Here is a 144,179-nt window from a genome sequence, read left to right as displayed (position 1 = left end):
TTATCACATCATTTATATTATTGGGGTTGTTTTATTTCTTGCAACAAAGCCCTGCAGACAAATTTGGGCTTGGCACCCATATGTAAGAAAATGTATTTCCAATATATTTAGGGAAAAAATATTTTGAAATATATTGAATATGGCCAAAATTGTAGCATTTCAAATATATTTCCAATATATTTGGGAAAAATAAAATTTTTTTTTAAATATATTTTTAATATATTTTTCTTCCATGTGGGCAGGACCCCCTTAGATTCTTAGGGGCAGCCTAGACTCTTGAATGTATACAGTTTTTCCTCTTTTTTTGCTTTTCTGGCTTGTCTATTTTCTGGGTGGTCTTGTCAAATTGTATATGTGGTGAAATCTGGGCCCAGTTACCCTTTTATTCTCAGAAGTCAGATTTATTATATGACAATATTGTATTACAGGTGTGTGTGTTTTAAGTTCCTTTTTTGCAAACTTGTATAACTTATTGTACTTATTGTAACTTAACTTGTATAACCGTTATTGACCAAATGTAATTTATAATATCAGAGTGTGCTGGAGTAGTTGAGGTATTGCACCACTTAGGCTTAGTGAAAGAAATCAAGCTTCATAGGGATTACAGAACTAATGGCTCCTGCTGGGGTGCACTATACTACACAACCAGTGATTATTATATCATATATTATTAAAAAAATAGATCTATAAAATATTATATCACCACCAATATAAACACACACAACCCTTCTGTATATCTTATATTAGACTGTAACTGTAGACTTAAAGTGATTAAACTGGACAAATAGAGGGAGTGAATCTCCCTAAGGGTGACACAGACAGCAAATAAAAATCTGACAGGTGTTCTAATCCCTCTCCACTCTATCCAAAACTAAAAAAACAATATGCCTTTAGTTACACATTAATCATGTGGATAGTGGCCACTGAAGGGTAAAAAGTCAACATACTTAATTAGACACATCAATATACCATCCTAAAATTAACCTTTAAAACATTTCCAGGATACATATCAGCAGTGTATTAAAAATCACAAATTTGCAAGCATGCGGAACTTAGTCGAAGAATGCAGACCAATCGGTCCCCATGCTCATTGCATCCCACTTAAAAAAATTAATGATTCTCTAATAATAATGGTTTAAATCAAGAGAATAGTAACAACAATAATAAAAACAAAACATGTTTCCTCCTGATCAATAGTGGCTTCCCATTTAAATCTGTTTTAATACCTACTATAAATTCCCACACTTCTTGATAAAGGATAATAATTATCAGTTATTCAAATATAGTATGATAAATTCACCAACTTAAAAGTCATGTTCACGTGATTGCCCCAGATGGAAGCAGAAAATATAAAATAGCTTCTCAGAAAGAAAGGGGTGGGTGAAACATGTCCTGGGCATGGCTTTTGATGGGAGTGAGCAGTGTGCTGTCATTGCAATAATTATTGTCTGGAGTTGAACGTATTTGGGGTGTGGCCTGTTATTTGAATGGTGGATTGCAGTGGACATAATGTTGCTGCCTATAGTAGGGTAGAACATACGATTACACTATTTACTGCACTTCATATTTTAAACAGTAATATGTTATATATAAATTTGTGACCTTCAGATACTTGTGACTGTGTCCACTTATAAAAGATAAATCAACGTTGTACTTTTTATATGGAGAAAGTAAGTAGACTTAATTTATCACAGTGCCTGAAAGAAGACCTTTTATTCCTCCTAGAAACCAAGTTGATTACAGATGTAATTTTTTTAAATTACAAAATCAAAAATGAAAGGGAGAAAAAGAATTATAACTGCTGGCAGTTAGACAGTTGTTTTAAAAGACACTTTCAAAAATGAGGCCCTTCGTGTTTACCTGTGATGTTTGATGCCATTCAGTCATTTATGGTTCATTTTATTTCTCACAACTGTTATTATGTCTAGCACAGTTCTAGTTTATTCCCTGTGTGCCTCATCAGTGACAAACAAGAGGATTTTTCTTTTATTTCAGGTTTATATGAAGACTACAAGTGACATGTATTCCCCAGATTTCTTTGTAATTCTTCTAATTAGTGCTACTCCTGTCTTCTTGGAAAGTTTTCTTTAACTTCAATCTCAAAAAAATAAATCTATTAATATATGGTGACAGTAAGATTTCTGCTTCCTTCCGGAAATCTAATTATACAGTTCTAGGTGAGTTTTTCTTAATATTAATATAGTCAACTTATTTAGTACGTCTTTGCTAAGTCAAGTCATTAGAATTTCTCATGACATTAGTAGAGATTCGCAAATGTCTTAAAATTGCTACTTAAGCAGGCCAAATATTATGCAGCTTTCTTTTCTTATACAAAGGGTGGAAGGAAAGAAAATTGCTCGCCTTCTCCATCAACACAGTCAAATCAGCAACACATGGATCAAAATTTGTCCAGATTAGCAGGGATTGGCCACATTTCGATCCATGTTTGGGCACCCTAGTTTTCCCAAATGATTAATGACACTGGCTATAAGGCGGCAACACTAATTGTGTTCTGTTGGCAGGGAAGGCTCCCAGGGGTCTTCGCCAGCAGAACACAATAGAGCTTTGGGAGGAATTCCTCAATCAACACTGGCTGTGTTGATGGGGAGTCAACCACATTTTTATTATTTTTTCTCCTCCTGTGGTGGAAGGAAAGGAAATTGCACAATGTATGTCCTCTTTCAGTGTTGATGGTGAAATCCCTCTGGCAGCACTATTGTGTTCTTTTGGCGTGGAGAGCAGGGAGGCTTCCCTGCAGGCAGAAAACAGAACACAATGATAAGTGGTACAGGCTTATAGCTGTTGGCACTAATTGTTCAGGGAAAACCCGACACGCTGGTAGTACACAAGTCAATCGATAGAATAATATTATATTATTATTATTATTATACAGGACTTATATAGTGTGATTTGGTTGATATTTAGAGACTAGGTTAGTGATGTAGCTGGGGGCAGAGTTGTGTATAGCTTTGTAAGTTAATATTAGTATTTTGAATTTCATTTGTTGGGTGAGTGGATGCCAGTGGAGGGATTGGCAGAGGGGGGTAGCAGACGCTGAGCGGGTTGTAAAGTGGATGAGTCTGGCAGCAGCATTCATGATGGACTGAAGGATAGATCGACTTGTGCACCACCAGGGTGCCCATACATGGAACCATATTCTGCCAGTCCCTGATGAACTGAACAAACTTTGACCCAAGTATGGCCAGTTTTAGGCTTTGCCTTTCAAAAAAAACAGTTAGCAGGGCCCTGGGTTGAAACAATTTTAGGCTCCCTAGCCAACATTCTGTTTGTATATTCAGTAATCTTTAAAGCCCAACACAAGTGTAATTTTTAAGCCATGCTTTTGATACTTTTTACAAAATTGTAATCTCTGGTCAGGATGCATTGCCTTTTAACACTTTATCAATACCAGCAATTCCTTTGTGTCAATTTCTTTCAAACATTTAACCAATCATACTAACTTTTACCATTGTGTTTTTTTTTTTTTAGAATAATTTATTCCCCTGTGTATTGAAAGGCAACAAAATGATAATATTCTCTACATGGAGGGAAAACTTTTGATATCAATGCTGACATGCACTAATTAGCATACCAATCTGTCTTTGTCATTATTGAGTCCTAGTGTAACGAGCTGTAGATACTTTATTTCAATGAGAGATTAAAATAGAAGCAGAATGACAGTTGATGACAATAAATAAAATGTATGGAAGAAAAGGGAATGCAACCGCTGGGAACTACTGTACTGTTTGGCTTGAACATTTTAATTTCACAGACTACTTGTCTTGTTTTAAAAAATGCATTATATATCTGTCATCTAGAAGCAAATGACAGAAAAAAAAAATTGCAAATGAATTTAGGAACTTGGCATAATAGGCAAATTAGAGGTTTTTAGTGTTTTTTGATCTTTTTTTAGGTTTTAAAGCAATGGGGCAAAGGCACAAAAATAGTATCTCAAAATTTTTAAAGAGACAGTGCCAAATACTTTTTTTTTGGGTGCATTTTATTGTTATTTTATGCTTTGCAATAGGAAGACTCACCCCTCTTACTCCCTCAGGAGAAGTAGGTGTAGAAACAGAGGGAAGTAAGAGGGGTGGGTCTTCCTATTGCAAAATTTGATACTGAGGGATAGTGTCTTGGCATACTATTATTCTTTTTTAGTGAAACAATAGAATCTCTCCCCACCATTCCCCATTACATTATTCTATGCTTTCTGCATATACTAATAAATTAAATAAACAGATAAGGAAAACAAATAGGACAGAAAGCAGAAAAGGAATAACTAAATAACACGGGGTCTCTCAATTTTAAATGTTGGATTCTGCTATTTTCTCTATATATTTTTTAGTTTTATGAATCTGTGTAAACACAGCCATTTATGTAGTACTCTGAATAATAAAGATTATATATATATATATATATATATATATATATATATATATATATATATATATATATATATATACACACATATATATTGGAAAACAGTGCAGTGACAAGGAACAAGAAAAAGTAGGCAAATTTTCTTGCCTAGTGATAGGGGGTGAGGGGGCAGGTGACAGTGACTAAGTATTTACATCATGCAGCCTGTGAGGTTGATGTACTAAATGAGTTGAGAATGGTTACCTGATAACTTGTGTGAATAATCAATTGAAGTATTCAGTTATGTGCCGATCAGATACCTAATCAGGGATTTGCTTTTCAAATGACTGGATAATTGGGATAAATATTTGCACAATTTTTTGGAAGAACATCCTCAACTCCTTTAGCAAATCAGCACTATTGTTTAAAAATGACTAATTTTGCAGTGGAATAATGTTCCCTAAAATTTCATTCCTAGGTTCCATAAACAGCTCAATGATAAGATTTGTCAACCAGAATTCCTGGTTTTGCTCAAAATGGGGGTGTATGAAGAGGAAAATATATAAACCACTGAAATCTAAGTGATGGAATTGGAAGTATAGGGTTCAGGGCAATTAAAATAATTGCAGGAGCACTTTTGGCAGCACAATGCTGGTTAATTTACAATTTTACAGATACATGACCCACAAATACTTGTTTTTAATAAAGAGTGCTCTCACATTTTATTATGATGTTGGTTCCAAATAAATAATATACTGTATATATAATATATACTGTGTGTTTGTATATCTATCTATATCTATCTATCTATATATGTTTTTTATTTTTTTTTATTTATATATATATATATATATACAGTATATATATATATATATTTTAGTGCTGACTTTTTAATTCCCCCTAGCATGTTTACTATGTGGTCCCAACTGGTTATAAATTCAAAATTGTGACCTTTTTTGTTTTAATGTTAATGTTGCATTTCAGATGCTTCCTATTTTGTGATTCATACAAATCTAAAATCATAGCACATTTACACATATTTTGTATTTATTGATTTACTGGCTTTTTTATTTGTTGATAATGAGAACCCATAAAGCATACCATTATTTACAGATAAAATAAAGCACTTAGAATTCATTTTATTCTGGCCCAGCTATTGTTATTAGTTCAAACACACAGACATACAAGACAAAATTGAAAAATTCCCTGAATGTGAGTGGAAGAGGGATTAACTACAGGTTTGCTGGCCCAGCATAAAAAGGACTCTTTTAAAAAAAAAAACATAATGTATTTTTGCTTCCTATTTTCAATATGCCCTTGACATGCAAACAAAAGTAAATGTGTGTATATTTATTTTTTTATATATTTCAATAATCTTTATTGGGAAAAAGTGAACAGTCTCATTATTATATAAAGCTTAACAACACACAGTAGTTTATAACATGCAAGACAAAAGTAGCACACTTCTGTAGGTAGGAGGTCCATTGGGATGTGTGGAGTAGGGTTTGGAGCAATGCAGAACCCCCCGTCAGGCACCCCATCTGGGAGCATACTGTGTCTCGGGGTGAAGGCAATGCCTCTACCCATGTGTCCTTTTGTTGGGTCTTTATTGAGTTAATAAGGTGATACAAAGACTAGTTGTGGAAACCTATCATGGTAGAAGCGATAACCAACCATTTAACCATAGGCTAACGGTATCACCTGTCGGTGGTCCTAGTAAATGAACATAAAGATAGGAAGGGGGGAGGAGGGGAACAGAAGGAGAGGGAAGGATTGGGGGGGGGGGGACGGAAAATAGTCATTACCATGAGCATAATCCTATCCTGGTGCTATAAGGATCAGTTCATACATCATTCATAAGGCAAGCAAGCTACACACCATAGTTTACAAATTTCAGATTTGAACCGTACAATTTGGGTTGGTCAACCAGCAATTCCATTTACTTTCAAATAACCTGATGCTTAAGTTCATAACTGCTAGTAGTTTTTCCATCCCACATTGGTGGTTGAGAGTGGAAATAGCATCCTTAGGGGAAGGAGGGTTCGGAGATTTCCACAGTCTAGTGATGGTGAGTTTCGCTGCCAATAGAGGGTGTATAATGACTACTCTCGTTTTAGTTGGTAGTTCATGAATAGCTAGGTGTAGGAGAGCTAATTTGGGGTTAGTCAGGGTCAACATAGTGACCAACTATTTCAGATATTATGGAGAAGACTTTATTTCAAAATGACTTTAAAGACACACAAGTCCATAGTGTGTGATATAGTGTCCCTACCTCTCCGCATTGCTGCCAGCACAAGGCTGACTGGGCAGGGTAAAGCTAGGAAAGATTATAGGGGGTGAAGTACCAGGAGTGGAGTACTTTTTGATACAGTTCCCAGTGGTTCATACATTTAGATGAGGTGTATGTTATGGAAAATGCATTTTTCCAATGACTATCTGGGAAGGTCTTACCCAGTAATTCTTCCCATTACTTGTTGTTTTGGAGAAGGAGTCATGGGCGTTGAGTATACCGTACAATAGATATATTCCTCTCAAGGGGATTGAAGGGGCTTGAAGGAGTGCATATACTGAAGTTGGTAATTCTATGTGTAGAGGTAAAGGGTGTTTGTGAAGGAAGGATCAAATTTTTAGGTAGGTGAAGTACGCTTTTGGAGGGAGGTTATGGAGAGAGGACAGTTCCTCAAAGGTGTAGGGGGAGGAATCCTTAAACAGGTCTTTCACTAGAGTAAGGCCATTATGAAACCATATATTTAGGTCTATACAAGGTATGAAGGATTGGAGGACCTGAATTGGGGTTGGTAATTTATACTTTAGTTCTGCTTTTGTGGATTTGAGTATAAAGTCTAACCACATCCTAAAGAAGGCCTGAATAGTTGGAATGACAGAGGATTGGGGTGGGGCTCCCAGCATGGCAGCAATAAGAGACAATTTAAGGTCTCTGTGGGGTACATTAGTGGTCTCTATAGTAGACCATATCTTGTTCTTGGAAGGCTTCCACCAGTGTTTGATTTGATCCAAAACACAGGCTTTATAGTAGGCTGCAATGTTGGGGGTCCCCGTCCCTCCCTGTTTTTTATGACGTATCATGATTTTTAGAGAACATCTAGGGGGCTTATGGTTCCATACATATTGGGTGAGTTGCTTTTGGATAGAGGTAAGAAAGTTGTGCAGTAGGGGGATTATCAGTGTGCGGAACAGGTAAAGGAGTTTGTGGAGGAGCAGCATTTTCAAGCCTGCTATTCTCCCAGCTGTGAATAGGTCATGGGTCTTTAGGTGAGCTAGCTGTTGGGACAACGTGTCCAAGAAAGGCTTGAAGTTGTATCTATAGAGCTGAGAGACATTTGAAGTTAGCTGGATACCCAGAAATGGCAGAGATTGGTGAAAAACAACCAAACGGGTATTTCTTGGCTATGGAGGTTTGCATGGATGATGGGATATGGATGCCCAATATTTGGGATTTTGTGGCATTCAATTTATAGTAAGACACATTACTAAATTCAATCAACACTTTCTGAGTTTCTTGTAAGGACTTCAAGGGGTTGGATGACATAAGCATAACATCATCCGCAAACAGACTTATTTTATGCTCCATGGGGAGGCCTGTAATATTTGTGTATTCTTAATGTTTTCAGCAAGGGGTTCCATAAAGAGGACAAAAATGATTGGCGATAGGGGACATCCTTGCCTAGTTCTGTTAGATATAGCTATGGTCTTAGAATTGATTCCCGAGGTGAGGACTCTAGCTGACGGGGTGGAATAAAGGGCTAAAATAGCCGACTGTAACCTTCGCTGTGGACCCTATTGAATGTCTTCTCCACATCCTGGGATAGGAGAGAGAAGGCATCCACAAGGATCTCGCCCAAGAGATCAAGTTGATGAGGCGTCTAGTGCCATAAGGGGCCTGATGGCCTGGGATAAACCCCACTTGGTCAGGGTGAATGAATTGTGAGAGCACTTTTTGTACTCTAAGTGCTAGAAGTTTGGCAAATATTTTCACATCTGAATTAAGAAGGGAGATAGGCCTATAGTTTGCAGGATTACTTGGGTCTTTATTAGGTTTGGGGTTTGTTATTATCACATCTCTTAACATTTTAGAAGGAAAAGGAGGAGGTGGAAGCGAGATTGAAGACAGAATGCAAGTAAGGATCAAGGTCCTTGCTAAGGCATTTATAGTACTCGTTGGAGAATCCATCTTCTCCTGGTGACTTGCAATTAGGCAATTTTTCAATGATCGAACACATTTCTGGGATGGAAAAGGGTTGTGATATAGAGGCTAGTTGGTCAACATTGAGTCTAGGCAGATTCACTTTACTTAAGAAGTCGTGGATTAGCTTGGGCGAGGGTTGGGGGTGGCCTTATCGCTTCGAAGATCGTACAGGGACTGGTAGTAATCTGCAAAGGCATTAGCTATATCCTTTAGGTTGGTCAAAGTGTTTTAAGTTAACGGGTGGGAAAGGGTGATAATCCTTTTTTTAATTTGTCTGGATTTTTTGCCAACCATGCTATAGGGAGATCCCTGTAAATTCATCCGGAACTACCGGGGCCTGCTTAGCAGCCGCCATGACACGTTCTTTTACGTGATAGTAGTGAATGCGTGCCAGGGTGTCCCTGGGAGCAGTATCTGGCAGAAATGTAGGTTTGGGGATGTGGTGGGCTCTGTCCACGCACAAGTCAATGTCAGATAGAGACAAAATGAGGGCCTTTATGAGGCGCTGAATAAAGCTGGTCAGTTCCATTGGGGGTATGGACTCGGAGATCCCCCTAAATTTAATGTTATTCCCCCTCGAGCGGTCTTCAAGGTCCGCTAGTTTGTTTTGGAGGTGCTGAATTTCGATTTCTTGGTCAGCATAAGCGCAACCAGGTCATTATGTGCCACATAGAAATTCGCCATTCCAGGTGCTGGATTTTGTTAGAGTGGATTTGTACAATGTCATTCAGGGGTGCAAACATAAAATCCAAGGAGATGAGCATATTTTTAAGTATATTCTCTGATATGGCCTGGTCTGTGGCTGGGAACGTCTCTATGAGTGGTTCTGACTCTGAGTGACTTCCTTGCAGGAGTGCCTGAGGAACAGTATGCTGCAGGCTGGGGGAGAGCTCATCTTCCTCCCTGCACTGCCTGGTTTTAGCTGGCCTCCTTGTGGTAGGTGTGGAGGGGTGAGGTCGCCTAGCTCCTCCATTTGATTCCCAGATTGTCCTCCCCTGTCTATGTGGCCCCGTTGTTCATGGGCCGTGCGGCCGGAGATGGGGTCGATGCCATCTTGCCTACCTTGTGGAGCGGCCGCCAGCTAAAAATCCGTGAGGCGCAGGGGCACTTTGTTGGACTTCCTCCTCTGCAACATTGGTGCTAGTGATGGCCAGCAGTGTTAGGATTCAAATCAGGTCTGCGGGTGCTTCTCCCTTTGGTCACTGATCCCAATTAATAGAGTAAAGCTAGAGGAGCTCTTCTGCTATGCGGCCGTCTTCCTCCCCAACCGGACACACCCTCCTGTGCATATTTATTTTAAACTACTAAAGTAGCAGGTATGTGTATGTATTGTAACTGAACCATGTTTGTGAGCCATTTTAAAGCGGAAGAAAAGCCCAACTAGTTCTATTCTTAAAAATGTTTCCTTCCCATTCCTCCTACCTATCTTGCCTAACCTGTATAAAAAAAAAGGTTTGCATACTTGCCTATTTTAAATCTGCTCCGGTCAAGTCATGTGATTCTGTGTAAAGGAGCACTCAACGACAGCTCTAAATTCCAAGAGCAAAGAGAGCACCCATGACAGACTCCCATAGCCCAGCTGTTGCCAGCTGTTGATGGTGCTCCCTCCTCTTCCCTGCAGCAGCTGCTCACTGAAACAGGGGAGCTGCAGGATCATGTGGCATGACTGGGGCAGAATAAAATCATTTGTTTACAGGTTAGGCAGGGGGATTTAGTTTTTATAGATATAGTATTTATAGATATAGTTTTTTTTTTCTTTACTTTGGGGAGGGACTTTAATATATATACCTTTTTCTAGAGTATAATTTTCAATGGGCACAAGTTTTGTCCTCCACTATGGCTACAGGTTTCTTTATGTTCTGGTTGGCGGGCCTCTGTGTCTTTGAAAAAAATTAGCTTATTGTCATCATGTATTTTTCCCATTTGTCGCTAGTTAAGCAAGGTTACAATCATTTCTAGTATTTTGTTAATGTTATACAAAATTAAGCTAGATTCAAGCTAGTTTTAGAGCTAGACAGTGTAAGTTGTAGTAAAGTGTAATATAACTAGGGTTCAACTTTAATAGAAGCTATCCTATGAAGAATGCTGAAAAGGTTACTAATGGTAAGAAAAATATTTTAGGGTTAATAATGTCACTGTTACATGTCACTGTTACAGTGCACTCTTGTGCATAGAGTTGAATAAAGTGTTGAAAGTTGATAAAATGGAAAAACTTAAACATTTCAATGCATTGTAACAATGCAATGTGGGGCCACTACACAAAGCACATTAATATGTGTACATTTAACCACTTAAGCCCCGGAAGATTTTACCCCCTTCCTGACCAGGGCCTATTTTGCGATTCGGCACTGCGTCACTTTAATGGACAATTGCACGGTTGTGTGACGCTGTACCTAAACGAATTTGACGTCCTTTTTTTCCCACAAACAGAGCTTTCTTTTGGTGGTATTTGATCACCTGTGCGATTTTTTGATCATGCGCTATAAACAAAAAAAGAGCAAAAATTTTGCAAAAATAACAATATTTTTCACATTTTTTTATATGAAATTCCCCCCCAAAAAATGTAAAAATCTAAATTTTTTAACATTTTAGGCCAATTTGTTTTTTGCTACATATGTTTGGTATAAAAAATTGTAAAAAGCATATATTGATTGGTTTGCGCAAAAGTTATTGCGTTTACTAACTAAGGGAAAGATTTTTGTCATTTTTGTTGTTTTTTTTTAACATGTAATGGCAGCGATCTGCGATTTTTTTTTTTGCGGGATTGCGACATTGCGGCGGACAGATCGGACCCTTGACTGACATTTTTGACACTTTTGGGGTTACCAGGGACATTACTACAGTAATCAGTGCTATGCATATGCAATGTTACTGTAAAAATGACACTGGCAGGTAAGGGGTTAACTTTATTGGAGAAGGAGGGGTTAAGTGTGTCCCTAGGGGCGTGCTTCTAACTGTGAAGGGATGTGGTTGGTTGTGTAACAACAGAGAAATATACGATCCTGCATAGCAGGACCGTATGATCTCTGTTCTTACACAGGGGAGAATGACAGGTGGCTTTGTTTACATTAGCCGCCTGCCTTTCTCCCGCTGTAACCGACGATCGCGAGTGACCGGAGGACATCGGGTCCGCCAGTCACACGCGCGGGGGGGGGTCCGTAAATGAGCGGGGGCAGGAGCGCGCCTCCGGCGGCGCGCACTCGCCCCCTAGAGCCTCACAGGCTAGCGAAGTAGTACTACGTCGCTTTGCCTGTGAGGGGCTGACTGCCGTAGTAAATATACTGTGGGTGGTCGGCAAGCGGTTAATGGACCATAATGCATACATGCTGATGTGAACCAAATGGACCGCAGGAGAAAAAAAAAACGAAAGATTCGTTCAACTATAATGTGAATGAAGATTAAATATTATAGATAAACAGGTGCGCATTTTAACCATTCTTATGACTATTTTAATTGGTAGAATTTATTTTATAAGACTTTTTCTTCATATTATGTGTACTGCTAAATGGATATTAAATTAAAAAAACATAAAATGCACATAGCAATAAAAGATGATTGCATTAAGCTTAATACATTAAGTAGTAAAAACACAATATTTGTTTCCTCAATGCAGCTTAAGTACGGCCTTTAGATCAGTCAGTAAATAAAAGCTAAACATGCACAATTTGACTTGCCTGAGTTTGATAATAAAGCATATAGTGCATATATATTGGTGACTATTGAATTATTCTCGGGATTTTGTTTCAATGCATGTAAGGAAATGAATAGGTCAAATATATCTGAAGAGAAGAATTGCTCATAAATTCTAATAAAAATGTAACATTTGAGATTATTAATACAAAAAAAAGAAAAAAAAGCTCAGCATGTTTTAATTTACAATGACAATAAGTTATAGAAAGAAAAATTGTGCTCTAAATATTATGCATTGAGTTTGGCATCATCTATGAAATGATTAATAGAATGTTTAGTGTACGGGGTACAAACATAATCTATATTATCGCAAAGCCTGCTGAGTGCAAGAGAAAAGAATTTTAGATTAACATACAGAAAAATGACAAAAGTGGAGCTGTAAATTAAAACATATTTGTGAGCAAATAAAACACAGATTGTAAAAACAGCAGAACACACACACTAAGTCTAGATTTTCCGTTTGCTAAACTTTATGTATTTACATTCTTCCTTAGCCAATTTAATGCTGGCATAATAGTCTTATCAAGCATGAAGTTTGAACACATATTGCCTTATAAAGTGTAAATTATTACATTAATAAAACAGGAAAAAAAATACAAGTGCAAATAATGGATGAATAGAATAACATAATGCTTTTTAAACTCTTCTACATGGGGAACTGGATGTTTTTTCCTTGTGTATGCTGTATGGCCAGAAACCAAAAGAAGCCTATTTGTGAATATGGATGAGGCTGAAATATAGTCAAGTTTTTAAAAGCTTTTGCATAATAATAATAATAATTATAATAGAGCAAATGTAATCAATTTCAGTCACTGATTTTACATGCAGTCACTGTGTGTTTATTACTAACACTATTATAATAAAATAACTTATTATTTCCCTACAGCCTCCAATTAGATAGAAATCTTCACATTCCAAATATCATTTTCAAGGGCAGTTATGTGCAAATAAAAACATATTTTGTACTGAAAAGTTCATACAGCACACCGCGGTACTGTGTACTGTCTGGAACCATGAATCAGACTGAGGAAGAAAATGCAGTAAAAATCACACCTTTAAGGTAATGCTATAAAATATTACAGAACATTAAACATAGTCAAAACATAAGCCAGGGGTCAGAAGCCAAAATGGGAAGTTAGACGAGCCAGCGATCAGGAAACTAGGATCGGAGGCAGAGGAACAGGATCAGGAACCAGAAGTGACATCAGCCGGGCTAAGTCTTTGACAGGAACACAGCAAAGAAATTCCAGATATGTTGATGAGGTTTTTCAGGAGGAGAATAGATCAGAGCAGTAACAATTCTGTCACCTAAAGGTGAAGTAAGACTAGTGTGAATAGTGGCAAGAATGTGATCTGGAGGTTTTACAGGAGTGGGAACCGACTCCATCTTGGATGAGGAGTAAAACTGTTGTGACAATGCATCAGCCCTTACATTCATGGTGCCAGGTAAGAATGAGACTATGTAATTGAAGCTTGAAAGAAAAAGAGCCCATTATGCCCTTCTGGGAGCTAGGCGTTTAGCCTCCGACAAGAATGTTAGATTCTTATGGTCAGTCAAAGTGAGGACCGACACAGTGCTACCCTCAAGGAGATGCCTCCACTCTTTAAGAGCTAAAATGATAGCTATCAATTCTCTGTCCCCAATCTCGTAATTGCATTCTGCAGGAGACAATTTCTTAGAAAAGTAGCCACAAGGATGCATAGCGCTCTCAGAGGTAGGATGTTGCCTACTCCAGTCTCAGACACATCAGCCTCAAGAATGAAGAGTAACGTACGATCAGGATGTGCCAGCACAGGAGCTGAAAGGAAGGCAGCCTTGAAAGACTCAAAGGCTTTAATGGAATCTGGAAACCAATCCTGTGGGTTGCCGTCCTTCCTGGTCATATTATTATTATTATACAGGATTTATATAGCGCCAACAGTTTGCGCAGCGCTTTACAATGTGAGGGAAGACAATACAGTTACAATACAATTCAATACAGGAGGAATTAGAGGGCCCTGCTCATTAGAGCTTACAATCTAGAAGGGAGGGTCAAGTGAAACAAAAGGCAATAACCGTAGGGGATGGGCTGATGGAGAAAATGGAGGTATAGTTGTTAGGTGTGGGTAAGATAGGCTTCTCTTAAGAGGAGGGTTTTCAGAGATCACCTAAAAGCTAATAGAGTAGGAGATAATAGGACGATAAGGAGTTCCATAGGATTGGAGAGGCTCTGGTAAAGTCCTGAAGGTGAGCATGGGAGGAGGTGACGAGGGAGCTAGAGAGCAGGAGGTTTTGAGAAGAACGAAGAGAGCGATTAGGTTGGTATTTTGAGATAAGGCTAGTGATGTAGCTGGGGGCTAAGCTGCGGATGGCTTTGTAAGATGTTGTTAGTCTTTTGAATTTAATTTGTTGGGTAAGCGAAAGCCAGTGGAGAGCTTGACAGAGAGGAGCAGCGGACACTGAGCGATTGGTAAGGTGGATGAGTCTGGCGGCAGCATTCATGATGGATTGAAGGGGGGATAGCATGTGTAGAGGTAAGCCAATGAGAAGGGAATTGCAATAGTCTAGGCGCAAGATGACCAGGGAGTGAACTAAAAGCTTTGTTGTGTCTTTGGTTAGAAAGGGGCATATTTTGGAGATGTTACGGAGGTTGAGGTGGCAAGATTTGGACAGCGATTGGATGTGGGGCTTGAAGGAGAGTTCAGAGTCCAGGACAACACCTAGGACCTTGGCATGCGGGGATGGGCTGATGGTAATGCCATCGATATTGACAGAGAGATCAGGGGAAGGAGCACGTGGTGGAGGAAAAATTATAAGCTCGGTTTTGGATGATTGAGTTTGAGGAAGTGGTGAGACATTCAGACTGATATATCTGATAGTAAATTAGTGATGGAGTGAGGAGACTGAGGGAGTGAGGTGTGGATAAATAGATTTGGGTATTGTCAGTGTAGAGATGGTATTGGAAGCCGTGGGAGGCTATCAGCTGACCCAGAGAGGAGGTGTAGATTGAAAATAGGAGGGGTCCAAGAACAGAGCCTTGGGGGACCCCAGCAGAGAAGGGAAGAGGAGAGGAGGAAGTAGAATTGTACGTAACGCTAAAGGTGCGGTTGGATAAGTAAGAAGATAACCAGTACAGTCACGGAGATCAAAGGCATGGAGTTTTTTGAGGAGGATGGGATGGTCAACTGTATCAAAGGCAGCAGGTCCAGGAGTAGGAGTACAGAATAGTGTCCATTGGTTTTGGCTGTTAGTAGATCGTTTGTCAGTTTTAGGAGAGCAGTTTCAGGGGAGTGTTGAGGCCAAAATCCAGACTGAAGGGGAGCAAGGAAGCTGATCTCTGCAAGGTGGTCGCATAGTCGGTTCTAGACCAGACGTTCAAGGAGTTTGGATAAAAAGGGGAGCATGGAAATAGGGCATAGGTTGTTAAGATTGGTTGGGTCCAGTGAGGGCTTTTTAAGTATGGGCAGAGTTGTATAAAGTACTCGAAACCCATACTTGAGTAAAAGTACAAGTGCTCGATCAAAAAGTGACTTGAGTAGAAGTGGAAGTGCTCAATCAAAAAGTGAATTGAGTAGAAGTACTAAAGTATTCAACATTTTTTGTACTTAAGTATTGCAAGTAGTTTTTTTTTTAAATTTTGCTACTCAAGTACTGAAAGTAAAAGTACAAGTACTGTGTTATGTAGTTATTAAAGAAAGAAAGAAGTCAAAAGTTTGAACATCATATTGTTTTTTATTATTTCAAATGCAGCTTTTATTTATACATACAGTAGCATTTATTTTCGTATGCGCTGATAATACACCTTTTGAGCTTCATGAAACCTGTCATCTACTGTTCTGGTGGTGATTTTTATAATTGTAACGAGTAACTATGCAGCACAAAAAAAATATTGGAGTAGAAGTATTGAAATCATCGAAAAAAAAGTAGGAGAAAAAAATTCTACTCTAGGAAAGTACAGATACCGCCTTTTCGGTACTTAAGTACAGTAATGAAGTAGTTCTACTTAGTTACTATACATCTCTGAGTATGGGGCTGACTAGTGCATGTTTTAGAGAGTTGGGGAAGATGCCAGAAGAGCGGGAGAGATTGAAGATGTGGGTTAGAGGGCATAGAATAGGGCCAGAGGGTGAACGTAGCATTTGCGAGGGAACAAGATCCAGAGGGCAGGTGGTTAAGTGGATGTTAGCAAGTAGTGTTGAGCGAACACGGACTGTATTATTCGTGTTCGTACCGAATAATTGGATTTTTTTTACCCGAACACGGACACGGACACTTTACTGTATGTTCGGGTAAAAATCCGTGTTCGGTCGTTTTATTTCCGGGTTTTGCATGCTTTGGCGCTCTTTTCATGGCGGGCTTTCAACAGCCAATCAACAATCGTTTAACTGGTGTGCCTTAAGCCATCCCAGCCATGCCTGCAAATGTCTTAGTAGCTGTGATTGGCCGTCTGAAGCATGTGACCAAGTCTTTATAAGTTCGAGGCAGCCGCCGCAGCAGCGTCATTCTGCTGCTTAGCTAAGGGACAGAGCACACATCAATGTGCTGGCTGCTGATTAGGGAAAGATAGGCAGGAAAAAAACATTTGTGTCCGGATAGAATTGAGGGACAGGTCGGAGTGTTTAGGCAGGGCGAGTTGTAGGCATTTTAGGGATAGAGTCTGCTGAATTATAGGGTCAGTGTCTTCTACAAACTACAATCGATATTGCTGTGTGGGGGGTGGGGTGAATCTGCACTCAATCCTGATCTACGATCTCTTCTCAATCCTGTTAGGGACAGAGTCTGCTGAATTTTAGGGAAACTGTGTTCTACAAACTACAATCGATATTGCTGTGTGGTGTGGGATTGGAGATAGGCAGGTGTCAGTGATCCACATCCATTTTTCTGTGTGTGAGCTGCAGTGAACACAATCTTTTTGGGCTGCAGTGAACACAATCTTTTTGGGCTGCAGTGAACACAATCTTTTTGGGCTGCAGTGAACACAATCTTTTTGGGCTGCAGTGAACACAATCTTTTTGGGGTGCAGTGAACAAAATCTTTTTGGGGTGCAGTGAACACAATCCTTTTTGGTGTGCAGTGAACACAATCTTTGTGGGGTGCAGTGAACAAAATCCTTTGTGGGGTGCAGTGAACACAATCTTTTTGGGGTGCAGTGAACAAAATCCTTTTTGGGGTGCAGTGAACAACATCCTTTTTGGGGTGCAGTGAACACAATCTTTTTGGGGTGCAGTGAACAAAATCCTTTGTGGGGTGCAGTGAACACAATCTTTTTGGTGTGCAGTGAACACAATCTTTTTGGGGTGGAGTGAACAACATCCTTTTTGGGGTGCAGTGAACAAAATCCTTTTTGGGGTGCAGTGAACAAAATCATTTTTGGGGTGCAGTGAACACAATCTTTTTGGGGTGCAGTGAACACAATCTTTGTGGGGTGCAGTGAACACAATCTTTTTGGGGTGGAGTGAACAACATCCTTTTTGGGGTGCAGTGAACAACATCCTTTTTGGGGTGCAGTGAACACAATCTTTTTGGGGTGCAGTGAACACAATCTTTGTGGGGTACAGTGAACAGAATCTTTGTGGGGTGCAGTGAACACAATCTTTGGGGGGTACAGTGAACACAATCTTTTTGGGGTGCAGTGAACACAATCTTTGTGGGGTGCAGTGAACACAATCTTTTTGGGGTGGAGTGAACAAAATCATTTTTGGGGTGCAGTGAACAACATCCTTTTTGGGGTGCAGTGATCAAAATCCTTTTTGGGGTGCAGTGAACACAATCTTTTTGGGGTGCAGTGAACAAAATCCTTTGTGGGGTGCAGTGAACAGAATCTTTGTGGGGTGCAGTGAACACAATCTTTGGGGGGGTACAGTGAACACAATCTTTTTGGGGTGCAGTGAACACAATCTTTGTGGGGTACAGTGAACAGAATCTTTGTGGGGTGCAGTGAACACAATCTTTGGGGGGTACAGTGAACACAATCTTTTTGGGGTGCAGTGAACACAATCTTTGGGGGGTACAGTGAACACAATCTTTTTGGGGTGCAGTGAACACAATCTTTGTGGGGTGCAGTGAACACAATCTTTGGGGGGGTACAGTGAACACAATCTTTTTGGGGTGCAGTGAACAACATCCTTTTAGGGTGCAGTGAACACAATCTTTGTGGGGTGCAGTGAACAACATCCTTTTAGGGTGCAGTGAACACAATCTTTGTGGGGTACAGTGAACAGAATCTTTGTGGGGTGCAGTGAACACAATCTTTGGGGGGTACAGTGAACACAATCTTTGTGAGGTGCAGTGAACACAATCTTTGTGGGGTGCAGTGAACACAATCATTGTGGGGTGCAGTGAACTCAATCTTTGTGGGGTACAGTGAACACAATCTCATACTTCTGAAGATTTGAGGGTGCTGCCTGTTCCATACTCCCCCTACTCCTCATCTAGCCTTTTAGGGGTACAAACAATAGTAATTGGGGCCTAGTGTGGTTGTGTACGTGTGATATACATACACTTTTTTTGGATCATATTTTCTATTCCGCTATTTAATCAAAAACCTTTGGGGATCAGTTAAATTGGGGGATAGTCTGTGTTGGTACGTGTGAGAGAGATCCACCTTTCCAAGTTGTTGGGGTTCATCTCATACTTCTGAAGGTTTGAGGGTGCTGCCTGTTCCATACTCCCCCTACTCCTAGCCTTTTAGGGGTACAAACAATAGTAATTGGGGCCTAGTGTGGTTGTGTACGTGTGATATACATACACTTTTTTTGGATCATATTTTCTATTCCGCTATTTAATCAAAAACCTTTGGGGATCAGTTAAATTGGGGGATAGTCTGTGTTGGTACGTGTGAGAGAGATCCACCTTTCCAAGTTGTTGGGGTTCATCTCATACTTCTGAAGGTTTGAGGGTGCTGCCTGTTCCATACCCCCCCTACTCCTCATCTAGCCTTTTAGGGGTACAAACAATAGTAATTGGGGCCTAGTGTGGTTGTGTACGTGTGATATACATACACTTTTTTTGGATCATATTTTCTATTCCGCTATTTAATCAAAAACCTTTGGGGATCAGTTAAATTGGGGGATAGTCTGTGTTGGTACGTGTGAGAGAGATCCACCTTTCCAAGTTTTTGGGGTTCATCTCATACTTCTGAAGATTTGAGGGTGCTGCCTGTTCCATACCCCCCCTACTCCTCATCTAGCCTTTTAGGGGTACAAACAATAGTAATTGGGGCCTAGTGTGGTTGTGTACGTGTGATATACATACACTTTTTTTGGATCATATTTTCTATTCCGCTATTTAATCAAAAACCTTTGGGGATCAGTTAAATTGGGGGATAGTCTGTGTTGGTACGTGTGAGAGAGATCCACCTTTCCAAGTTTTTGGGGTTCATCTCATACTTCTGAAGATTTGAGGGTGCTGCCTGTTCCATACCCCCCCTACTCCTCATCTAGCCTTTTAGGGGTACAAACAATAGTAATTGGGGCCTAGTGTGGTTGTGTACGTGTGATATACATACACTTTTTTTGGATCATATTTTCTATTCCGCTATTTAATCAAAAACCTTTGGGGATCAGTTAAATTGGGGGATAGTCTGTGTTGGTACGTGTGAGAGAGATCCACCTTTCCAAGTTGTTGGGGTTCATCTCATACTTCTGAAGGTTTGAGGGTGCTGCCTGTTCCATACCCCCCCTACTCCTCATCTAGCCTTTTAGGGGTACAAACAATAGTAATTGGGGCCTAGTGTGGTTGTGTACGTGTGATATACATACACTTTTTTTGGATCATATTTTCTATTCCGCTATTTAATCAAAAACCTTTGGGGATCAGTTAAATTGGGGGATAGTCTGTGTTGGTACGTGTGAGAGAGATCCACCTTTCCAAGTTGTTGGGGTTCATCTCATACTTCTGAAGGTTTGAGGGTGCTGCCTGTTCCATACCCCCCCTACTCCTCATCTAGCCTTTTAGGGGTACAAACAATAGTAATTGGGGCCTAGTGTGGTTGTGTACGTGTGATATACATACACTTTTTTTGGATCATATTTTCTATTCCGCTATTTAATCAAAAACCTTTGGGGATCAGTTAAATTGGGGGATAGTCTGTGTTGGTACGTGTGAGAGAGATCCACCTTTCCAAGTTTTTGGGGTTCATCTCATACTTCTGAAGATTTGAGGGTGCTGCCTGTTCCATACCCCCCCTACTCCTCATCTAGCCTTTTAGGGGTACAAACAATAGTAATTGGGGCCTAGTGTGGTTGTGTACGTGTGATATACATACACTTTTTTTGGATCATATTTTCTATTCCGCTATTTAATCAAAAACCTTTGGGGATCAGTTAAATTGGGGGATAGTCTGTGTTGGTACGTGTGAGAGAGATCCACCTTTCCAAGTTGTTGGGGTTCATCTCATACTTCTGAAGGTTTGAGGGTGCTGCCTGTTCCATACTCCCCCTACTCCTAGCCTTTTAGGGGTACAAACAATAGTAATTGGGGCCTAGTGTGGTTGTGTACGTGTGATATACATACACTTTTTTTGGATCATATTTTCTATTCCGCTATTTAATCAAAAACCTTTGGGGATCAGTTAAATTGGGGGATAGTCTGTGTTGGTACGTGTGAGAGAGATCCACCTTTCCAAGTTGTTGGGGTTCATCTCATACTTCTGAAGGTTTGAGGGTGCTGCCTGTTCCATACCCCCCCCTACTCCTCATCTAGCCTTTTAGGGGTACAAACAATAGTAATTGGGGCCTAGTGTGGTTGTGTACGTGTGATATACATACACTTTTTTTGGATCATATTTTCTATTCCGCTATTTAATCAAAAACCTTTGGGGATCAGTTAAATTGGGGGATAGTCTGTGTTGGTACGTGTGAGAGAGATCCACCTTTCCAAGTTGTTGGGGTTCATCTCATACTTCTGAAGGTTTGAGGGTGCTGCCTTTTCCATACTCCCCCTACTCCTCATCTAGCCTTTTAGGGGTACAAACAATAGTAATTGGGGCCCAGTGTGGTTGTATACGTGTGATATACATACACTTTTTTTGGATCATATTTTCTATTCCGCTATTTAATCAAAAACCTTTGGGGATCAGTTAAATTGGGGGATAGTCTGTGTTGGTACGTGTGAGAGAGATCCACCTTTCCAAGTTGTTGGGGTTCATCTCATACTTCTGAAGGTTTGAGGGTGCTGCCTGTTCCATACCCCCCCTACTCCTCATCTAGCCTTTTAGGGGTACAAACAATAGTAATTGGGGCCTAGTGTGGTTGTGTACGTGTGATATACATACACTTTTTTTGGATCATATTTTCTATTCCGCTATTTAATCAAAAACCTTTGGGGATCAGTTAAATTGGGGGATAGTCTGTGTTGGTACGTGTGAGAGAGATCCACCTTTCCAAGTTGTTGGGGTTCATCTCATACTTCTGAAGGTTTGAGGGTGCTGCCTGTTCCATACCCCCCCTACTCCTCATCTAGCCTTTTAGGGGTACAAACAATAGTAATTGGGGCCTAGTGTGGTTGTGTACGTGTGATATACATACACTTTTTTTGGATCATATTTTCTATTCCGCTATTTAATCAAAAACCTTTGGGGATCAGTTAAATTGGGGGATAGTCTGTGTTGGTACGTGTGAGAGAGATCCACCTTTCCAAGTTTTTGGGGTTCATCTCATACTTCTGAAGATTTGAGGGTGCTGCCTGTTCCATACCCCCCCTACTCCTCATCTAGCCTTTTAGGGGTACAAACAATAGTAATTGGGGCCTAGTGTGGTTGTGTACGTGTGATATACATACACTTTTTTTGGATCATATTTTCTATTCCGCTATTTAATCAAAAACCTTTGGGGATCAGTTAAATTGGGGGATAGTCTGTGTTGGTACGTGTGAGAGAGATCCACCTTTCCAAGTTGTTGGGGTTCATCTCATACTTCTGAAGGTTTGAGGGTGCTGCCTGTTCCATACTCCCCCTACTCCTCATCTAGCCTTTTAGGGGTGCAAACAATAGTAATTGGGGCCCAGTGTGGTTGTGTACGTGTGATATACATACACTTTTTTTGGATCATATTTTCTATTCCGCTATTTAATCAAAAACCTTTGGGGATCAGTTAAATTGGGGGATAGTCTGTGTTGGTACGTGTGAGAGAGATCCACCTTTCCAAGTTGTTGGGGTTCATCTCATACTTCTGAAGGTTTGAGGGTGCTGCCTGTTCCATACCCCCCCTACTCCTCATCTAGCCTTTTAGGGGTACAAACAATAGTAATTGGGGCCTAGTGTGGTTGTGTACGTGTGATATACATACACTTTTTTTGGATCATATTTTCTATTCCGCTATTTAATCAAAAACCTTTGGGGATCAGTTAAATTGGGGGATAGTCTGTGTTGGTACGTGTGAGAGAGATCCACCTTTCCAAGTTGTTGGGGTTCATCTCATACTTCTGAAGGTTTGAGGGTGCTGCCTGTTCCATACCCCCCCTACTCCTCATCTAGCCTTTTAGGGGTACAAACAATAGTAATTGGGGCCTAGTGTGGTTGTGTACGTGTGATATACATACACTTTTTTTGGATCATATTTTCTATTCCGCTATTTAATCAAAAACCTTTGGGGATCAGTTAAATTGGGGGATAGTCTGTGTTGGTACGTGTGAGAGAGATCCACCTTTCCAAGTTTTTGGGGTTCATCTCATACTTCTGAAGATTTGAGGGTGCTGCATGTTCCATACTCCTCTTCCTCATCCTCCCTTTAGGGTAGGAAAAAATTTAATCGGGCCTAGTCTGTGTTTGTACGTGTGAGATACACAGTTTTTTATCCTATTCCGCTATTCAATACACACCCTTTTGGTGTAAAAAACATTAAATTGCGGCATAGTTTGCATATTTGACATTTGCATATATTGTGCCTTGTTGCGCTGTTTTGGGTACTCCACCAACATGGCCAGTGGCAATGACGCCATTCTCAGCTTAACTATCCCACTTCTATGCCTCCTTGAAAAAACAATTTGGGCGATGATGGAAGAGGATGTGGCACAGGATGAGGAGGAGGAGGATGAAGAGGTAACATTTCAAAGGCTTTCAGGGCAGTCATTCGCAAGGGGCTCCGAGGGTGGGTTCCTGCACACACAAACGCCAGGGACACAATTGTCCAGCAGGGGCACAGTTCTGGAGGATGAGGAGGATGAGGAGGAGGAGGAGCTGGAGGAGGAGATGGAACCATGTTCACAGCAGGGTGGCACCCAGGCCAGCTCATGGCCATCACTGGTGCGTGGCTGGGGGGATACAGAGGACACGGACGATACACCTCCCACAGAGGACAGCCTTTCGTCGCCTCTGGGCAGCCTGGCACACATGAGCGATTACATGCTGCAGTGTCTCCACAACGACCGCCGAGTTGCCCACATTCTAACTTGTGCTGATTACTGGGTGGCCACGCTGCTGGATCCCCGTTACAAGGACAACGTACCGTCCTTAATTCACTCACTGGAGCGCGATCGCAAGATGCGCGAGTACAAGCGCACGCTGGTAGACGCCATGCTGCTGGCATTCCCATCTGACAGCGGGGCCACAGTGGAAGCACAAGGCAGAGGAGGAGGAGGAGGAGGTCGCCAACGCAACCAGGGCACCGCCAGCACCTCAGAAGGCAGGGTTAGCATGGCCGAAATGTGGAAAAGCTTTGTCAGCACGCCACAACAAACAGCAGCACCAGCAGCTCAGATGGAACGTCTTAGCAGGAGGCAGCATTTTACCAACATGGTGGAGCAGTATGTGTGCACACGCCTACATGTAGTGAATGACGGGTCTGCCCCCTTCAACTTCTGGGTCTCCAAATTGGGCACATGGCCTGAGCTTGCCCTTTACGCCTTGGAGGTGCTGGCGTGCCCTGCAGCCAGTTTATTATCTGAACGGGTATTTAGCACGGCTGGGGGCGTTATAACAGACAAGCGCAGCCGCCTGTCCAGAGACAATGTGGACAAGCTCACGTTCATTAAAATGAACCAGGCATGGATCCCACGGGACTTTTCCGTACCTTATGCAGAATAGCAATGGATACCGACCTTACCCACCCATTGTTCCATTTTTGCTCTTTCTCACTCTTTTGGGGTGTACCCTCATTTAAAATTTTTGAAAAGAAGCAGTGTTGGCTACCTCGTCCTCCTCCTCAGGGCCAGATTAATGTAGGGGCTATTGGAGCTGCAGCTCCAGGCCCCTACCTTTTATATAGGCCCCGGGTTGGCCATATTCACTGTTACCGCTCTTCTGTCACTTGTAAACACAGAAGTCTGGCTTCTATGCTCGCTTCCCCAGGCAGCACCCTCAGAACCTCCCCACACAGCGTGAAGGCCGGACAAGGAGGGACAGTTGGCGATGCATGGATGTGTTTATGGGCTTCAGAGACAGCATCCCATGTTGAATTAGGCATGCATGGCTGCACCCTTCCTCCTCTGGGTGCATGGCAAGGCACGGCCCTTAAGGCCCTTCAAAATCCTCAGCACCAAGCCCATGATGCTGTTAATCCGGCCCTGGTCCTCCTCCACCGCCGCTTCCACCTACACCGCCCATAGGTGTGCGCAGCCTATTGCATTAAGGTGTGCACCCCAAAGTTGAAATACACATGCATGTGTTTGCCAGCAGGGAGAGTAATGTATCGGGGCCATGTACCTGTAGGCAAGGAGAAATAGAGCAGAGCAGGTCCCAGGGAGATCTTTCCCATCTCCTCACTGGCAATGCTATGTGCCCTAGGTGATTAGGGTGTGCCCAGGCACACCCAGCACACCCTGTGCGCACGCCTATGTCACCGCCACATCCACCACCACCTCAACCTCCCTCCTACTCCATATGGGCCTCGTCCTTCAGAGATGAAGAAGAACATTGTTTTATTTTTCTGTTTTTTTTTGTTGTTTTAAGTTATTTCCCTATCCACATTTGTTTGCAGAGCACTTGCCATGCTCTTAATTACGTTTTGCTGCCATTTGCAGCACTCTAGCCCTTTCCTTTGGTGTTTTAGAGCCATTTTAGTGCCTTAAAGTTCGGGTCCCCATTGACTTCAATGGGGTTCGGTGTCCGGGAAAAGTTCGGTAAAAGTCCGGGACACGGACCCGGACTTTTTTTTAAAGTTCGGCCGAACCCGTCGAACACGGACATCTAGGTGTCCGCTCAACCCTATTAGCAAGTAGTTTAGCAACCTCATCTATAGTGGTGGGGTTGAATGAGGGAAGTAGTGATCGCACCTGTGGGCATGAAGCATAAAGCATGGAAGGTATCTGAACAGCAATGATCTCCTTACAAATTGCATCAATCTTCTGTTTGAAGTGGTTGGCAGATTTATAATGGTTGAAATATTTCTGAGACCTAGTCTTATGCCATAGGCGCTCAAGAGCACGGCTATGCTTTTTCAGAATTCTAGTGTTCTAGTGTGACAGGGGTGCGATTTTCTCAAAGAGGTGGTCGGTAGCAGAGTAGAGAAGAGAAGAGTCAGTCGGGGGTTTGACAAGAGAAGAGAAGTTATGAATACATAATAATTGGCAAAGCCAAGAAAACGTTGTAGTGGACGTAGACCAATGGGTCGAGGCCACTGTAGAACTGAAGATAGTTTCTCTGGGTCTATTGAAAAACCAACAGTAGAAATTACATAGCCCAGAAACTTAACCTGTTCGTGATTGTACTCATACTTATCCAGCTTACAATACAGGTTAATTATCTCTCAACCTCTGTAGCACACGGGGGGACATCTGTGTGGTGGCTCTATAGGGATTTTGAATATATAAGAATATCGTCAAGATAAACCACCACACATTGCTGCAACATATCTCGGAGGACATCGTTGATGAATTCCTAAAAAAAATGCAGGAGCATTGCAGAGACCAAATGGCCTTACAAGGTATTCATAATGTCCAAGCCTGGTATTAAATGCAGTTTTCCATTCGTCGCCCTCCTTGATCCTCACAAGATTGTATGCCCCTCTTAAACTGAGCTTAGTGGAAACCGTGGCTCCCTTGAGGTGGTCAAATAATTCCACAATCAATGGAATCAGATAAGTGTTCCTAATCGTGATGTGATTAAGACCCCTATAATCGATACAAGGTCTCAGTTCACCACTCTTCTTTTTCACAAAAAGAAGCCAGCCCCGGCAGGAGACGAGGACTTGTGGATGAACCCTCGAGAGAGTGAATTGACAACATAGTCCTTCATGGCCTTATCCTCGGAAACAGAGAAAGGGTAGACCCGGCCACAAGGGGCCACGGCACCAAGCTGAAGGTAAATTGTGCTATAATACGACAAGTGTGGAGGCAAACTACCGGCTTGACCTTTGTCAAAGGCATTGCTAAATATGCAGTACTCCTTTGGCATGGAGGAGAGTAAAGAGGTGCAAAAGATCGTAACAACTTTTTTGAAAACATGCCATATTGTATTGTGGGGATCAGGAAAGAACCTCAGCACAATGCCAATCAAAACAGGGGTTGTACCTCTGTACCAAAGATAACCAATGACCACCAGGTAATAAGGTGAGAAAATGACTTGAATTTGGATTATCTCATGGTACAGAGCCCCTACGGCCGTAGTCAACGGGGTCTCAAGACTCACATGGGCAGGCTGTAAAGGTCTTCCATCAATAGCCTCAATGGCAAGTGGAGTGGCACGAAGCTGCAGTGGAATCGAGTGCTTACACACAAAGGCACTATCTATAATCAGGCCAGCAGCCCAAGAATCAATTAGAAAAAAAAAACATGTAACAGGCGCATGAGCCACACAATTAAGCCAAAGTCCATATGGGTCCATACAGTCTTAATAAGTAGGATGGGAAAGGAAAGTACACCATATTAGGGCAGCCATCCAGAAACCAAAGCCAGGGGTTCCACAGAGCTGAAGATAAGGAGAAAACAGAGGCGCCTCTAAGTGTAGACTTGTAAACACATTTATTCAATAAAAATATACACTCATATCTATAAATGAGCAGGTATGCATAAAAAGCCCCTCCTGGAGGTTCCAAGAAGGGTAGGTGGTAAATGGTGTCATCCGGTCTGTGCAGCCATCCCGCTCAGACTGATTCCTCTTCGCCGTGGCCGTGGTCCGTGGATGGAAATGAGGCTTGGTCTGCAGTCGTATGTGGATGACGTCACTGGGGATGCAACGCATTTCCAAACGTGCGTACTGCCGGGGGGAGGCAGCCGCGCTTCTTCTTCATAGCAGTGACATGAATGAGGACTGAGTCAATTTAAATACCAAATTAAGGGGGAAGGAAGAAGATGTGTATTGGCTAAAAATGAGGCATTTAAGACAATACTCCTTCTCGGATAATCTAACATAATCATGCATATGGAATATAATGTGAAAATGGTATAGAAATGCAATAACATAAGCAAATACATACTATGGTATAATAAGCAGGCATATGAGACATGATATAAAAATAATATAAAAATTGCAATTAATTAGGCAATTGTATACTTTGGTATAGTGGTAATAGTAACCAATACTTATATACAAGAAGGCTGAGTGTGGCCATAAATTTGAAAATAAATAATTGGATTACATATATGAGTAAAAATAAGAAGGGTGATGGGGGGGGGGCATAAATCCTAACTAAAAATTTATAATACAATTATATAATAAGAAAAATAAAAAAGAAAGATAAAAATAAATAAATACAATTATAATAAAAAAATATAAATAAAAATATATAGATACAGTATATATAATAGATTATAAACAAAAAGGGTAAAGTAAATAAGTAAATAGGGATAATAATATAAGCTGTAGGAATATATAAAATGGCATAGTGGTTCTTATATCTAAATGGAGTATTTTATATACTTGTAAGATTCTGGTACCTCTGGTACCCTTAATAATTTATTTCCTTCCAAATATGCGTCCCACCTTTCTTACTAGGTGGTACGCATACACCTTTAAGACAGATGATGTCATCGCTGAGCGCCGCAGAGCGGCTATTTCAACCGCCGGCGTTCTCACTCACATCGTTCGTTCAACCTGCCTTGTGTATCCACATGCTTTCAAGCCTGTCTTGCTGTCGGAACCTCCAGCTGGTTGCTTCTACCTGGAGCAGACCGGAACCTCGCTACTGATCCCTGTATCTCGCTACCGGATCTTCCCCTCTCTACTGGACCCCTCTACTACTAACATTTACTAGTGATAAGTACCCCACAGGGGAATCCTCCATAACCTACTTACACTATCTATCATCTGCACTGTTGCATAGATTGCTAGCTCTTGAGTCTACTACCATCTACTATCTGCACTGTTACATAGATTGCTAGCTCTTGAGTCTACTACCATCTATCATCTGCACTGTTACATAGATTGCTTGCTCTTAAGTCTACTACCATCTATCATCTGCACTGCTACATAGATTGCTAGCTCTTGAGTCTACTACCATCTATCCTTGCACTGGGTTAGTCTATCCTGTAATTGTCATCTGCTGTCCTTACCACCTGTTACCATACTCGATTACTAACCTATCTGCACTCTACCTAATACCATCTAGTACTCTCCTGAACAAACCTATCAAGTACTTACCATCTCTATCACTGTTCACACCTGTCCCTTCAGCACATCACCTTCATACTGTCATATACATTCTACCACTCCAGGAACATCTTATTGAGTGTGTATATATCTGTATGTTGAAGCTGACAGGCCCACAGTGATGAGTCTGGAGAGTTGGATCTGGTTATTCAACACATCTCTACATGACTACTGAGTGGAGATTTTGCAGCTGCATATCCAGCCTACTACAAAAACGCAGGAGCGTTACAATACTCGGGAGATTAATTAAATATATATAAGAAAATATATATAAAAAAAAATATATATATATATAAAAGTACCGTCACATTTTCACACACACACGCATATATATATATATATATATATATATATATACATATACATACATATATATGTGGAAGAATATATAGCGCCACAGCTCACAATATAGTGGCAATTTCAATGTCCTCGTTGAGGCCGCCAGGCGAGAGAGAATCCAGAGAATAAATCCAATATGTTTCCCTGGCACATAGTCTCTTAAACCATTAAGCCTCAGCGAGGGCCCTGGGCATTTGTTCAATTACCCACACAGTGAGGCCTGTGGTGGATCCCTGGTGAACTTCAGCAAAATGTCGAGGGATACTGCGTTTGTCCTTTGCGCAGTCGTAGCTCGTCCGTGATGCTTGAGGGCAGGCATGTGGAGTGGTTGGTGTCTAACCCAGGCCTCCCAAGTTTTCCCTTAAGCGTCATGGATGAGCTACGACTGCGCATGCGCAAGAGGTCCCATCTACTGAGAGTTGCGTGGTGCATGTGTGAGATCAGCCGGGTCTCCTCCGTTAGCTGAGTGTGTGTCTGGGAGAAGAGAGCTACTCCAGGGCAAGCAGTTTTCTCTATTCCCATCATTTCATTTTACATGGTCACAGACACAGAGTATAATAGTTCCCAAGGGAAGGATCCTGTCGGGCCAGCTACAGACTCCTTAGTGGGATTACCGGTACCTGCTGGAAACATACACTTATGCTTTGAGGCATCTGAGTGGAGATATGCGCTTGTGTCTTTTGCCTTCAGGTGAGAGGCCAGTTCATGTGGTGACGGTTGTCGCACAGAGAGCACTTATGTCCTCATTTTAGGAGATATTATGCAGCACACTTCTGAGTCACGGGATTCTATGCATGGACTATATCTATTTATAATGTCTTATACTTACATTATGTTTTTTTATCGCTGCACTGATTGCTGTGACATTTTCTGAACTGGTTTTGTATTTTGACCTGAGTGTTCAGCTGCTTTATTCATTGACTGTCTGATAGTGCACTGATATATTTTTTTTATATAGGATGAGAAACCAGAAAGGATGTCAGCCAGGCAAAGTCTTTCACAGGAACACAGCAGAAAAACTCCAGATATGTTGACCAGGTGAAGGCAGAAAAGGAATGAACAAGGCAGCTTAAATAGCCAGAAGGGGCTGGCTGTAGGCGGAACTGATGAGCAGATAAGCAGGTGAACCACTAAGGAAACAATGAGTGCTGACAATTATTCGACAGCTGAGCAGCCTGAGCACAGAGAAGGGAGCTGCTACGAGCCCAGCCCTGGCAGGTATACAACCTTTAGAGAGGGAAGATTTACAGGCAAGCAGACAGTCAACGATAACATCTTTGAAGGATAAGTACGTTTTGATCTTCTCAAAAGTCCTGTCAAATACAATTGTAAGCTTCTCTTGCAGAGATCTCTGTAGTTAAAATACAGATTATAGTATGAAGGATCACCAGCTAGACAGCACTGAAATGTTGTGATTATCCTTTATATACAGTATAAAGCACCAACATTTTATGTAGCCCCTTATGTTAAATTATCAAGCAGTGGTAAGTACAAAATCTAGACAAAAATGTAAAAACATGAAACAGGAGGAGAGGAGGAACACGTCTAAATAAAAATATTTAGAGTCTCTGTTATTTATTAATCTTGCCAGACCTCTGCCTACTGCTGTTAATTTTCTGTGTACTGCCATATGGCTGCCTGTGTTTTGCCACTGGTCTGCCAACATAATTAAGACATGCTTCTGATTGTGCCTCTAAATTTTCAGACTCATTTTTTATAAAAGTTCCCAGGTAAGTAAATTAACTCATAGATCTGTGGGGATACTAGCAGACATGGGAGTAAGTCACACACGTGCAAGTCACAAGCAAGTCTCAAGTCTTAACTAGTGTTGAGCGAACACGGACTGTATTATTCGTGTTCGTACCGAATAATTGGATTTTTTGTACCCGAACACGGACACGGACACTTTACTGTATGTTCGGGTAAAAATCCGTGTTCGGTCGTTTTATTTCCGGGTTTTGCATGCTTTGGCGCTCTTTTCATGGCGGGCTTTCAACAGCCAATCAACAATCGTTTAACTGGTGTGCCTTAAGCCATCCCAGCCATGCCTGCAAATGTCTCAGTAGCTGTGATTGGCCGTCTGAAGCATGTGACCAAGTCTTTATAAGTTCGAGGCAGCCGCAGCGGCGTCATTATGCTGCTTAGATTCAGGGACAGAGCACACATCAACGTGCTGGCTGCTGATTAGGGAAAGATAGGCAGGAAAAAACCATTTGTGTCCGGATAGAATTGAGGGACAGGTCGGAGTGTTTAGGCAGGGCGAGTTGTAGGCATTTTAGGGATAGAGTCTGCTGAATTATATAGGGTCAGTGTCTTCTACAAACTACAATCGATATTGCTGTGTGGGGGGTGGGGTCTGCACTCAATCCTGATCTACGATCTCTTCTCAATCCTGTTAGGGACAGAGTCTGCTGAATTTTAGGGAAACTGTGTTCTACAAACTACAATCGATATTGCTGTGTGGTGTGGGATTGGAGATAGGCAGGTGTCAGTGATCCACATCCATTTTTCTGTGTGTGAGCTGCAGTGAACACAATCTTTTTGGGCTGCAGTGAACACAATCTTTTTGGGCTGCAGTGAACACAATCTTTTTGGGCTGCAGTGAACAAAATCTTTTTGGGGTGCAGTGAACACAATCCTTTTTGGTGTGCAGTGAACACAATCTTTGTGGGGTGCAGTGAACAAAATCCTTTGTGGGGTGCAGTGAACACAATCTTTTTGGGGTGCAGTGAACAAAATCCTTTTTGGGGTGCAGTGAACAACATCCTTTTTGGGGTGCAGTGAACACAATCTTTTTGGGGTGCAGTGAACAAAATCCTTTGTGGGGTGCAGTGAACACAATCTTTTTGGGGTGCAGTGAACACAATCTTTTTGGGGTGGAGTGAACAACATCCTTTTTGGGGTGCAGTGAACAAAATCCTTTTTGGGGTGCAGTGAACAAAATCATTTTTGGGGTGCAGTGAACACAATCTTTTTGGGGTGCAGTGAACACAATCTTTGTGGGGTGCAGTGAACACAATCTTTTTGGGGTGGAGTGAACAACATCCTTTTTGGGGTGCAGTGAACAACATCCTTTTTGGGGTGCAGTGAACACAATCTTTTTGGGGTGCAGTGAACACAATCTTTGTGGGGTACAGTGAACAGAATCTTTGTGGGGTGCAGTGAACACAATCTTTGGGGGGTACAGTGAACACAATCTTTGTGAGGTGCAGTGAACACAATCTTTGTGGGGTGCAGTGAACACAATCATTGTGGGGTGCAGTGAACTCAATCTTTGTGGGGTACAGTGAACACAATCTCATACTGAAGGTTTGAGGGTGCTGCCTGTTCCATACTCCCCCTACTCCTCATCTAGCCTTTTAGGGGTACAAACAATAGTAATTGGGGCCTAGTGTGGTTGTGTACGTGTGATATACATACACTTTTTTGGGATCATATTTTCTATTCCGCTATTTAATCAAAAACCTTTGGGGATCAGTTAAATTGGGGGATAGTCTGTGTTGGTACGTGTGAGAGAGATCCACCTTTCCAAGTTGTTGGGGTTCATCTCATACTTCTGAAGGTTTGAGGGTGCTGCCTGTTCCATACTCCCCCTACTCCTAGCCTTTTAGGGGTACAAACAATAGTAATTGGGGCCTAGTGTGGTTGTGTACGTGTGATATACATACACTTTTTTGGGATCATATTTTCTATTCCGCTATTTAATCAAAAACCTCTGGGGATCAGTTAAATTGGGGGATAGTCTGTGTTGGTACGTGTGAGAGAGATCCACCTTTCCAAGTTGTTGGGGTTCATCTCATACTTCTGAAGGTTTGAGGGTGCTGCCTGTTCCATACTCCCCCTACTCCTAGCCTTTTAGGGGTACAAACAATAGTAATTGGGGCCTAGTGTGGTTGTGTACGTGTGATATACATACACTTTTTTGGGATCATATTTTCTATTCCGCTATTTAATCAAAAACCTTTGGGGATCAGTTAAATTGGGGGATAGTCTGTGTTGGTACGTGTGAGAGAGATCCACCTTTCCAAGTTGTTGGGGTTCATCTCATACTTCTGAAGGTTTGAGGGTGCTGCCTGTTCCATACTCCCCCTACTCCTAGCCTTTTAGGGGTACAAACAATAGTAATTGGGGCCTAGTGTGGTTGTGTACGTGTGATATACATACACTTTTTTGGGATCATATTTTCTATTCCGCTATTTAATCAAAAACCTTTGGGGATCAGTTAAATTGGGGGATAGTCTGTGTTGGTACGTGTGAGAGAGATCCACCTTTCCAAGTTGTTGGGGTTCATCTCATACTTCTGAAGGTTTGAGGGTGCTGCCTGTTCCATACTCCCCCTACTCCTAGCCTTTTAGGGGTACAAACAATAGTAATTGGGGCCTAGTGTGGTTGTGTACGTGTGATATACATACACTTTTTTGGGATCATATTTTCTATTCCGCTATTTAATCAAAAACCTTTGGGGATCAGTTAAATTGGGGGATAGTCTGTGTTGGTACGTGTGAGAGAGATCCACCTTTCCAAGTTGTTGGGGTTCATCTCATACTTCTGAAGGTTTGAGGGTGCTGCCTGTTCCATACTCCCCCTACTCCTAGCCTTTTAGGGGTACAAACAATAGTAATTGGGGCCTAGTGTGGTTGTGTACGTGTGATATACATACACTTTTTTGGGATCATATTTTCTATTCCGCTATTTAATCAAAAACCTCTGGGGATCAGTTAAATTGGGGGATAGTCTGTGTTGGTACGTGTGAGAGAGATCCACCTTTCCAAGTTGTTGGGGTTCATCTCATACTTCTGAAGGTTTGAGGGTGCTGCCTGTTCCATACTCCCCCTACTCCTAGCCTTTTAGGGGTACAAACAATAGTAATTGGGGCCTAGTGTGGTTGTGTACGTGTGATATACATACACTTTTTTTGGATCATATTTTCTATTCCGCTATTTAATTTAACTGGGCCTCCATGCGAGACCTGTGTGCCTTGTTGCGCTGTTTTGAGTACTCCACCAACATGGCCAGTGGCAATGACGCCGTTCTCAGCTTAACTATCCCACTTCTATGCCTCCTTGAAAAAACAATTCGGGCGATGATGGAAGAGGATGTGGCACAGGATGAGGAGGAGGAGGAGGATGAAGAGGTAACATTTCCAAGGCTTTCAGGGCAGTCATTCGCAAGGGGCTCCGAGGGTGGGTTCCTGCACACGCAAACGCCAGGGACGCAATTGTCCAGCAGGGGCACAGTTCTGGAGGATGAGGAGGATGAGGAGGAGGAGGAGCTGGAGGAGGAGATGGAACCATGTTCACAGCAGGGTGGCACCCAGGCCAGCTCATGGCCATCACTGGTGCGTGGCTGGGGGGATACAGAGGACACGGACCATACACCTCCCACAGAGGACAGCCTTTCGTTGCCTCTGGGCAGCCTGGCACACATGAGCGATTACATGCTGCAGTGTCTCCACAACGACCGCCGAGTTGCCCACATTCTAACTTGTGCTGATTACTGGGTGGCCACGCTGCTGGATCCCCGTTACAAGGACAACGTACCGTCCTTAATTCACTCACTGGAGCGCGATCGCAAGATGCGCGAGTACAAGCGCACGCTGGTAGACGCCATGCTGCTGGCATTCCCATCTGACAGCGGGGCCACAGTGGAAGCACAAGGCAGAGGAGGAGGAGGAGGAGGTCGCCAACGCAACCAGGGCACCGCCAGCACCTCAGAAGGCAGGGTTAGCATGGCCGAAATGTGGAAAAGCTTTGTCAGCACGCCACAACAAACAGCAGCACCAGCAGCTCAGATGGAACGTCTTAGCAGGAGGCAGCATTTTACCAACATGGTGGAGCAGTATGTGTGCACACGCCTACATGTAGTGAATGACGGGTCTGCCCCCTTCAACTTCTGGGTCTCCAAATTGGGCACATGGCCTGAGCTTGCCCTTTACGCCTTGGAGGTGCTGGCGTGCCCTGCAGCCAGTGTATTATCTGAACGGGTATTTAGCACGGCTGGGGGCGTTATAACAGACAAGCGCAGCCGCCTGTCCAGAGACAATGTGGACAAGCTCACGTACATTAAAATGAACCAGGCATGGATCCCACGGGACTTTTCCGTACCTTATGCAGAATAGCAATGGATACCGACCTTACCCACCCATTGTTCCATTTTTGCTCTTTCTCACTCTTTTGGGGTGTACCCTCATTTAAAATTTGTGAAAAGAAGCAGTGTTGGCTACCTCGTCCTCCTCCTCAGGGCCAGATTAATGTAGGGGCTATTGGAGCTGCAGCTCCAGGCCCCTACCTTTTATATAGGCCCCGGGTTGGCCATATTCACTGTTACCGCTCTTCTGTCACTTGTAAACACAGAAGTCTGGCTTCTATGCTCGCTTCCCCAGGCAGCACCCTCAGAACCTCCCCACACAGCGTGAAGGCCGGACAAGGAGGGACAGTTGGCGATGCATGGATGTGTTTATGGGCTTCAGAGACAGCATCCCATGTTGAATTAGGCATGCATGGCTGCACCCTTCCTCCTCTGGGTGCATGGCAAGGCACGGCCCTAAGGCCCTTCAAAATCCTCAGCACCAAGCCCATGATGCTGTTAATCCGGCCCTGGTCCTCCTCCACCGCCGCTTCCACCTACACCGCCCATAGGTGTGCGCAGCCTATTGCATTAAGGTGTGCACCCCAAAGTTGAAATACACATGCATGTGTTTGCCAGCAGGGAGAGTAATGTATCGGGGCCATGTACCTGTAGGCAAGGAGAAATAGAGCAGAGCAGGTCCCAGGGAGATCTTTCCCATCTCCTCACTGGCAATGCTATGTGCCCTAGGTGATTAGGGTGTGCCCAGGCACACCCAGCACACCCTGTGCGCACGCCTATGTCACCGCCACATCCACCACCACCTTAACCTCCCTCCTACTCCATATGGGCCTCGTCCTTCAGAGATGAAGAAGAACATTGTTTTATTTTTCTGTTTTTTTTTGTTGTTTTAAGTTATTTCCCTATCCACATTTGTTTGCAGAGCACTTGCCATGCTCTTAATTACGTTTTGCTGCCATTTGCAGCACTCTAGCCCTTTCCTTTGGTGTTTTAGAGCCATTTTAGTGCCTTAAAGTTCGGGTCCCCATTGACTTCAATGGGGTTCGGTGTCCGGGAAAAGTTCGGTAAAAGTCCGGGACACGGACCCGGACTTTTTTTTAAAGTTCGGCCGAACCCGTCGAACACGGACATCTAGGTGTTCGCTCAACCCTAGTCTTAACCTTCAAGTCTCAAGCAAGTCCCAAGTTACTGTGGTGAAAAGCAAGCAAGTTGAGTCGAGTCCCTGCTAGAAGTCAAGCAAATCAAGTCATTTATTTTGGTCAAGTCACAAATCAAGTCAAAATACTGATCTACCCCAATTTTCACCTTTAAATCAGTTAAAAGTCAGTGGTCAGGAAAGGTTTTGTTTTATTTTCAACATTAACAAAACTCCTTAGTGCTTTTTTCTTGGCATATTAAAGAAACACTTTGAATGTCCAAACAGCTCAAAATCCTTCGTCCGGTCATGTTTCAACACCACGGTCATTAAAAACATGTTCAGTATTTTCCTTTGTTAAACATACAGTGTCCTAAAAATCAGAACACATTGAGGTGTTTTTAAGTGACTGTGGAGTCAGAAACATAACAGGCACATTCATTTTGCTTTAACACATCTTGAGAAAATGCAAATATTTAATAACATAAAGTAAAGTCATTTCGAGTGACATGTCTCAAGTCAAAGTCAAGTCTCAAGTCATGAATACCAAGTCAAAGTCAAGTCGAGTCTTTTATTAATTTTAGTCAAGCAAGTCAAGTCCTCAAACTGGTGACTTAAGTCAAGTCTTGTGACTCAAGTCCCCCACCTCTGGATACTAAATATGATAGGTAAGTGGGAGAGCAGTTCCTACAAGTGTTTTGATTTGTTTACTTGGCAATGTGTGATTGGAGTACAGAGTTAATCCAAGACTCACACAGGCTGTTGTCTGTGGGAAAATCCACCATTCCAGCTGATATAAGAAACATATGCATGCACAATAATATTGGGTGCATATTCATGTTAACAACTCTGGACAACCATGTGCACTGTGTATGTCGCTTATGTCATTTAGCAGAAACAATTTACCTTTGTATGTATTTTCTCTAGGTACTCCAATGTCCTCCTACTTGAGCTGTCAAAACTGTGTATGACTGCTTGTGTGACTGTTGCCAGGATATTAAAATGTACCTGTACCCTCCTCTGGTGTCCTTTCAAGTTTTGTATAGTAGGAAGGATTATAATCCTAATTAGGATTAATCCCTATGTGTGTGTCCCCAGCGCAGAGATAAAGAGTAGCTCCGTTCTGCACACACACCCCTTACCATGCAGGAACCAGGGCTTTAAAACAGCCTGATAATAGAGAGCTTTCCCTTCACTTGCTGTTAGTAACTGATACAGAAAATAGGGAAAGGTCTCTTCAATTGTGATAAATATAGCAAAAAAAAAAAAAAACACCTAAGAAAATAGTTAAAATCTCTATTTGGTTTTTGTTTATTGCTATTTATCTGTTTAGACCACGTCTTGTGTTGATTACAACACAACACAGAAAGCAAATGGAAGTATCCTTAAGTGCCGGTTCACATTTCTGCGATGCGGGAACGCTGCGAATATACAGCGTGTTCTCGCATCGCATCCGCACCCCTGGCAGTTCACACTGCCATATTCGATACGCTGGGGGTGTCAATTAAAAGTTAATGACACCCCCAGATCAGATCGCATATCGCAGTGCGATCTGAAAGTTCGCACAGAATTGGATCGCACTAGTGTGAACCACCATGCAATCCGATTCTGCTGCAGACCAAAAAAAGGGTCCTGTGCAAGTTGGGTGCGATTGCGGTGCGAATTCAGCCATACAAACTGTATGGCTGAATTTGCACCGCACAGAGATCGTATGTAATTTTAGGAGCAGTGCGCTCCGAATTACATGCGATCTCTGTGATCGCAGAAATCTGAACTGGCACTAAAGTGATTGTAAAGTCTTGTTTTGTTTTTGTTTTTTCAAATAACAAACATGTTATACTTACCTTCTCTGTGAAGTAGTTTTGCACAGGGCAGCCCAGATCCTCCTCTTCTTGGGTCCCTCGTTCCTGCTCCTGGCCTCTCCCTTATATTGAGTGTCCCCACAGCAAGCAACTTGCTATGGGGGCCAAGCTTCAGCTTTGTGTATCCATTAAGACACAGAGCTGCCATTCGGCCCTGCCCCCTCCCTCTCCTGATTGGCTCACTGACTTTGATAGAAAGCCGCGGGTGCCAATGTTGCCACGGCTGTGTCCCAGCCAATCAGGAGGGAGAGTCCAAGGATGCCTGAGGGACTTGTGGACATTGCTGAACAGAGAGGGGGCTGAGGTAAGTATTAGGGGTGCTAGGGGCTACTACACCCAGAATGATTTTTATCTTAATGCATAGAATGAAAAAAAATAAAACATATCCAATAAAAAAAAAATTAAAAATCAATTTTTTTCATCAATTTAAGCCAATATGTATTTTGCTACATATTTTTGGTAAAAAAGATCCCAATAAGTGTATATTGATTGGTTTGCGCAAAAGTTACCACGTCTACAAACTAGGGGATAGATGTATGTAATTTTTATTTGTTTTATTTTTATTTTTTTTACTAGTAATGGCGGCGATCAGCAATTTTTAGCGGGACTGCGACATTGCTGCGGACAGATCGGACACGTAACTGACACTTTTGAGGGGACTACAGTAATCAGTACTAAAAATATGCACTGTTACTGTACTAATGACACTGGCAGGGAAGGGGTTAATACCAGGGACGATCAAATGGTTAAGTGTGCTTCTAGGGAGTGCTTTCTAAATGTGTGGGGGGTGTACTCAATAGATGAACACAGAGACCTGCTTTCCTAAATAGTAGGAACACAGGATCCCTGTGTTCATCTGTGATCAGGATCCACTGATCGACAGGTTTGTTGTTTCGTGTGATAGAGCCAACCTGCCACAATAAAACTACGGCGGCTTGTCAGCAAATGGTTCAATAGGATAAGACATTCAGTATACCACACTAGGCTATCTCAGACTAGTGTAGTACATGGCTTGTGCTATTGTCAGATTGGGGTTGATTTACTAAACCTGAAGAGTGCAAAATCTGATGCAGCTCTGCATAGAAATCAGCTTCCAGTTTTTTTTTTTTTGGTCAAAGCTTTATTGAACAAGCCGAATTTAGAAGCTGATTCGCTACCATGCACAGCTGCACCAGATTTTGTACTCTCCAGTTTTTGTAAATCAACCCCATTGTGTTCTTGTGACAGAAAACGCTTTTCTTGAGCTGCAATTATACACAACACAAGGTGACAGTTTTCACTCTCTCTCTGCACTGAATAGCGGGCTGCAGCCCCAGACACTGTGTAAACTAGTAAAAAGAGATAAAAAATAGACAGCTGCTTAAGGATGGAGAGGGGGAAGGGCTCAGTGCTGGCTGTAACCCCCCCCCCCCCCCACCCCTTCAATAGCAATGCCCATATTTTAAGGCTTTCAGGAAGGAAGACTCTACAGCCTGCAATAACAGAAAAAAAGATTTGTTTAACATCCACTGCTAATATTTTAATGGGGACAAGTGTTAAATGCACAGGATCCTTTGGGACATTTACCAAGCTTTTTATTTCTGGTGACAAATCTTCAGGGCTAAAATGTGCAATTTAACATGTTTGCAAAAAAAAAAAAAAAAAAAGCAAAAGTCCCTCTGACAGCATAAAGGTTAAATCTTTGTTGCTAAACCCAGTCAGAACTGTATGTTTATACCAATAAAGAAATATAAAACCAATTACACATGTTTCTGATTAGTACATTTAACCACTTTCTGACCAAGTTATAGCCGAAAGACAGCTACAGCGCGAGCTACCTGTGCATGGAGGGCATCTATAGATGTCCCCTCGTGATCGTGCTGCTTGCATTCCCCCTGCGGTGCGCGGGTGGTGCACTTTGTGATCGCCGAGTCCTGTGGACTCATTTGATCACAGAATAGAGTAAAGGGGCAATCATAGCGGCCCTTTACTATGTGATCAGCTATCAGCCAATGACAGCTGATCAGGGAGGTAAACAGAAGCTGGCTATCGGATTTTTTTCTCCTCGCAATCAGCATTAGGAGAAAAGTAGAAAGGCCGTAACCAGCTTCAGTTACAGGGACATCTGTTCCAATCTGTGCCCAACAGTGCTGCATAACAGTGCCAACCAATGCCACATACCAGTGCCCACCAGGGCCCCCTATCAGTACACACCAGTACCGCCAATTATTGCCCACCAGTGCCACCTATCAGTGTCTATTAATGCATCATCAACAGTGTCACCTATCAGTGCTGCCTATCAGTGCCCATCAGTGCTGCCTATCAGGGCCCATCAGTACCACCTATCAGTGTCCATCAGTGCCACCTCTCAGTGCCCATCAGTGCCACCTCTCAGTGCCCATCAGTGCCACCTATCAAAGCCCATCAGTTCCACCTATCAATGCCCATCAGTGTAGCTTCATCATTGCCACCTATCATGGCCCATCAGTGCCACCTCATCAGTGTTTATCAGTGCCCATCAGTGCAGCCTCATCAGCGCACATCAGTGAAGGAGAAAAATTACCTGTTTGCAAAACTTTATAACAAACTATGAGAAATGTTTATTTTATTTTTATTTATTTTTTTGCTTTTTTTCACCCCCGATAAGGATTTGGATCAATTTGAAATCTACATAGACCTAAAAAATACATTAGGAAACATAACTTGAAACAGTATTTTGTTCTTAAAAAGAAGGAATAATCAATCCAAACCCACACAGAATTTAAACATACTAATTTAAAAAACAACTCCATTTTTTACCCACAAAATCCAAATAATGATAGTTTGGAGGTCTTCAAGAAAATGGTGGAGGAGGACATTAAAACAATTTAAGATAAAGGGGGCAAAGCAGATATACACATGGAAAACTATCAGGAAAATATAAAAGAAAGAAGTGGTCATCCACCAAGCGGACAAAGGTGGGGGATTGGTGATTTTGAACAAAAAAGATTATGCGACAGAGATGAATAACCTTCTAAGTATAGAAGACACATACAAAAAGAAATCACAACCCAAAAAAGCAATATAAAAATAAATTGAGATCATATATTAAGAAAGGAAAAGACATAGGCATCCTAAATAAGAAAGAGGCTAAATATCTGATTCCCAAAGCAGCTAAGACTCCTGTGATTTACCATGTACCAAAAGTTCACAAAGACCAGAAGAACCCTCAGGAAGACCAATCATTTGTGGTATAAATTCTCTATTTTCAAGACTGGGGGAATATTTAGATCAATATCACCAGCCCCTGGTCTCAGAAGGTAGGTCATATCTGAGGGATAGCAAATAACTTATATCAGAAAAAAGAAATATACAAGAGGTGGAAGAAGAAATATTAGTCACTATAGATGTAAATTCCCTGTTCATGAACATTGTTTAAAAAGATAGACTGGACAATGCGGAAAGGGCATTACAAAAATACACAGACCTGAAACAAAAACAAAAAAAACATTTTTGTTTTGGAAGGCCTAAAGATGGCTATGAATAGCAATTATTTTTGGTATAAGTGAGACCACTATGGCCAGACCAAAGGAGTGGCCATGGGAGCAAGATATGCTCCAAGTGTAGCTAATATATTTCTAAGCAAATGGGAAGAGGAACAGATTTACAGCATAGAAAGACCAAACCTAAAGTATTACAAACAATATATAGATGATATTGTGTTAATTTGGAAGGGAACAGAAGGATCATTACAATAATTCTTTGAACAGATCAACCAGAAAGCATATGGAATCTCTTTCACAGGAAGTTGGAACCACCAAAGTATAGATTACCTGGACCTACAGATCTAAAAGGAGAATGGAAAAGTCAGAACAAGGACCTATTTTAAACATATAGATAGGAATGGGTATATCCCCACAAAAAGTTGCCATCATCCAAAATGGATGGGGAATATACCAAAGGGACAACTACTAGGGATCTGTAGAAACTGTAGTAATGAGAAGGATTACGATATCCAATCAGGGGTCCTAAAACAAACATTTATAGAAAAATTATATAAAAAAACAGAACTAAATCACCTAAAGGAAAAACAGAGAGATACTCCTGGAAGGTAAAAGGAAAGAAACATCTAAAAGTAAAAATTTAGACATGGCCTTCCTTGCAGGGTTTAATAGACAATACAAAGTGGTAAAAGGAATAATGAAAAAACACGGGCCCCTTTTAAAATTGGATAAAACGCTAGGCAAAATACTCCCATCAAGACCAAAATTTGTATACAGAAGAGCCCCCACACTTCAGAACAGGCTTGTCCACAATGCATTGGATCCACCTAAAGCAATTAAACTTTTTCAGGACATAAATGTTTTCCCAGATGCCAAAGATGTTTATCATGTAGGGTTAGTAAAAAACAATGCAAGAAACAAGAATCATTTAAGTCCATGGTAACAGGTAGAGAATACAAGATAAAAGAACTGATCACATGTACCAGTACATATGTGACATATGTTATAGAATGCCCATGTCAGCTCCAATACGTGAGTAGAACAGCTAGACCACTGTATGTCAGGATTTAAGAACATATCAATAATTTTAAAAAAGGTTTCACAAAACACAGCTTGTCGAGACATTTTAGGGATTGGCACAAAAGAGACCCCTCACAGATTTTTCTATGGGATTGACAAAATTAAAGGGCACTAGAGGGGGGGGCATTAAGAAGATAAAAGTCTCACAGAATTAAACAAAATGGATTTATTTATTAAATACCCTCCAACCTGAAGGTCTCAACTATATCTAAATTGTTTTATTTCCAACACATAGGCAAAATTTCATAATAATAGTGTCCATTAACAATACCAGGCCTAACGGAATTCCCATAAAAGTAGCATCAACCATATATAAGCACATTTTTAAATCCCTGCATTATATTTGTATCTTTTATATATATATATATAAATTTTATATTTTCTACATTTTATTTATTTTATTTTTTTTTATATTCGATTTGTTTTATATATATTTACAAAATATTGGCATATTGGTACTTTATGTGTTTTAACATCGTCTTATGATGTAAAAACACACGATTTTTAATCCTATTTTTTTATACATTTTTGTGATGTAATTGCATACCAGCATCCCCGTGACACAAAACCTAAATAAACCTTAAAATGGGATAACATACCAAACAATTTTCGTGTGATAAACCCGTATTAACAAAGGGTTAAGATATCTGGCAATATAAGGATTGAATATAAAGATAGCCGCTGGTCATGTGTCCCTGGGTTGCTAAGATACTGTGGTACATATAAACCCGGAGGTGTAGCAAAATGGGGCCACTCCTGATGACATTGATGTGACAAAGCGCGTATGGCGGAGCATGTAGCATCAGTGCCTCACTTTCGGTTCCTGGTCTGCTGAACGCATCGGCGTCCCGGACTTCCTGGTTTTAAACGCCAACTTTTCTCCTACACCATGTAAGTGTATTGCTGTACATTTTAATACATTATTCATACAGATTCACACTATAGGGTCCATTGGCTGTTGTTGTCTCTGCATGTAAGATATCTGGAGGGATAGAAACCTGCTGGAAGGGTCGAGCAAGTTCTGTACCTGGATGTTCTGTACAGCCACATAGTGCTGTGAAAGCTGGTTTACCCCTAGAAAGGGGAGAATTTCTGGTGAGGGAGGTGGAGAAGGGGGAGCACGTCTGGAAACCACCAACACTCTGTGGATTTTTTGCATCCTAATTGTCACTGGAATAAGGATTTCTTTTGATTTAAAATCATGTGACGTTTTTTCATTGGATCTCAGCACATGTCACTTTATTCACAAATGTTATTGCAAGCACAGTGAAGTCACTTTATTGTAGTTCAATGAACATAGTGTTTTACTGTTTATGCATTAGGTAAATCATACCGTACATCTATAAAAGTATTGTTTACATATCTATCGATTCATTTCATACTAGAAACTATAAGTTTTTAAAACACATTTAATTTGAAGCACATTTAAAGGGGTGTACACCAATAAGCAGCACCACACCCATTTTTTCCATATTATTCATAGCAGACTCCACCAAGGTGGTAGGCAGCAGCATGAAACACACTCCAATACGTTGTCCATAGCGCGGAATAATTTTCCTTCTTTATCTGATTATACTGAACATAGTAAGAAAGGGAAACTAATCATTATGAAGTTAATATTGCTGGGCTGTTGTCAGCCTAGGTCTGAATTGATGCTGATGCTGATGCTGAATTGAATTTATGCTTTTTGCAGTTTTTGTTTTCCACCAAGCTTAGTTTATTGTTTGCTTCTGCTTGATGTTGGTGAGTATCCCTAGCACTATTGTAAGAAGATCAAAAAGCCTGAGTTATGAATATTTATATCTCCCTGGCCAACTACTAGGATATATTTTGCCAGTGATGTATGCTGAGGAAGGTCAAATATATCAGGAGGATTGTTATGAAGATCTTTTGCCCCCCAGGCTCGTGTAGCTGTTTTCTGACTTCCCAGGCCTGCTGCCTGGGATGAGCACATGTGCCTGAGAAGTTAGGCCTAAGTTTGGGGTCTAAATGTTAGCACTGTCTGGTCAGAGGATTTAACCAGGAGAAGTGAAGCTGAAACCTGGATAGGAGCACCAGGGGTGAGATTTATCTGATAGAAGAATTTCTGGAGAAGATGGGTACAAGCTGAGATATTACATGAAGTCTGTTGTCTCATCAAGGGAGTTTGTGTGCTGCTACTACTTTACAGTGAGAGGAATAAAGAGTGCCAGCCTGGATTGAAGATCCTTTTTCTGTGTAGTTTTCCAAGTTTGCGTACTGTTCTTTTGGGCATCCTGTGCCCTTATCCCTCCTTCCCTACTTTTGCAAGATTCAATAAACGTTGTTAACCTTTAAAAAGACAGGTGCCCAATTTTCCATGCCCCACAAAAAATAAAACATCCAACTATGAGATGAAATATCAGCTCCCCAAGCTATTTGTGTATTTGTGGTTTCTTACCATATATATATATATATATATATATATATATATATATATATATACTATGTTGGGTGCTATATTATTGGCACCCAATGTGTGTCCTGCCAAGATTGTGCTGCGGTCACCGGTAGAAACTGGGAGCAAGTACTGAAATTTTGTCTGGACAAAATGGAGACTCTGCTACAATAGAACATTTTAGTTTTAGGAGAGTTTTAGCCACCAGTGTCTGTCATTTTCACCAGGCGATTAGGAGCTTAAACTCTAAATGTAGCTAGAGTTAAAAAAAAATAAAAAAAAGAAAGAAGATGGGATCATTGTGCTGATTCCTCTTCTGTTTGTAGAAATCCTCCTTAGTCCATGTAATGCCCCCCCCCCCCACCATAATCTTCTGGTGCAGTGAGGGTTAGCACAGGTAATAACCTGTCACAGTAAGACCCAACAGTCCTGTTTAGGATTACATTTAGGCACGACTATTCATGTTGCCCTAGTGACGATGTTCAGTAGAACGAAATGTATGTCGCGTTAGTGGTAGCGGTGACATCTTATCGTCTGTAAGGACCCTAGATGCTGTGTGTAACTGATTTGTTTATAATATCCTTCTTCCTTGTAAGTACTTATCTATACCAATGAATTGTTTTTTTATGGATGTCTGTGCAATGAGTTGTTTCCTCCTTTTTGCATGTGTGACACAACAAGCTGGAGTGTGGATTACTAGCACAGCTTGATGTTAATGAGATGTGTTTTTTTCATCCATACTGAGAGTCTGGATTTGCTAAGAAAGTGTCCTCCCATAGACGAGGCGCTCATTGCTTGCATTTAAAAAGCTGTATCTTCACCTATTTTTTTTTAAACCATTAATTCATTTTTGGTTTAATTATTTCACTTTGTTTGTGAAAATACATCCTTTTTAAATTGATGCTATTAATGATTTTTTTTAGCACTATTGTTTTGGATAAGCGCATTTATTTTCTATACATAGTATTTTCTATTGTTATGTGCAATATATTTAAGTGCTGCTATCCTCATATTTGTTTGAATTCACATTTATGTACACATTTGTTTTGATGATTGACACCTTGTTATTTCACAGATTATTTAAATACACAAATACACTTTTTTCTTACATTTTTGTGTGTGCCATCAACAGCTGTAGTTGCTGTTTAGCTGCAGGTCCCCTCCTCCCATCTGTCGATTTTCTTTTTTTTTTTTGCCATGCGTGTTTTGTTTTCTTTTAATTTATCCTCATTTGCTTATATTCTACACAGTTTTAAAACAATAGCAATAATAAAAATATAACTTACCATTATTTTAATTAAGCTAATCTCCTATTCACATTTATATTTTAAAAATCATACAGATGAGTATACATTGCCTCTTGGCATACCTAAAGAAATAGTTCATAAAGAAAGGCTGTAGAAAAAAAAAAGTTGTTTATTCCATACTAAAAAACATCAGAAAATTTTTACAAAGAAGTCACTTTTTCATTAAAACAGCCATTTAAAACACAACAGATAAATTAAGCTGTAACATAATTTCAGGCAGTAAACGTTTAAACTAATGTACCCTGTAACTATTTTGAACAACTTAATTGATGTGTTGTGCTGTAGAGTAAATGGTAGCTGTCACAATATTCAGTAAATAAACTTTTACAACTCCAGAAATTAGGTTAAGCAACATGCTGAGCAGAAAGGCCTATTATATCTTTCTTTAAAGGGTATAATTTATACTTAGAGGGATTTTCACTAGTAAAAAATAAATGAAGTGGAAAATCTTATCAACATGGGAGTAACACTCACTGGCGTCATTTGGCACACCTAAAGCCTTCCTCACCATGAGCTACAATAAACCTAAAAACAAATGTTATGTAGCTTACCAGTCTTTAGATGTTGAGGCTGCATTAGTTTTCAATTTTCAGGTTAAGAAAATTTTCAACATATACAGAAACTACCTGTTAATTTTGCCAGAAATGCAGTGTCCTTGTATATTAAGCTCAAAGTATAACTATAGGCAAACTTAAAAAAAAAATAAAAAATGTTGGGTTGAAAAAAGGGGGGGGGGGGGGGGTTATAACCCCTGTTAGTTTATTTCTTGCCATCTGTGCCCCACTGGGGACATGTACCTTCATTTCCTGTCCCATAGATAAAACAGGAAGCAAGGGAAAATCCCTGAAAATTACGGGAATCCTCTGGGGACCCTAGGCCACTAGAACTAGTGTCCCCATTGGGAGATTTCCCCCCCCCCCCCTATTACTTTTCTGGTGACAACCCAAAATTTAGGATTTTCTTTTGCTTTCACTTTCAAAACTAATAAACAGTAAACAGGACAAATAGAGTGGGAAATTCTTTCTAATGGGGCACAGACAGCAATAAAAACTGAAAGGTTTTCTAATCCCCCTCCACGAAAGAAAATGTTTTGCCTTTAGTTATACTTGCAAGCTGAATGCCAGCATTACTTTCAGTCTTGCATAGTTGTACAGAATTTGCTTACCGTATATACTCGAGTATAAGCCGACCCGAGTATAAGCCGAGGCCCCTACTTTTACCACAAAAAGATGGGAAAAATGATTGACTCGAGTATAAGCCTAGGGTGAGAATGCAGGGTGGCGGGCATGGTACAGGAGAATGCAGGATGGCTGGCATGGTACAGGAGAATGCAGTGTGGCTGGCATGGTACAGGAGAATGCCATGTGGCTGGCATGGTACAGCAGAATGCAGTGTGGCTGGCATGGTACAGGAGAATGCAGTGTGGCTGGCATGGTACAGGAGAATGCAGGGTGGCAAGCATGGTACAGGAGAATGCAGGGTGGCTGGCATGTACAGGAGAATTCAGGGTGGCAGGTATGGTAAAGGAGAATTCAGTGTGGCTGGCATGGTACAGGAGAATTCAGGGTGGCAAGCATGGTACAGGAGAATTCAGTGTGACTGGCATGGTACAGGAGAATGCAGTGTGGCTGGCATGGTACAGGGGAATTCACTGTGGCAAGCATGGTACAGGAGAATTCAGTGTGACTGGCATGGTACAGGAGAATGCAGTGTGGCTGGCATGGTACAAAAGCCATTACTAAAAGCTCTTGGACTTTTCTGTCATAGGAGTTGTACCTCTTTAAATGGTCCATAATTAGGGTTGAGCGGACACCTAGATGTCCGTGTTCGACGGGTTCGGCCGAACTTTGAAAAAAAGTCCGGGTCCGTGTCCCGGACTTTTACCGAACTTTTCCCGGACACCGAACCCCATTGAAGTCAATGGGGACCCGAACTTTAAGGCACTAAAATGGCTCTAAAACACCAAAGGAAAGGGCTAGAGTGCTGCAAATGGCAGCAAAACGTAATTAAGAGCATGGCAAGTGCTCTGCAAACAAATGTGGATAGGGAAATAACTTAAAACAACAAAAAAAAACAGAAAAATAAAACAATGTTCTTCTTCATCTCTGAAGGACGAGGCCCATATGGAGTAGGAGGGAGGTTGAGGTGGTGGTGGATGTGGCGGTGACATAGGCGTGCGCACAGGGTGTGCTGGGTGTGCCTGGGCACACCCTAATCACCTAGGGCACATAGCATTGCCAGTGAGGAGATGGGAAAGATCTCCCTGGGACCTGCTCTGCTCTATTTCTCCTTGCCTACAGGTACATGGCCCCGATACATTACTCTCCCTGCTGGCAAACACATGCATGTGTATTTCAACTTTGGGGTGCACACCTTAATGCAATAGGCTGCGCACACCTATGGGCGGTGTAGGTGGAAGCGGCGGTGGAGGAGGACCAGGGCCGGATTAACAGCATCATGGGCTTGGTGCTGAGGATTTTGAAGGGCCTTAGGGCCGTGCCTTGCCATGCACCCAGAGGAGGAAGGGTGCAGCCATGCATGCCTAATTCAACATGGGATGCTGTCTCTGAAGCCCATAAACACATCCATGCATCGCCAACTGTCCCTCCTTGTCCGGCCTTCACGCTGTGTGGGGAGGTTCTGAGGGTGCTGCCTGGGGAAGCGAGCATAGAAGCCAGACTTCTGTGTTTACAAGTGACAGAAGAGCGGTAACAGTGAATATGGCCAACCCGGGGCCTATATAAAAGGTAGGGGCCTGGAGCTGCAGCTCCAATAGACCCTACATTAATCTGGCCCTGAGGAGGAGGACGAGGTAGCCAACACTGCTTCTTTTCACAAATTTTAAATGAGGGTACACCCCAAAAGAGTGAGAAAGAGCAAAAATGGAACAATGGGTGGGTAAGGTCGGTATCCATTGCTATTCTGCATAAGGTACGGAAAAGTCCCGTGGGATCCATGCCTGGTTCATTTTAATGAACGTGAGCTTGTCCACATTGTCTCTGGACAGGCGGCTGCGCTTGTCTGTTATAACGCCCCCAGCCGTGCTAAATACCCGTTCAGATAATACACTGGCTGCAGGGCACGCCAGCACCTCCAAGGCGTAAAGGGCAAGCTCAGGCCATGTGCCCAATTTGGAGACCCAGAAGTTGAAGGGGGCAGACCCGTCATTCACTACATGTAGGCGTGTGCACACATACTGCTCCACCATGTTGGTAAAATGCTGCCTCCTGCTAAGACGTTCCATCTGAGCTGCTGGTGCTGCTGTTTGTTGTGGCGTGCTGACAAAGCTTTTCCACATTTCGGCCATGCTAACCCTGCCTTCTGAGGTGCTGGCGGTGCCCTGGTTGCGTTGGCGACCTCCTCCTCCTCCTCCTCTGCCTTGTGCTTCCACTGTGGCCCCGCTGTCAGATGGGAATGCCAGCAGCATGGCGTCTACCAGCGTGCGCTTGTACTCGCGCATCTTGCGATCGCGCTCCAGTGAGTGAATTAAGGACGGTACGTTGTCCTTGTAACGGGGATCCAGCAGCGTGGCCACCCAGTAATCAGCACAAGTTAGAATGTGGGCAACTCGGCGGTCGTTGTGGAGACACTGCAGCATGTAATCGCTCATGTGTGCCAGGCTGCCCAGAGGCAACGAAAGGCTGTCCTCTGTGGGAGGTGTATGGTCCGTGTCCTCTGTATCCCCCCAGCCACGCACCAGTGATGGCCATGAGCTGGCCTGGGTGCCACCCTGCTGTGAACATGGTTCCATCTCCTCCTCCAGCTCCTCCTCCTCCTCATCCTCCTCATCCTCCAGAACTGTGCCCCTGCTGGACAATTGCGTCCCTGGCGTTTGCGTGTGCAGGAACCCACCCTCGGAGCCCCTTGCGAATGACTGCCCTGAAAGCCTTGGAAATGTTACCTCTTCATCCTCCTCCTCCTCCTCATCCTGTGCCACATCCTCTTCCATCATCGCCCGAATTGTTTTTTCAAGGAGGCATAGAAGTGGGATAGTTAAGCTGAGAACGGCGTCATTGCCACTGGCCATGTTGGTGGAGTACTCAAAACAGCGCAACAAGGCACACAGGTCTCGCATGGAGGCCCAGTTATTGGTGGTGAAGTGGTGCTGTTCCGCAGAGCGACTCACGCGTGCGTGCTGCAGCTGAAACTCCACTATGGCCTGCTGCTGCTCGCACAGTCTTTCCAGCATGTGCAAGGTGGAGTTCCACCTTGTGGGCACGTCACATATGAGGCGGTGAGCGGGAAGGCCGAAGTTACGCTGCAGCGCTGCCAGGCGAGCAGCAGCAGGGTGAGAACGCCGAAAGTGCGCACAAACGGCCCGCACTTTCTGCAGCAGCTCTGACATATCGGGGTAGTTTTTAAGGAACCTCTGCACCACCAAATTCAGCACATGCGCCAGGCAAGGGATGTGCGTCAAACCGGCTAGGCCCAGAGCTGCTATGAGATTTCGCCCGTTATCGCACACCACCAGGCCGGGCTTGAGGCTCGCTGGCAGCAACCACTCATTTGTCTGCTGTTCCATGCTCCTCCACAACTCCTGCGCGGTGTGTGGTTTGTCCCCCAAACAGGCAAGTTGTAAAACTGCCTGCTGTCGTTTACCCCTGGCCGTGCTGAAGTTGGTGGTGAAGGTGTTACGCTGTCCGGATGAGGAGGCGGTAGAGGATGAGGAAGCGGAGTAGGAGGAGTTAGGAACAGGAGGCAAACTGAAGCGCCCTGCAATCCTCGGTGGTGGAAGGACATGCGCCAAATTGCTATCCGCCTCAGGCCCATCCGCCACTGCATTTACCCAGTGTGCCGTTAGGGAGATATAACGCCCCTGACCGTGCTTACTGGTCCACGTATCCGTAGTTAGGTGGACCTTGGCACAGATGGCGTTGCGCAGTGCACACCTGATTTTTTCCCCCACTTGGTTGTGCAGGGAAGGGATGGCTTGCCTGGAAAAGTAGTGGCGGCTGGGCACGACGTACTGTGGGACAGCCACCGACATAAGGTTTTTAAAACTGTGCGTCTCCACCAGACGGAATGACAGCATTTCAAAGGCCAATAATTTTGAAATGCTGGCATTCAGGGCCAGGGATCGCGGGTGGGTAGGGGGGTACTTCCTCTTCCTCTCAAGTGTTTGGGAGATGGAAAGCTGAACGCTTCCACGGGACATTGTGGAGATGGTTGTTGGTGACCCAGGTGGTGGTGTTGCTGACAGATCGTCTGTTTGCGGGGTGGCAGGTGCCGGTATCACTACAGATGTGGCTGGAGCGGCCGAGACTGCAGCAGAAGAGGAAGCAGGATGAGCCAGAGACGTTTCTTGGTTTTGAAGGTGTGTACTCCACTGCAGCTCGTGCTTTGCACTTAGATGCCTGATCATGCAGGTTGTGCTCAGGTTGAGAAGGTTCATGCCTCGCTTCAAGCTCTGATTGCACAGGGTGCAAACCACTCGTGTCCTGTCATCAGCACATTTTCTAAAGAACTTCCACGCTAGAGAACTCCTTTGAGCTGACTTTGGTGCGCTCGTTCCCTTGCTGCGTTGGGCAGTAGCGGGCGTAGTGTCTAGGGCACGGCCGCTCCGCTTCTGCACCCTGCTCCCTCTTCTGCTGTGCTGGTGGCTCTGTGCGACCACCGCCTCTTCCTCCAAACTACTCAGTTCACCTGCATGACGTTCATTCCATGTGGGGTCGAGGACCTCATCGTCCTCCACATCATCTTCCACCCAGTCTTCACCCCTGCCCTCCTTGTCGGTCTCCACAATGCTGAACGCCGCAGCAGTTGGCACCTGCGTTTCGTCATCATCGGAGACGTGCTGCGATGATCCTTGCATGTACTCATCTTGAGGAATAAGTGGTTGGGCATCGCTGCACTCAATCTCTTCCACTTCTGGGGCAGGGCTAGGTGGATGGCCCTGGGAAACCCTGCTGACAGAGTCCTCAAAAAGAATAAGAGACTGCTGTATGGCTTGGGGCTCAGACTGCTGGCCTGATTTGCAAGGGGGTGAGGTGAAAGACGGTTGGACATTGGCTGCAGGTGCCAACTCTGACCTTTCTGCAGTAGACTGGGTGGGAGACAATGTGAAGGAACTGGAGGCACTGTCAGCAGCAAACCAATCTACTATCGCCTCAACTTGTTCTGGCCTCATCACTTCTAGGGGCGTTTGATGCCCTACCAAATACTGATGCAGGTTCTGTCGCCTACTCACACTTGAGGAAGGTGTTTCACTTGTGCGTGTAGCTGGCACAGATCGACCATGTCCTCTCCTTGCAACAGGAGCTCTACCAGCAGCACCACGACCCAGGCCACGGCCCTTATTTGACGGTCTCCTCATATTTCTGTAATTTAAGATCTTGCCCTAGAAAGGTTTTTATTGAATAGCGGAATAGAAAATATGATCCAAAAAAAGTGTATGTATATCACACGTACACAACCACACTAGGCCCCAATTACTATTGTTTGTACCCCTAAAAGGCTAGATGAGGAGTAGGGGGAGTATGGAACAGGCAGCACCCTCAAACCTTCAGAAGTATGAGATGAACCCCAACAACTTGGAAAGGTGGATCTCTCTCACACGTACCGACACAGACTATCCCGCAATTCAATTGATCCTCAAAGGTTTTTATTGAATAGCGGAATAGGAAATATGATCAAAAAAAGTGTATGTATCTCGCACGTACACAACCACACTAGGCCCCAATTACTATTGTTTGTACCCCTAAAAGGCTAGATGAGGAGTAGGGGGGGTATGGAACAGGCAGCACCCTCAAACCTTCAGAAGTATGAGATGAACCCCAACAACTTGGAAAGGTGGATCTCTCTCACACGTACCGACACAGACTATCCCGCAATTCAATTGATCCCCAAAGGTTTTTATTGAATAGCGGAATAGGAAATATGATCAAAAAAAGTGTATGTATCTCACACGTACAGAAACACACTAGGCCCCAATTACTATTGTTTGTACACCTAAAAGGATGGATGAGGAGGAGGAGGAGTATGGAACAGGCAGCACCCTCAAAGCTTCAGAAGTATGAGATGAACCCCAAAAACTTGGAAAGGTGGATCTCACACGTACCGACACAGACTATTCCGCAATTTAATTGATCCCCAAAGGTTTTTATTGAATAGCGGAATAGGAAATATGATCAAAAAATGTGTATGTATCTCACACGTACAGAAGCACACTAGGCCCCAATTACTATTGTTTGTACACCTAAAAGGATGGATGAGGAGGAGGAGGAGTATGGAACAGGCAGCACCCTCAAAGCTTCAGAAGTATGAGATGAACCCCAAAAACTTGGAAAGGTGGATCTCACACGTACCGACACAGACTATCCCGCAATTTAATTGATCCCCAAAGGTTTTTATTGAATAGCGGAATAGGAAATATGATCAAAAAATGTGTATGTATCTCACACGTACAGAAGCACACTAGGCCCCAATTACTATTGTTTGTACACCTAAAAGGATGGATGAGGAGGAGGAGGAGTATGGAACAGGCAGCACCCTCAAAGCTTCAGAAGTATGAGATGAACCCCAAAAACTTGGAAAGGTGGATCTCACACGTACCGACACAGACTATCCCGCAATTTAATTGATCCCCAAAGGTTTTTATTGAATAGCGGAATAGGAAATATGATCAAAAAATGTGTATGTATCTCACACGTACAGAAGCACACTAGGCCCCAATTACTATTGTTTGTACACCTAAAAGGATGGATGAGGAGGAGGAGGAGTATGGAACAGGCAGCACCCTCAAAGCTTCAGAAGTATGAGATGAACCCCAAAAACTTGGAAAGGTGGATCTCACACGTACCGACACAGACTATCCCGCAATTTAATTGATCCCCAAAGGTTTTTATTGAATAGCGGAATAGGAAATATGATCAAAAAAAGTGTATGTATCTCGCACGTACAGAAACACACTAGGCCCCAATTACTATTGTTTGTACACCTAAAAGGATGGATGAGGAGGAGGAGGAGTATGGAACAGGCAGCACTCTCAAAGCTTCAGAAGTATGAGATGAACCCCAAAAACTTGGAAAGGTGGATCTCACACGTACCGACACAGACTATTCCGCAATTTAATTGATCCCCAAAGGTTTTTATTGAATAGCGGAATAGGAAATATGATCAAAAAATGTGTATGTATCTCACACGTACAGAAGCACACTAGGCCCCAATTACTATTGTTTGTACACCTAAAAGGATGGATGAGGAGGAGGAGGAGTATGGAACAGGCAGCACCCTCAAAGCTTCAGAAGTATGAGATGAACCCCAAAAACTTGGAAAGGTGGATCTCACACGTACCGACACAGACTATTCCGCAATTTAATTGATCCCCAAAGGTTTTTATTGAATAGCGGAATAGGAAATATGATCAAAAAATGTGTATGTATCTCACACGTACAGAAGCACACTAGGCCCCAATTACTATTGTTTGTACACCTAAAAGGATGGATGAGGAGGAGGAGGAGTATGGAACAGGCAGCACCCTCAAAGCTTCAGAAGTATGAGATGAACCCCAAAAACTTGGAAAGGTGGATCTCACACGTACCGACACAGACTATCCCGCAATTTAATTGATCCCCAAAGGTTTTTATTGAATAGCGGAATAGGAAATATGATCAAAAAAAGTGTATGTATCTCGCACGTACACAACCACACTAGGCCCCAATTACTATTGTTTGTACCCCTAAAAGGCTAGATGAGGAGTAGGGGGGGTATGGAACAGGCAGCACCCTCAAACCTTCAGAAGTATGAGATGAACCCCAACAACTTGGAAAGGTGGATCTCTCTCACACGTACCGACACAGACTATCCCGCAATTCAATTGATCCTCAAAGGTTTTTATTGAATAGCGGAATAGGAAATATGATCAAAAAAAGTGTATGTATCTCGCACGTACACAACCACACTAGGCCCCAATTACTATTGTTTGTACCCCTAAAAGGCTAGATGAGGAGTAGGGGGGGTATGGAACAGGCAGCACCCTCAAACCTTCAGAAGTATGAGATGAACCCCAACAACTTGGAAAGGTGGATCTCTCTCACACGTACCAACACAGACTATCCCCCAATTTAACTGATCCCCAAAGGTTTTTGATTAAATAGCGGAATAGAAAATATGATCCCAAAAAAGTGTATGTATATCACACGTACACAACCACACTAGGCCCCAATTACTATTGTTTGTACCCCTAAAAGGCTAGGAGTAGGGGGGAGTATGGAACAGGCAGCACCCTCAAACCTTCAGAAGTATGAGATGAACCCCAACAACTTGGAAAGGTGGATCTCTCTCACACGTACCAACACAGACTATCCCCCAATTTAACTGATCCCCAGAGGTTTTTGATTAAATAGCGGAATAGAAAATATGATCCCAAAAAAGTGTATGTATATCACACGTACACAACCACACTAGGCCCCAATTACTATTGTTTGTACCCCTAAAAGGCTAGGAGTAGGGGGAGTATGGAACAGGCAGCACCCTCAAACCTTCAGAAGTATGAGATGAACCCCAACAACTTGGAAAGGTGGATCTCTCTCACACGTACCAACACAGACTATCCCCCAATTTAACTGATCCCCAAAGGTTTTTGATTAAATAGCGGAATAGAAAATATGATCCCAAAAAAGTGTATGTATATCACACGTACACAACCACACTAGGCCCCAATTACTATTGTTTGTACCCCTAAAAGGCTAGATGAGGAGTAGGGGGAGTATGGAACAGGCAGCACCCTCAAACCTTCAGTATGAGATTGTGTTCACTGTACCCCACAAAGATTGAGTTCACTGCACCCCACAATGATTGTGTTCACTGCACCCCACAAAGATTGTGTTCACTGCACCTCACAAAGATTGTGTTCACTGTACCCCCCAAAGATTGTGTTCACTGCACCCCACAAAGATTCTGTTCACTGTACCCCACAAAGATTGTGTTCACTGCACCCCAAAAAGATTGTGTTCACTGCACCCCAAAAAGGATGTTGTTCACTGCACCCCAAAAAGGATGTTGTTCACTCCACCCCAAAAAGATTGTGTTCACTGCACCCCACAAAGATTGTGTTCACTGCACCCCAAAAAGATTGTGTTCACTGCACCCCAAAAATGATTTTGTTCACTGCACCCCAAAAAGGATTTTGTTCACTGCACCCCAAAAAGGATGTTGTTCACTCCACCCCAAAAAGATTGTGTTCACTGCACCCCAAAAAGATTGTGTTCACTGCACCCCACAAAGGATTTTGTTCACTGCACCCCAAAAAGATTGTGTTCACTGCACCCCAAAAAGGATGTTGTTCACTGCACCCCAAAAAGGATTTTGTTCACTGCACCCCAAAAAGATTGTGTTCACTGCACCCCACAAAGGATTTTGTTCACTGCACCCCACAAAGATTGTGTTCACTGCACACCAAAAAGGATTGTGTTCACTGCACCCCAAAAAGATTTTGTTCACTGCACCCCAAAAAGATTGTGTTCACTGCAGCCCAAAAAGATTGTGTTCACTGCAGCCCAAAAAGATTGTGTTCACTGCAGCCCAAAAAGATTGTGTTCACTGCAGCCCAAAAAGATTGTGTTCACTGCAGCCCAAAAAGATTGTGTTCACTGCAGCTCACACACAGAAAAATGGATGTGGATCACTGACACCTGCCTATCTCCAATCCCACACCACACAGCAATATCGATTGTAGTTTGTAGAACACAGTTTCCCTAAAATTCAGCAGACTCTGTCCCTAACAGGATTGAGAAGAGATCGTAGATCAGGATTGAGTGCAGATTCACCCCACCCCCCACACAGCAATATCGATTGTAGTTTGTAGAACACAGTTTCCCTAAAATTCAGCAGACTCTGTCCCTAACAGGATTGAGAAGAGATCGTAGATCAGGATTGAGTGCAGATTCACCCCACCCCCCACACAGCAATATCGATTGTAGTTTGTAGAACACAGTTTCCCTAAAATTCAGCAGACTCTGTCCCTAACAGGATTGAGAAGAGATCGTAGATCAGGATTGAGTGCAGATTCACCCCACCCCCCACACAGCAATATCGATTCTAGTTTGTAGAAGACACTGACCCTATATAATTCAGCAGACTCTATCCCTAAAATGCCTACAACTCGCCCTGCCTAAACACTCCGACCTGTCCCTCAATTCTATCCGGACACAAATGGTTTTTTCCTGCCTATCTTTCCCTAATCAGCAGCCAGCACGTTGATGTGTGCTCTCTGTCCCTGAATCTAAGCAGCATAATGACGCCGCTGCGGCTGCCTCGAACTTATAAAGACTTGGTCACATGCTTCAGACGGCCAATCACAGCTACTGAGACATTTGCAGGCATGGCTGGGATGGCTTAAGGCACACCAGTTAAACGATTGTTGATTGGCTGTTGAAAGCCCGCCATGAAAAGAGCGCCAAAGCATGCAAAACCCGGAAATAAAACGACCGAACACGGATTTTTACCCGAACATACAGTAAAGTGTCCGTGTCCGTGTTCGGGTACAAAAAATCCAATTATTCGGTACGAACACGAATAATACAGTCCGTGTTCGCTCAACACTATCCATAATAGAAAATTGCCTCTCCAAACAAAACCTTTTATAAGTGAAAGAGCCATCTTGGTATCCCTAATGAAACCAGGGAGCCTTCAACTTAGTGGTTCAATTTTCCCAAAACTTGTGGCAAAGTATAAATTATTCCACGGACTCAATATGCCTCTCAGCAAAGAGCTTAGGGTGTCTACTTTCCAAAAAGGGGTCATTTGGGGGGGGGGGGGTGTTGTGTTGTGCTGTCTTGGCATTTCATTGCCTCTGAGACTGTGTTAGGTAGTGAGGAGTGAAATCAACAATTTACGCCCTTAGAAAGCCTGAAGACAGTGATTGGTTTTCAGGATCCTGTATGCAACTAGACTGCCAAAAATTCTCACATATGTGGTATCCCTGTACTCAGAAGAAGCAGCAGAATGTATTTTGGGGTGTCATTCAACATATACCCAAGGCATGTGTGAGCAATATATCATTCAATGAAAACTTTGTGTAAAAAAAAAAAAAAAAAAAGAAGGTTGTAATTTTTCTGAAACTTGTGACAAAATATAAAATATTCCATGAACCCAACATACCTCTCAGCAAATACCTTGTGGTGTCTACTTTCCAAAAAGGGGTCATTTGGGGGAGGGGGGGGGGGTTGTGCTGTCTTGGCATTTCAGTGCCTCCAAAACTGTGATAGGTAGTGAGGAAGTAAAATGAGCAATTTACGCCCTTAGAAAACCTGAAGGCGGTGATTGGTTTTCGGGGTCCCGTACACAGCTAGGCTTCCAAAATGTCTCACACATTTGGTATCCCTGTACTCAGGAGAAGCAGCAGAATGTATTTTTGGTTGTAATTCCACATATACCCATGACATGTGTGATCAATATAAAACATTTAGTGACAACTTTGTGTAAAAAATTAATTTTTCCGAAACTTGTAGCAAAATATAAAATATTCCATTGACTAAACATGCCTCTCAGCATATAGCTTAGGGTGTCTACTTTCCAAAAAGGGGTAATTTGGGGGGGGGGGGGGGGGGGGTTTGAACTGTCCTGACATTTTATACCCAATATTAGAAGCTTATGCCACACATCACCCACTCTTCTAGCCTCCTGAAGACCAAACATTTTCTGTCATTTTTGTTTACGTGAAAATTATTTATTTTTTTTACTAGAAAATTACCTTGAACCCCCAAGCATTATATAATGTTTTAAAGCAGAGGCCCTGCAGAACAAAATAGTGGGTGTTGCAATTTTTTTCTTTTGGTTACAAGGTATTTGCGCAGAGATTTTCCTAACGCAATTTGTTTGGGGAAAAAAAACACTTTTTTTAATTTAATGCACAAATACATTATATATTGCCCAATTGTTTGGTAAAATATAAAAGATGATCTTATGCTGGGTACATAGATGCAAAATATGACATGCTTCAAAATTGCGCACCCCCGTGCAGCGGTGACAAACTATGTACATTTTTAAAAGCCTTTACAGGTTACCACTTTAGATTTTTCAGAGGCGGTCTACTGCAAGAATTACTGCCCTCGATCTGCCGTTCGTGGGAATAACTCATATGCATGGTGTAATTGCTATGTACATATGACACCAGATCGATGCTTGCATTCGACTTTGCGCACAAACATGGCTTGAATTTTTTTTATTATTATTTTTTTTTTTGGCTTTTTTTTATTTGATTTTGACACCTTTCCATTCATTTTTTTTATAATTTTTTTTTATCACAGGGAATTTAAATACCCCCTATGATAGCAATAAGTAGTGACAGGTACTCTTTTTTGAAAGAAATTGGGGTCTGTTAGACTCTAGATCTCTGCCCTTAAAGCATCTGACCACACCAAGATTGGTGTGATAAGATGCTTTCCCAATTTCCCAATGGCACTGTTTATATCTGGCAAAACTGAATCGATGTTGATGAAGAAATCTCTGCCAAGAAAAGTGTTAAAAAATAAATGGCAAAGCATAGGGGAGATCCACCCTCTGTGTTCACCTCATCCCCTATGCTTCGCCATATTTGCTCTTTTTTAACTGCGGTGGTGAAATCACCTCCTACAGTGCTGCAATCATCGATTTACGTATATGCTGAGAGCAAACGCTGTTGCTGTGAGAATAAACAAGTTAATGCTGCAGTTGATGGGTGTACCTGCAAGCAAACAATGGTTAACAATAAAACACAGTAACAATAAAACATTACAATATAATAGTATACAGTGCAGTAAAACAGTAAAATGGTGGTATCTGCAAAGAAAACTATTGCTAGCAATGAAAAACAGAGCAACAATAAAACATTACAGTATAATAGCATACAGTACAGTAAAACAGTAGAATGGTGGTATCTGCAAAGCAAACTATGGTTAACAATAAAAAAACAGTAACAATAAAACTTTACAGTATAACAGTATATTATAAAATAGAGTAAAACAGTAAGAACAGAAAATGAACTCAATAAAACAACAACTATATTTTATTTTTTTGCGGGTTTTTTTAAACTTTTTTTGTAACTGTAAAAAAACTTTAAACGTTCCAGGCTAGGGTCTCTCAAAATGTGAAAACCATCAAAAATCTTTCGAGACCCTGTGTGAAAGTGTGCCCTAGACTGTGCCATGCTGTGCCATGCTGTATACCCTATACTAATAATCTACTAGCATGTGGTAGCGATGGAAACAGCCCCAAATGCAGATACCAGGTTAGCCAGGAACAATAAAAGTGTGTGTCACGCCTATATCTGTGTTTTCTATAGACACAACATCTTGTTTTAGGTGCTATTTGGGTAGGGGCACCAGGGAGGACATCCGGAAAATGCCTCTCATGCAGCTGGTTCACTGCCTCTGGATTGTGAATTTGGGCCACAGAAGGACTGTGATGATCTCTTCCTGGAATTTTAGGAAGGATCCACTTCTTCTTGACGCTTTGTATAGGACATAAGCATTCAGCAGAGCCAATTGGAATAAGTATACAGACACTTTCTTTTATCAGGGTCTGGCCTTGAGGGGAATTAAGTACGGCCATCATCTGGTCGTTGAAGTCCACCCCTCCCATGTTAAGGTTGTATTCATGGACACAGAGAGGCTTCTCAACAACACCAGCCGCCGTTGCAATTTGGACTGTCTTATCTGCGTGAATTCCGCGTGTCCCTCCACTTTACTGCAAGCAATTTATTACACTTCAAGCAGGCTCTCTCCCCCGTCTAAGTTGGGAATCTACAAGCCGTTGGGGGAAGCCCTGGAGATTAGGTCGCATGATGCCACATGTGTCAATTCCAGAATCAAAAAGGTGACCAAAAAGTGTCACGCTTGTGTAATATTTTTCCACGTATAAATGGTACCCCTTTCTGAATAAGGGTGACTTCAACTCACAAACAATCTTGCTGCTGCTCCCTATGTAGTCTGGGCAGTTGGGGGGCTCCACATTGCTATCTTTTCCCTCATAAATCCGGAAACTACATGTATAGCCTGCTGCCCTGTCACAGAGCTTATACATCTTGACCTCATATCTGGCACGCTTGCTGGGGAGAAACTGTTTTAAAACAAGGCAGCCAGAAAATGTAATCAGACTCATCAACGCAGACAGCTTGTTGGGGCATATACAAGGCTGAAAACTTTTGGATGAAAGTGATTTATGAGGGGGGGGAATTTTGCAGAGCCGGTCATATCCAGGGACACCCCAAGGATGACAGAGATCATTGTCATTGAAATGCATGAACCGCAAGATTTTCTTGTATCTAGTTCTGGCCATGGCAGCAGAGAACACGGGCATATGATGCCTCTATTTAATAATGCCCATGAGGAGGGATAGGCCCAGAAAGGTTTTACATTTGGAAACAGTGATACATTTGCATGCAAATTCTCTGGAAGGGTCAAATTTGGATTTGCAGTGATAAATTGATTGGCGTATAAATTGCTTTGGTCCACAGTAGACCTGTACAGATCCATGAAAAACAGCTCATAAAAATCAAGGGGAGTAAAATCAGCTGTTGCCGACTGAATTCCAGGTTGGCCAGTGAATGGGGGAAGTACGGGCGCTGCAGAAGTGGTGGGCTCCCAATCAGGATTTGAAAATGCATCAGGAAGGACACTATGGGCTCTACAGGCCTGTCTTCAAATTCTTGGTGGCTGCAGGACTACCTGCTTTTGCTAGCCATCTCACCAGCTTGAATTGCACTTATGGGACTCACCACATAACCAAGTGTTACTGCAGTGCTGGTTTGACTACGACCAGGATGTACTAGGCCGCTGGTGTTTGCCAGTTCACCAGAAGGTTGATCGGCAATAGTACCGACACTCTGCTGTATACGAGAACCCTGCGGTTGTTGCACTTCAGCAACAGAAGAATGGGGTCGGGTATGCCTGACCTTAGCAGGGACCACTACTCTGTCGTCAGAGCTATCTGTTTGTTTAGACATTTTGGCCAATAAATATAAAGGGACCTAGTGTGACTCACAGGTAAAAAAAAGCACCTGGTTGTCAAGGACTGTTTGAACCGCTACCAAAAAATGTAACTGCTAGTGCTAGCAGAGATCAGGCCTGATTCTGCTAACGCTGCAGTTTAGTGTGCTGTGTATGGGAAGTGACAGTAATCTGCTGATACTGCACTTCTTGAGTGCTGGGCAAAGGGGCTAAATTCAGGTGCTGGCAGGTGTCGGGCTGATCCTGATAACGCTGCATTTTGGTAAACACTATACTAAACTATTTGGGACAGGGCCGGACAGGGTATGAAAACCAGCTCTGGAAAAAATGACATACCAGCCCCATAGCATTGTGTCATCATACCAGCACAACATAGATTTCTTGTTCATAAAAGGTAAAATCATGCATTTTAAAGCACATTTAATGAGTGCAATGCTGATTTCCCCCCTCCCCCTAATACACGGCCAATCCCCCTCCCCGCCACCTATTATACTGCTGACCCCCCTCCTCTAATACAATGCTGATCCTCCCCCTAATACAATGCTGCCCCCCCGGCCCCCTCCCTTTAATACAATGCTGTTTCCCCTCCCCCTAAATTTGGGGGGGATTAGCATTGTATTAGGGGAAGGGGGCCAGGGGGGGACAGCACTGTATTAGGGGGAGGGGGGGATCAGCATTTTATTAGGGGCCCTAATACAATGCTAATTTCCCCCCCCCCCTAATGCAATGCTGCCCCCCGGCCCCCTCCCCCTAATACAATGCTGTTCTCACCGGCCCCCTCCCCCTAATACAATGCGGATCCCCCCTCCCCATAACACAATGCTGATCCCCCCTGGCCCCCTCTCCCTAATATAATGCTGATCCCCCCCTCTAATTCAATGCTGTTCCCCTCCTCCTAATACAATGCTGACCCCCCTCCCCCCTAATACAATGCTGTTCCCCCCAGCCCCCTCCTCCTAATACAATGCTGACCCAGCTGCCCCTAATAAAATGCTGACCCTCCGGGCCCCCGCCCCCTAATACGATGACAATTACCCCCTACCCCTTAATACAATGCTGATCTCCCTCCCCCCAATACAATGCTGGTCCCCTCTCCCTAATACAATGCTGTCCCCCCAGTCCCCTCCTTCTAATACAATGCTGACCCTTCTCCCCTAATAAAATGCTGACCCCCCCTCCCCCCGGCCCCCTCCCTCTAATACAATGCTGCTCCCCCCCCAGCCCCCTCCTCCTAATACAATGATAACCCCCATCCCCCTAATAAAATGCTGATTTGCTCTAATTTAGGGGAGATCAGCATTGTATTTGGAGGAGGGGCGGATCAGCATTGTATTAGGGGAAGGGGGGATCAGCATTGTATTAGGGGCCCTAATATGCTGACCCCCCCCCCCCCCAAATGCAATACAAGAGGATGAGGACGAGGCCCCCCCAGCCCATTTACTCTTACCTGGCTATCTACACATGGCAGCTCAGGCTCCGCTCACTCAGTCAGTCAGTGTGATGACCTCCTGCTGCGATGATGCTGCACTGGCGCCTGGCGTCTGTGTGGGAGGGATCAGATGCCGGCGCCGTCATGCAATCAGGAGATGATCCGCCGCCGCGCAGCCGCCTGCCACCTATGACATCATGCCACTCACAGCGACTGGTAGTAAAGAAGATATCCGTCGCTGGAGCATAGCCGCAGCGGATCTGCAGCGGCCATCAGCGGCCTGTATCAAAGCGGACCCATCTTAAAGCGGACCCATCTTAAAGCGGCCCACCGGGTAATTTCCCGGTATCCCGGTATGCCAGTCTGACCCTGATTGGAGATGCTAGTATAGTTATGATCTGATTAAAGATATTGATCTGTTCAGACACTATACTAGTAATGGAGGTGTTTAGTGTGTGTGTGTGCATACAGTTCTGTTGGCTCGTGCAGCCGAGCCACCTTGCAGCAGTAAAACTGCGGCGGGTGGTAAGCAACTGGTTAATTGTGCAATATCTTCTTACTTTTCTGACTTTAGACAGAAAATGAAGTCCAGGTAGATCACTTCAGGGTGGCCCTTTTGCAGGTCTAGCTATGTAAAACATTAACCACTTCTAGCCTGCCTGCCACATATATACTGTGGCAGGGTGGCCCAGCTAAGCAAAATCATGTACCTGTATGTGATTTGGTGCACGAGGTCTGGGGCCTGCACGTGCGCTGCAAGCAACCCGCTCTCGCCGTGATCAGACACAGCGAGAGGCAATCAGTGGATCCGTCAGCCGCGATGGCTGCTGGCCACCCACGATCATTCTCTGGAGAGGCAGAATGACAGTTAGAAAGCACTCCGTAGGAGCAACCTTAACCCTTTGATCACCCCTGATGTTAAACCCTTCCCTGTCAGTGTAATTTATACAATGACAGTGCATTTTTTTTTAGCACTGATCGCTGTATTGGTGTTACTGGTCCCCAAAAAAGTGTCATCCAGTGTCAGATTTGTCTGCCACAATGTTGCAGTCCTGCTAAAAATCGCTGATCATCGCCATTACTAGTAAAAACAATAAAAAAAAATATAGGAAGTCCATAAATCTATCCTGTAGTTTGTAGACGCTATAACCTTTGTGCCAACCAATTAGTATACGCTTTTTGGGGATTTTTTTTGCCAAAAATATGTAGCAGAATATATATTGGCCTAAATTGATGAAGAAATTAGATTTTTTTCCTTTTTTTATTGGATGTGTTTTATAGCAGAAAGTAAAAAATATTATTAACCCCTTCCCTGCCAATATCATTATTACAGTAACAGTGCAAAATTTTTGCACTGATTACTGTAGTAATGTGACTGGTCCCCCCAAAAGTGTTAAAAAGGTCAGTTAGGGGTCCGATCTGTCTGCCGCAATGTCGCAATGCCGCTAAAAATCGCATATTGTCACCATTGCTAGTAAAAAAAAATAAAAATAAAAATTACATAAATCTTTCCCCTAGTTTGTAGACGCGATAACTTTTGCGCAAACCAGTCAAAATATCCCTTTTGGGATTTTTTTTAACAAAAATATGTAGCAGAATACAAATTGGCCTAAAATGATGAAAAAAATTAGATTTTTACATTTTTTTTGGGAATGTTATATAGCAGAATGTGAAAAATATTTTTTTTCTTCAGAAATATCGCGCAAAAAATAAAAATCGCAGAGGTGATCAAATACCACCAAAAGAAAGCTCTATTTGTGGGGAAAAAAAGACATACGTTTTATTTGGGTACAGCATCGCACGACCACGCAATTTTACATTAAAGTAACGCAGTGCTGTTTTGCAAAAAATGGCCTGGTCATTAAGGGGGCAAATCCTTCCGGTCCAGAACTGGTTAACCACTTTGAGACTGGAGCATTTGGCTGCTCAATGACCAGGCCCTATTTTGTGATTCGGCACTGCGTGATTTTAATGGTCAATTGCACGGTCGTGCGATGCTGTACCCAAATAAAATTTACGTGTTTTTTTTTTTTCCACAAATAGAGCTTCCTTTTGGTCGTATTTGATCACCTGTGCGATTTTTATTTTTTGCGCTATAAACAAAAAAAGGGAGACAATTTTGAAAAAATAACAATATTTTTCACATTCTTTTATATGAAATTCTCAAAAAAAATGTAAAAATCTAAATTTTTTAACATTTTAGGCCAATTTGTTTTCTGCTACATATTTTTGGTAAAAAAAATCGCAATAAGCGTATTTTGATTGGTTTGCGCAAAAGTTATTCTGTTTACTAACTACGGGAAAGATTTATGTCATTTTTATTGTTGCGGGACTGCGACATTGCGTCGGACAGATTGGACCCCTAACTGACATTTTTGACACTTTTAGGGGTACCAGTGACATTACTACAGCAATCAGTGCTAAAAATATGCACTGTTACTGTAAAAATGACACTGGCAGGGAAGGGGTTAACAGTATGGGTGATCAAGGGGTTAAATGTGTCCCTAGGGGCGTGATTCTAACTGTCAGGGGGCGTGGCTTGTGAAGTCATCACAGAGACATGCGATCCTATATAGCAGGATCGCATAGCCTCTGTGATCATCTAAGGGAGAATGACAGACGGCTGTGTTTACATCAGCCATCTGTCTTCTCTCAGCTGCAGGAGATATCGAGTGGCCGGCGGCCATCGGAGCCGTTGGTTACACGCACTGGCTCCCCGGCTGACAAACCGGGGCTGAAGCGCACCACCGGTGGCGCGCGCTTGCCCCCTAGAGTCTCTTCAGCTAGCGACGTAGTACTACGTTGGTTTGCCCAGAAGCAGCTGCCTGCCGCAGTAAGTATGCGGTGGGCAGTCGTTAAGTGGTTAAATATTCAAAATCTTGCAAATGGTGAATCTCATTCACCAATACCACCACAATTCTTGAAATAATACTTTACAGTGATTGTACATGCTTTCCAGTGATTTACAGTAAATACTCAATCAGTCCTTCCACCACCATAGACACTATATTGGCAAAAGTATTAGGACACCTGCTTTTATTTACACACACATTCATTTAAATGCCAGTTCAATGGTCCAAATCAGTTTGGTGGAGGGAGGATTATGGTGTGGCATTGCTTTTCAGGGGTTGGGCTTGGCCCCTTAGTTCCAGTGAAGATAACTATTAAGACGTCAGCACACCGAGACATGTTGGACAATTTCATGCCCACAACTTTGTGGGAACAGTTTGGGGATGGCCTCTTCCTGGTCCAACATGACTGCGCACCAGTTCACAAAGAAAGGTCCATAAAGACATGGATGAGAAAGTTTGGGGTGGTGGAATTTGACTGGCCTGCACAGAGTCCTGACCTCAACCCAATAGAACACCTTTGGGATGAATTAGAGCGGAGACTGCGAGCCAGGCCTTCTCATCCAAAATCAGTGCCTGACCTCACAAATGTGCTTCTGGAAGAATGGTCAACCATTCCCACTCCTAATCCTTGTGGACAGCCTTCCTAGAAGAGTTAAATCTGTTATAACTGCAAAGGGTGGGCCAACTTAATATTGAACCCTACGGACTAAGACTTGGATGCCATTAAAGTTCATGTGTGTGTAAAGGCAGAAGTCCCAATACTTTTGACAGTATAGTGTAGATTTCTACTCTCACTAAGTCTAAACCTATTTAGAATATACAAGTCTAAACACATTTGTCTCCAGAAAAGAAGGAGTCCCTGTCCCCAGGGGAGAAGGGGTCCCTGTCCCCAAAAAAGGAGTCCCTGTCCCCAGTGGAGAAGGGGTCCCTGTCCCCAGAAAAGGAGTCCCTGTCCCCAGGGGAGAAGGGGTCCCTGTCCCCAGAAAATAAGGAGTCCCTGTCCCCAGTGGAGAAGGGGTCCCTGTCCTGCAGAAAAGGAGTCCCTGTCCCCAGTGGAGAAGGGGTCCCTGTCCCCAGAAAAGGAGTCCCTGTCCCCAGGGGAGAAGGGGTCCCTGTCCCCAAAAAAGGAGTCCCTGTCCCCAGTGGAGAGGGGGTCCCTGTCCCCAGAAAAGGAGTCCCTGTCCCCAGTGGAGATGGGGTCCCTGTCCCCAGAAAAGGAGTCCCTGTCCCCAGGATAGAAGGAGTCCCTGTCCACCAGTGGAGAAGGGGTCCCTGTCCCCAGAAAAAGAGTCCCTGTCCCCAGGAAAGAAGGGGTCTCTGTTTCCAGGGGAGATAGAGTGGGGTAGGGGATGGTGTGTGGGGAATATGGGGTCATCTCACTAACCAAGCAGCACACATCCTTGGTCACTTGGGCTCCCTCCAGCAGCAGCACGGATGGGTGATCAGCATAGCTCAGACTCCGACTGAGGGCGACCTGTGTATGACAGGGGGGAGAGGGGGGGCTGGCCTTGCAGACAAGCCTGCTGTGTCCTCCGGCTCTCATAGGGCTCCTGTACAACAGCACCTGTGTTAAACTTCATTTACGCGGGAGCCGACTCGGGGGTGAGGGCAGGACTCTGGCTGGGGAGAAAGGGGTGACATCCCTGGTTGCTAGATGCCAAGCAGCTCTAGGCTAGCAACCAGTGCTGCATGTGTGTGGGCTCCGGCCGCCTCCCCGCAGCAGAGAGAGAGAGAGCGCCGCGGCCACAGGCAGAGAGCCAGAGCGGATGGTGATCGATTCCAGATGGTCACTGAACAGTAAGTCAGCGGTTCGGCGAGCTTGCAAATTTTTAGTAACAGGTTCTGTGGAACCGGTGCGAACCGACTGAATTCCACCACTGGTTGAGAGAATGCCAATATCTTGAGAGTCTTAGGATTTTTCATATAGCATCAGGCTGATTATGTGAGTCACCTATACTGTAGATAAATCAGCTTATCACTCTAAAAATATTAGAAAGGGAAGGAATTGTCGATTTTCTAGGATGGTTGTTGTTTTTGTAACACCCTATTCCTTAGAATAAAAATATACCATTCTTATTATCATTAATAAGTGATATTAAAGCTTTTTGTTTTTTCTTACTTAAACTAATAAACATGTCATTTACCTATTCTGTACAATGATTTTGCACAGAGCAGCCCTGATCCTCCTCTTCTCGGGCCCCCTACCAGTGCCCCCCAAAAAAGCCAATTTCTATGGGGACACTTGTGATGGCTGGCTCCCGAGCCTCACTGTCTACATGTATGGTGGACACAGACAGCAGGGCTCGGACTTGCCCCCACTCCCTCGTCATAGGATTTCGCTGACAAAAGGGGGAGCCAATGGTTCCCTTTGCTATCAATCTGCCCATTGAGGAGGAACAGAGCAAAGAGAACGCTGCTCTCATGCACAGCGCTGGATCAAGACTAGGCTCAGGTAAGTATCGGGGGGGGGGGAGAATCCTCTGCAACACAAGATTTTATACATTAAGGCTTTAGAACCACTTTAAGAAAAACTGGCCCTTTCTTTTTTTTTCCTGATATCTTTATATTCGAGGTTTTGCAGTAAGGCTGTAGTTTTTCTAGCTCTAGGGCTCCCATGTTGGATTCTATGTTATTCCCAGTCTTTTCATTTCTCAAAGAACTACAATTGGAATCTGGCTCTCTACTATTGGTTCCTTTAGATGTTGAACCAAAACTTGCAAGTATTGCAAATTTGTCATTAGGAGGAAGGAAACACAGTCTGCGATTACTGTAGAAAATTATCCTATCATGTAATTTATTAATTAAACTGGTTGTAAAGGCACAAGATTTTTTGCCTTCATACATTCTATGCATGGAGGTAAAAAAACCTTCTCTGTGCAGCAGCCCCCCTATTACTTACCTGAGCCCCCTTTCGATCCAGCGTTGCCCACGAGAGCCTTGCCTCTTTGCGAACTTGCCCCCCTGATTGGCTTTGATCACCAGAAGCTTTGATTAGCCAGGGGTGCCATTTGTGGAACCGGAGAAAAGGGAGATCCGGGCTGGTCTGTGCAAAATCACTGCACAAAATAGGTAAGTATAACATGTTTGTTATTTAAAAAAAAAAAAAAAAAACAAGGATTTATTATCTCTTTAATTCATATTATATACCATCTCATGTACTAAATGTTCCTTACAATATGTGGGTTGCACACGTTTCCCCCTCAGAAAAGCAGTTATAATTGATTTCCTGATATTTTAGGGATGTTCAGGAGGGGGATATGACAGGATTTCTGATTTAAGGCATAGAGAAAATTGTCAGACACATGAGAGGAGGAAAATGTCACAGAAACCTTCTGGAACAAGAGGCATGGTGGATTAACAAATTAAATATATCCATGTCTCATGGGTTATACCAAAGGTGGGACATCAGTCGATTTTTAAAATAGAGTAATCTTTCTTCTGTAAAAAATACTATTTTTCATCTTCTTTTTTTTTTCTTTTTCTTTTTTTCTTCTTGTTTTTCTGATGTATGCTAATATTGTTTTATTTTTTTTGTTGTTGGATTTTGTTTAATTTTGTATATACAGGTGCATCTCATAAAATTAGAATATCATCAAAAAGGTCATTTAATTTAGTAATTCAATTCAAAAAGTGAAACTCATATATTTTGTATAGATGTGTTACACACGGAGTGATACATTTAAAGAATCTTTTTCTTTTATTTTTGATGAGGGTGGCTTACAGCTAGTGAAAACCCAAAATTCAGTATCTCAGAAAATTTACAATATTACATAAGATCAATTTAAAAAAAGGAAATGTTGACTTACTGAAAAGTATGTTCATGTACAGTATAGTATGCACTCAATTCTATGTTGGGACTTATTTTGCATGAATTACTGCATCAGTGCGGCGTGGCATGGAGACGACCAGCCTGTGGCACTACGGTGTTATGGAAGCCCAGGTTGCTTTGATAGCAGCCTTCAGCTCATCTGCATTGTTGGATCTGTTGTTTCTCATCTTCCTATTGACAATATTCCACAGGTTCTCTATGGGGTTTAGGTCAGGCAAATTTTCTGGCCAACCAAGCACAGTGACACCATGATCATTAAACCAGGTATTGGTACTTTTGGCAGTGTGGACAGGTGCCAAGTCCTGCTGAAAAATGAAATCAGCATCTCCATAAAGCTGGTCAGCAGAGAGAGCATGAAGTGCTCTAGAATTTCCTGGTAGAGGGCTGCGCTGACTTTGGACTTGATAAAACACAGTGGACCAACACCAGCAGATGACATGGCTCCCCAAATCATCACTGACTGTGGAAACTTCACACTGGACCTCAAGCAACTTGGATTTTGTGCCTCTCCTCACTCTTCCTCCAGACTCCAGGACCTTGATTTTTAAACTAAATGCCAAATTTTCCACAGTACGTGTTGATTTGGGGAGCCATGTCTTGATTATATTCTAATTTTATGAGATGCACCTGTATTTGCTTTTCTTATGTATAATGATTAGTGTGTTTTTATTTACACCTGTGAATGTTGCCCACCCATTGGTAGGTGTGATTTTTTTATAGTGGTGAGGAATGCTGTCTGACTTTGCTTTTATTAAAGCCTAAGTTCTCTTTTCCAAGCAGAATTTCACTTTTCCTAATAAATAGCAGCCTCTTCTAAAGTCTTTTCTTCCCCAACCATCCCAATGTTCTTATCTCTCACTTACCTCATCCAAGGAAGCTTTCAATCTTCACGTTTCTTTTTTAATAAAAAAAAAAGCTTTCTGTTTCAACCATTTTCTGTAGATCATCATGCAGTGTCTTAGAGTGTCACTCTGGACCACACATCCCTCATTAATATACAATCTCTTGTTTTATTTCCACTCACCCTCCTAATTCTTCCCTTAAGGCGATGATACACTGTACAGTATCTTTTAGATCTATCATAAGCTAAGTAGTGTAAGAGCCTGTCTAATTGGAGTTGAATGGCCTGCCCTACAAAAGAAAAATGCCCCAAAAAAGCTCCAGAATGTTATTGCTATTGTTAGCTTGCAGCACTTTTGTCACACGACCAACATACACCTGCTACCAGGGCCGGCCCTACCATGGGTCCCACTGGGTCCATTGGACCCAGACAGCACTTGGAGAGGGGCAGCAGATTGACTCCCAAGTTTTTTTTTCAGCAGTTTTGTGTGTCATCAGTTTGCGGCACGTTACGGGTGGCATTTCCCCATCTCATATTGTCGCCTGTAGTGCAAACTGATGATTATGAGGAGGCGGAGCATCTCTGGGAAACATCCCTCACGTCATCGTGGTGTGCGCAATGACGTCAGACATTAGCGCACTCCATCTCACGCAGGGCAGGCTGTATCTTCTAGTGCGGTGGCCCCGGCAGACAGAGGAGTGACAAGAGGACAGACAGGGGGGGGGTGTTTGGTGGACTGGTCCGGCAGTGAGTTATGAAAGAAGATGAGAGGATATATAATATTTTCTAAATATTTTTTTGGTGGGCAGATTTTTTTTTTTTGAGAGGATGGGGGGGGGGGGGGGTGGCAGCATTTTATTTTTGAAGTCAGGCAGAATAATGTCTTGGGCCAGCCCTGCCTGCTACCCACTGTTGGGATGCCATTAACATTTAATAGCAATGCAAATGTGATGCCCATTGTTAGTGCATTCCTAAAACGTGCTGCAAAGTGTGGGTTTTTTGTGCAGTTTGCTGTTTTCAGAAATGTGCAGGTATGGGTGGAGCCTCATTGTTCTTGTGTAAACACACAAATTTTACTTTCAGGCCCCAGTCACACCTAGTATAGTGGGGCGCACATTTTTTGGAACATTTTTCCTACAACACACATAGGGCAGCCCATTGATTTAAATCCGCTGCCCTACACATGGCAAAGTATGTCATGGGACATTTTGGCGTGTTGATTGTTTGCACATTTTTTTCTGCACATTTTGCTATGTTTGTAGCTAATTTTTTACATGGCAAAATGTGTGTTTGCTACTGTGTTTGGAGTGTCGTTAACAATTAATAGCACTGAAAGTGTGACTAGTTCATTTTAGGTTCATTTTAGGTGTATAAAGGTGGCCATGCAGTAAGACACTGCAATTTATTCCAACGTAGTTTCACTTGTTAAAATGCAGTACATGGGATGTTTATCAGTCATTTGAGATGTAAAGAGACAATAATCTTCTAATACTTAGGCCCAAAATCAAGGCTGGTAACTTACTGAGGGAACATAGAGGGGTCTATCTAAGGAATAAACCAGCTAGCCCCAACATGCAGGTAAACTAAAATATACCATGTATTGACATAAAAGTAACAGGTTGTAGTTATTAAAGTAAATTGCCACTAGATGTCACAACCAAGACATTAACACACATGCATAATGAAGTCCAATGCAACAATGATACAGTAGATACATCATAAGTATTTCAGAACACTTGCATTCTTCAACCCCGCTCCCATCCCTAATTATTCACAAAATATTCATAAAGATCATAAAATAATAATAAAATATAGAGTTCAGACATGGTTTGGTAGAAGTTGTCTATTGTCTAGAAAATAGTGGGAAAAGACCCCAAATCTGCACAAAAAAGTTGCTAAGGTGTTAAAAACTGCGGAGTTGGCAATTAACCAGTTGTTGTGGACAAATATTGGTCCTTGAAAGGTTTTTGGGTGTGCAGATCTGGGCACATGGGCATATGAAAATGTAACCCGGCATTACAATTAAAAAATCTCAAGTGTCCTTTGCTAAATTAGAGGTAAATAAACACAACTACTAAAATGTCATATAAGCTTGAACATGATAATATCACATGAAAACCCTATTTTTATTGCAATTGCTCTCTGCCCCTTTCCCCACAATATTCTCCCTCTAAATCACGCTGTCATATTCTCTTCCAAAGAAACCTATACGCTGTTGGGCTGATGCTCTTTACCTATGCATACTCCCCTGTTGTCACTATTAAAACCTTCTATTGTAAGCCCCTAACCCCCATAGTCAAATGACCTGCAAATGTAATTTAAAAATAAAGCAATTGCTACAAAGAAAAAAGAAATAAAATACATATAATGACCCCAGTTTCCAACACTTCTGGAAGGCATGGGGGGACATCACTATGCCTGTCAGCTTCCTTCTGTGTTAGTCAGGTACTGAAAATCCTGCAATAATACATTCCTGCAATAAGCTTCCCCCCTCCCCCCCCCTCTTTTCCCTCCCCCCCCCTTTTTTTTTTTTTATTTATCATTTCATTGTTTGTTTGTAGGCTTGCCATTTATGATATTTTCCTGATTTTCGGGAATAGGCAGGGTTGTTTAATTAACTGTTTTGTATATGTATATATGTATGTACACATGTATTGAAATATGTTTTCCCATGCATATATGGGTATTCTGCAGTTAAATAGTGTTTTTTCAGCAGATCCAGGTGTGGTAGATGGGATGTGTACTCTTCTGATTTTTCAGGAAGAGACTCCCAGGGCCCCCCTCTCCCTCTCCTCCCCCTCCCTATTTCTGGGAGGGGAATTTGGGTGCCATATTTACGCGTCAAGCGCTTCCACACTGGTATCTCTTTTGACTCTCAAATATGTGCAGTTGTGTTCACGTCATGTGTCGAGTTTATCTCGACATGTGGGATGAATACTGCTGCTTATTATGACTTAGTTAACACAATTGCATGTATGCCAATTTTATTTGACATGACAGCTGCGTACCACCTGTGGGCATCGTATGTGTGGTTTCTATTGGAGCAACATTATTCCCCATTTCCCTATTATGCAGTGCCCCACCCAATTCCTATGGGCTGAGGTCAGGGGATATGGCTGTTATTTGCCAAATTCAGACGTTTTTGATCCCCTTCTTTTTCATTTTTGGGTTGGACCATTTTGAGGGGGTTCCTTTTCTTAATCATCCATTCTTTTTTCCCCCTCTTTTCATTCCCAAGTAGTGATTAAACTGCTCCTTGGTTTTCTTTTTGGATAGGGTTTTGTTCCCACTTTTCTCCTGTCCGGCGTGGGTGGCTGGCGTTTCACCCTTCCATGTTCTGATGTGGATGGGTGATTATGTTCACCCAGATCTTTGTGGGGGATTTGCTCTTTTCCCCTCCTTGGTCTGGGGGACAACCAGCACCCGCGCCGGCGGCCATTGGTCCTCTTTGGGTTAATGTCTGATAATCAGCGGTAGACTCGGTATTGCGGCGCCCGCTGATCCCGACATTTCCGGTCACTTCCGGTTTGGCTCCACGAATGTGACGTCACTTCCAGCGGTTTTTCCCGCATTGGCGCCCTTTTTGAGGACGCCGAGGTCCGTGACTGGCATCAGTCTCTTGGAACCCCCTTGCAGAAGGGGTGTTCCACCTTGTGGGGACCTTTCAGCACACGATTGGGGGTGGCCTAACTGGAGCCTCTTTTGAGCTTAACCTCAATCAACCAACAAAAACGGACTCTTTGTCTTTGGACCTATGCCCTCATTTTTGGAACAATTTTTCTCTGGGATACCATGTAAGTACAATTACTGCACAGTTGATCTTTGATAGATTGATAGGTTGTGCATTTAATGTGACATTCCTAACAGCATTTGATGGCCTTCCTCTTTTAATATGCATCAGTTTACATGCTGGCTTTGAACAATGACCCAGAGATCTGTAGCATTAAAGACAATGTTCAGTGATTTGAGCTGCAACTATTGTCTTTCTTTTTACTATACACATATATATATTTTTTTTACAGTGCTCCTGCCGGTCGGTTGGTGAATATTTCTTATTTTTCCTGCGGCCCTAAAGGAGAATATGGGACCTACCTATCTCAGAAAACCTGGATGCAGACACTTGGAACTCATCCCAAGTAAAAAAGTTTTTTACGCATGTTTTTGCCCTTAGAGGAATGATTTATGGGGATTTTCGTTTGTTTTTCCCTTCTATGGTCAGTCTGAATTTGGTAATCATATCAATACATATGTTGTTATTACCCACATATAGACATGCTTGCGTTTTGTATGCAGTTGTTTTATTGTGTTTTCTATTTTATTTCTCTAGAGTTGAAATCTATCTTTCCCTGATGAAGAACAGAACTGCTAGTTCTAAAAAAGTTTGAAACGTGTTGGATCAGGATTTATACTCTGCTAAAGGGTTTTTTACTCAATGTAACACTACTGATTCATGTGTGGTAGCATTTCCATAGAATTCCACGACATGTATTTTTATGCTGTGATTTATATGTTATTTTGAATCTTATCTATGTATTTTTGAATAAAAGTAATGATTTTTTATACCTTTTTGTGTCTGTTTGCCCACAAAATCCCAAACTGAGGAGACCAATCCTTTTATTCTTATATAAGCTGGAGTGCATTCTTTTAGAGTTTCAAGCTCCCAGCTATCTCAGAGGTAGCTTTGAGGTTTGGTAATGTCACCCACATCTCCTAGAAGTGTCTGGAGCTGGAGCTGAAGTAAGTTTTTTTTTTTTTCTCAATAGCTTCATTTTTTTATTGTCTTTAAATGTCCTTTTTTAAAAAAAAAAAAAAAAAAGCCTGTGAAAAAATATTTGTGGTTAACAACACTTGCAGTTCATTATCAGTGTAGTGCATGTACACAGAGACAGGCTGTAAAGAGACTGCAGGACCCCAGCAGTATTATGATGTAACAAAGCCTTCCCTCCCCCATACCCAGATTCTTCAAGCTACCTATATGACATTTTATAAGGGTTTACATCTACTATAACAGACCTGCAGGTGTCTACAAGCTCTACACTCTCCCAATGCAATTTGTCAGCTGGACTTCCTATGCTTTGCTATCAAAGCTAAAGAACATTGGGGTTTATTTACTAAAGGCAAATCCACTCAACACTGCAAGTGCACTTGAAAGGGAAGTCGCTGAAGGTTTGAGGGGGACATGCAAGGAAAATAAAAAAACAGCATTTTTGGTTGCACATTATTGGATGATAGAAATCAGCAGAGCTTCCCCTCATTTCAGACCTTCCCCTCAGATCTACAGTGACTGCACTTCCAAGGGCACTTGTAGTGCAGAGTGGATTTGCCTTTAGTAAATCAACTCCATTGCTGACATGGCTACTGTGACTTTTTTGCAGTGAGTGGATTGGCTAACCAAAAAAAACCCTTTCTGACCCTTTTTGGCTAGCTGACCTAATTTCAAATGCTAGGTAATGCATTGTAGTTACTTTGGCAAATTCTTGCATTTTCTCATTGGTCCTCCAATCCACAATTCATCACGAAACCATTGTGGCCATACACAAACATACCAGGCATATCTAAACATCATCTCTCTAGTGACAACAATGGCTACCCCAAAGAAATAATGAAAAAAAAAAAAAAGAGAAGGAACAGTAATTATATTATTAGCTGGAGAAAAAGGTACAAACAAAAAATGAATGCAGCCTCTACGTCTAAGGACTGGTAAGCTGTATTAAAGTTTTGTTTTGGATTTCGGCATTCCAGATGGTTTCACTAACTGTACTTTTACTTCTCTCTACCAACTCTTTTTCAAGGGCTATTCACCCAATAAAAGTGCATATACATTTGTTCTAAACGAATTACCAAGCATTCACACATTAGTGATTGTTCACACAATATATTCAGTAAAGCTGAGGCTGTTGAGCGAATTGGGAAAAAATGTAATATTCTTTTTGCATGTGAACATTGCTGAGAATGGTACAAATTTAAATGTTTATTTTGATATGAAGATTGGTGCATCATTAAATTAACCACTTCTGGATCAGAAGGATTTACCCCCTTAATGACCAGGCCATTTTTTTCGATATGGCACTGAGGTAATTTAACCACTTTAGGACCTAAGGATTTTCCTGCTTTACGTCCAGGCCACTTTTTGCAACTTGGCACTGTGCAACTTTAACTGACAATTGCGCGGTCATGCAACGCCGTACCCAAACAAAATTTACGTCCTTTGCTTTTCATTTTTTGCGATATTAATAAAAAAATAGCGTCAATTTTGAAAAAATAACAATATTTTTCTACTTTGACAGTTAAAAAATATCCAATATATTCAATTTTTGTCATATATTTAGGCCAAAATTTAGCTACATATCTTTGACAAAAAAATTCTCAATGAGCGTATTTTTAACCGCTTTAAGACCGGAAGATTTTACCCCATTCCTGACCAGGCCATATTTTGCGATTCGGCACTGCATTATTTTAACGGACAATTGCGCGGTCGTGCGATGCTGTACCCAAATTAAATGTATGACTTTTGTTTCCCCACAAATAGAGCTTTCTTTTGGTGGTATTTGATCACCTGTGCGATTTTTACTTTTTGCGCTATAAACAAAAAAAGAGCAACAATTTTGAAAAAATAACAATATTTTTCAAATTTTTTTATATGAAATTCCCCCCCAAAAAAATGTAAAAATCTAAATATCTTTAACATTTTAGGCCAATTTGTTTTCTGCTACAGATGTTTGGTATAAAAAATCACAATAAGCGTATTTTGATTGGTTTGCGCAAAAGTTATCACAGCTACTAACTACGGGAAATGTAATCATTTTTATTGTGTTTTTTTTTTAACTACTAATGGCGGCGATCTGTCGGTGATCTGCAATTTTTTTTTTTTTTTGCGGGACTGCGACATTGCAGTGGACAGATCGGACCCTGGACTGACATTTTTTACCCTTTTGGGGGTACCAGTGACATTACTACAGTAATCAGTGCTATATAATATGCACTGTTACTGTAATAATGACACTGGCAGGGAAGGGGTTAACTTTATTGGTGATCAAGCGGTTAAATAAATGCCTGGTGCTTACTGACGTGTGTGTGACACAGGCACAGATCGCAGGTTCAGCTATGCTGAATCCTGTAATTTGTCCCTGCTTGTCACATAGGAGATCCGCCCGCTTTGTTTACACAAGCGGGCGGATCTCCTCACTCGATCCCCGACGATCGGGGAAGAGCAGCGGTGATCACCGCCTCTCCTCCCCTGGCCCGACTCCCGCTGTGTCTGAATACTGTGGGAGCGAGCCTCCGGCGGTGCGCATGCGCCGCCCACAAGGGGAGGAGTCCAGCGACGATATCGAGCCACTTTGCCGCAGTACGCTCCATGTGAGCGGTCGGCAAGTGGTTAACTGACAATTGGGCAGTCGTGCGACACTGTACCTGAATAAAATTGATGTTCTTTTTTTTTCCACAATTAGAGCTTTCTTTTGATGGTATTTGATCACCTGTGTGTTTTTCATTTTTTGCGCTATAAACATAAAAAAGCGACAATTAAAAAAAAAAAAAAAAAAAACAATATTTTTTACTTTTTTTCTATATGTCATTCCCAATTAAAAAAAAAAAAATTAAAAATCGAATTTTTTCATCATTTTAGGCCAATTTTTATTCTGCTACATATTTTTGGTCAAAAAAATCCCAATAAGTGTATATTGTTTGGTTTGCACAAAAGTCATTGCGCCTACAAACTAGGGGAAAGATTTATATCATTTTTATTTATTTATTTTACTAGTAATGGTGGCGATCAGCAATTTTTAACTGGACTGCAACATTGTGGTGGACAGATCAGACACCTAACTGACATCTTTATTTATATATCCCTGCGAGCAATCCAGGTGATCACTAATTAAGGTACTGCTGCAAGCACTTCACTATCTCCTAAGTGCAAACATATATAAATCAAAAGGTGCCATGCAATTAAAGTGCCCTAAATCTATACAATAAATATATACATGCAAATAAAGTACTATCGTGCTAGTTCAAACATGCAAAAAAACACTGTGCTTCCTAAATAAAAAGACCCATACATATAGATAACAAAAGTAAATATATATAAATATATAGTGCAATCAACCATTAAAAATCCATGTATAAGAATCCATGTATAAGAGTGCTCAATTCAAGTTCACTTACCACGGAGGAACATATTTGAAGCACGCTGTCACTTTCGGAGCAGATTGTTAATAGACAGTTTTTTTTAATGTTTACAGCACTATTAGCACTTTTATGAGTGTTCTGTTTATGTTCACTTGAATTGAGCACTCTTATACATGGACTTTTCATGGTTGATTGCACTACATATTTTTATATATTTACTTTTGATATCTATGTGTATGGGTCTTTTTATTTAGGAATCACACAGTGTTTCTAGCCACTTGTTTTTTGCATGTTTGAACTGGGATGATAGCATTTTATTTGCATGTATGTATATATTGTATAGATTTATGGTACTTTGCGAGGCACCTTTTAATTTATAACTGACATCTTTGACACTTTTGGGGGACCAGTTACATTACTGCAGTAATCAGTGCTAAAAATAGGCACTGTTACTGTAATAATAACACTGGCAGGAAAAGGGTTAACACCAGGGGCAATCAAAGGGTTAAATGTGTCCCTAGGGGGTGCTTTCTAACTGTGGGGGGTGGGCTTGCTGCATGAACACAGAGACCTGTGTTCCTAAATAAGAGGAACACAGGATCCCTGTGTTCATAACTGACAGAACAGCGGTCTGCCGTGTTTACATCGGCAGGCTGCTGATCTGTCTCCACGGGGAGCGATCACAGGTACCTGGCGGCAATCACGGACCCACTAATTAGCTTCCCCTGTGGTAAATAGGCGGGCGCATCACCGCGAAGCGTCGTACAGGTACATCGTTTCATGGGACAGAGCCGATCTGCCACCGTAAAACTACGGCAGCTAGTCGGCAAGCGGTTAAAATGAAATGTTGTTCCAAAGTTCCTAGGGTACTTTTTCTATTTTTATGAAATGTTCTGTGAGTGATTTTTTCCTAAGTTTGAATGTACTTAGTTTCTCTTCTGACTAAATGTACTCAGCATTTTTTTATTAGGTTTGAATGTTCTTAGGGCAGTTTCTCTTCCTATGCAATGCTCTTAGGGTATTGATTCTAGGTTTGAATGTTCTTAGAATATGTGCATTATGTATTATAGTTAGCACATTCTAATAATTCCGTTTGGAATGATAACAATGAAACAAAGAGAATTCAAACATCATTTTTGAAATAGATTCATTTTATCAAGATGTCGGTCCTCTCAAAAGTGTTTTATTGTGCTTTGGGTTCTTTTACTCCAGCATAAAAAGGTGTTTTACATTGTATCGGCAACTATTATCTTCTTACAGTAGTTGGTCATTATTACGGGTTGAATTCTCTTATTACAGGAGGCTGTTTATTATCTTTCACTGGGCAGTGAAAGATTGATTCTTATTGTGTTTTATTGACATATTTAATGTTCTTAAAGTGCACCAGTGCTCAGGCTGTAGACAATAATGATTTACATCATTTAAGTAGGCTTTAAAACAAGCAATCCCTGTTCCCTTCAGCAGCATGTAATATGAAGTAATTAATTCTTAGAGTAGAACTATAGACAAAATGTTTTTTTTTTTTCCATATTGGATAGAGTAAGGGAGGGTTTTTAACCCGTCAATTTTTTTTTTTTTTTTTTTTACATCTGTGTCCCGTCACTTCCTGTCCCATAGCCAAACAGGAAGGGGAAATCCCAAATTTAGGGGTTTTCTTTTACTTTCACTTATGATGATAATGGTAAATAAGACAAATAGAGAAGAAGAATCTCTCTAACAGGGGCAAGGACAGCAATAAAAACTGACAGGGGTTCTAATCTCTCTCCACTCTATCCAAAACTAAGACAAAAAAAAATGTGCCTTCAGTTATACTTTAAATATCCTTTAAAAACCAAAAAAAAGATTCTTATTTCCATTCCAGCGTGTTTTTAGAGATTTGAAACACCTAGTTTGTGTTTACATTAGAAGTCTGACTAACTGATTCTGTTATAATATACATTTATAAGAGAAACAAAGATTTTGTTGAGAACATTGAAAACAAAGTTATTCACAAAGCTTATAGCTATACAGGTGAATGAGGGCAAGTTTAAAGTGCTTTTGCGGCTTGTTTGATTTATGTAAAAAGATTAAGTGTGTGTAATCCTGGCAACGGTTCACTTAAAAGCAGGTTTGTGATATCTATTTGAGTATTCTAGTCATTTAGTGCTTACTTTATACAGGATCATTTTGCCTTATTATGTACTTGGTCCCCTGATGACCAGGACTGCAAGACAGCTGGCTAACCTTTGCTGACCTTGTAATTACCAAGAGCCTTTAAATCCATTGGAAACCGCTTGCTTTTCAGCAAGTTCTTATCACTTTTCATTGATCAACATTGGCTGAAAACATTGTGATAAACTGGCTGCCATGGAAACAAACTGAAATTGTAACTGTCTTTTGTAGGAATTGTTCTTTCCATTTCTCATGAGTATAGGTCATACTACTGCCATGACCTACAATTCAATACCAGTTAGTTTAATACATTTATTTTAAATTTAATTTATGAAATAAAGGGATCCACTATGTAAATCCGCAGGCTCCCTGGTGATTAGCTCAATGTAGCTGAGTTTGGTTTGGGGGCAGGTTTGGAAAACATAACTAAAGTTCAGGTATCATATCTGAACCCCACTGTAGTCAAAGTGAGTCTAATGTAAAAAAGAAAAATCCGCAATGGCAATAGTCTAGGCTAATATTATAGGGATTATCAAACAAATGACTTGGGGGGGCATGTACCAAAGCTATTTGGTACATGTAGCAATTTTAGTGATGACCTTACCCTATCTTTTTGGAGCATGCAGCTTGGCTAAGGGGGAGGAGGGAAAATGAGCCTACCTTTGCATCTGTATACGCTTTTTACCACGAGATGTTTGTAAGTGCAATTTGGTGTATTTTTATTTAATACAAATTTTAGCAGTGTTACACTATTTTGTGCTCCCTTGTTTTTTGGTTCCTTTCTGGCCATTTGACGGTGTGATGGTTCATATCTGCTAGTACCTCTTCACCTCAACATCAGTGACCTCAGTCATCCCGTCGGATTATCCATCCATTGTACAACAAGCTGATTTGAATCATATGCTATATGGCATTTTGAGTCCTATCGTTCTGGTGAGCACGTTATATCTCTATATCTTGTTGGTGTTGGGATCCAGTGAGCACTTTAATTATCACCATTGTGGACTGTTTTTTTTCACTTCACATATGGGACTGTTGGTTTGATGTTCACTTTTATTCATTTTGCAATTTATTTGTATTTACCTTTCTTGGTTTATATATATACACGTTTATATTGCTAGTATTTATTAGCGCTGCGCTTTTTTCCACATTTTGCTATTCACAATTTTCTTGTCAGTTGTTTGGTGTAGCAGCTTTTTTATGGTTAGCACAATATTTTTGCTTTTCCAAAATAAAAAACGTTGCAAGTTTAAAATTGTTTGTGCCAGTGTCTGTTGTAATTGTCTGTGCAACTGGCATAACATGTGCCAGTGATAACAAAGTGTGTGTTTTACATTTGGAGTATGATAGAAAGGGATTGATCTCTTTTGTTAATGAGCCATGACATTTTTTTAAGGCAGCTAATGCAGTAGGTAGATAACTGCCCTTGTGGAATTTATGTTTACATTTTGTTTTTCATGTGCTGTGCAGAACATCAAGGTTTGAATTCTCTGCTAGATGCACAGAGAGCCCTAAAACCCCAGGAGCGCCTTTGGGCTTTCACAGAGCATAAATTACGCATTTATTACACATCTATTTTCCTGACTACCTTGCTCATTTTAGGAGGTCCTGGAGCATGAAGACAACAGAAACACCCACAAAATGACCCCATTTTGGACAGCAAACACACACTGTATTTTCTGAAAGGCATAGTAAGTCTTTTGAAAATGTATTTTTTTTGCAACAAGTTTTTGGAAAATGCTGGAAAGAAAATGAAATGTATTTTTTACACAAAGTTCCTAAATAAAATATTTCTAACATACATCATAGGCATACTTTGAATTACACCCCAAAACACTTTTCTACTACTCCTCCGGAGTATAGCAATACCACGTGTGTATGTCTTTTTCACAGCCTAGCCACATTCCCAGGAGCTCCTTTAGGTACTCTAGGGGTATAAATTGCACATCTAATTTCCTGACTACCTATCACATCGTTGGAGGCCTTAGAGCACCAAGACAGTGGAAACACCTAAAAATTACCACATTTTTAAATTTTGAAAAGCAAACACCCCAAGGTATTTTTTTAAGCGGCACGGTGAGTGTTTTTCCACACGTTTTTGTAAAATGCAAAAGAAAATTATTTTTTTACATAGTTGTCAATCTAATAAGATATTTCTCACACACAGCTTGGAAATACTTAGAATTACATCCAAAAGCACATTCTTTTACTCCTCCTGAGTATGTGTCAGGATCAGGTGTGACCAGAAATGTGTGGATTGCCACAGAGAATACCAGGCACAGTACAGTGTGAAATAATATAATTTATTTAAAAGATAAGTGAATAGCAAAGATTTAAACGCACCTCCAACATACCAAACTGTGTAAAAGAAACCAGATAACCAAACAAATAGTGACACATGATGAAAAACTGCCTAAACTAAGTATATGCAGCAAGTAGGGAATGCAAAATCACAAATTGTGGCAGAGCCAGGGTCATACACAGGAGATCAAGCAGAGGAAGCTGGGAGCAAGACAGGACAGGGAAATGATAACAGGAGACAGAGAGAGCAGGTGGGAAGGGATCAGGCTGAATGGCAGGGGTCCGGGTCCGGGTCCAGGTCCAGGTCCAGGTTCAGGTCCAGGAACAGGATACAGGATCGCAGGTCAGGGGCACATGGAGACCAAAACACCCAGGCAACCAGAGCAGGACAGACAGGACTTAAAATATACTTTCTGCAATAAGCATCAGGTGATGACTAATGAAATAGGCTTCTGGCTGATGGGAGACATGCACTGGTGGATGCTGAAACTGCAGCCTATGGATCTGGGAGCCACAGTGCCCCCCCAGCAGGTGAGCCCATTCCTGATGGTACCCCCCTCTATGGAGCGGCCTCAGGATGCTTCAAACAGCCATAGCTGAACCAGTTCATAAAAGACAGTCTTCTGTTACACAAGTCCAGAGAAAAAGTTCCTCATAGGCTGAAAAAGTGCCATGTTCCAAGCGAGATGCCCTACTGCCAAGATCCATCAATAGAGAAAGTGTCCCACCACCCGGGTCAGGTGACTGGCTGGGTACCCCACTGTTGGGGTCAAGCGACTGGCTGGGTGTCCTGCTGGCCAGATTCCCTGAGATGTACAGCATTCAACACTCCAAGTCTCTGAAAACAGCAGATACCGCAATACTGGGGTCCCACAGGTTATCTGCAAACTTAGCCCTGGGGTCATGTGACAATGCCGGTACCCAGATTTTTAAATGCTTTGGGACACGGTCCAGCAATGTGGCCTCAACCTTGCTATGGATCAGGAATTGAGTTATCCTATGTTTCATTTCAAGGATGCATATTGTGGAGCTTTTCTAAGCTTTACCAATGGTCTGCTGGGAGGCAGTGGTTACATAAAAAAAGAGTTTGAATTGCTCTGTTGTCAGGTCATTAGGGCGTTTGTTTATTAGTGCTATAGATGGGTCTGGCTGAATTTGGATATCCAATAACAGAGAGCATGCTAAATACCGCAGAATGAGGAGACTACTGGGCAGGTCCACCATATATGCAAATAAATTCCCACATCCGGGCAACCCCTGAAACAGTTCCGGGGATAGGAAGGCAATATTCTAGCTATTCTAACTGGAACAAGATACTATCTGATTAAAACTTTATAATTTGTTTCCAACGCTAATATGTTAACAGTAGAGGATTTAGTGGATTGCCAGATATCTGTCCTCTCCTCAGCAGACCAATGGATGGTGTAGGCCGGTAATGCTGAATTTGGTATAGAAATCAGATGAACATAAATCTTAGAAATCAAGCCAGGAGCCCATGGATCTGAGGAGCATATATGTTCAAAGAATGTTTGGGACTGCAGGTCCATTTGACCACTAGTATATACGGAGAAGAAATGCTGGATTTGGAGATAACTAAATATTTTCAAATTGATTTCTCCTGCATCGATGCAAATAAAAGTAATTAGGTATTGGTAACCAAACAACCCAACCTATGAAGGTCATGTGACTTCCATAGTTTAAATTAGGGCGGGGCTATGCTGCCTAGATTAAAAGAGGGGTTATTCAGGAAAGATAAAAGAGGGATATGTGGGGACTGCAAACGACAAGAAAATGTTGTCGATCCCATATAGCCAAGCAGTGTTGAGTTAAAGAGTTGATTATAGACTTGCGTTCCCTAGGGTGAAGCCAGAGGAGGTTGTCAACAACCAAATGGTCACATTCAGCTGTTTCCAGGCAGAGCCAGAGGGGGGGCTCTAAAACAGTGTGGTATTTGGCCAAATGGGCCAGATGCTTGGTAATATTTAGCAAAATTGGGTAGGCAAAAGCCACCATTAAGCTTTGACTGCGTAAGGACCGTCCTGGGCAATCGCGGTCTGGGTTGACCCATAGATATATATATTAACCCAATGTTGTAAAATTCTCAGATAATGCGATGGGACCGTGAACTCGTAACAAATATAATATCTTGGGAGGTAATATCTAATAGCTTTAATATAATAAAGCTGCTTTTGTCAGAATTAAGTCAAGTTCTACCTTAGTCTTTGCAAGTGGAATTTTATTATGTGGTGTAGTTTAGGCTTGAAAAGCTAGAAATTGGGATTAATAGGCTCTTTCCAGAGCCTGCTGATGAGCTATCCTATCACGTTTGAGTTGTGTTGCCATGTCAATGCATGTTCCCCTTTTCACAGGTTTGTGAGCCTCCCAGAGATTTACCAGGGATATATCAAAGGTGGCGTTAGGGCGTACATATTCCATAAGGGCCAATTGAATGTCAAGGCAAAAGGACTTGATTGTCATATTGGACTCATTCAGAGTCCACATGGTATCCACAGTTTTAGAGATGAGTGATGAGAGAGTGGTTATGACGGTGGAATGGTTCAACCAAGAAATGGATTTAAAGCAGTAGGAAACTGCTGAAAAAAACTGCAAGACAATAGCATAATGTGCTAGTATGCATTGCATACTAGCACATTGTGAAATACCTTAGAACGATGCCCCCACAGTGGCGCCCCTTCCCTGCTTAGGGGGCTGACATGTTCCCCTGGCATTTCTTCTGGGTTCGGGGGCTCTGGCGCTGCGCATAGTTGCCCCCCCATCCCAGCAAGGAGCTCTGAAGTTACAGCACAATACGCCAGACCTTTGAAGCACATGCACCTCTGATATTAGTGGCTGCATGCAGGGTGAATATCTCCCAAGCCGTGCTTAGGCTTACCTGTGGGTAAAAATCACCAAGGGGGGTATACAACCACTTTAATTGTGGAGTGAAATAACAAGGGGATCGAGGTTACAAGGAGAAGAATGCGGCCAATGTGGGTAAAAGAGTTGTGTGGGTGAGAATAGAATGTATAATTGTGACAAGCTGGATTACATTCCCACCAACTATCAACAAAAGATGTTTTTTTAGAGGAGAGCTCGGAAGAAAAGAGATGGATCATACGATGCAGGATTGTAAGGGACCTTATGAAGATGGCTTTATTAGAACCTCTGCATATAATAAGGTGTGAGGGATTAGCTCGGTGGTAGGCGTAGATGACTCCTTGGGGGGTGCGTTTTCACAGAGAAATAGCCCAAAAGTGCTTGCAAACAACAGGTTTATTCTTCAAACAAGTGCATGCAGCAAAAACATCAAAATAAAATAAAACAAAATAAATCCTTGCCTCTGTGGGCGGCTACCTTCTCACAACTGGAACCTGCCTAAGTGTCTGTCTCCAACCTACCGTCGGGCAGACTTCCTTGTCCTTACAGCGGACACTCAATAGTCCTTTTATAATAGCTTCACAGGGCAACACAGTCCTTTTGTTTCTTTCACATCAACAGTTCGTCTTCTCACCTTTGAGACGTATTCACCCTTGGTTACCGTCCCGGGCACACATCACTCCGGGGGGTCTTCTCCCAGGCCCACACATCCTGTCGGGAGGCACACGCTGACTGTCCTCCTGCTCCCAGCCCACATGGCTTCAGGATGCAGCTTCTGGAGGCAGCAAACAATAGGAATTTCTCTGAACAAATTATAGAGCCTTAACTCCCTCATTCTGAACAGGTGAAGGCCTTTCAACTTCCTGCTGGCTAGCTCTGTAGCCAACACCCTAAATTAATTAATGGACTTTCTAAATCAGGTAGAAATGTATCTCCTTCCTGTGACTACATTCCCAGATTTAGCTGACTTCCTGTTACATACCCCCCCCTCTTGTTTCAACCCTAGGGTTGGGACACAGATTTCCAGGCACGCATGTGTCAAGCACTGCTGACTCACTGATAAGCCTCCTATTATCCTCAAGCTTCCGGATGAAACTGTTTTGTCATCTTCATTGACGGATTTCTCATAAATGCCACACAGTTTGTCTCTCATCTCATATACACATTCTTCAACTGCATTTTTGGCATCATTTCGCTCCTTCTCGTTTCTGTCATCTTCATTGACAGCTTTCTCATAAATGTCAGACAGCTTGTCCCTCATAACCGTCTGTCCAATCCACCATGGAGGACCGTGATCCATAGGCAACTCAATTGGGCTAGTCTTAATGTCTTCAACATTCTTAAGACGCCTCTCTCTGCAATCCATAAATGTTTTCCACAAAACTTTGAGAACCTTTGCTTCACTAAGCTTTGTTCCAAGTAGGGACTCTTGACATCCCTCTGTGACTTGAGTTGCCTCTCCATACAGCTGTACACAATCATTGACTTTTTGTTGTAAAAGGGAATGATCTTCCTTCTTGAGCTTTGCTTGCTCTAAGATGCTGTGCAGAGGATTTTCCAATTGAGACAACAGGCTGTCACACATTTCTTCAAAGTGACCCCTGTTCCTTTTCCCAGAGATATCAATATCATTCAAACATTTCATATTCATAGGCAGATCTGAAGCGTTTGCACTCATCAACTTCTTAAACTTTTCGCCCTCCTGAGCGAGTCGCAGTAAAGGCCTACTACTTGATTTGATATTCAGTTTATATTTCTTGCCAAACTCTTCACAGAAGTAGCCAACCAGAACATCATCAACTTTCCTTCCACCAACATAGGGGTCAAAGGCAACAACACAGTTGAACCCAGCGATCTGGGTGGTATCCATTATAGACCTCCTCTCTGCATCAGTGAAGAAGCATGGAACTGCAACACATTCTTTTACAGGTTTCTTCAATGCACTTTCTGCTGAACTATTTGACCGCTCAAGGTCACCTAGTTCTTTTTCTCTATCTGAATTCCACATGGAATGCATCTCAAGATCACGATCAAACTTCTGCCACCCGTCTTTCACCAGTTCCATTTTGGAAACACTCCCTGAAAGGCACTTATTCATTTGCTTCACGTTTTCACCAACAGCCTTAGTTTTCTCCACTAGGTTTTCAGCCTGAACTGAGAAATCACCACATTTCTTACTCAGCTCCTTTGTTTGCTGAAGTTCTAATGATACATTTTCCAATGCTTGAAGTTTTTGAAGGAACGGTTTATTCCAAAGGGGTGATTCAAGCCACATGTCGTCACATTTCTGAGGCTCACTCAGGACAGACCCCAAAACACTGATCCTTTTAAAAACTGCATCAGGCACACTATCCCCTCTTTGGGACAGATCCTCTGTTGCCTGGAATTCCTCTTCCAGTTCCTGCAACGGAATCTTCATCTCTTCTACTTGCTGTTCTAAGGCTCGCTTAGACTTTTCTAGCTCCTGAACGCTTTTCACAACATCATCCTTGGAGCTGACCAATTCTTCCATTTCTGTACGCAGCTGTTTGTCAAGACTTTCTAGTTCAGCCTTACACTCTAGAGCTTCCTCCAAAGAGCGAGCCAAGAACAGGGCTTTGCTCTCGTTATCACGCACCTCCGTTTCTGCACGGGCGCGTTCTTCTGCATATTTTGCAGACACAGTCTTCTCTTCACCAAGCATCTGATCAAACTTCTTTTTCACATCTTCAACACACTGTAATGAACCAACGCTTTCTTCCATGCGTTTTTTCATATCCGCTATCTGAGCTTGCAATGTTGCGACTTGCTCTGATAGGTTTTTCTTTGCTTCCGCCTCCTCTTTTAATTGTTCCAGGAAGCCATTTTTCTCATCTTCCATTTGTTTGAGCTTTGTGCTAAAACTCAGCCTTTGACACCTCTCTTCCTGTAAGAGTTCCTGCGTGTCTTGCAGCTGCGATTCCAAGATAGAAAAATCTTCCGCAATTTCTCTAGATTTGCTGTCTGCTTGAGAAAGCTGATTTGTAACATTGTCCAACTCAACCTGCAGTCGGTTTGCCTTCTCTGACAGCTTAGCACACAATCGGTCACCTTCTGACACCTTGACTTGCGATTCCAGAAGCTGTGCCTCTACTTTTTCCCTCTTATGTTCACAATCTTCTTTTCCCTGCATAAGAGCTTTCACCTCATTGGCTAGCTTCTGGGAATGAGACCGTAATTCTGCCACACAGGCTTCTTTCTCCTTTAACTGCTGCTGGAAACGTTGGGCTTCACCTTTCCAACTTTCACAGTCTGCACGTAATTCATCTACCACATTGCTCAAAGTGGTGAGCTCATACACAGTACTCAGTAATTTAGCCTCTCTTTCACTTTTCTCGTTGTCGCTGAGAGACAATGTCGTTTTCAGAGCGACATTCTGTTCCTGCGCCCCCTGCAGGTCTATTTTTGTAGCTTCCAAAGACTGAAGACTTTTTTCCAGCTGATTTCGTAACTCCAACATATCATGCATACTTTGCTCCTGCAAAGTCTGAATTTCAACCTCCTTTTCCTTGAGGATGGTATCTTTCTCCATTATAGTCTCTCTGCGTTTTTGCAACTCGACCAAAAGAAGAGCAGTGGATTCTTCCCACTGTAACACATGAGACTTGAGTAGTTCATTCATTTCCTGCAAGTTTCTATGCTCCATTTTAAGCAATTCCAAGGCTTGTTCCTTTTCTTCCATTTTCCGTTGCAAGGCATCCAACTCAGCCCTGCACACATACTCGGTTTCCTCCAAACCGATGGCCTCCATTGGCTGCTGGCGTCTCTGTTTCCAGCCTGCCATGCTCTCTTGATGAGCCTTTTGTTGAGCTGCAAAGCTCTGCTGAAAATCCACATTTGCCTGCTGTTGAGCTGCATTTGCTTGCTGTTGAGCTGCATTTGATATAATCAGATGTTTCAACATCTCCTCCATTTTGAGTTTACTTTTCATCTGAGCACACTGCGTCTCCATAGCGGTTTCATCAGTGTTGCTAGGGACAACAACCTTCCTCTTTAGTAGACTCTCTTTAGGCATGGATGGGGCTGGTTCAGACGGCAACATCCCCTCCATCCATAGAATCCGGTCTCTCATTTCATCTATCTTTGCATTCTTCAGGCGTTTTGAACGCCCCATCTTCAATAACTCCACAAACAAATTTTTCACAGTCCAGCAAAAATTTTTCAGACCACTGTCTCTTTAACACATGTAGTTTTTCTCTCTCTCTTGCAAGATCTCTTTTCCTGCACACACAGTTTGTGCAGTCACTTGCACCAGACACAACAAAGTTCATCAAATAATTTTGAGACCGCTGTCTCTTTAAAACACTTTTTTTTTTCTGTCAGGATCTTCTCTCCTGCACACATAGATTGTGCAATCTCATGCACCAGATAAAGTTCATCAAACATTTGCACTTCCTTGCAGGGATCTCTGCTTATGCCCACTGCATACCTCCACCATATGTGAGGGATTAGCTCGGTGGTAGGCGTAGATGACTCCTTGGGGGGTGCGTTTTCACAGAGAAATAGCCCAAAAGTGCTTGCAAACAACAGGTTTATTCTTCAAACAAGTGCATGCAGCAAAAACATCAAAATAAAATAAAACAAAATAAATCCTTGCCTCTGTGGGCGGCTACCTTCTCACAACTGGAACCTGCCTAAGTGTCTGTCTCCAACCTACCGTCGGGCAGACTTCCTTGTCCTTACAGCGGACACTCAATAGTCCTTTTATAATAGCTTCACAGGGCAACACAGTCCTTTTGTTTCTTTCACATCAACAGTTCGTCTTCTCACCTTTGAGACGTATTCACCCTTGGTTACCGTCCCGGGCACACATCACTCCGGGGGGTCTTCTCCCAGGCCCACACATCCTGTCGGGAGGCACACGCTGACTGTCCTCCTGCTCCCAGCCCACATGGCTTCAGGATGCAGCTTCTGGAGGCAGCAAACAATAGGAATTTCTCTGAACAAATTATAGAGCCTTAACTCCCTCATTCTGAACAGGTGAAGGCCTTTCAACTTCCTGCTGGCTAGCTCTGTAGCCAACACCCTAAATTAATTAATGGACTTTCTAAATCAGGTAGAAATGTATCTCCTTCCTGTGACTACATTCCCAGATTTAGCTGACTTCCTGTTACAAAGGTTACCCCAGTGATGTACAGGAACAACCTGAAGTAGGTGTGAAAAGAATGGGTTGGGATTTACGTTTGGCACATAATATGAGACTCCTGGGATTTCTACATCTTGTAAGTATCCCACCAAGATTATATAGTGACCCTCTTTTTGTCAGGGACATTCCAATAATAGGCAGATGCGCATGTGCAGAAATGCACGCGTGCGTACAAAGATTCGCCAAATGCGAACCCCTATGCACATGCGTGCCCATCAGCCATTTTAGCATTGGCGCCTAAATGGCATAAGTAAGGGCAGCATCTACACTTGTGCAGTGCTGTCTGATCTGTAGCTTTACCTGAGTTCTGTTCCTGTGCCTCTATTTGATTCCTGTATTGACCCGGCTTAACTGACCACGTTTGCTTATCTCCAGTCCTGACCCCGGCTTGCCTAGACTCTGCTATACCTGCTCTCCTGCCTGATATCCTGCTGCCAACCGTTGCCTGTACACTGAAAATTCTCTGCCTGCTGCTGTTACCATATCTGACTTTGACCCATCAGGTTTGTCTGACCCTGTTCCAGTCGTTTGCCCATCCTGCTCCATCCAAAGTCTGGTGACGCTGTCCTGCATCCGCTGTGCATCTGCACCGCTGTACCTGCTTCTACCTGCTGCTCAGCAATCCAGTCCTGTCCAGTGACTCGTTGGCCACTCATATCGGCTGCCAATGGAAGACCAGCACTGGCACTCTTACCCCACTTCGCTCTCGCATCCACTGTTGCAACTCCAATGGTGCCTGAGCCAGGGCTGTATGAGAGATCTCCCTCTGCACATCAGGCTCTGCTATATGGTACATGACACTTTTATTTCAGTTTTAGGAACAAAGGGGAGAGCCCAATAAAAGGCTAGCAGGACTCCATGCTTTTTCGATTGGGCACATGCCATTAAAACCTGTGGGTATGCTGAGCTGAGGTATTTAGGGGCGCTGTGGGCCCCAAAGTGCTTATCTTGCAGGGCCAAAATGACTGTTTCAGGGAGGCCAAATTGTAAAATGCCTTGACCCGCTTATTGGGTGAATTGAGCCTTTGTACATTAAGAGACAATGTGTTCAGTGGAGCCATGGTTGGTAAGTGGAGGTGCTTGCAAGCATAATGCTAAACTTGACCAGAGGATGAGGGACTTCGAACAAAAATGGTTTAGGAGGTTGTAACTTGAAAAACGAGGTACTACAATAGCCTGGGTTTCACCAACCATTACGGAAATTCCATCGCTAGGACCAAAGCACATAAGAGAGGGAATCCTTGGAGGGAGCAGTAACAAACGGGGGACCAAGGCACTTAGAAATCATACAACCTTAATGATAAACAATGAGCAAACCATGAACACCTGGTATGTATGCATAAAAAAAGCGAGAGTAAATATGAACAGGGAAATATTAAGACTTATTTAAACTGTTTTGGAAGCATTATAGGGTGCTAACTGGTATGCCGAGCTGTGAGTTGTAATGGTATTAAACTAAAGCATTCACTTGAATATTAGTGCTAACATTTATAGCTTGTCCAGATAGCCATCCTGTATGTGACCCCTTTAGTAGTCTGCAATTGTTCCAACAGCCCCACTGACTATGAGGGCCAGGTGGGAGTGTTTGTACCCATAGTCCAGTAATTAGGGTAAAACCATTACACTTACAGAGTCCCAGCGGTTTACGGTGAAGAATATGGAGAAAACAACAAAACAAAAACATTGCAGATTGTTAAAAAAATTAAATACTGAGCCACAATACTTAGTTCAAGCATCCAAAAGGTAGGGTGTCTGAGTAGGACGGATAAGTTGATCCAGCTTACTGTGTGTTCATGCCTTCATCCTGGGGTCATCGCAGAAGCAAGTTGTGAGCCAGGTCTTAATTGGCAAGCCTGGGTGCCCTTGGTCTTGGAAGAGGATCTCTTTGAAGACTGTTGTGGAGTGGCGGCATATGACCCAGAGTTAGTGCATTTTGGAGTTTGAGGCAAAGCTGAGTGATTAGAGTCTAGCAGAGGGGCTAAGTAGAGATCAGCCAGAAGCCCTTGAAGATAGTCTGAAAATTAGCTAGTGTACTGTTTCCCATTATAAGGGAACTTGATAGCAAAGGGAAAAGCCCAGATGTAGCGAATCTGATATTCAAGTAGGATTTGCAGTTGAGGCTTCAAGGCCCTGCATTTTGCTATTGTGAGGGGAGCCGGATCTGAAAAAATCTGATAGTTATGACTTTGGAAGTTCAAGGATTTGTTGTTGCGTGCTTTAGTTAACAATTGGTCTTTGGTGCGATAGTAGTGGAACTTTACTATAACATCTCTTGGTGGTCCATCTGGTTGCTGCCTGGTGAGAGCACAGTGAACTCTGTCCATCACTAATCGTTTAATAGAGAGTGAAGGCAAGAGCCCCTGGAATAACGCAGTAGTAGTGGATTGCGGGTCTATAATTGTTTTAGGCAGTAAGTTTGAGTTATGTGAGTGTTTTTCAGCATCTTCCAAACGTGATAGGAGCAATTTATTCTCTTCCTGCAATGATTCTATGGCCTCTGCATGTTCTCTGTAGTTTAATTCCATGTCATCCATGCGGGTTTGCAAATCAGCGGTTCTCTGCCCCAGCTCCCTAATCTCACGAGACAAGCAGTCTGTTATGTTCTCTGAAGTGGACTGTAATGCTGTTTGCAGCATGTTTTCTATTTGATTGAAGAAATATTGCTGGGAAAGACCTGACAGGGGCAGATCAAGTGCTATATTCACTTGTGAGCTGGCATCATCGTCCTCTGATGAGTCGTGATGCTATATTCTTTTTTAAATTTAATTTACCCTTTAAATCCCTGCCAGGACATGGCATTGATAGATCCTTTAAAATGACTGCACAGTACTTATTCTGTGCACGCTTGGTGAATTTCTCAGGGAGCAAATATAACTTCCACCACAACATTGTTTTTATTCAGCTTGAAGGCAGGGTTTACCTGGTGCCAGCACTGATGCCATGCAAAAAGGAAAGAGGAAATGAGACATGAGATTTAAAATACATTTCCATCCAGATCCATTTATACATATTCTCTGTACATCTGCCACTAATAAATTGCAAAATAATAAAAAGGTGTTCTGTATTGTGTGCACTCTATGGGTGGGACATTCTCGAAAAGCATGTTCTCAGGCAATTTGCCACAATTTAAATATGGAGAATGTTTGTGGAGAATGGAAGAAATATATGCATGGGAAAAATAGTCTGAAAATTCAAAACCTGGCAGTCCCTAAAAGTTTTATTACTGTGTTGTGACATCATTTTGTGTGTGAATTTAGTGCTATTATTTTCTTTAAAAATACCACTCTGTGATTTATGGTATTTACCTTTTTTATTATTTTTTTCCCTTTTATCTTACAACTTATTTAAAGGCAGCATAATGTGCAATTAAACTTGTTTTTATAACCCACAATTGTATTTCTTAAAGATAAACATCACCTTGAGCTGCAATGTGAATCTTTCTGAGCTGAAAGTGATCTTACCAGACATTAGAGTATCTATAGTGAACCGTTTGTAACGTGAGAAGAATTTTGCTTAGGGAGGCCTGCTTGAAAACAAGAGTATCTGCAGTCTCTAGCAACATTAAGCATCCCCAATGCTCATTAGAAGCTAGACACAAGTTAAATACAGAAAATTGTACTTTTGTTCCTGAAAATAAATGTGCAATTTGATAACGCTGGTGTATGCTTCATTGATTAACGTTTGAAATGTTATGAACCTGCCACATTTTCTTGTTCTTCTTTGCAGGGTGGTAGAAAAGCAGGCCAAATCCAGCACGTCAAAGATAATGGTTGTTCAAAGACCCATCAGGTCTATGCTTTCTGAGAACTGAGACAAAGAAGTACGTTATGTTCATTGATTAAAAATTGCTCTGGAAACATTTTAAAACACAGCAAATTGTGTGGGAAATTGCTGGGTAATTTAGGGTGTTGCAGGGACATCATTTAAGAAAACACTGTTGTCATATTTTCAGGGTCCTGCCACAAATGCAAATATGGCTACTAAAGGTATTTTAACACTGTCAGCCCTTGCTGGATTAGCCAAGCTATTTTCCTTTGTGAGGAAAGTAGCTGAAACACTAAGCAAAGGAAAATAGGAATGTTTGCATAGCAATAAATACAGTGCTGTATTTAGCACTGTAGCTTCTCCTGTGCTGTTTACCTTTCATTTCTAAGGACTATATATCCCATGGTACCTTGCTGCCTGCAAGCCGCAATTGTGCTGTACTCACTCCGACTCCTGAAGCATTTCCTTTTAGCACATCCATCTTTCAGAACTCAGGTTCTGTGAAATGTTTGACACAGCAGTGCCTACTTACTGAGCATTTTAATTATGTGTGACAAAATTCAAGGAAGTAAATGCGTGGGGATCTTCGCAAAGTAAGTTTCCACACTTTAAGATCATTCAGAGTAATAGCTGTAGGCTATAAATCATTCAAACACAATGAGGAAATGAATATATGATATTACATTTTGACCAAAGTTACACATTAATATTGTATCCATCTTCCTCAACCTTTTTTCATGAATTAAAACCGCCATTGATAGCACCTCAAATCTATATATTCTCTCATAGTGGAAACAAAATTGTATCCTGAGTTATATAAATGTTCTAGACAGCTGTAAACAGTATAGTTATAATATTTCCTCTAGAAATTGAAATTGTACATTGTATTAGAATATTTTTTTCTTAATTTTTTACAAGTAATACTCTGCACAATATTTTCTACCCTCACACAGTTTTAGAAAACTTTGCACAATAACAGAGTTTCTTGCCTCACAAATATTGCAATATTTGTTTATGCTTTTTTTTTTTTTTCTTTTTTGCAAAGTGTTTTTATAGGGGTTTAGGGGTGCATAGCAGTGCACAGAGAATGGATGGAGAGTACTATAGGGTATATTTATAAAATATTTGTGTTGCCATTTGTTGAGATAATATGCATGTACATTTGTTTTGTGCAAATGGAACAAAAATAAATGTTATTAGGCTAATTCCTGTGCTGGACAAATGTTTTTTAATTGAAAATGGAAAATGGAAAATTCTGTATATGGCTACAAGATGGCACTAAGAATTATAGGATATTCCTATGATACTTAGCAACATTTAGTGGCCAAATGCTGTATTTTCCATTTTAAATCAATTAAAAAATTCATTCAGCACATGAAATAGCCTAATAACATTAACATTTTTTCCCCAGTCTCACAGAACAAATGTACATGCACATAACTTAGGTAAATACATTTCCAGTGTTTGAAATAGTGTTTAAAGCTAAATTCCAGGTGGGTATAAAAATGCTGTTGCTGCTGGTGCTTCTGTCCAGTCATAGGCTGTGAACTGTGCCAAATGGGAATCTGGAAGCTGGAGTTCAGATTTATATTACAAGGCTACTGATACCTGATCAAAATGAGAAAAATTTTGGTCACACTATATGGCCATATTGTGCTTAAGCCCACCACTGCATCAAAGTACCCCATTATCAGTGGGTCCTACACTATCCATAATATGAAGGACAAATCCGACCTCTCTTAACCATGGGAGATACTTACTCCTTACTGGGAGAAATGTGCTAGCTGCAGAAAACACTGCTTAAACTACACTATACAAGGACTCCTCCTATATCTGCTTACTAGTGGACACTGATAACAAAGTACTGGTGTGGGAAAGAGGGGTGCTCCACCATAGGAGTCTGGTCAGGACTCAATGTGTAACAAACAGACAAAGGGTTGGGAGGGGGGGGCACCCTAAACATGAATTTCTAAAGCTGGTGCTGCTATAAAGATTAATATGCATATATAACTACAGAGGATAGTGCACACATACAAAAGGAGTAACTTTCAAATATTACAAGGCTACTAAGACCTGATCAAAATGAGATAAATGGGGATTTGGTCACATTATATGGCCATATTGTGCTTAAGCACACCACTGTTTCAAAGTACCCCATTATCAGTGGGTCCTACACTATCCATAAAATGAAGCATAAATCCCACCCCTCTTAACCATGGGAGATACTTACTTACTTACATGGGAGAAATGTGCTAGCTGCAGAAAACACTGCTACACTGCATATATAAGAGGAGTCCCTTTATAGTGTAGTATAAGCAGTGTTTTCTGCAGCTAGCACATTTCTCCCATGTAAGGAGTAAGTATCTCCCATGGTTAAGAGAGGTGGGATTTATCCTTCATTTTATGGCTAGTGTAGCACCCACTGACAATGGGGTACTTTGACGCAGTGGTGGATTTAAGCACGATATGACCATATAGTGTGACCAAATCCCCATTTTTCTCATTTTGATCAGGTCTAAGTAGCCTTGTAATATTTGAAAGTTACTCCTTTTGTATGTGTGCGCTATCCTCTGTAGTTATATATGCATATTGGTCTTGCAGCACCAGCTTTAGAAATTCATGTTTAGGGTGCCCCCCCCCAACCCTTTGTCTGTTTTTATTTAACATTATTTGATATAGACTGCTCATACCCCATAGAACATTACTTAAATATCTGTTGACTCAGCCAGTAGAACTACTGGATAGATGCTTCCTTTGATGAGGGGGACAATGCATATTTCCTATTGCACAGAAATCATTGCAGCTGCTGTAGCTGCATAGATGCTGGCACTGTTGGTAGCTTTATCAGCAAACTGTCACTCCTCGCTCTACCTACAGTCCCTAAAAAAAAAATGTAAATTTCTTTTAAGACATTTAAGATGTCGACATGAATTGAAAGAGCCTATTTATCACTCAGAAAAGAAATATAAGAGGCCAAATACCCAATTCTTTGGAGTTCTTTGCATGCAATCTGGATTAGAAAAGATGTGTTGCTCATGCCCCAGTATTGTGCATTAAGGAGGAATGTTTGCATCCAATCTCCAAGCAATGATTAAGAATTATATCAGTAAAAGTTACACTTGTAGATATGTTTTTTTAGTTGGAGGGATGTTTAAGCACTTCACTTCTGGGACACTTCTTTAGTTTTTTTTACACACACGTCAAAATCAGTATGTTTTTGTAGAATACCTAGAACCCATAAAAATAAGGCATGGTTTTTGCATTTTTTTTGCCACACAATATTTGCACAGCTGTTTGACAAATGCATATTGAGGACAAAAACATGGTAAAAGGAAATTTAGTTCACACAAATACAATAAAATACCCAATTTTTGATAAAATATATGGTTGCAGTTGAGTACACAGAAACCAAACATGTCAAGCCTCAAAACTGCGTGCACCCGTGAAATCAAACTACAGCGCCTAAACATTTTCATAGGTGATGCTTTAAAAGCCTTTAAGGGTTATTCGTATAGAGTTAATCATGAATTAGGACCCTAGAAATGTTGTGCTCACTTTGATGATTGTGGCAAAATCTCACATGTGTGATGGTGCTGTTTAGATGTATGTGCACACCTCTGCATGTGATTGCACTTGCATATAACTGTGATTTTAAATTGTTTTTCATTACATGGCTAGTTGACAGGTACTCTTTATGGAGGCATCAGGAGTCTATATTAGACCCCAATGTCTCTCCTAATTTATGCAGATAGAGGAATAAGGCAGCAGAGAGAAATAACACTTAGTGCTCAGGACTGAGACAAGTACACACTAGGGATATGCTTTGTTTATATTTTATCTCTGAGGTTTACAATCACTTTAAACACTTCTGAGTATTACCACTTACAAAGATACAAAAGGAGCCTCTGAGACAAAAGCATGATAAAATAGTAGTAACTCTGAAATAATAGCCCAGTCACATGAACACTGGAACATTATCTGGATGGTACACAGCAGGCAGAGTCCCACTGCAGCAATAACACAGGAATAGCAACAACTGGCCTTGTGGTTCTTTAGCACACTTGTCCCAAGATGCAGCACTACAGCTTTGTGATCTCCGTCACAAAGTCCTTGGTAGCAGCTCTTTTTCTCCCTGGCTGCTCTGTCCATTTTGCTCTGGTCTCTGTTCTCTCCTGGGTGAGAGTGGTTTAACGTCAGCAGCCAATCACATTCCCCTTTTCCTGATTTCTAGGGGTGAATTTAAGTTCTGGGCCACAGCAGGGGCCAATCAGCCTCTACTTCTGTGATCTCCTCTCTCCCTGTGCTGTAAATATCAGGGAAGGGAGCAATAAACTGCAGAGAGGTACGGTGGTCCACCAGTGGGCACCATAGGGCTAACATTTCTTATTTTTCCATTTTTAGCTGTTGTATTAACTATATTTGTTGCACAATTTTCAGCTTCAATAGTTAATAACCTTGTACTTGAGAGAAAAAAATATCAACATTCTTCATCTGATGTCTGTACTACATTTAGATTCTACTGATAATTGGATAAAATGCAAAATAAGATTGACAGATTTTTCTTCTTCTTTACAGGATACCACACACTGTTTTGACAGGGTAGAACAGTGGCAAAACCAGATTGCAGGGAGCCCTATACCTATATTTGTCTTTCATTTGCTGTTCAAACATCAGCCTCTCTGATTTATTTTTAGTTGTGCATAGCGGAATTTTCTTTAAAGATAAATAAAATGCTTTAAAGAATGTTACATGTTTTATTTACCATGCTCCTATAGTCTGAAAAGGCCCTGAGCTTTTTATTTTGATGAGGAACCTCAAACATTTACAATTTTGCAATAGAAAACAATTATTTAATGCCACTTTTACCAAAAAATGCAGTAAGGACAGGGAAACTATATTACAGGAAAAATAAATGTTCTTTCTAATTTTGACAGTGAAAAATGAGATGAGCAACTGTAAATATACTGGTCAGGAAAGATTGCTGACTTCTAAACTTTCCACACATTTTTGCTAATTTAAAGTCAAGTTTATTTGTGTGTAGCCCTTGGTGCCAAAGGCTTTCAAAATTTATTGAAAGAATTTAAATCACCTAAGCTAATTCCACATACCAGCTGCCCTTACACTAGCATAAAGAGTTGTATGGGTCCAGAATAATAAATACTAAATAACAATGTAGCTCTTACTCCAGAAAAGAGCTGCTGAGATGTTGGGAATTTCTGTCTCTCACAAATGTGGCCTACCCAAACTGGACCCAAAACTCACTGGAACACCAGGAGCATTATGTGGGCTTTATTTATAAGGCAAAAAAAAGAAAAGGGGGAAGAAGAGACACTAACCCCCCAAAGATAGTAGGACTTTATAGGCAACCACTGATTAATCTCACAAAAACGTACAATCTTAGTGTAAATACATACAGAATTTATTAGTATAAAATTACATAAAAATCCTCACAGATGATGAATACACAGCAGTACAACGATATACTCCTATACCAAAAGAACCCATATGTGGTCTGACAATACACAGGGTCTATATTTAGGGACCAAAATTATGGTCAACCTCCTGTGCCTGGAGCAATAGGGTCTTATATGCAGGTATACTCAAGGAATCACTACACGTTTCAATATGCAGCTTCTTCAGGAAGAAATATTCATCAACATAAAAAAAAAACAACACACACACATGATTGTACATATTGAATATTTAGTCAGCATTTGTAATTTTCATTATTTTCCAGCATTAATATATATTTTAATCCCGGGTTTATTGGAGAGACAGAGCATAACCATGGTGCAGAGGGAAAAAAAACAGCCAAAAGAAGTGAGGTAAATGGAGGGGCTATAGAAACTAAAAAAAAAAAAAAAAATATATATATATATATATATATATATATATATATATATTCTTTTTTTTTTCTCCTAGTAAATATCCGTATGGGTAGGGGAATGGGCTGTGATCATATTTGTGCCATATAATTCTATAAAATACAGGAGGTAGATAACAATCTAAGTATATAGTCTAATACATACCTAAATAAAACATCTAAGGGTAAGAAAGAAAAAAAAAAAGGAAAAAAGAGAAACTTACTAAATAAAGGCAATAACAGAGGGCACCACATAATCTCCTGAGAAGGGGCTGCAAAGTTGCAGAAAGCAATGAAATTGCATTGCATACATTTCCTTTGGAAGTATAAACAACAGGAGAAAAATATAAGTGTTCAGATTAGACATACCAAAAGGTGCTCCAATGTTCATGTATGTAGCTAACCTTCCTGTTGAGTTCCAGCTCGTGGGGGTGCTGATCCAATCCTTAATATCGCAGCCTGTCCGGCGGGGAGATGGTGGAGGTGTCTACTAGGACTCATTCCATCTATCCCCCATATATATATGTGGGGGAGAGAAATAGCTGCCCATTGAGAACTCCACCCCCACGCCTTCCGTGCCGCATCATTTCGGCCGGGGCGTGGGCAGATATGTCTCTGGACGTGCACGGCTATAGGGAGAGCCGCACACATTCAGAGATGGTGGGACGGGAGCATAGGACTGCCCCTTAATGTCACTTCTGGTGGGATCAGCCGATCCCGGAAGTCGTGCAAGTAAATAATACACGAATACATCACACCCTCTAAACCAGGGGTGCCCCACCTGTGGCCCTCCAGATGTTGCAGGAGTACATCTCCCAAACTCCCTTGCCAGCTTTTTTGCTGACAGAGTATTATAGGAGATGTAGTCCTGCAACATCTGGAGGGTCGCAAATCGGACACCTCTGCTCTAAACCATGGGCGGCGGACCAGGGGTGGCAACAATGCTCCTGTCCCGCCAAAAGCAGCAAAACTGCTCCAGGAAAAGTCAAATAGGTGCAAAAATAGATGTGAAAAAATCTTAAAAAAAAAAAAGAGTAAAATAGTGTGTGAGTATACAATATTGGAAGTATGTCAATGAGTTTAGGGGGAGTTAAAAAAAAAAAAAAAAAAAACTAGCGATAAAATGTGTAAAACCAACCACAGGAACAAATGTTAATAAAGAAATGAAAAAGCAATGTACAAAAACAAGGCATGTATAAATGTGTCGTATAATGTGAAAAAGTGATAAGAAAATAGTGATATGCAGATGTGTAATAAAAAAAAGGGAAATAAAATAAGTGAATGATATAATTAATAAAAAATATATGTGGGATATAATAATAAAAAGATGAATGTGAAATCTAGGGAGCTGAAAAAATGCAGCTAACATATCCTCTGGCTGGGAAAAAAAGGGAGAATTGGGCTTATGTGTGCACATAAAGGTGCACACCCGCGCATATAATATATGTCTGTAAAAGGGGGAAGAAGGTCCAGCAAAGGAAAGTTTATAGACATTAGCAATAATAACAGCGTTAAAACTTATATTATACTCTGACACAAGCAGTATCAATACATTTAAACTTGTGGCCCTAATGAGAGCTTTAGAGGAGACAATCAACAGTATGGCCTACTAGTTTTGAGGCCCTAACTAAACCACTGGCCAGTGGAAGTATGGATATACATCTGCCAGTGGTAGAACCCCTAACTCAGAAGAGAACTCTGTCAGGGGGAAAGTATTTGTAATCAACTCTAATAAGGGGTGTGTAGATAGCAGTCAAATCCCTGGAAAGGCAGTAAAACAGAAATATATAAGGGTAGCCAGTGACTTCTCACCACCCTTGCTAGATAAGTGTCTAATGAATGGCAGCCAGTCCACATGCCCTCCTGATGGCCAGAAAAAAGGTCATGCCACACTAAAAGTTTCTCCTCTCAAGCACAAGTCCCAGGCAGGCTCTCTGGGGTTCTCTCCTCTTCTTGCATAACCCAGTAAAGTACAGCAGTTTAGTTTTTAATTTTTATCTGCAGCAGCCTCTTCCTCAGAACAGTCTCACGTTACAGAAGGCTTTCTACAACTCTACCCTATGGCTCTCCTATACTGTGGAAACGCCTTCCCATCTGAATGTTACTTTTTTTAACAACTTTAACCACTTCCCCTTAGGTGGACGTCATATGACGTCCTGGGCCTTAAGTGGGGATCAGCAGCTGCAGGCATCATTCAGATATCATTTTTTTCTCCTGACGATTTCCTTCACCATAAGAACAATCATAGTGGCTGAACAGCTGCTTGATCATTCTTACAGGCGGCGGGAGGGGGCACCCCCCCCCCCTCCTGCTGCCTTCCGGTGCTTCTACCGGCTCGCCCGTGCAATCGGCAAGCCGGAGAAGGAATCGGCCGCCTGCGAAAGTGTACCATAGAGACAGCGAGGACCAGATGGTCCCCAGCAGTCTCTATGACTCTCGGAGGCCCGAGCGCGATGTGATGACGTCATGCCCGGCCTGGCAGTTTCAATACTGCATTGATCTCGGCATTCAGCGGAGATCGTTTTTTTTTTTTTTTTTTTATTTCAGACTTTCTAGCCTGTAGGAGAGATCTGAGGTCTTATTGACCTCAGATCTCCCTATAAAGAGGACCTGTCACTCACTGATCCTATTACAAGGGATGTGTACATTCCTTGTAATAGAAATAAAAGTGATCAAAAAAAAAAAAAAATTAAAGGGAAAGTGTAAAAAATAAATAAAATAAACAAATAATAAAAAAAAAAAAATTAAAGTGCCCCCCGTCCCCGCGTGCTCGCACGCAGAAGCGAACGTATGTTTATGTTGCGGCCACATATTTAAACGACGTTCAATCCATACAAGTGAGGTATCACTGCAAACATTAGAGCGAGAGCAACAATTATAGCCTAAGACCTCCACTGTAACTCTAAACTGGTAACCTGTAAACATTTTTTAAAGCGTCACCTATACAGATTTTTAAGTACCGAAGTTTGGCGTCATTCCACGAGTGTGCGCAATTTTAAAGTGTGACATGTTAGGTATCTATTTACTTGGCGTAAAATCATCTTTCACATTATATAAAAAAATTGGGCTAACTTTAGTGTTTTGTTTTTTTTTTAATTCACAAAACAGTTTTTTTTTTCCAAAAAAAACACGTTTGAAAAATGTATGCGCAAATACCGTGTGACATAAAAAGTTGCAATGACCGCCATTTTATTCCCTAGGGTCTCTGATAAAAAAAAAAAAATATATATATATATATATATAATGTTTGGGGTTTCCGAGTAATTTTCTAGCAAAAAAATTATGATTTTTACATGTAGGAGTGGAGTGTCAGAAATCACTCATGATGGAAGTGGTTAATAATCTTACTGTCTTCGTACACGCACTTATGCATTTTTTTAGCACTGATCACTGCATTAATGTCACTGGTCCCTAAAAAGTGTCAAAAGTGTCAGCTAGTGTCAGAATGTGCACCACAATATCGCTGATCGCCACCTTTACTAGTAAAATAGGTAAATAAATAAATAAACATAAATAAAAATATCCCATAGTTTGTAGATGCTATGCCTTTTGCGCAAACCAATCAATATTCGCCTATTGGGATTTTTTTACCAAACATATCCGAGTCCTCGAAACGTGTCAAATGTCTTCATCTAAATTACTTAGGGATTGTTCCCCTATAATCACTGTTCTTTTATTTGACTTCTGTATTATGTATATATATATATATATATATATATATATAAATACAGTATCTCAAAAAAGTGTAAATGAAAAGTAAAGTACTGTGTGTACAGCTTGTATAACAGTGTAAATTTGCTGTCCCCTCAAAATAACTAAACACGCAGCCATTAATGTCTAAACCGCTGACAACAAAAGTGAGTATACCTCTAAGTGAAAATGTCCAAATTGGTCCCAATTTGCCATTTTCCCTCCCCAGTGTCATGTGACTCATTAGTGTTACAAGGTCTCAGGTGTGAATGGGGAGCAGGTGTGTTAAATTTGGTGTTATCGCCACCAATTATTGCTCTACATAAAGTTGGCCTAGGCTATAAGAAGATTGCCAAGACCCTGAAACTGAGTGGCAGCACAGTGGCAAAGACCATACAGCGGTTTAACAGGACAGGTTCCACTCAGAACAGGCACGTGCTCAGTGTCATATCCAGAGGTTGTCTTTGGGAAATAGACATATGAGTGCTGCCAGCATTGCTGCAGAAGTTGAAGGGGTGGGGGGTCAGCCTGTCAGTGCTCAGACCATACGCCGCACACTGCATCAAATGGCTGTTGTCCCAGAAGGAAGCCTCTTCTAAAGATAATGCACAAGAAAGCCCACAAACAGTTTGCTGAAGACAAGCAGACTAGGGACATGGGTTCATGGAACTATATCCTTTGGTCTGATGAGACCAAGATAAACTTATTTGGTTCAGATGGTGTCAAGTGTGTGTGGTGGAAACCAGGTGAGGAGTACAAAGACAAGTGTGGCTTCCCTACAGTCAAGCATGGTGGTGGAGGAGTTCATTGAGGGAACCATGAATGCCAACATGTACTGTGACATACTAAAGCAGAACAAGATCCCCTCCCTTCAGGGACTGAGCTGCAGGGCAGTATTACAACATGATAACAACCCCAAACACACTTCCAAGACGACCACTGCTTTGCTGAAGAAGCTGAGGGTAAAGGTGATGGACTGGCCAAGCATGTCTTCAGACCTAAACCCTATTGAGAGTTCTCAAACGGAAGGTGGAGGATTGCAAGGTCTCTAACATCCACTAACTCAGTAATGTCATCATGGAGGACTGGAGGAATACTCCAGTGGCAACCTGTGAAGCTCTGGTGAGCTCCATGCCCAAGAGGGTTAAGGCAGTGCTGTAAAATAATGGTGGCCACATAATGGCCACCATTATTTTACAGAGAGAGACTGAGGAGAGAAGAGAGCCCAAAGGAGGTCCCCAAGTGGTCTTAAGCAGCCCTAAGGATTATTGCCCGGATTCCTTGCCTGGACTTAGCCTGTGTAATACTGTCTAGGGGTCCATTTCGTCCGGTAAGTGCAACTTCCTGGGGGAGAGGAAAAAGTCACTTTTATCACCACACCATGGCAGCATGATTTTGCACATGATTTCCAGCACTTGAGCACCTTTTTGGTTTTTGGTGGATACCTTTCACTGGCTACCTGCTGAAGCACCTTTGCAATATATTGGACTGTTTCACTGAGTCTATTGATTATATTGAATTTTTATGGACTTTTTATGAACTTTGCATATTCACTTCACGGGGTGCATTTTAATGTTTTTATTCATTTACAGTGATTGAGTATGATATTTGTCATTTGGGTGTATTTATTTATTTATTCACGCTAAGCACTTTCAGCGGCTTACTAATTTATTGCCAATTATCAATTTTGCGCAGTTTCTTTGTATTATCACGTTCAAAATCCTTTTGATTTTTATGCACAGCAGCACTTTTGAGGCACAATTTGTATCACCATAGCGCAGCATTAATTTCTTGTTTTCCACACACAAAATATTGACACTTTGGGCCCAATTTGGACATGTTCACTTAGGGGTGTACTCACTTTTGTTGCCAGCGATTTAGACATGAATGACTGTGTGTTGAGTTATTTTAAGGGGACTTCAAATTTACACTGTTATACAAGCTGCACACTCACTACTTTACATTGTAGCAAAGTGTCATTTCTTCAGTGTTGTCACATGAAAAGATATAATAAAATATTTACAAAAATGTGAGGGTGTGCTCACTTCTGTGAGATACTGTGTGTGTGGGTATATATATATACATATATATATATATATATATATATATATATATATATATATATATACATAGTATATATCAATCGCTGTCAACAATATGTATTCTAGGATGTCCATTCTAGGATGCTTTTTAACTTTCTGTACCAAAAAATGACCAAAACCTTTTATTGTTAGTACTCTTTAGTTTGTGCCTTTATAGTCCCATTCCCATGAGGGGCATCTGTTCTATGTAAGCTTATTTTTTGGTGCCACATTTTGATTCAGCACTCAAGCAGCCCCTAAAAACATGTTATAGCTAAAAAGAAAAAAAAAAAAACTTTTGACTTTAAAAAGGTAGGAGTAGAAATTAGTCAGTTTTTTAGAAGGAAAATGTTGTGCTGTCCCCAGTAATTCAAAGCTGAACATAAAAGCTGCATTTAAATTATTATCTTTTTCTTTTTTATTTCATGTGAAGTGTGTTGCGTAAGTAAAATACCCTCAGATTCATTCATATGATCCATGGAAAGATTTGTAAAGTTAATATAGATTGACGAACTTTAAAATTAATCTTTTTAAAGTGTTTTGTCTTTTTTATTTTTACATGTATTTGTAAATGTCTTTTTTATTTAGCAGTCATACATAACAAATAGTACATGTGCTTACAATATAAGCACGGTTGAATTAGATATTAGTGTCATGCAAAAAAACACAAATGATACTGTAAGTCATTTGATTATTTGATCGCGTGTATAGGGTATGAGGTAGATTCAAGTCCCTGCAGAAGGGAGTTGCAAAACAACTTCTTTTTTTCTTTTTTTCCATATATAAAACAGAAAGAGGACATGTATAAAATAAAACAAAAATATAGCAGCTATACTTGTTAATAGATCTTATTTACTTCAAGTTTTCACAACATCATTTAGGTCGGTCCCCCAAAGTGGATATGAGGCTCTAATCAACCTTCATGTAAAAATGTCACTGGGGAGAGAAAGAAAAAAATCACAGCACTTTTAGTTTACCAGGGGTGCCTTTGAGTTTAGCCGTTATGTACCACGTGCTATGTTTAAAAAAAAATATAATCTGTGTATAAACTGTGCATGTATAGGTGAGATGACGCCAGGGAGCACCTTGGCAAATTTTGCTATCGTATTCTAGGACAACAGTTTTGCATTTCTAATTGAACAAAAATGATAGGTGGTAGAAACCTGCCAGTAGCAAATGTTTGCCTTTCTTTTTTTTTTGGGGGGGGGGGGGGGAATAACCCTATATAAGCTTCAATGTTTGTAGATATATATATGCATTAAAATTAAAAAAATTGTTGAAAAGGTATGTGAGGCTGGGTATAGTGTCTTCCAAAAAGATTTTTAAAATTCCATGGAAAGGCCACTAGGTCTTTGAGCCTTAGATTATGGAAAAGTTTTAATGACAATGGTTAACTTTGTGGGAGAAATGTCTGCATTTAGTAGGGTTAGACCCTCCAAAGAAATGTATAGGGGTTTTACAGAATCTAGAGGCTTATAAAAACTCACCAAAATGTTTAAATATAGTTTTAGGTTCAGAAGATCAGAGTGTGTATTTCTCTGAGGGTCAGCTAGTCAAATCATGTTTAGGTGAGGACCCTACCACTTGTCAAATTAGCCAGAAATCTGCTTGATTTTTTCCCATATTAGAAAATTCAACTGATTTTGGCAATTTAATATTTTTATCACATTGGGAAAGCCATTGATCACAGTTTTGCTTTGTCACAAGCCAATTTTCCCTATGCTCCGCTGTCAAATGTCTGATATGCTTCTGGCACCTGGTTACATTGGAGTACAGTAAACCCCCCTCCATTGCAGGGGTTAAGTTCCGGACCCAGCCGCGAAAAGTGAAAATCCACAAAATAGAAAAACCCTATTAAAATGCATTGTAGGCATGTTTTTTTTACTGTCACTGTACGTGTAAAAGCATTTTAGGGTCTTTAAACACACTTTTTAAAACAATAGAAACTCATTTAAACACATAAAAGATACTGAGAGACATAGCAAGAGTTATGGAAAACACAAAAATATTTCATTTTTAATGATTTATATAGTAAAATAACATTACAAAAAAAAACGCAATATACCGGGACCGCAAAAACTGAACCGTGATGGAGCGGGGGTTTACTGTATTTCTGTTGGATCCGCTTCCATGAGGTTGCATAGGCTGTGGTTCTACTACACGACACAGCTTTAGCTTTAACATGAATTACATTTGGCATATTCATTGCACCAATGCTTAAGATACTGTGGGTTAATTTTCTTAAAATGGAGAGTACAAAACCTGGTGCAGCTATACATGGTAGCCAATCCGCTTATAACTTCAGTTTGTTCAATTAAGCTTTGACAACAAAAAAAAAAAAAAAAAACTGGAAGCTGTTTGGCTTCTTTGCAGAGCTGCACCAGATTCTCCACTCCTACAAGCATCATTAACACTGGTGCATGGTCTAAAATACCCATCGCATTTATGTTCACTGAGGCAATTTTGGGAAGCAAGGAATGGTAAAGGGGTCATTTCTAAACATCTCAATGTGCGGGTGCAAAAATTAGTTAGGTCTCTCTCTACAGAGTGAAAAAAATATAGGCATCGTTTGTGTTCCACATTCTGCAGAAGTATATTTGTCTTTGCTGATAGGGGTCCTGGAGCCTAAAGAGTGAACAACTGAAGGGGAGGGCACACCATTAAAGTCTCCACCAATCAGAATGGCTTCCTGGAGATGGAAGTGAATGGGGCCAGTCAGGGGCGTAACTATAGGGGTTGCAGGGGTTGCAATCGCTACCGGGCCCCATGCTCCAGGGGGCCCGGTAGCAAACCAGTGGGTGAACTTCCAGAATCGCAAAGGTCACACTTGCGACCGGACCCTGGCATTGCACCACTGTGGGGAGGCCCCAAGATTGCAGGAAGGGGGCCCACTGCAGAACTTGTGAAAGAATCCTGCTGTGGGACCATAATAAAAGGCCATGCAACAAGTGTAAAGAGCCCCAGGATTAGTGGGAAGAGCCCTGGGCTTGAAGGTAAGGGCCCCGGCCAGGGGTCTGGGGGGCCCTTCATGGTTTCTTGCATCAGGGCCCTGAAGGTTCTAGTTACGCCTCTGGGGCCAGTTACATCACTGTACCCTCTGGCTTCTTTAACAGCTATTGACAGTGGTAACCTGTCATGTAAAAATGGCGGTAGTATACATGACCTTAGGCTCTCAGTGACCAGATACATGTTTGGGCATTCATCTGGAAACCTGTAGAGCCAAGTTTTGGAACAGAGTTGTGTTCAGACTGACCTTTAAGCTCATCCCTAGCGATCAGGTGCTACTGAAAAGTATCTCCAATAACTTTGGAAACACTCTCCAAATTGTGAGTATTGCTGTGTGCTAAACTCTTTGCATTAGCCATCTTTGAAATGTACCTTTTGCATTATTTGTTACATTACAATGGTCCCATTAATGACTGTGAAGTGATGATAAACTTGTCCATAGAGAAGTACTATTTTTTTTTGTGGCATTGGTGTGGAACTATTGCAAGTCTGATACGGCTTCAGGCTATGGTTATAGCAGTGGTGTGATGGAGCTCAAACTCACATGTCTAACCCAAAGGGTGCCAGAACTTGAAGTGCTTAAAGTGTTTAATAATTAAAGTGTGCTTAGCAATGATACACAGGGATTGTGCGTCACCCTTGTTTTCGCTCAGTGAGACTGTCTGTTCAGACCAATTAAAAACAAAGCAGCATCTATATGGATCACCCTGTCTTATTTGTTAAATTGATATTATCTGAGCAATTCTTCCAAAGAGATACAAGGTTAAGGCCGGTCCTAGACAGAGCTATTATCTTTCGCTCGATTCCCATTGACAGGGGAACTCCTCCCGCAGAGCCATTGTGTTCTCACAGCGAGGGAAGCTGTTCCCTCTGGAAGAACACAGTGATTATTGCTAGCAGCAATAACAGCCACGGGCAATAATCACATGAAAAATCTGGCAGGTTGGTTGTACCCAATTTTATTGATCGATCAACTTGGGTACATTCAGCCTGCCCACACATGGTTCGAATCTCGTCCAATTCCTGCTCAACCGGCCGAGATTCAAACCGTTTATGGTCAATTTAACACAGATAATCACTGCATTATCTACAGATCTTTGTGAAAGGTAAAGAAAGACTCACTAAACCTTTTGCATTTCTTATATGCAATTATTTTGGGCATACCTCGTTGAAGAATTATACCTGCTTTTGTGTAGAAAAAATATACAAATATCCTTTTCAAACATGATTCACCTTTTGTATTCTTGACTCAAAAAAAAACTCAAAAGTATGGGTCTTCAGGAAGGAAGAGGTTATCAATAAATAGTTCTATGTTTGAAGTCAGAAATACATTATGCTTACTGAATAATGATTCTGTATGATGATTCACTTATATTCTTTTATATCTCATAGCTTTGTCAAATGGGCTAAAAAAATAAGGAGAGAAATTGTATACACAGGCAGAGATTACTTTTATATATATATATATATATATATATATATATATATATATATATATATATATATATATATATATATATATATATATATATATACACATATATACTGTATATCTATTATAATTGGGAATAACAAAATACAAATGAAATAAATACATATATGTGGTGTATAGCATTCAATGACTCAAACTGTTAGGATTATTCTTTATTTAAATGTTATATAGTCACGCTTAATTAAATATTGGCGTTTTACTTTAACTTTTAAATTTTACTGAAAATCTCTCCCTTTGCATCTTAGACATTTTTGCTGTTGAGGATGTAAATGTTCTCCCATTGTTATCTGAGTTGTGAGAACATTTTTGTTTGCAGGATATTTTGCTATTCTGAAAAGTTGTTTCTTGAGTTTGCTTTCCTGTTGTATATACATCTGTTTCCTTTACACAACGGCATATTTTAAAGGGTCTCTCGCTGACGATTATGGTAAAGGAATTTTTCCTGTTAGGCATGATTATATTTTTATTATATGTAGAATCAGACGTGTATAGACTGGAAATATATCCTGTTTTGTATACTGTATATAAGAGCTAAAGACTGAAATTAAAATTGAGTAACTCATTCACTATACTCTTGGGTGTGAGTGAGTTGCTTCCAGGGCCCTGAAGTCTGGAAATGTGGAATGGAAAAATATGCCGGCAAAAGTTAGTAGAGACTACATAGACAGATAATTTAGAAAGGGATAAATCCTTTAGGTAGATAGATATGGTTGCAGTTCTGGGATAATCTTTTAGTTTTAATAAAGTTATAAATAAGGGATTATGGATATGTACCATTAACTTGTTATATATTAGGTATAGTATTATTTTACAAACCACTTGCCAACATGAGTTTTTAGGACTTTTGTTTAAAAGAATAGCTACTGTACAAAAGTATTTTCCTTGCAAGGGTTCTCACCATCACTTACAACACAACACAACACAATGCAAATCATTCTGGAGGGTGCAGGGTGTATGGTTGGGGATTCTGTAGGATACGGGGTGGACAATGGGGGATAATGGAGGGTGTAGGTTATATGGGGGGATTCTGGAGGGTGCAGGATGTATGTGGGGGATTCTAGAGGTTGCTGGGTGAAAAGTGGGGGATTCTAAAAGGTTCAGGATGTATTGCGAATTCTGGAGGGTGCAGGGTATATGTTGGGGAATTCTGGAGATTTGGGTGTTTATAGTAGGTAATTCAAAAGGACACAAGGTGTATAGGAAGATTCTGAAAGATTAAGGTTGTATAGGAGGATTATCGAGGGTGCAGGGTTTATGATGGGAGATTATGGAGGATGCAGAATTTATGGGAGGATTCTTGTAGGTGGCAATGTGTATATGGAATGCTGGAGGAGGCACAGTGTCAGGAATTGGATCACCTGTGGTGACACTGTGGTTCCTGGACCAGCAGTGGGTGTATTTAGTCCTTCCTGTTCCTTATTGCTTTAGTGCTTTGCCTACTAGCCAAATAAATGCTTCCTAGCTGTCCTTAGCCTAAATCCTGCCAGATCCTGCTCCTGCCCTTTACCTCTATGCAGCATTCTGCTATCTCGTATCTGTACCACCTGTTCCTAATCCCAGTTCTGGTTTTCACTTCTTGACTGTTCCTTTTTTCCTCTAGTTTTACTTTGTTTACCCGTGCTCCCCTTTTGTTTGTATATATTGTATTCTAGTTAGTTTGCTAACTAGGTTGTCTGTCACTTGGTTAGTTCGTTTGTTAGTGAGGGTTTATGTCACTTGGTTTTTGGGTTATTTATAGTTTCATGTTTACTGTCTATTCAATTTGCTGGTGTTTGGATGTTTTTTTCACTAATAATAAACCTTGTTTAAATCATTAACAGTCTGGTTTCCTTAGTGCATCTACACAGATCTGGTCATCCCTGCTGCTGAACACCTGAATTCAGAATCCCTGACACACAGTGTATGGGGTTCTGGAGGATACATGGATTATTGTGAGGGATCCTTGAGGGTTTAGGGTGTATAGGGGATTCTGGAGGATGCAGAGTATGTGTTGTGGAATTCTGGAGGGTGTAGGGTGTACTTCAGAGATTGTGGAGGGTGCACTGTATATGGAGGAGACACCAGAAAGAAAAAAATGGAGGCACACATTGTGTCCACTTACACTAGTGCTGAGGGTTACTATTACTGTTAGTGTTGGGGCTAGTTAACTCCCACACTATAAGCCAGTGATGGCGAACCTTGGCACCCCAGATGTTTTGGAACTACATTTCCCATGATGCTCACCTACACTGCAGAGTGCATGAGCATCATGGGAAACGTAGTTCCAAAACATCTGGGGTGCCAAGGTTTGCCATCACTGCTATAAGCCATAGCACTGTGAAGTGATGTCCACTTTATTGGCCACGCTTCCAAGCTGTTTTCAGGTGGCTCATGTTATGCACTGCATTTTTATCTTGATACGTTCTGGGCATCCCTCCTACATATGCATGCATATCTTGTTCGTGTTTGAACTCTGCCTATGTTTTTTTTATTTTTTACATATATTGAATGTCCATCTCTTGTTTCAAAAGCCTGTGATACATTGTTTGAGAATGTGTTGAAAATGGGGAAGGTGTTTTATTGGGTGTGGCTACAAATTGAGTTTTGGTTTTGTGGATGCTGTTAAAAGTGCATATGGTGAGTAGCATGTCCTGGATTTCATTATGAATATCTGGTAACCTTGGCCAACACCCGCCTGGCAAATAGTCAGACACCTTCACTGTTGAACCAATCACTTACTGCCTTTTACAGTGAAAGACCATCTGTTTGTTACAATATGTACTGTACATATAAATAAATGTGATAAATATGAGATACTGCAAAGAATATTCTATGGTATATCTAGCCAGCAGATATCTAGCCAGCAAAAAATACTCTTTTCTGCTTTTTTGAAGAATAACTCAAGCAGAAATTTCCACTCACCTCCAGCTGTCTTTAGTCTGCTGAAATTATATTTAGACACAGAGGCAAAAAGCTGCTAGTGAATTTTCTGTTTAACCAGTTCTGGACCGGAAAGGATTTGCCCCCTTAATGACCAGGCCATTTTTTTGCGATTCAGCACTGCGTTATATTAACAGAAAATTGTGCGGTCGTACGACACTGTACCAAAATAAAATTGATGTCCTTTTTTTCCCACAAATTGAGCTTTCTTTTTGGTGGCATTCGATCACCTTTGCAAATTTTATTTTTTGCGCTATAAACAAATAGGAAACAACAATTCTGAAAAAAAAAACCAATATTTTTTACATTCTGCTATATAACATTCCCAAAAAAAAATGTTTAAGTCAACATTTTTCATCCTTTTAGGTCAATTTGTATTCTGCTACATATTTCTGGTAAAAAAAAAAAATTGCAATAAGCATATTGTGATTGCTTTGCGCAAAAGTTATCACGTCTACAAACTAGGGGAAAGATTTATGTCATTCATATTTATTTATTTTTTACTAGTAATGGTGGAGATCTGCAATTTTTAGCTGGACTGCGACATTGCAGCGGACAGATCGGACCCTAACCGACTTTTTTTGACCCTTTTGGAGGGACCAGTGACATTACTACAGTAATCGGTGCTAAAAATATGCACTGTTACTGTAATAATGACACTGGCAGGAAAGAGGTTAACCTAGGGGTTATCATAGGGTTAATTGTAAGCCTAAGGGAGTGTTCTTTAACTGTATGGGGGAGGGAATTGTGAAATGATCATAGAAACCTGTGACCCTTTATAGAAGGATCATAGGCGCTCTGTGATCATTTCAGAGAGAATAACGTTCAGCTATGTTGTTTACAACAGCTGACCGTCCTTCTCTCTCAGTGGGGAGCGATCGCGGGTGCCCATGCCGGTGCCGTTCCCATGGATCGGCATCTCCGCTGCCTAGTGGGGATGGGAGCGCGCCATCGGCGGCGCGTTTGCCCCCCAGCACCACTCCCGCAAACCGACTTGCCACTACATAGTTTTGCACAGCCAAGCCAGCCTGCCGCAGGCGGGAGGCTGGCAAGTGGTTAAAAACCTGTAGTGATCTGTAAATTCTTTTTTTTATATTGAATGTTACATACTGTATGGAAGACACAAAAGACTGCATTGACAGCATGTTACAATATAAACAATGTAGAAATTATAAAAAAATGTGAATAGTAGTGGGCAGAGGGTTTATTCAGAATTTTTTGTGTTAACATGTGGTCACACCCCTTTAGCACCTGATGGATTATATACAGTACATGTAAAAATGATTTGGGTTTGAGCACAGGTGTATCCTATTTCTTTTGTATTGAAGCAGTGTATAGCAGTGTGTCCAATCAGTTTTGTTCTGCACTTTTTTTCAGCAAGGCAGCAAACTGACATGATGTGTAATGCAGGCGGGCATTGTACAGCAACTCCAAAGCATAAAACAAATAAAATATCCACTCATCTGAACTACTAACTAAATTCACGTCCTGACTTCCTTAACTTTTAATCAGCCTTCATAGTATATATCACAAAGCTTGTAAATCAGGTACTGGTTGGAGATGTTCCTAGTACAGAACTTGTCAATCAATAACCAATCCGAGATGCCTTCAGTGTAGTGACAATTTTTTGCAATAAAACTGGACAAAATATTACCTTGTTAAGTTCATTTACTCCCCAGATACTGTACATACATCAGTCGATTTAGGTATAATGGATGTGTCAAAAAAAAAAAAAAAAAATGCTTTATTCTGTGACAATGTAATGTGGTCCTGCCTGCAGGTAGTGAATACCAGAGAAAAAGAGCACATGTGCTAACATTTTAAAATCATTTTCACAAGCAGACTGCTTATGAATTGGTCTTTTTAAAGCTGAACTCTAAGAAGATCTAAAATACACAAATGAATGCAGCTCATTTAATGTATTTTTGTCCAGTCGGAAACTGGGGGCATGGCAAAAGTGTTATTTAACCCCTTTCACACCTAAGGATAAAACAAATGTCAATGCCTAAGCACAATTTTACAACTTTGACATGTGTTATTAAAACCGTAAATATCATCACAGTTACTTTGTGCATTCAGGTGGATTATACTTTGCCGTTTTCAGGACAAATTGGGCTTTCATTTGGGGAGCTGAGGGGGGCTGCTGCACAAAGAACGTTTTTTTTTTTATATCTTAATGCATGGAATGCATTAAGTTCAAAAACCTTCTGTCTTCAGAACCACTTTAACAGTCTTTATTAGTTACAATGATTCTATGATATTTGTTGAGCTCTTTACATCAGCTACTTCATCAAGCAACAGTGACAATTAAAGCAAACACCAATGCTCCGTAAATGGTACATTCAACCAATCCGCTAAAAACCCAGTCCACAAATAATGTAACTGACGTGGCATACCTTGACCTTATTGGCCTTTACAGGATACCTTGCTGGATATGCAGGATGCCTTGACTGGCATTTAAAATGGTTATCTTAAACAAAATGTCTTTTGAGTTAATCTCATTTTATTTTGATTTCTTTACATGTGTCACTAAGCTTGCAAAGGCTAAGAATATATCAGATGAGGGAAACAGTGGAAATTCCCTATCTCTCAGAATATCAACTCTGTCTGGACAGCTGACCACAAAGCCAATAATATCTTCTAAAAGCCCCTTTGGAACTTTTATTGGGCGTCACCAAGAAATTTCCCTTATGACAGAGAATCACGATCTAGATTGACATAATGCTTACTATAATTAGTTGTTAACTTTGATTGGACAAAAGATGTTAATAACAACCCATTTCTTGTACGTCAGATTGTAATGACAGACCCATTTTTGAGTATATTTAAACTCCAGCAATGCTGTAATAAATCAGGTCACTATGATTCAGCCATCTTGAGTCTTGTCTGATCTCATTATATATATAGCTATATATTGTCTGATTTGGTATCACTGACTAACAGGTAACAGGTATTTTGTACCTGAGGAAAAAATTCCATGTGCTTTGGCGAGCTTGAGCCCAGGAGAGGTGACGTCATCTGCGGACGGAGTGAGACATCTGGACTGCATTGGATACACTGAAAATATCTGGCCAGGTAAGCCCATTGTCTGCTTACAATGTTTTTCAGTCCATCCAATGACGTCCAGGTAACTCTGTTTTATTTTTGACGTAATACCCTCTTAAAGAACCTAAACCCTTAGTCGGCGTATATATTGCTACTAACATTTGTTGCGAAAGGTGAGGTTGGGTCAACCCTCACCACTGTGGGTGTCTTGGACACGCAGGAACGTGACCCCCAGTTGTGTTCTGGTAAAGCGGTCTCATTTCGGAGTGTCCATTTGAGACGTAGCAAGCATTGAATGTATATGACTGTTTAGCCTGACATTTCATATACATCTAAAGGTTTCTATTCTTATGTTCTGGTATATATGTAAACATATGCATATGATAATAGGCTGTTTTTTAAGTCCAGGTCAGGGACTTGGAAGTTAGAAGTTATCGGCTGTGTGAGGGCCGAAGTCCAGGTCAGGGACTTGGAAGTTAGAAGTTATCGGCTGTGTAAGGGCCGAAGTCCAGGTCAGGGACTTGGAAGTTAGAAGTTATCGGCTGTGTAAGGGCCGAAGTCCAGGTCAGGGACTTGGAAGTTAGAAGTTATCGGCTGTGTGAGGGCCGAAGTCCAGGTCAGGGACTTGGAAGTTAGAAGTTATCGGCTGTGTGAGGGCCGAAGTCCAGGTCAGGGACTTGGAAGTTAGAAGTTATCGGCTGTGTGAGGGCCGAAGTCCAGGTCAGGGACTTGGAAGTTAGAAGTTATCGGCTGTGTGAGGGCCGAAGTCCAGGTCAGGGACTTGGAAGTTAGAAGTTATCGGCTGTGTGAGGGCCGAAGTCCAGGGACTTGGAAGTTAGAAGTTATCGGCTGTGTGAGGGCCGAAGTCCAGGTCAGGGACTTGGAAGTTAGAAGTTATCGGCTGTGTGAGGGCCGAAGTCCAGGTCAGGGACTTGGAAGTTATAGGTAGTTATTCTATTTTTTGGATAACAGTGAAATGGGAAACCGGGTTTCCGTAGATACCGACCAGGGGTCGATGAGAAAGGTCATTAGGACCATGGCCTTAGAGTGTATGGGTAACAGGGTTACCAGATAAATGGGGCAGACCAGGGAGTTTGCATTCAAAAATTAAATGCTCTGGGAGCATAGTTTTTGGGCTACACAGCCAATTAAAGTGTTCTGTAGTTGGACAGCTAATAATCCTAGTTGTAGGATAAGATAAGATAGGATATGACAGATTTTTGTAAAGTGTATGAAACAGATTTGGCAAGAACAAACTTAAAATCAGTTGCAGAAATATGGAAGCAGGAGAGTATGAAGTTGAATGAGTATTGATATATTATAAATGAGTTGGGGTGTGTTGAATTGAGAAAACACAGCAAATCTTGTATTCATAAGAAGAAAGTAAGGATGATCGTTGCCCTTTAATTCGTAAGCCTGTTGTGGTTTCTTTTAAGACAGAAGCAGGCTGTGTCTTTAGTATAAAAAGAGGAAGTAGCCGAAGAGGTTCCTTCTCCGTGAGCTCGGAGAAAGAAAAAAAAAAAGATTGTTTCTTTATCTGATAAATGAACGGCATATGATATTTTTGGGGTTATTTCCTATTAAATAAAAAACTAAGATGAAAAATAATATGTTGCCCTTTTGAACCAGGAACCTTTGTTTAGACATTTTGGGTTCTGAACCAAAGGTAGCTGATCGAGAGGAAGCCGAGAGGAATCAACACAGACGAGGGCAGAGACTGATCACCTCTGAATATACGGTAAGACATACTTTGAACCTTGCCCGTATACACCCTGTCTCTGTGATTGATTATCTTTGTGTCTATATCAGCTGCCGGCGGTCAGCAAGCCAGGTAACATAACTTGCCCAAAGTGTATTAAGAAGGAACCTGCAGAATTTATATCTGCTGCCTGTTTTGTGTTTTGTTATACTCTTATAATGAGTCTGTAATGTGTGTAATGTGTTCTGTTATTTAGAGAAATTAGCATTTATTTTGCTGCGTGGAAGTGGGATTGAGAAATGGCAGCTGAAATAACGTATTGAATTAAGTGGTATTTCAGGGGCATCCTCCATAACCAAAGGGGAACCTCTGATCAGATTTTTGAAATTTGGGACAAAGTTCTTAGAGGTTTTTTCGTTTGAAAGATAAAAGTACATTACTTCCTGTCATTATGGGTGTATAAAAAGTGACCTACTACAAATAGTGTAAAGACAGGACATTAGAGCAAAGAATTGCAACCACCCCCTCTCCCCCAGAAGATGGACAGTAAATAAGGTATTCAGCTAACCTGTGTCCGCATGTTCCATCAGAAGCGTCCGAGAGGTTTACAGTAGGAATAACAGTAGCAGGGGTGGGAGTGGTTTCCTGCCTGGCTTCAAAGGAAAAGGGAAGTCATTTAAAAAAAAAAAAAAGAAATGTTTGTTAAATACCTCCCATGACTGTTTTGAGCTGATGATGGCAGAATCTGAATCGTTGAGCCCTGCAAAAAAAGGCTCCTCTCTAAAGCCCTGATGAGACCCTTTATGTATCATGTTTATAAACAGAGGAGGGTAAGCCTGTAACTGGGTATGCAGTAGTAACAGCAATAAATAAACAAAAGGAATTCAGAGGCATTAAATCTAAAGTTCTAAGCACAAGCAGCTGATGGTTTTGGCAAAGGCCTGTGAATTTTAAAGAGTTAACATTCACATTGACATGATTTTGGTCCTATTTTTGAAAGCTTGCAACTTTTTGACCTCAGCCCAAGTTCTCTCGGTAAGCCAATAAAGCATGCAGATATAATAGAGACTGTTCTTAGTCTTCCAGTGTTCCACCAAGGTGGCCATTTATTTAAAAAAACCAAAGCACATGCGAGAGAGGACACAGAAGAAGCTGCAGGAAACGCAAGGGCCGACAGAGCAGCGAAGAAGGCTGCACTGGAACAGGTCCCTATCCGGGTACTGACACTCGTAGGAAAGTAACCAACTCCTGTAAGTATGGCCATCTTGATATCATTGCAGAAAAAGCCCCCTCACAGGAGTGTGAGAAGTGGCGGAAGAACAGTGCAACACAGGATGTAACTGGTTGCTGGAGGATGGAGGAGCATTTCTGTCTGATCTCAGGCCCTATACCCGAGGGTGGCAGCCGCAGCTCACGGATCGTGTCATATCTCAAAGACTCTAATGACCACCTTGGTAATACAACACTGGTTAGCACCAGGTTTTCCTGGAGTAGCTGCAAAATATACTGCTTCTTGTCTTACCTGTGCTAGGTACAATGTTGGTAGAGCTGTAAGCACCCCATAAAAGCACCGCCTAAGTCAGACTGTCCTTTCCAAGGAGTTCAAATAGATTACATTGATTTCCCACAGTCTGGTCCCGATGCACATGTTTTAGTTTGTATAGACATTTTTCAGGATGGCCTAAGGCAGTGATGGTGAACCTTGGCACTCCAGATGTTTTGGAACTACAATTCCCATGATGCTCATGCACTCTGCAGTGTAGCTGAGCATCATGGGAAATGTAGTTCAAAAACATCTGGGGTGCCAAGGTTCGCCATCACTGGCCTAAGGCCTGGCCAGTCTCTAGGGGTAAAATACAAACCACAGGAAAAAGGCCTTTGCCCCAGGTGATGTGCAGGTATAGAATCCCAGAAACTATGGAAAGTAACAGGGGTACTCACTTTAACCACTTTACCACCGGAGGATTTTGCTGTCTTCCGTCCAGGCCAATATTTGCGATTCTGCGCTGTGCGACTTCAACTGACAATTGCGCGGTCGTGCAACGCCGTACCCAAACGAAATTTACGTCCTTTTTTTCCCACAAACAGAGCTTTCTTTTGGTGGTATTTGATTACCTGTGCGATTTTTACTTTTTGCGCTATAAACAAAAAAAGAGCGTTTATTTTGAAAAAATAACAATATTTTTAACATTTTTTTATATGAAATTCCCCCCAAAAAAGATGTAAAAATCAATTTTTTTAAAACTTTTTGGCCAATTTGTTTTCTGCTACCTATGTTTGGTAAAAAAAATCGCAATAAGCGTATTTTGATTGGTTTGCGCAAAAGTTATTGCGTTTACTAACAAAGGGAAAGATTTCTGTCATTTTTGGTGGTTTTTTTTTTAACGCGTAATGGCGGCGATCTGCGATTTTTTTTGCGGGACTGCGACATTGCGGCGGACAGATCGGACCCTTGACTGACATTTTTGAAACTTTTGGGGGTACCAGTAGCATTACTGCAGTAATCAGTGCTATATATATGCACTGTTACTGTAAAAATGACACTGGCAGGGAAGGGGTTAATTTTATTGGAGAGGGAGGGGTTAATGTATGCCTGGTGCTTACTGACGTGTAGGGGGGGAGGTGACTGAGTGAGTCATGGACAGATCGGATGTCCAGCTATGCTGAACAGTCCGATCTGTCACTCCCTGTCACTATGGAGATCCGCCCGCTTGTGTTTACACAGGCGGGCGGATCTCCACACTAGATCCCCGGCGATCGGGGCAGAGCAGCGGCGATCGCCGCTGCTCCTCCCCTGGCCCGACTCCCGCTGTGAATGAAAACAGCGGGAGCGAGCCTCCGGCGGCGCGCAAGCGCCGCCCAGAAGGGGGAGTGTCTGACAACGTAGTACTACGTCGTCAGACGATAACGAGCCACTCTGCCGCAGTAATATTACTGTGGGCGGTGGTAAAGCGGTTAAAGGAAGGGTTCTACAAAACTATAGAGAAAGCCTTTCACACTCCATATCAACAGAGCAGCGGAAAGGTACAAAAGGTTGTATGGTAAAAAAAAAAAAAAAAAAAACACAAGTTGAGTAAAATAATAGCAGAAACAGGTAGATTGTTTTACGTTTTTTCCTTTGTCAGGAACACCCCCAAGAGAGGTGTGGATACCTGAAGCAGGTCTCTATTTACCACAGCAATTGCAAGCCACACACTCAGATCTCACTAGATGTGTTGCAGCGCTTTAAAAGCAATTGACAAAAATGCATAATAGTGTGTTTTCATTCCTACCAGATCCAAATGAGGATACTAAAAGTCATAAAGTAAGGCTACTAAGAGTGCAATTGGTTACACCAACATCCCTCAAGGTAGAAGGGATACATGGATTCACGCCAGTCATTGAAAAAAGGTGGTACAATGATTTTCTTTTAATTTTTAATATGTATGGGAATGTTGGGTATAATGAAGGGGCAGGACATGTTAATTCCCCCAAAAAGTCGCAGGTTTCAAGAATCCTACAGTGTGTATAGAGTTCTATGGAAAAAACTGATGTGGGGAGGGTGGACTGTTCACAAGCACTGATAAACATATCCTGCCCACAGCTGACTGTGAACAGCCCATGAAATGAAACTTGCATGCATTACAGAAATGAAACTGTTAAACATAAAATATGAGCCATATTAAATGACAATATGGACATTTCTCACCTAGGAGAAGCCCTCAGGTTTCTGTTGTTCAGACAGAAACTGGGGTATTATGCAGAAAAGTTATTAATACCCATTTTCACCCCAGGGTGGTCACATTCGGGGTTGGGAATCTATTATGTCTGTGTCAATAAGGCCCATAGTTGACTTTCTCAGTGTGTCACAGGGACAGGTACTATAGCCTCTTTACTTCCAATGGTGTCCGCCCTTCCTAATGAACACAGTCTTTTGGAGATTTTGCCTTATCTCCTAAAATAATGAAAGTGGTGTATTTATATTGATGTTTATGATCTCTAGTTATCTGTTAAATTAAAATAATTATGTGTTTGGTTGATAAGGTTACCAAGGCCAAGGAGACAACCTATTTCAACTCTATACGGAAATAAGAAGTGATTGATGATGCTGAGTATGCTGTAATGAGAAATCTGTCACCTCAAACCCCCATGTATGAAGTAATCTCCGCCTCAGAACCTTACCAAGACTCGGACACCCCCCACTGAGGTTTGCCCTCTGGGCCAGTGTCCCAAGCGTAAGGGGCTGCTCCCTTGGAGGAATCTGATAAGCGGAATAGGTAGTTAGCCTGATCAATAAATACTCAAGAGGGGGGAGATGACGTGGCATACCTTGACCTTAATGGCCTTTACAGGATACCTTGCTGGATATGCAGGATGCCTTGACTGGCATTTAAAATGGTTATCTTAAACAAAATGTCTTTTGAGTTAATCTCATTTTACTTTGATTTCTTTACATGTGTCACTAAGCTTGCAAAGGCTAAGAATATATCAGATGACCGAAACAGTGGAAATTCCCTATCTCTCAGAATATCAACTCTGTCTGGACAGTTGACCACAAAGCCAATAATATCTTCTAAAAGCCCCTTTGGAACTTTCATTGGGCGTCACCAAGAAATTTCCCTTATGACAGAGAATCACGATCTAGATTGACATAATGCTTACTATAATTAGTTGTTAACTTTGATTGGACAAACGATGTTAATAACAACCCATTTCTTGTACGTCAGATTGTAATGACAAACCCATTTTTGAGTATATTTAAACTCCAGCAATGCTGTAATAAATCAGGTCACTATGATTCAGCCATCTTGAGTCTTGTCTGATCTCATTATATATATAGCTATATATTGTCTGATTTGGTATCACTGACTAACAGGTAACAGGTATTTTGTACCTGAGGAAAAATTCCACGACATAACCACCCCTAATCAATAACAAATGTACTTACCAAATAACATGCATTGCCTGAATCTTTCAAGGTTGAAGGAAACACATACCAACTGCTTCAAAACAAAGAGTGTCAGGAAAGACATTTAAAAGGGTTAAAATCAGTCAGGCAAATCCACATGCCATCCCCAAAAAATCTGGAGCATAGGCGACTGAAGTAAGCTCACTGGGCACACAGACATAGGGACCAGGCAAAAGCCTTGAAATCCACAAAAAAATAAATAGTTAAGTAAACTAATCAGAGAGTGATACAACAAGATAAAAAATAATTAAAAAAATGTAAAAATGTATAAAACAAATGAAAACAAAATTAGGAATCACAATAGAGTAAAAATAAACACTAAAGGTTGAATACAAAATAACTCACAACAAGCACATGTTAGGCCCTTTAACAAAATCCTCTGAAAACAGACGTATGGTGATACGTTCGCCATTCATCCACGGGGTCGGATGGGATGGGATTGAATGAAAACAGACAGGCTGTCTGTTTTCATCCAATCTCCCCATAGAGGAGAGCAGGACTGTGACAGATCTGTCTCTACACAGTGAGTGGAGAACGGACCTGTCATCCACCTGCTCAGCGGGGATCAGCGGAGAGATCCATCAAAACGGAGTGTGAAAGGGGGCTTAAGTAGCATCAGATACATGAACCCATCATTGCTTAAAATAAACTTTAAGTGCATTCAAAAGTATACCAAAAAAGTACAAAAGTAAAAAAAGTACAAAAAAGTATACCAGCACCAGGGGTCAACACCCTCCTAAATCAAGGGGAAATGAACATGCTGATATAAATTAATCCAATTATTGTAAGTGTTTCAGCCATGTTAAGTCCTTCAAGAACAATAGAGTTTAATGCATGAATCCAAAAAGGCTTCTCTACATGTTAGATTTAGTGTTGAGCGAACACGGACTGTATTATTCGGGTCCGTACCGGATAATTGGATTTTTGTTACCCGGACACGGACCCGAAAACTTTACTGTATGTTCGGGTTTAAAATCCGTGTTCGGTAATTTTATTTCCTGTTTTGTATGTAATGGCGCGCTTTTAATGGCGGGCTTTCAACAGCCAATCAACAAGCGTTTAACTGGTGTGCCATAGAAGCAATCACAGCCATGCCTAATGGCATGGCTGGGATTGGCCAGCTGAAGCATGTGTCCCAGGTCTTTATAAGCTCGAGACACAGCGCGCTGTGCGTCAGTCTGCTGTAGTGTAGGGAGAGAGCACACATAACGGTGCGGGCTGCTGCTGATTAGGGACAGACAGGGAAAAACAACATTGTGCCCGAAAAGAATGCAGGGACGGGTCGGAGTGTAGTCAGGGAAAGATATTTGAGCATTTTAGGGACAGGCTGTAGAGAGTAGGCAGGGAGAGATTAGGAGACACAGGACAGAACAATCGTCATTTAGCGATCTACTTCGATTTTGCTGTGTGGGAGGTGGTGCAGTGAACAATCTTTTTGCCCTCACTTGAGCCCACTGAGGAGGAGGAGGAGGAGGGAGAAAAAAAATATTTTTATCAGTCTGTTGTGTGCAGCGTTCAGCTATATTTTACTACAGAGTGCTGTTCTAATCTGCTATTTAAAAATTACAAAGTTAAAGGGGAATTTTTTTTTTTTCCCTTCATAACCTGCTGCTGACCGTGACATAAAACATAAGACACTGCTGTGTTCACATGTGCTATTGAAAAATCACCAATTTTATATACTTTTTTCTATTCCGCTATTCAATATACACTCTTTTGGGGTGAAAAAAATTAACCACTTTAATACAGGGCACTTCCCTCCCTTCCCGCCCAGGCCAATTTTCCCCTTTTAGCGCTGTTGCATTTTGAATGACAATTGCGCGGTCATGCAACACTCTACCTACACCAAATTTATATCATTTTCCCCCCACAAATAGAGCTTTCTTTTGGTGGTATTTGATCACCTGTGCGATTTTTACTTTTTGCTAAACAAATAAAAAAAGACAGAAAAGTTTGAAAAAAAAAAAAGTTTTTTTGTTTATGTTATACAATTTTGTAAATAAATAAGTTTTTTCCTGCACTGATGAGCACTGATGAGACTGCACTGACAGGCACTGATGAGGAGGCAATGATGGGGTGGCACTGATGGGGTGGCACTGATAGGCGGCACTGATAGGCGGCACTGATAGGCACTGATATGTGGCACTGATAGGTAGCACTGATATGCAGCATTGGTGGGCACTGATAGGCGACACTGCTGGGCACTGATAGGCGGCATTGATGGGCACTGATAGGCGGCACTGATGGGCACTGATAGGTGGCACTGACGGGCACTAATGGGCACTGATAGGCAGCACTGGTGGGCACTGATGGGCACTGATGGTCGGCACTGATCGGCACTGACGGGCGGCACTGATGGGCACTAATGGGCACTGATAGGCGGCACTGGTGGGCAATAATGGGCACTGGTGGGCAACACTAAAGGATGGCAATGATGGGCACTTGTGGGCAGCACTGATAGGGAGGACACTAGTGGGCATCACTGATGGGGAGGGCAATGGGGGGCTCCCTGAGCCCTGATCGCCATCCCTGGTGGCCATAGTGGGCATCCCTGGGGTCATAGTGGGCATCCCTGGGGTCATAGTGGGCATCCCTGGTGGATCTAGTGGCATCCCCCCCCCCCCCCCGAGGGTCTGCACTGGTAATCAATGATCTGATTACCAGTGCCGACCCCCCCCTGTCAGGGGAGCCGCCGATCGGCGCACCTTTACTCGTGCCTGTCAGGCACGAACTAAGGAAAGCCGATCAACGGCTGTTCCTGTTTTACTATGTGACCAGCCGTGATTGGACACGGCTGATCACATGGTAAAGAGCCTCCGTCAGAGGCTCTTTACCGAGATCGGAGATGCAGGGTGTCAGACTGACACCCCGCATCACCGATCGCCGCTCTGCGCGCCCCCGGGGGGCGCCCAGAGCTGTGTTATCCTGCCGCCGTCATATGACGTCCGGTCAGGATAACTCAACCACATTCCCGCCGTCAATTTGTAATAGGGCGGGCGGGAAGTGGTTAAATTGCGGCATAGTCTGTATCGGTACGTATGAGATACACCTTTCAAATTTTTTTGCCGCATCTTCCACCGCCGAGGATTGCAGGGGGCTTCAGTTTGCCTCCTGTTCCGAACTCCACCAACTCCTCTTCCTCATCCTCATCCTGCCTTTAGGGTACAAAAAATTGTAATCGGGGCCTAGTCTGTGTTTTAATGTGTGAGATACACTGTTTTATAAAAAAAATTTCTATTCCGCTATTCAATATACACCCTTTTGGGGTAAAAAAAATTTAATTGCGGCATAGTCTGTATCGGTACGTGTGAGATACAACTTTCAAATTTTCTTGGCGCATCTTCCACCGCCGAGGATTGCAGGGCGCTTCAGTTTGCCTTTCCAGTCACTACTTACCAACCAGCCAGCAACCAGCCAAATTAACCTGTCTAACAGTATGCGTTAAGAACAGGGGTTTAGTTGCACACATTTGCAAATACATGCGTAAGCTGCAGGCCGCGCCAAGGCACCCTGATATCTGCAGTCCCTAACTCTACCTTTAAAGAGTCTCCACAATGGAAGCACATGCATTCTGATGAGATAGATGGAGGACAGGTGACTGGAGGGAGCCCACCCCTCCTTAAAGGCGCAGGGTCACACTGAACACCCAGCACATTGCACAATGGCAGCAAAGGTGTCAGTGCGTAGGCTGACCAATATAAACGTTATACGATATTGCAAAAAGTGGCCACCTCCCCCACCTATAACTGGTCTAGATAGCAAGGAGCACTGGAAGGGCAAACGCAGATCAAAAACAAAGGGATTTCCAGTCACTACTTACCAACCAGCCAGCAACCAGCCAAATTAACCTGTCTAACAGTATGCGTTAAGAACAGGGGTTTAGTTGCACACATTTGCAAATACATGCGTAAGCTGCAGGCCGCGCCAAGGCACCCTGATATCTGCAGTCAGAGGCGGCTCTCTAATTAGGCAAATTAGGCGGTCGCCGAAGGCCTCGCACTCACAGGGGCCTCGCGGCCGCCTAATATGCCGAGTTACAGTGCCGCCTCTGAGGCTGGCAGCAGGGATCTCCCTGCCATCAGTTCAGTACAGTCCCGACTCCGAGTCCCGGCCAGTCTGTAAGCAGGAGAATCAGCGCTGACACTTCTCCCTCACAGACCACAGACGGGGGAGGAGAGAGAGCTGCTTCTGCTCCTCCTCCTCCTCCCGACCTCTCCACCTGTGCTTGCCCCGCCCACAATCCCTGACAGTTTTCATCTCAAAAGATGAGGTATGGGCGGGAAGAATTTGCAGACCAGGAACAAGAAGAGGAAAGATGGTGCCTGAATCCTGATCCCTCCCTCCCTCCATCCATCCATCCATCTCTTCCAGTGAGTACTCTGATCTAAGGAGCACCTTCCTCCATCTCTTTCCATTCCTTTCTTTCTCCCTCCCCTCCTTTCTTTCTTTTCTGTCTGTCTATCTGTCCCCCTGTCTGTCCATCTGTCCCCCTGTCTGTCCGTCTGTCCCCCTGTCTGTCCATCTGTCCCCCTGTCTGTCCATCCATCTGTCCATCCATCTGTCCATCCATCTGTCCGTCTGTCTGTCCCCCTGTCTGTCCATCCATCTGTTCCCCTGTCTGTCCATCTGTCCGTCCATCTGTCCGTCCATCTGTCCCTCCATCTGTCCCCCTGTCTGTCCATCCATCTGTCCCCCTGTCTGTCCATCCATCTGTCCGTCCATCCATCTGTCCGTCCGTCTGTCCCCCTGTCTGTCCGTCCATCTGTCCCCCTGTCTGTCCGTCCGTCCGTCTGTCTGTCTGTCCCCCTGTCTGTCCGTCTGTCTGTCCGTCTGTCCCCCTGTCTGTCTGTCCGTCCGTCTGTCCCCCTGTCTGTCCATCCATCTGTCCCCCTGTCTGTCTGTCTGTCCGTCCGTCTGTCCCCCTGTCTGTCCGTCCGTCCATCCGTCTGTCCCCCTGTCTGTCCGTCTGTCTGTGCCCCTGTCTGTCCGTCCGTCCATCTGTCCCCCTGTTTGTCCGTCCGTCCATCTGTCCCCCTGTCTGTCCGTCCATCTGTCCCCCTGTCTGTCCGTCCATCTGTCCCCCTGTCTGTCCGTCCATCTGTCCCCCTGTCCCCCTGTCTGTCCGTCCATCTGTCCCCCTGTCTGTCCGTCCATCTGTCCCCCTGTCTGTCCGTCCGTCTGTCCCCCTGTTTGTCCATCCGTCTGTCCCCCTGTCTGTCTGTCCCCCATCTGTCCATCTATCTGTCCCCCTGTCTGTCCGTCCATCTGTCCCCCTGTCTGTCCGTCCATCTGTCCCCCTGTCTGTCCGTCCGTCTGTCCCCCTATCTGTCCGTCCATCTGTCCCCCTGTCTGTCTGTCCCCCATCTGTCCGTCTGTCTGTCCCCCTGTCTGTCTGTCCATCTGTCCCCCTGTCTGTCCGTCCATCTGTCCCCCTGTCTGTCCGTCCATCTGTCCCCCTGTCCCCCTGTCTGTCCGTCCATCTGTCCCCCTGTCTGTCTGTCCCCCATCTGTCCGTCCGTCTGTCCCCCTGTCTGTCCATCCGTCTGTCCCCCTTTCTGTCCATCCGTCTGTCCCCCTGTCTGTCTTTCCCCCATCTGTCCGTCTGTCTGTCCCCCTGTCTGTCCGTCCATCTGTCCCCCTGTCTGTCCGTCCATCTGTCCCCCTGTCTGTCCGTCCGTCTGTCCCCCTATCTGTCCGTCCCCCATCTGTCCCCCTGTCTGTCTGTCCCCCATCTGTCCGTCTGTCTGTCCCCCTGTCTGTCTGTCCATCTGTCCCCCTGTCTGTCTGTCCATCTGTCCCCCTGTCTGTCCGTCCATCTGTCCCCCTGTATGTCCGTCCATCTGTCCCCCTGTCTGTCCGTCCATCTGTCCCCCTGTCTGTCTGTCCCCCATCTGTCCGTCTGTCTGTCCCCCTGTCTGTCCGTCTGTCTGTCCCCCTGTCTGTCCGTCTGTCTGTCCCCCTGTCTGTCCGTCTGTCTGTCCCCCTGTCTGTCCGTCCATCTGTCCCCCTGTCTGTCTGTCCCCCATCTGTCCGTCCGTCTGTCCCCCTGTCTGTCCGTCCGTCTGTCCCCCTGTCTGTCTGTCCCCCATCTGTCCATCTGTCTATCCCCCTGTCTGTCCGTCCATCTGTCCCCCTGTCTGTACGTCCGTCTGTCCCCCTGTCTGTCCGTCCATCTGTCCCCCTGTCTGTCCGTCCATCTGTCCCCCTGTCTGTCCGTCCATCTGTCCCCCTGTCTGTCCCCCTGTCTGTCTGTCACCCTGTCTGTCCGTCTGTCTGTCCCCTTGTCTGTCTGCAGGGGAGGACTGGGCCAGGGGGTAGGGGGGCAATTGCCCCCTGGGCCACTCTGATGCCCCCTAAAAAGGCTGCACTGCTTCTGCCACAGACATTCCTAAAGGATTCCTGGTGTAGAGAAGTAAAAAGTCTCCGCCACTGACCTACTGAGTCCGGGATGAAGACAAGGACATAGCGCAGACCTCCCCCCAGCATGGATGGTGTAAGCTGTGCCTGAGCAGAGGCCGGTTCCATGACCCACTGGAGACTCTTCTCCCCTGGCCAGCCCCAACCAAGTTGTCCCAGCTCCCCCTAACCGCCCCCTGCTGGCCAGGTCGGGAACCCGGATTTAACCGGTAAGTAGAGAGTATCTGGAGCAGGGCTTCAGCTTGGGATGGGGATCAGGAGGAGGATGGGAAGAGGTAGAGTGGGAGGGGGGCGGGGTTGCTGCACAATGGGCCTCTGGTTTGTACTTGCCCCCTGGGCCAAAAGTTGCCAGTCTGCCCCTGTCTGTCTGTCTGTCCCCCTGTCTGTCCGTCCATCTGTCCCCCTGTCTGTCCATCCATCTGTCCCCCTGTCTGTCTGTCCATCTGTCCCCCTGTCTGTCTGTCCATCTGTCCCCCTGTCTGTCCGTCAGTCTGTCCCCCTGTCTGTCCGTCCGTCTGTCCCCCTGTCCGTCCGTCTGTCCCCCTGTCTGTCTGTCCGTCTGTCCCCCTGTCTGTCCATCCGTCTGTCCCCCTGTCTGTCCATCAGTCTGTCCCCCAGTCTGTCCCCCGTCTGTCCATCCGTCTGTCCATCCGTCTGTCCATCCATCTGTCCATCCGTCTGTCCGTCCGTCTGTCCGTCCGTCTGTCTGTCCGTCCCCTCGTCCGTCCGTCTGTCCCCCTGTCTGTCCATCCCCCTGTCTGTCCGTCCGTCTGTCCCCCTGTCTGTCTGTCCGTCTGTCCCCCTGTCTGTCCATCCGTCTGTCCCCCTGTCTGTCCGTCCCCCTGTCTGTCCGTCCCCCTGTCTGTCCGTTCCCCTGTCTGCCCGTCCCCCTGTCTGCCCGTCTGTCTGTCTGTCCCTCTCTCTGTCCCACTGTCTGCCCGTCTGTCTGTCTGTCACACTGTCTGCCCGTCTGTCTGTCTGTCCCACTGTCTGCCCGTCTGTCTGTCTGTCCCACTGTCTGCCCGTCAGTCCCTCTGTCCCCCTGTCTGTCCCTCTGTCCCCCTGTCTGTCTGTCCCCCTGTCTGTCTGTCCCCCTGTCTGTCTGTCTTTCCCCCTCATGCAAGCACAAATACTTCTTTTTTTTATTACTATACAGACCAGGATCCCTCAGTTTCACTCCAGTTCTCCTCTACCCATCCCTCATCATTTACCCACTCCCCCCTTTTTACCCCCTCCTCTTTCTCCCCTACCCCATGGTTCCCAGTCCCATCCCTCTCCTATTCATCCCATGTGATTTCCACAGTACACATCCCACCCACACAAGCAGCAGTAATAAGATGCTCGGCCTTGGGGTTCTTCCTTAACCTCTGCGAAGGGGGTGAGTGGGGCCTCGTGTCTAAATTCTGCCTAAGGCCTCACAAAGCCTAGAGCCGCCTCTGTCTGCAGTCCCTAACTCTACCTTTAAAGAGTCTCCACAATGGAAGCACATGCATTCTGATGAGATAGATGGAGGACAGGTGACTGGAGGGAGCCCACCCCTCCTTAAAGGCGCAGGGTCACACTGAGCTCCTTGCTATCTAGACCAGTTATAGGTGGGGGAGGTGGCCACTTTTTGCTTCAGTTTGCCTCCTGTTCCGAACTCCTCCTACTCCTCTTCCTCATCCTCATCCTGCCTTTAGGGTACAAAAAATTGTAATCGGGGCCTAGTCTGTGTTTGTACGTGTGAGATACACCGTTTTATAAAATTGTTTCTATTCCGTTATTAAATATACACTCTTTTGGGGTAAAAAAAATTAAATTGCGGCATAGTCTGTATCGGTACGTTTGAGATACACCTTTTAAATTTGTTTGGCGCATCTCCTTCCACCGCCGAGGATTGCAGGGCGCTTCAGTTTGCCTCCTGTTCCTAACTCCTCCTACTCCGCTTCCTCATCCTCTACCGCCTCCTCATCCGGTCAGCGTAACACCTTCACCACCAACTTCAGCACAACCAGAGGTAAACGACAGCAGGAAGTTTTAAAACTTGCCTGTTTGGGGGAAAAACCACACACCGCGCAGGAGTTGTGGAGGAACGAGCCCGGCCTGGTGGTGTGCGATAATGGGCAAAATCTCATAGCAGCTCTGGGCCTAGCAGGTTTGACGCACATCCCTTGCCTGGCGCATGTGCTGAATTTGGTGGTGCAGAGGTTCCTTAAAAATTACCCCGATATGTCAGAGCTGCTGCAGAAAGTGCGGGCCATCTGTGCGCACTTTCGGCGTTCTCACCCTGCTGCTGCTCGCCTGTCAGCGGTGGAGCATAACTTCGGCCTTCCCGCTCACCGCCTCATATGTGACGTGCCCACAAGGTGGAACTCCACCTTGCACATGCTGGAAAGACTGTGGGAGCAGCAGCAGGCCGTAGTGGAGTTTCAGCTGCAGCACGCACATGTGAGTCGCTCTGCGGAACAGCACCACTTCACCACCAATAACTGGGCCTCCATGCGAGACCTGTGTGCCTTGTTGCGCTGTTTTGAATACTCCACCAACATGGCCAGTGCCGATGATGCCGTTGTCAGCTTAACTATCCCACTTCTATGCCTCCTTCAAAAAATGATTCGGGCGATGATGGAAGAGGATGTGGCACAGGAGGAGGAGGAGGAGGAGGAGGAAGAGGGATCATTTCCAAGTCTTTCAGGGCAGTCATTCACAAGTGGCTCCGAGGGTGGGATCCTGCACCCACAAACGCCAGGTACACAATTGTCCAGCAGGGGCACAGTTCTGGAGGATGAGGAGGATGAGGAGTAGGAGATGGAGGAAGAGATGGAACCATGTTCACAGCAGGGTGGCACCCAGGCCAGCTCATGGCCATCACTGGTGCGTGGCTGGGGGGATACAGAGGACACAGACGATACACCTCCCACAGAGGACAGCCTTTCGTTGCCTCTGGGCAGCCTGGCACACATGAGCGATTACATGCTGCAGTGTCTCCACAACGACCACCGAGTTGCCCACATTCTAACTTGTGCTGATTACTGGGTGGCCACGCTGCTGGATCCCCGTTACAAGGACAACGTACCGTCCTGAATTCACTCACTGGAGCGTGATCGCAAGATGCGCGAGTACAAGCGCACGCTGGTAGACGCAATGCTGCTGGCATTCCCACCTGACAGCGGGGCCACAGTGGAAGCACAAGGCCAAGGCAGAGGAGGAGGAGGAGGAGGAGGAGGAAGAGGTCGCCAACGCAACCAGGGCACCACCAGCACCTCAGAAGGCAGGGTTAGCATGACCAAAATGTGGAAAAGCTTTGTCAGCACGCCACAACAAACAGCAGCAACAGCAGCTCATATGGAACGTCTTAGCAGGAGGCAGCATTTCACCAACATGGTGGAGCAGTATGTGTGCACACGCCTACATGTAGTGAATGACGGGTCTGCCCCCTTCAACTTCTGGGTCTCCAAATTGGGCACATGGCCTGAGCTTGCCCTTTACGCCTTGGAGGTGCTGGCGTGCCCTGGAGCCAGTGTATTATCTGAACGTGTATTTAGCACGGCTGGGGGCGTTATCACAGACAAGCACAGCCGCCTGTTCAGAGACAATGTGGACAAGCTCACATTCATTAATATGAACCAGGCATGGATTGGACACAGGGGATGTCAATCAGCAGGTCTGGTGGAAATGATGATCACCAGCCAGAGTTTGTTCCACAGAGAGGCAGAAAGGTGATCTGCCTACATAAACAAGGCAGTTCACCGTTCTGACAGAGGATAGGATAGAATCGATATTTGCTTTTTGGGATTTTTTTTTACCAAAAATATGTAGAAGTATACATATTGGCCTAAATTGATGAAGAAATGTGATTTTTTTAAATTGTTTTATTGGATGTGTTTTATAGCAGAAGGTAAAAAAATGTTCTTTTTTTTTTTTTTTCAAAATTGTCGCTCTTTTTTTGTATATAACGCAAAAAAAAAAAAAAAAACTGCAGAGGTGATCAAATACCACCAAAAGAAAGCTATATTTTTGAGGAAAAAAAGGACGTAAATTTTATTTGGGTACAGCATCACGCAACTGTGCAATTGTCAGTATGCAGTGCCGTATCGCAAAAAAATGGCCTGGACATTAAGGGGGTAAAACCTTCCGGGGCTAAAATGGGTAAATTGCTGGCAATTGACAGCTCTCGGCCACTTACTTCTGTCTGTAAATAAAGCGGACAGGGATTCCTTTTATCTATAACAAACCCTCAACCTAGATGAGGATCTGATATTAATGTTAGTGGGTGACCTCCCCACACAAAAAATGACTCAGGGTTCTCCCTCCCCCAAAAAACAAGACCCTATTCTTTGATGAGGGTCTGATATAGATCTCAAGGGGAACCCCAAATAAAAAAATAAAAAACAGTGTGGAGTCCCCCCAAATTCTATACCAGACTCTCTAGTGTAGACCAATTGGGTCTGAATATGATTCAATAACAACCCCTGAGAGGTTTGATTGATTCACTGCTACAAAAATATGTCAAAAATGTTTCTGCTTTTACCAAGGGTACCCAGGATTTTTTTTTCCGTACATCACGGGACGCAGAGCCATAAATCATAACATATGGGTTATACAGCCACCTTTAGGTGATGGACACTGGCAACCAATCAGAAATGATGCCCCCTATAAAACCCCTCCCACACAGGAAGTACCTACGTTTTTTCACCAGGGTCTAAGGTGATGGTCACTGTGGAGAGTCTCTCCACATTTTCTCTTCAAATGAAGACAGAAGATAATGCTACATACCCCGATCAAATATCACTGAATCTAAGGGGTTAGCTATCAGATCCATCCTAAACAGTCAATGGATTAAAAGAATGGTACCTGAGCCTCGGGAAGCAGATACAAGATTTTGCCTGTAATGCTGGCCTTTTTAGGCGCTGGACCCTGGGATCCGGACCCTTGGAATACCAAACCCCAAAGGTGCTCCATGCAGGGTGCTCTAAAGGTCCAGGGCTGGGGCCCCTCTAAAACAAGGGGACCCAGTCCTGAAGGTCGCTAAGATATTTTATGCACTGTTGATAGATCCCCCTCACCTGAGCCACCCCCCGAAATCAGTTCAGGATTGGACAGAGGATGTGGAAGAAGTAGGTGATGATGACCCTATAGTAGGTCAAGTGAAGGTTTCCACTTCTGGGGAGTCAGGGTCAGAGGAGTCTCTGTCAGCCTCTCAAACCCAGAGATTGTTTATTCAGTCTCTTACTGAAATGGTCTAGTCTGGATACAAATTTTCTCCCCTAGAGACAGCTGAAGTCTCTTTTTTCCTCTCTAGGCTCATTGCGCCCTACTCATAGTCCTCAAACGTTTCCCATACATCCGCTCTTGGAGCAAGAAATGTATAAAGATTGGGATCATCCTACTAGGATTTTTTTTCCTCCCAAAAGGATTTCAATATTATATCCTATGGAGGAAAAGTTTACAATGAAATGGAATATACCCACTGTGGATGCTTCTATTTCTGCGGTTAACCAAAGTTTAACCTGTCCTGTGGATAATGCCCAGGTTTTTAAGGATCCAGCAGATAAAAAGTTGGAATCTTTATCGAAAGCCTCCTTTTCGGTAGCAGGTTCTGCAATACAACCAGCAGTAGCGGCCATAGGAGTTTCAGTCTTTAAAAGACCGTTTGAAGCGAGTGTCCAAGACAGTTCCTTCTCAAGGAGAGTCTATGGAAGATCTGTTAGATCTACCTCACACTTTATGTTTTGCAGTGGATGCTCTTACGGACTCCATAGGGCAAATGCACAGAATCCTTTGGTTAAAGAATTGGTCTTCCGAATTACCATGTAAAAAGTTACTGGCTGGCTTCCCTTTTCAGGGAGAATGCCTTTTTGGTGATGATATGGAGAAGTATAACCAAAAAATCTCGGGGGGGGGGGGGTACGTTGCTACCCGTAAACAGGAACAGCAAGTGCGTCCTTCTTTCAAAATCCCCAGCACTCATACTACCAGTGCTTCTACTACCAGACAGTGGCAACGGCCTCAACCATCTGGATCTGGAACCAAGCCTTCAGGGCAGGGTCAGAAAAAGCCCTGGGCCCAGAAACCAGCCAAGTCTTCCGCTAAGCCCTCTCTGTGAAGGGGCGCCCCCACTTATGTGGGTGGGGGGAAGGCTGCGGAAGTTCTCAAAAGTTTGGGTGAAATTGATCCAAGACAACTTGGGTTATCTCCACCATTTCACAGAGATACAAACTGGAATTTCGGGTGTTCCCGTACCCCCCGTTTATAAGGTCCTGTATGCCAACAGACCCCCTAAAAAGAAGGTCCCTCTTTCTGGCATTAGACCAGCTGAAGGCTCATAAAGTGATAATAGAGGTTCCAGAAAATGAAAAATTCAAGGGGTTTTACTCAAACCTGTTCATAGTCCCCATACCCAATGGGGATGTGAGACCTATTTTGTATCTCAAAGCTTTAAACCAGTTTCTGAACATTTGTACTTTCTGTATGGAGTAAATTCATTCAGTCGTAGCTTCCCTGCAGGGGTAGAGGAATTTTTAGCATCCATACACATCAAGGATGCATATCTTCACGTGCCTATATTCCATGCTCATCAAAGGTTCCTACGCTTTGCAATAGAGAACCGTATTTTTCAGTTTGTGGCCCTGCCCTTCGAGTTAGCCACAGCTCAAAGACTGTACACAAAGATCCTAGCTCCAGTATCGGCTGTTCTAAGGTCCCAAGGGATATCTATAATTGAATATCTGGACAATCTACTACTAATAGATCAATCGGCATTGGCTCTAAGCCAAAATGTCAACCAGACAGTGCAGTTCCTAGAACATCTGGGTTGGATACTGAACTTGTCAACGTCAGCATTACAGCCGGTCCAACATCTGGAATATCTGGGTCTTCTTGTGGATACAGCACAGGCAAAGATATTCTTGCTGGCAAGAAAGGTCACAGACCTAAAGTATCAGGTTTGGTCTGTGGTAAGGCTGGGATATCCTTCTATACGTCTTTGCATGACCCTTACAGATCAACATTCTGTGTACCTGGACCAGAAAGGTTTAGTCTCTAGACTGGTCCATGTCTCTGATACCAAGAGTACGTCAGAGTCTAAATTTGTGGTTGTTGACCAAAAATCTGGAGAAAGGGAAATCCTTTCTTCCAGCGACCTGGAGGCTTCGAGGTAACCCTGTCAGGGTACGATCCGACAATGCCACGGCTGTGGCTTATATCAACCATCAAGGAGGCACAAAGAGTCGGTTAGCCCAGAAAGAGGTGGATTTTATCCTGTTTTTGGCAGAGAAGTTTGTGCCATGCCTGACTGCAGTTTTTATTCCGAGAATAGAGAACTGGCAGGTGTACTTTTTGAGTCATCAACAGATGTTTCTGGGGGAATGGTCCTTACACCCCGAGGTTTTTCAATGAATCTGTCTATGCTGGGGGGTCCCAGACATAGATCTGTTGGCATCCAGGTTCAACAACAAGTTGAAGAGATTTGTGTCCAGGACCAGGGATCCACTCGCAGTCGGAGTGGAAGCTTTGGTGACTCCTTGGGAGGAGTACTCCCTGATGTATGCCTTTCCTCCGGTGCAGCTGATGCCACGTCTATTGCGCAGGATCCAGCTAGAGAGGAAACCAGTAATTCTGGTAGCTCCGGCATGGCCAAGGAGGGTTGGATTTGCAAAAATCCAGAGGTTGGCAGTGACAAGGCCTTGGGCTCTTCCACTGCGTCCGAACCTACTCTCTCAAGGTCCGATATTCCACCCTGCTGTACAGTCTCAAAATTTGATGGCTTGGCTATCGAAGCCTTAATTTTGAAGGAGCAGGGTGTATCTGGCCCTGCAGTTCCTACACTGATAAACGCTAGAAAACCAGTATCTAGAACCATCTATTACAGGGTCTAGAAATCCTACATTGCCTGGTGTGAAGCCAGGAAATGGCATCCTCACAATTGTATCATCGGGAGAATTCTACCTTTCCTTCAAGCAGAAGTAGACATGAAGTTAGCCTTGACCACTATCAAGCGGCAGATTTCAGCCTTATTGGTTTTCTACCATCCAACCTGATAGAACTGGAGAGGATCTGCAAGGAGGAATGGCAGAGGATCCCCAAATCCATGTGTGAAAGACTTGTTGCATCTTTCCCAAAAAGACTCCTGGCTGTATTAGATCAAAAGGGGGCTTCTACTAAATACTGAGCAAAGGGTCTGAATACTTAGGACCATGTGATATTTCAGTTTTTCTTTTTTAATAAATCTGCAACAATGTCAACAATTCTGTGTTTTTCTGTCAGTATGGGGTGCTATGTTTACATTCATGAGGAAGAAGAATGAACCTAAATGATTTTAGCAAATGGCTGCAATATAACAAAGAGTGAAAAATTTAAGGGGGTCTGAATACTTTCCGTACCTACTGTAGGCTTTATTAAATGCCGTCTGCCGCCGAACACAGGCAACAATGCCATACCTAACACACCAACCCGATGTGTTCTTGCCAGCCTTGAACTGAATAATATTTTTTCATTTGAAAAAACAATCAACAAACAAATTGGGGAAGACAGTGGCACCATCTTCATTCATGAATGTATCCATTGATTGCCTTGAAGGAAAATGTATTTTTCTTTTAGGCTAAAATAGTTTTTTTTGTTTCCTGGCTATGGAATGGAAGGTTCAAAGATTGGTTGGGGATAAACTCCATCTATGTGAGTTTGTTGATTTCATTATCACACCTTTTACAGAAATTATCTTCAATCTTGACTTATCTCAAGCATGTATTTATTTTCTTGATGTTGAAATATTGCACCAAGATTGTAGATGGGTTACAGTATATCACTATTTACTAGACCCACCGACCAAAACACATTACTACATTATGACAGTACATACCTGAAACACTTGATTTCAAGTTTGTCAATTTTGAAGTTATTACAATATACGTATAGCCAGAATATATTCTGATATCACAGATTGTGGAAATAATACAAGAGAAATGTTTTAAAAAAAATTGATAGAAGGGTTACCCTGAGTGGGTTTTGACACAAGCTCTACAGAGAGCTAATTCAGATAAATGAATCTGGACTCAAATTCATGTGTGAATATACAGTATTTCATTCATAAAAACTTTAAATAAAGCATCAGGGGGTGCATGTAAATCTACACGTAATAATCTGAACATCTTGCAAGCTGGCCGAATGCTCCATCTACGAGGCTCTTTTACATATCTATAAAAGTAAGAAAGGAAAGTCTATTAGTTTATCCCTGATACAGGCAGATCCAGTACAGAAATACACTCAAGCAACATTTAGATACATCCATAAAGCATGGAATCACAGGCGTTGAAATTGCAACATCTGTTATTCTTTCATTGTTGGTGACATATTCTTGTACCCACACAGAAAAATACCTTTTTACATTTGTGACACAGAATTTTATGTACTTCTCTTGAGATGCCCTTGCTCCCAGGTTTACATTTGGAAACCATTGAATCGATTTTTACTTTAGGCTGTGATGGGTTCTTACAGCATATGTATTGCTTACAAAAATCCTATGCTAGTTTTGATTTCTGTAAATTAATAATTATAATGTAATCTTTAGAGTTTACTCACACTGTGTTGTAATTCCAGCTTTTTTATATATATATTTCTATATTTTTTCATATTTCTTTTCTGGTTTTTTGTCTCACCCTCTGTTTAGTTTGTTAAAATATTTGTTCTTTCGTTGATTGCAGGAATTTTTGCCAAGTTTGTATGTTTAAGTATCCAATTTTAGCATGTTAGTCGTTTGGCAAGCATTGAACTTTCTTTGGATTTACTTAAACCACATTTATTGCCTTACTTTTGCATTTTTGTTGCATGACAATCACCCCAGAGTTCTGGGTGGAAGCAAGGCACATTTAGGCATGCACTCAATGGGATTAGTGGCACACTTGCTTTGCATGCCTAAGCTCCAGAATTTTAGGATGATGTGTGGGTATGCATGGTTGCCTGGAAACCAGATCATCATTCAACTGTCAGTTTGTTGGCATTACGGTACTACTGAATCTTTTATTTTCATTTTCCTTATCAATACAGATGTTGCATGTTCTTATTGTGTGTTTTGCATAGGTGTACACAGCCTATTCCATTAGGGTGTGCACCACAAAGCTCAAACACATATTGTATGCCTTTCTCTGCAGCCTTAGCTGCACTGGACAGTGAATAAATGGGAAGTGCTCTGTGCTGAACGGTTTCCTGTTAATGCACAAATGGAAGTATAGAAAACACAGTTTACTATGCTTCAGGTATGAATGAACACAGTGAGTGAGTGTGTTCATTTAGAAAAGGAAGGGGCCAGCAAATTACATATTTACTAGCCCCTTCCCCCATTATCTAGTCTGAAATTTCCCCTGCAGCAGCCAGGGGGAGAGGAGAGGATGAAACCTAGCAGCACTGTAGGGGGAAGCACAACACAGGGGAAAGTCTAGCCAGGAGGGGGAATCAGCACCACACATAGTGATTTGGGTGTGCCCAGGCACACCTGGCACACCCCTTGCGCACGCCTATGGTGTTTTGGGGCAGTTGGCATATCTTCTCTTCAACCTTGGAAATTAAGAGCAGTGTGTTTGTTCATGTGTTTGACAATTTGCTTGTTTAAAGTTGATTAGGGGTTCATAGGGCTAGATTAGCAGCTGATTGGCTGGGTGGAGCCCTAGTGTTTGTTATAATTTATATATAAAAAAAAAAAAAAAAAAAAAAAACATAACCTAAGACCGAGCCAAAGTCATTTTTTACAGACTGCATCAGTGACACAAGTTACTCTTTTAAATCTTTATAATAAAGAAACACATGAGCACATGACTCAGATTTCCTGTCTACTTTTGTAACAGTCTACTGTCCAGACCAAATTAATAATAATAAATAAATAATATTAAAAAGTCACGCTAAAAGTGATCAAACAATGTTCAAATTGTATCAAACTTTAGATAAATTGTCCATATAGTCAATGAAACCAAGTGTTAAATGGTGACTTGTGGAATATCCATATGAATGGGAGGCTTACCAGAAACCAAATAAACACGTGCCAAATAAAAACACAAATCCTGACGTTTTCACCAAGGACACTCCGCAAAGGATCTCGTGGTCCGGACCAATCCCCCTCGATGGTGTAGTTATATGCGGGATAAAAGTGAAAACGCCATAGCGTAAAACCAAACAACAATAATGGGGTAATAAAAAATATAAGAAGAATGTGATTGGCACTATCTCAAGATGTGAATCACCACAGTGCCAAAAATGAAAAAGGAAAAAAGTGAAAGAATGAAAAACCTCCACCAACAAATCCAACAGGTACTTCTTACCAGAAGTGGAAATTAAAGAAGCGAAAATTGTGTTATGATGTGAGCGAACCCCTCCACCAACAGGACAACAGTGTCCAAAATGTCTTGGTACACTGATGCCTTAAGAGTTTCCTTCACTGGAACTAAGGGGCCCAACCCCTGAAAAACAACCCCAAATCATAATCCCCCCTTTTGTTGCTATGGATTTAGGTGATTTATATAGCATATGTATTTGTTAGTTAGTATAGCATAGTTCGATTTTTGTGTTTTAAAAATCGAAGGCCTATTGATTTGCAAATTTACCAGTTGGATTGGTCTCAGAGGATGCTCTTTGTAGGATATTATGCAACAGGAAGTAGGGGAAGGGGATGATTAGGTTTGAAAGAAGCATGTGGTCAGACAAAAGGAGTGGTGTTTTGGAGGACAAAGAGGCAAGACACAGCTGCCTAAAAGCTGGAGACCTTTGAAAAGGTTTGAAGATTGATCCATCTCTAAGTTGAGTAACTCTTTTTAGTTTACTTATTGCATACATGTTGTACATGTATGTTGTACGTGCTTATTTTGCTAGAAATTATAATTGGCTTGTGCATGTTGTATTCATATTTTGTAAGCTATGAATTGTGTTTTGTGCAGTTGTATGATTGTGCAGCTTTTCTGTTCAGTAAAGCATTGATACACTACAGAAGTCTAAGCTTCCTTGGTTTTACCGCAAAGTAACCTTCCTAGATAGACGCAAGCAAAACACCCCTCCATCAAATGATTTGGACCAGTGCACAAAGAAAGGTCTATAAAGACATGGATGAGCTAGTTTGGGGTGGAGGAATTGACTGGCCTCCACCCGATAGAATACCTTTGGGATGAATTAGAGCAGAAACTGCAAGCCAGGCCTTCTTGTCCACATCAGTGCCTGACCTCACAAATACGCTTCTGGAAGAATGGTCAAACATTCCCATAGACTCACTCCTAAACCTTGTGGAAAGCCTTTTCAGAAGAGTTGAAGCTGTTACAGTGGGGATCGAAAGTTTGGGCACCCCAGGTAAAAATTTGTATTAATATGCATAAAGAAGCCAAGGAAATTTGGAAAAATCTCCAAAAGGCATCACATTACAGATTAGACATTCTTATAATATTTCAACAAAAGTTAGATTTTATTTCCATCGTTGACACTTTCAAAATTATAGAAAACAAAAAAATGGCATCTGCAAAAGTCTGGTCACCCTGCAGAATTTATAGCATGCACTGCCTCCTTTGCAAGGCCTGCCAGTGTCCTGGATTGTTCTCAATCATCGTCTGGGAAGACCAGGTGATGTCAATCTCAAAGGTTTTAAATGCCCAGACTCATCTGACCTTGCCCCAACAATCAGCACCATGGGATTTTCTAAGCAGTTGTCTAGAAAACTGAAACTGAAAATAGTTGACGCTCACAAAGCTGGAGAAGGCTATAAGAAGATAGCAAAGCGTTTTCAGATGTCAATATCCTCTGTTCGGAATGTAATTAAGAAATGGCAGTCATCAGGAACAGTGGAAGTTAAAGCAAGATCTGGAAGACCAAGAAAAATATCAGACAGAACAGCTCGCAGGATTGTGAGAAAAACAATTCAAAACCCACGTTTGACTGCACAATCCCTCCAGAAAGATCTGGCAGACACTGGAGTTGTGGTACACTATTCCACTATAAAGAGATACTTGTACAAATATGGTCTTCATGGAAGAGTCATCAGAAGAAAACCTCTTCTACGTCCTCACCACAAAAACCAGCATTTGAACTTTGCAAATGAACATATAGACAAGCCTGATGCATTTTGGAATCAAAATCTGTGGACCGATGAGGTTAAAATTGAACTTTTTGGCCGGAATGAGCAAAGGTACGTCAGTGGCGGCTGGTGCTCAACATTTTTTTTCTGGGGGGGGGGGCGCAAAAAGAAAAATGTAATAGGTATTGCTTCGCGGCAAAAAAACGCGGTAAAAAATTTGCGTGACTTTGAGGTCATGGTACAGGCATGGCACAGGTGATGGTATAGGCATGGCACAGGTGATGGTACAGGCGT

This window comes from Pelophylax lessonae, assembly GCF_965119305.1.
Source record: "Pelophylax lessonae genome assembly, chromosome: 1".
Classification (NCBI taxonomy): Eukaryota; Metazoa; Chordata; class Amphibia; order Anura; family Ranidae; genus Pelophylax; species Pelophylax lessonae.
The sequence above is the reverse complement of the archived record's forward strand: the minus strand, read 5'-3'. Positions refer to the sequence as shown.